Source organism: Mya arenaria, chromosome 8 (genome assembly GCF_026914265.1).
Source record: "Mya arenaria isolate MELC-2E11 chromosome 8, ASM2691426v1".
NCBI classification, from domain to species: domain Eukaryota; kingdom Metazoa; phylum Mollusca; class Bivalvia; order Myida; family Myidae; genus Mya; species Mya arenaria.
This window is the reverse complement of record NC_069129.1, coordinates 53453621-53582635: the sequence shown is the minus strand read 5'-3', so window position 1 is coordinate 53582635 and position 129015 is coordinate 53453621. Positions and strand designations below refer to the sequence as shown.

Sequence of the window (129015 nt, the reverse complement as noted above, 5' to 3'; positions counted from 1 at the left end):
TGATTTCAGCAACAGTTAACTTTAACACTAGATGGGGCTATTAGCCCCATTTCTTTATTACGATAGTTAAACTTTAAAAGTATTCACAAACTTGTAATAATTCATCCACAGATAGCGAATTGTTTTTCAAATGTGACGACACAAATCACATGGACTATGGCCACACTGTGCAAGGTAATCTCCCCTTGGTATACTGACCACTGAAACATTGAAGTACTTGAGGCATTTCTAGAAGCCTACCATTCAGATAACCTCGGTCATTTTCCATCGAAAACAACGCCATGACGTAATTTCTACTGATGGGATTGAGCGGAACCCGGCTTAACTTATAGTTTCGCTTATAGTTTCGCTTCTCCCAGAATATCTATCCCTAGCTTGTCGGAGATGGCCGAGAAGTAATGCTTTCCGCCGATTGTAAGAAACATACACAACAAAGTTGAAAACAATCCTTGAACGTATCTCGTATGGAATATCTCAGCCATTTATTCCCGAAAGCGTACACCAAAGGGTTGATGGCTGAATTAAGGACAAACAGCGTGCTCGCGATAAATCTGTGATCCCGTTTCTGTCCGCCTTTTTGGTTTTGTTTTAACATGACAACGACGATTGGAATAGTGCAGAAGTTGAAAAGTAACATGACAACGCCGATGGTTCCAAGAACTTCCCGTTGAATTCTAACCTGCGTTCTACTGAAAGGGTAAGAATTTGTAGATGGTCCGTTAGTTCCGCTTGTTACGGACGCCACTCTACGCCACAAAAACCTCGTTCGAATAACTGCAATCATGTAGAATATGTCTGTTAATATTTGAGGTATTATGTAAAATATTGCCAAAATACCTGCAGCATGTTTGTTGTTTGTGAACAAGCTGTCGAAATTGCAATACCGGATTGGTTTATCTTTGTCCGTCCATAGATAAAATGGTACGAAACAAATAATACAGCTTACAATCCACGATATAGAAGACAAAACAAATGGAAATATTTTGTCACTACCTCGATGCTGAGCGATTGCAGTTTTTATTTTCAATGATCTGAGAAAACAAATTCCCGTGACGTGGTAAAGCGATGCCAATTGTGAAAGAAAATACAGAAAAAAGGTCAGCATACACGGAAAATAGTCATTCACATTCACGGGCGTATGTACGTTTGTTACCGAAATGAGGATTGGCAAGCACGATATTCCAACTGCTAGGTCGCAAATGGACAAGCTCAAAACAAGACGTGCAAAATTCGGCCATTTTCCCCGAGACTTGCACAATAAGATTAAAACGAGCACAAAATTTGTAGCTATTGTCCACAATGCAGCAAACCAGGCAAATGTAACATAGGCTTTATTGACCTCGTTGTCACCAATCTCTTGTAATGTGTTCTTGGTCTCGTTACCAGATCCTTCTGTCAAATTGACACCGTAATCCAAGTCTGAAAAGAAAAGAAATCTTAGCCTTAGTCTCATTTTATTGCAGTTTCACCGTGCACAATCGTTACAAGCTGAAGATGTTTTTAAAAGTGACGTTGGCATGACTTTCTAAGAAGTAAGATCATTTATTAAAGTAATCGAGAAAAATAAATGCATTATTTAGTAAGTAGTTAAAGATTTACCACTCAAAATTATGTTTGTTATACATGTGTAATGATTTTAAATACGAGAATCACTTTAAGTAGTATGTGTATATACTGTTTAGTCAAAATACCTTCCATCCTTGCCACTCGAATTCGTTTTATTTCCTGACGGGTTCCGCTTCATTTAGTCATGTTCTAAGAAAAAATGAAAACATGTTTGTGGATAAACATTTATGTTTAAAAAAATATGCATATATATAATATGTTACTGAATTTCGTACTTAAGCTCACACATTTTCCCCAACATGCATATTAAACGATTAATGAAATACAGTAAAAACAAACAGAAAGAAACTCACATGAAAATGTGTCGCACACCTATTCCTAAGTCAAAACTGGTTTCTCGTTCAGAACTAAATATGTAGGTCCTCATTATCCGTACGTTCTAATGAATATGGGAGTTTTCGCATGTACATTCAACACGCATCGTCGGAAACGTCACAATAAAGTTACTCGAATTCAATGGAACCTTATCATTAATGATGTTCTATATTTGTGATGATGATTACCTGGATAGTGATCATTTTTCAGCCATTTAGCAGCTCATTAAGACATATTTTGCGTACTTTTATTCTGATGGCACATTTTGACACTATATTCAACAAGTTTCTATTAGCTGGAATAAAACATTAACAACCGTTCAATTTTTTATCAGCAGTCAGCACGGTTATTGATTTTAACCAAGTGAACGGAGGCTTGGTCGGTAGACAAAATGTAATCTCGACCATTTAAAGCTTGTTGTTGATCAACATTATTTTTTGTCCAATAAGATGATAGTTTTTCTCAACTTTTCTGACGAACACAATATCCAAAGTGACATTTCGTTGCAATCGTTAAATGAGTCCGTTCGCCGACTTAGTCTATTGAATCATTGACTTGCCAGTAACTTACATGGAAACTTAGTTTTCGACCATGTCATATACTTGTGTTTTTATTTATATAATAATTATAAAATTATAAACATTGAATTCTCTAAAATACACCATTTTACATTGACCATAGATACATTAATTTGTTCGTATGGGAGGACCCCGCAGCCACTTTCAACCCATCGACGATGTTAAAGGTATAAACACCTCACTGCAGTCAATAATTTGTTCTAATGTATAATCATCGCTCCTCCTTTTCTTTGTCAGTAAACGTTGCTTTTTTATCAAGGAAGTTGTAGGTTCGAGGTCGGGCTCGCGGCTAAATTAATGGAGTGCGTCAGTCGTTGGTTGTCGACGATGGTTCGGGCAGCGATACTCTTTGTAACGAAGCTATCCAGTAAGTGTGCGGAATTTGCTGCATTGACATATATCTGGGTTGTTCCAGGACCAACAGTCGATCTCATGATAAGTTTATCTCGCTGGAGAACAACTCGATCTCTATTTTCGACTGTTTTACAAATAGTAATCAACATCAACAATGCTTTGAACTGTTGACCGGTTAACAGTTTGAACTGTTACGTTTGCTTTTTATTTATTTGAGTTTATCATTTTTTTTAAATGCCGAGCTCCAGGCAAGGGAGCTATTGTAACAACTTTTAACGTCTTTCGGTATGACGCGGCCCGTGATCGAACCAACGACCTCCCGCTCCGTAGGCGGACACCTTAACCACTAGGTGACGGAGACGGTTTGAACTGTTACCCGCGCGTGAGGCTACAATGCACGTCATGGGTACGTCATGGGTTTCACTCTGATTCTAAAAATAAACTGCGTATCGTTTAAACTCGATAATTTCCGGTATTGATTTTATAATTTGTATTGGTTCGCGTAAAATACCGAATTTCAAAGGCTCAACTTCGTCAAGATCATTACTATGCGTAAACAAATCAATATCAGACGTAAACAAACAATGCCGCGATTTGAAGATGTGTCATATAATGTAATCAGGAAATAAAACAGTTGTTGCATGGGCATTTGTGTTACAGTCAAAAATGTTGTCCCTCGATCGATCGATGTCGGGGATGACATTCTGAACTGTTGTCCCGTGGCCGATAGGTCATCCGCTCCAAGCTCGGGACATCATTTATGACTGTTACACAAATGCCCATGCAACAACTGAATACTGATCATTTTCAACGACCGTTTTGATCGAAATTTTATTTTGAAATGTTACCAGGATCAAATCTCAAAGTTCAAATTTGACAGTAAAGTCAAAAATAGTGTTTCACCGGAGCGGGTTGTGTGCGAAACAGCGAGTGCGGTTAAAGAAGAGTACGAATGCGACATATACTGTATGTGGACATGTTCGAACTTTATCGCATTTACCGTAGGACATTAACTGGAACAATATATTTTTATGCAATAAACAATTTTCAATTGTTTTCCAGGTAAGGCCATGTAGATATTTATGCGAATTTAGTTTAAAAAACAGTTGGTTGTGAAATTTAAAGTATTTCGTTAGTGCAATACCCAATACGTTGAAAGAAAAACATTGTTGTTGATTAAACATTGTTGTTGATTTCTTTTCTCCGTTCCTTACTTCTGACCGAAATATCCAGGTTATGCACCAGTCAATTGTAACCACGGCTCCCCCAGGCCCAGATGTATACTGCGTATAGGCGGGGAAATGGACTGTGTTTGTACCTTCCAGGTAGCCCCGCAGTGCCGGGTGAATGGGGTGATTTTGTCTTTTTACTAAAAATAGTGTAACGTGCGCTGTCAAACAAACACCAACAGATCCCTTCAGGAAAAAGCATGCTCGACCCTTATTAGGTCCACTGTTCTTTATATACACTAAATTCTCTATCCACACCGAACCCGGGCTTTGCTTATTTGCATATTACCAACAAAGTAAACATACATACTATGAACATACTTCCGTCTATAACGGAATGTTATACTATGAATGCATATCTGATGCCTACAGTGACCGTTACAACAGCGAGGTATGGGCCTTCCCTGGGGTGCAAGGGCATTTGGCAGGAATATTACCGGCAGTTTGTTCCCACAGGGCGGAGGTTTTACCCGGGCTAGGCTGGACCGAATGTCAAAGTCCCTGCTATTCCCCGGACCTGGGACTGTGGTTGCAATTGACTGGTGCATTAGTAAACCATTGACTGAACTTAAATTGTATTATATTGAGAAGATTCAATTTTGAGCTATGCTTTTGTTATATCACTGTGTATAGTCACCCATGGTCGTAGGCAAAACCATTCAAGTTATGATCTGAAAGAGACATTTTTTGTTGTGACCACAGGGGTTTCTCTCATTTTTTACTCTTAAATATATATATATTGTAAAGACAAGGGAGACAACACATATTGTTTAATTCTCAGAGGTTAAAATTAAGTATCCATACAATTTAAATTATGTATGTTTATTTAAAAAGTAACTTGGATTTCAAACAAAACACTTATAGATAACCTAAATCAACACAGTATTGTGTTATAAATGAAAATATTAATAAAAGGCATTCTGACACACATTTGCAAAATCCAAAATATGAATTTAACCTTACTATAATCATTTTGTGTTAAATGCAGATCCTGGTCAACGAAGTTTTAACTCCGACCACTTTATATACATGTTGTATATTAATGATATTCACCACAAAAATTGACAAAAGTTGCCCTCAAGTTTTGGTTTAGTTTTTTTTTGGCCATTTTAATTTCTGAGCATGACGGTTGTATTGAGCAATTGCATTGGCTGATGACTGCCCACACATAATATGGCGGGTTTGGCAAATTATCAGTGATGTGAGTAAACTTGGTGTATTGTGCTCTTGTCCAGAATGCAATTGTTATAAATGCTCATGCAGTGTGAATATTTATGTTATTGTAATTTTCAACATCATGTAATGTTTGTCTTTTGGATGGATAATTTCCACAAACACTTCAGACGCTCTTAGTCTAGTGCAATATTGCAAGCTAGAAAGTTTTAAGTTTTCCTTAATTCCATCACAAACAAGCAGAAAGGGCAATAGATTTAATCCCTGAAAACAAGATCAACCACAAAATTTACAAATATCTGCTAAAATGGAGTAAAATGCTTTTTTTGTTTATTTTAAACTAATCATAAGATATCTAGGTGCAGTGTTTACCTTGACAGGGTTGTAAAATACCCAAGGTATATGTACAGAATCTAGGCTACGGTATAATTCTGAAAATATTCTTTTATTTTTTGTGTTATTTTGCGTAAAAGGAAGAATGATGGTTTTCCAAAGTTTGTCTTATATATTTTTCCACAGTGAAGACTTTAAAGAATAATGGTTACATTTATACAAAAATTAATCATGCAGTTGGGTATGAACATTTGCAATATATAAGTGAGGAATTCATAACAATTACACGGGTGGTATTTTTAATTTATTAATCAGTTTCAGACTAGGACCATGCTTAGAGAGTTTGGCTGATATTTGGTCCTTACAATTTGGCAGAAAACCCCCCAAAAGGAATTCAGAGTTGCAGATAAGCTGCGTATTTGCGTAAATACGCAATTAAAGTCAGAAAATGCAATTGTTTTAAAAATGGATGAGTAACAAAAGCAAAAGAAAAGGCAGAATACGCAATTGATTTAAAACGGACGCGTAATGAAATAAAATGAGAATTGGAAACTCATTTCGTCTTAGTTGGCCAACTCAATTTGGTCAATTTATTTAACTCGGTTTGAAATAGACAATGGTTTCCGTAATTGGCGGATCATTTTCTGGAAGCAAGCCGGAAATAATCGAAGACCTTGGGGTTGGCCTTATGATGCTTTCCGTTGATTAACGAGTAAATATGATTATAGAAAGTTGCAGGCGGAAACTCACGTGTTCATATGCAAGCTTTCCGCGAATATGTCAAGAAAAAGAGGTCAAAAAGCGATTACTAAACATATTAACACATTATTTAAACCCACTGTCATCGTCAAAGGTAGTAGATGACATATTGGATACGGTTTATTACAGAATCAGTGCTATCGTGCAATGTTAAAGGCATCGTAGGGTCAATAATTGTTCAAATTGTTCACGTCATACATAGTTGTTCTGGACTTTGTTAGTTTAAACTAAGTGTTAAAATGTGTTTGTTTTGAAATTCTAGTTTATTTTGTCATGTGAACTTGACTCTATACAGCAACTTTAAACACCAAGTTTCACTCATTTTTAGTTTTTAAGTATTTATCAGTTATTGTTTCCAATTGCACTAATATTAAAGCGATGGGGTTATAGAGACTTGATATACTCATTTGTAATGTGGGATACCCAGTTCTTTCCAAAGGTGTGGAGTAATACTCAAATACATTGGAAAACTTATCTGTAACTATGGGAATTCTGATAAATTTTCTTGGAAATCTTGGAAGATTAAATGACTGACAGTCTGCATCCAATAGGCAAAATATTTGAAACAATAATTCTGATGTTCCATTTAATTCTGAGATATACATCCCCTTCAAATGGGAAAAAAACAAACACTGATTGTCATCTGTGTTTGGGGGATATGAGGGAAAAATGTGGCACCGCGCACCCCAGTTAAGTCGTGCAGCGTCGGGAACGGGCCAGCATATACACTCCGGTATAGTAGGGGTGGTCACCGAGCCCGAGCCACACTGTCTAAGGGGCACATGCAGTTGGCCATTAATTTGGGGAATTAGCTGGCACAACTGCGAGTTACCGTTTAAGTTCAGATCACGTTTAATGGTTCACTTTGATTAACAACTCAAGTCCAATTAAGATGTTAAAAAGTTGGTTCTTTATTAATTCCACATTTGAGTTGAATAGTTAACAAAGATAAATCCAAAGACTTATTTAACAAGAAACATTCAATAGTCCATGTGATATATTAAGTTATGAAAGTAAGTGAATTAATTATATAGTCACAAAAAAAAAAGTAGTTCAAAGATATTTCCTTAGTAAAAGAAGAAGTACAAAGTTCCTAGTCTATATGTATATCTAATGTATATATTTCTCCTTCTTTTTTTTTTTCTTCCCTAAATGAAAAAATGTACATACTTATATACTAACTTAAAGAGTAGAAGTTACCAATCAGAATTAAGTGATAAAAAGATAATGATCGAAGATTTAAGAAAGTGTCACTCAAAAATAATTATTGTCAAAAATAAAATTTACAATTAGATTAAGTCTGAGATAATTGAGGAGTGTCAAAGTCTCTAAGAGTAAGGTTTATGATTATGATCTGAGATAATTAACTGATAATAATTAAGAAGAGGAAGCAGTAAAATCTTATCAGAAATGTCAAAACACTCAATTGCAAATAGAATGACTGACGAAAGTCTCTTTAGGAAATTATGAAAGTAAATATCATAGAAAAATAAGATGTAACCAAAAAAAAGAACAATAAATTTTCTAACAGAATTTGAAAGAGAAAGTCACACGGTGACAAATGTATAATTTTAGTTGAGATTGGATTAGAAACCCTTCCCACGTACTCCCCTTTATTATAATACTTGCCTTTACGTGGCATGATGTGTCTGTCCTTCAAATTTTCAACCCTGCCTTTATAATGACATCTGTTTACATTGCAGACAATGGATAATTGCTTATGGATATATCGTAGCACGGTACTGCATCTGTGTATAGTGCAAGTACTGCATCTGTATGTGTTGGATGTACTGCATCTGTTTACATGTATAGTGCAGGTACTGCTTCTGTACACGGTATATTGCAGGTACTGCATCTGTTTATGTTGCAGGTACTGCATCTGTTTATGTTGCAGGTACTGCATCTGTGTATGTTGCAAATACTGCATCTGTATTTGTAAGAGGTACTACATCCAGTTATATTGCAGGTACTGCATCTGTTTATGTTAGGTACTGCATCTGTATATGTTGCCGGTATTGCATCTTTATATGGTGGCGGTACTGCATCTTTATATGTTGAAGGTACTGCGTTTATATTTATTGCAGGTACTGCATCTGTATATGGTGCAGGTACTGCATCTGTATATATCGCAGGTACTGCATCTGTATATGGTGCAGGTACTGCATCTGTATATATTGCAGGTACTGCATCTGTATATGTTGCAGGTACTACATCTATATATATTACAGGTACTACATCTGTATATATTGCATATTGATTTTAGGGGTCCTCAGGTCAAAGGTCAAGGATACCGTGCCCCTTACTCTAAAAGATTGACTTCTCCGTGTGATAACTCAACAATGCCTGAAATATGGTCGTCAAACTTTACATGAAGGCTGGTCCTGACCAGTAGATGACCCATATTGATTTTAGGGGTCATCAAGTCAAATGTCAAGGTCATATTGTTCTTAAATGCAAAAAGATTGTCCTAGTGATAACTTGTCAATGCTTGCACCAATTGCCCTCAAAGTTGACTTGGATGTTGGGCCTGACCCTAGATTACCCCTATTGGTTTTAAGGGTCATCGTGTCAAAGGTCAAAGTCACTGTGACTGTGAATGGGAAAAACTTTTCTGTGTGATAACTTGACAATGCCTGCATCTATTGCCTTCAAACTTGACATGTAGGTTGGGAGGTGACCAGTAGATGACCCCTGATGATTTTTAGGTCAAAGGTCAAGGTCACATCTCATGAAGTCATTAAATTTTACGTCATATTTACTTATTCCCATTGCTAAGAGCATGTATACATGTTTATCTTCAAATATCAGTCATCATCTGATTCAGAACATGATTAAAAACTGTAACTACTATCTTCACACTTTAAATGGTCATAATCTGAAAACTGCCTCAAAGGCATTCAATGTCAATAATCAGCTGTCATTTCGGTCCGTGCATATTTCATTCAAATGTTCCATGTATTACTAATAACATGCTTGCTCATTAAAATAAAAACAACAACAATGAATGTTGGTTTTTGTTCTGTTGCACATTTCTGTTTTAAAGTTAAATACAGTTGCAATAAATGCAAGAATTGAGCAAAAACCGAAGAACAGCTGATGGACAGCCGTTGTTATGATGTTTTTACCTGACTTTTACTGCAGAAATAAAGTGATCATGAATTAGAACATGAATAAGAACAAAACCTGCCAATGTTGATACACTATACTAGTTTAGGGACAGGGTTATCATTCATTGTCTGTTATACATGTACAGGTATACCAGTATTTATAACGTTTTAACTTTTTTTTTGTACACTTGTGTGAGATTTTTTTTTGAAGTGATAAGTTCTATTGGTGCAGTTGATAATGCAATTTTATGTGAGTTACAACATGCAAAATAAGATAAAACGGTGCTATAATTTCAGTGTATTTTTGATATGTAGAAAAGGTTTTTAAATGTGAAACAGTGCTAAATATTTTTTTGTTGTGGATATTTCTTGTTACGGCAACTGTTCGAAATAAAGGCTGGCAATTAGTGCTAAGTTTAACTACAGAGTGCATTTATAGGTTCTTTTAGCGACTTTTATGGACTACTTGTTCCATACAATTGCATTCAATTAGTGGATATTATTGATATTTAAAATCTACTTAGTCAATCAAGCATAAAGTGGGTCAAAGTTAAAAAAGAGGAATATTAGTTCTATGTGGTAACATTTAATGCACTGTTATACATGTATTTATGCTTGTATCTGCACAAGTCTACTGGGAATAATGCAAGTGATAATAGGAAGACTTGTATTGTGAAACACAAGAATCAGTGTTGATGTATATTGCCGTATAAGCGTTAGAGTATAATATATTTCCTTTGACGATAAATACAAGCTTGCTTGTAATCTATTTCTAAGCTGATAGGTTTTTCACATTTTGTGTTTACTAAAAGTTTCCAATAGGACATTTGTTTGTACCATTTCAAAATGGAGATTACCTGAAGGTTGGTATACATTGACTCAGTACATGTATTATTTTTGAGAAAAAATGTTACTGTTAAGATATTTTTAGCTCATCTTTTTTAGAAGAAATAAGTGGGAAGTAATATTATATACTTGGTGTTCTTGTTGGCAGCTTAGGAACTTAATTTTGCCATAAATTTTTAAACCTTTCCAAAATATTTGAATAAAACTTGATACGTATGTTGTAAAGGACAATACGTGTACAGCATGGCCAATAATGCTGTGACTGTGTTTAATTTATATAGACTGTACCGTAAATCAACGTTTGATTGTCAGCATCATTGGTGCCACAGTGCACTTGCAATACTATCTGTCCTAATGACATTCCTTATTCTTTAATCCTGTTTTGAAATGTAATGTATAATCAGTAGGATCAATATTAAACGGCACGCTAGATCCTGTATATTGTATGCAAGTAATAAAGTCGTGAAGTGTTATTGTGATTTGTGAACATGGTATATATTTATGATAATACAATTCTGCTGTACATGTAGTTAATATGCAAGTAGAACTATTTTGCAATGTAAATCGTTCAACAATATGCAGAATAATTAAGTACATTTTAAAAGTTGTTCACACCTTATCTGATGTATTATAGCTGGATTTGGTAGCTACACGTACCTGTATATATGCAGATATGAATCGTGCTGAAGTTTGAATAATAAGCACCAACTGGTACAGTATGTTCTGCGCCTACATTTACAATTTCTTGAGTCTGAGTTTGAGGCTGAAGCTGCAATTTATTATTTTATTGTTAAAAGCTATAATTTGGGAAATGCTGGTATTTTTTTGTTCCTGTAACAGATAACAAAATTGTTATACACATGTTTCCCAACATTTAAGACTTCAAATTTCCCTATCTGAGATTTTATTGAATATGGGTGCCAGGTCCATTTAGGGAGCTCACAAGAAAAACTTGGTGGACTGTAATGTGGGCCCTTTAGTGAGGGGTTGACAACTTTACCAATAGGCCACCGCATGCTTGCCAACCGCATGCTTTCCAAAACCTGTGATTTTATTTCCCCTTTCACATTGCGTTGGGGAAACATATAAATGCTTGTGCTTCATCCCTCAAAAGATTGGAAAGCAATTGAAAGTAATTTCTAAAATTTAAGCGTAATTCTAAAACAGCTCACTATTGATTTTTTTCAGTAAACGTACGGAAACCCAACAACCATCGTCTTCTCTTGGGGTACCGACAATGATTCAGATTGCATGGGTTCAATCAACTCTTCGAACAGACGGAGTAGAATGAGCAGTTCCGTGGATTTGACTAGTGGACAGTCAGAAGATCTATCACGCGAGGAACCGGAGGGAGGAAACGAGGGGGAGGGCGGGGCTGCGGCAAGGGGAGGGGATGAGGTAACGGATAGCGACAACGAGCAACACGACCTCTCGACAATCCTGGCGTATCTTATACGCAGGTACGCAATACATTTTCTATAGAGCATACACTTGTTGTTTTCTTGGAATTAAAGGCAGCTCAGTTTTATTAAGCTATTTAAAATTGTTTTAATTTGTTTGCAGTAACATCTGTTCACTGTTCACTGATACACTTGTTAGGTATAATTGACTCCAACATGTGTACGACAACAGGTATACATGTATTAAAATACTTTACTCAGTGAATGATTTCCAGTGGTCGAAATTTACATAAGTCCACAAGCCCTGTACTGGTAAAATGTCTTTCGGGCTTGCTCAAATTCTGGATTTTATATAGTAGGGCTTGTTAAAAAATTTGATGTCAAGCAATAGTATGAGAATTCGGGCTTGTTCATCCAAAAGTCTAATTTCAATGACTGGATTTCTAACAGACAGGATTTTGAGGAATTATCGAGACTCAATGGGACTTTCACCTTGGAAATACATGTAGACTTGTCTAGATTAACTGGTTTCTCTTTCTTTAAAATAATAATGCCTTTATAATACTGTGTACTGGGGTCGCATTCATAAAAGCATCTTTAAAGCATCTTTGTGAACATTGTTTTTTTTCTTTAAATTCAACTTAGAAAAAAGCATTGCTTCACTAAGCTCAAAATTTTGACTAAGATGTTTTGTGAAATAGGCCTCTGATGTATATTAAATATGTTAAAAAATGTAAGGGCAGGAAAGGCCTTCCTAATTAGAAAAGAATGAATGACTTTTGTATAAGAAACAGACATGCAGTGGTCGAATTTAACACAAGCCCGCAAGACCTGCACTGGTAAAATGTCTTCTGGGCTCGCTGAAATCCTGAATTTTATATAGCAGGGCTTGTTAAAAAATTTCATGCCAAGGAATAGTATAAGAATTCGGGCTTGTTCATCCAAAAGTCAAATTTCCATGACTGGACATGCAACTTTCTTTGGCTTGATTTCCTTTCATTTTTATGGTCACAAACTAGGACTTGCATATCATGCAATGCATGCTATATGTTGGTGGAACTCCAGACTATATATAAGATATACTGGTCATAAAATATGTGTACACATATCTGCATGATTTGCTTTACCGATTACTCACAACAGTGTGTGTTTTTTTTCGGACCAATTTTTCGCTGAAGTGTTTGGTCACATTCCCGATGCTTTAACATACAGTTTTCCCAAAAGTGAAAATATAATTCCCAGTTGTTTTTATAAAAAAAAACACCTCAAAATAATTAAAATTATATTACCGGTATTTATGTCATTAAAAAATAGGACACATCGTCCCTTTACTTCCTCCAACAAACTTAATCACATTTTATTCACTTTTCTTCCTATTTTTTTTTGCATTCTTGTTAATTTTTTGGTAAAATTGAAATTGCATTTTTCCTATTCAAAATGCCCCGACAGCATTCGCAAAATGGTGAAAAAAATACACTGGCTTTAGCAGATAAGGAAAATTCAAAATTGTCTTTGGCAGATATAAAAGGCTTTTTAATAGAAGCCCTTTTGAAACTGGCAATTCAAATGGAAATCAATATCGAGTTTATCATGTACACAGGCCGTGGGACGGGGTAATAGTTTATCTTTAACCTGCATATTGTTCAATAAATGAAAAGTAACAATTAGGAAAGTAAAAAGAAATAGTTCAATTTCATGTAATTGAATGGTTACCAAATACCAAGTACTGCAGGTAAATGTTATGTCATTGTCTTGCTTTCTCCATAAATAAAGCCACTGAGGAATCTTCTTCAGTTTTATTTATAAAAAATATGATTATGATTATGAGTTTTTGCAAAGGAATGAAGCAAAGTTTACTTGTCAATCAGGTCTTCCGTTAAAGGAAGTTTGGAAGTATACTACTCCCTAGAAATGGGTTAAAATTTCCAAAAATGATTTCTTGGTAGTACAAAAACTTATAATTTTTAAGAAAACTTCCAAAGTTGAAAGCTTGGAAGTTCAAAATATCAAAACCTTTTGTCAATATTACTTTTATAGTCATAATATCAATCAGTTTAAGTGTTTTTAAGTAATGAATAATAATAATATAAATTAAAGTGCAAATTAATTGATTTTTAATATATTTGTTGAAAAATAGTTGAAAAAGATATTGTATTATGGAGACTTAAACTTCCATAATATTTAGTGTAAAACTTCCAAAAGTGATAGACAGGAAGTTCATACTTTCAGTTTCAATTTCTTAATGGAAGCCCTGGTCAATCAAATATTAAAATCCTGTTGAAATTGTCATTTGCAAAGAAGTACCCGGTACCACCTTGAAAGTGGTGTCAAACAGAAAGTTTTTGGCACTAATCAAAGACATCCATTTGTACTGTTTTTTAGTTTATTTTAAAGCTACGATTTAATTGGTCGGTTTATTTAAAACCAATGCAATATGTCCTTGTTTGAATGCTTTTTTTGGGTATGAGCCTGCCTCTTAAGCAATTGTACTTACATGTAGATGATATTATAATAGGTGTTTTTTTCTGGCACCCTGTATCATGTCAAGTTTGGTGTGAATACTAATCTGTCAAGAAATTGCAGCGGTGTGAGAGGAATCATGTTAAGACACAGGTTGTAAGAAAAGCATACATCCTGATAATTTCTAGTGATATTTCTTTTATAATATAGGAATTTTCATTATTAACATGTATAAATGCCATGTTCGCAGTGTCAACCATAAAAATTGCATTTAGCTTATACGTGATCTTTCAAAATTGTCATTCAGAAAAATTATTTAATGATTTATTGCATTTTCCTTAATGGATTTTCAGTATGGTATGCTGCATTTTTAATGGATACATAAAGGCATTAAGTGAAATGTATTATTGCTGTTGACGTTGTCTTCCCAAGCATTGAGTTAAAATTTCAGTGGTGTACATAAAAATTTTTACCCTCGACAGCAGTACATTTAATAGAACATGCTTGCAGATCACGTTCTATGCCACATGGCAGGTACATGGGGACTTTGTTAGCATGTAACCCTCAATGACAATGGGCTTTGATAACGTTGAATATTTAGCAGCTACCTGTAGCCCCATACATCTGTCTGCAACATTTCTTGATCATCTGATAAAAAATGGACTCATGTGTGCTTTGGGTTGCATTACTTCCTTTTGTTCAACGGAAGAACTGTTTATATCAATTTCTCTTTATATTGTTTCTGATATTTAAATTCTTTTATGTGGCCCAAAAAGTTGTTTTTTGGGGTGGAAAATTCCACATTAAAGTTGAGGCATATACATGTATTTTTCCAGATATGTAGGAGGACAATTAAAAAATCGTGTATCTATACGAAATACAATATTCACTGCCAAGGACAACTTTAGTACATATACATGTTTAAGAAGTTCAAGGTATATTAGCACTATTGAATGGTTTATGAAATAGAAGAAGAATCAGTCAATTTAAAAGTCTCTACAGTGACAATTCAAATTTCGTAAATTAAAAGCATGTGGCACAGTGATTCATTTTCAAATCCACTTGAATGTGTCCATTGGACTAGCATGTTTTAGAACCATGGAGTCTGAGCAAAAACCTAAGAGTCTGAAGCGGTGTTTGGTGCATTTACAATGCACTTTGCTAATGCACGTGTCTCAGAAAAAATGTCTCCCCAGAATAAAGGACTGAGTATAGGACTCAGTATGCATAGCAAATTAATTACTGGTGGCAACTTGCAAGCCATGTTTGGCAAAAAATGTGCTAAGTCATTATAGTCAATGCCCTGTTAGGTACATGTAGCACTTTAAATTTAATAGAATAAAAATAGCTCATACAAGTGGCGAACTAATAAGACAAAAATGTGCGGGGCAGAAAACGTGCTTTACCATCTCTGTCGACACCCTGTTTGTGTTGGCATGGCTGCCCACCACAGCAGTACATTTAATAGAACATCTTTGTCGTTCAGGTCAATGCCACATGGCAGGTACACCATGCAGGGTTACCAGGTCAAGGAGCAATATTATGTATGTGTATGTGTTGCGAATGTCCTCCACATGAAATCAGTACCAATTCTAGAACAATTTACTGCTAAATTGTTGCATTCCTTTACCAATGTTAATTTGTCCATTCTTTTTGACACAATATTATTATGCTGAGTGAAAGTTTGAATTATTTTTAAACATTATACAATTATATATATATATTTTACAAGGATTGTGAAGAAAGCTAACCGGACAACCAAACTGAATTATTTTATGTTGATATCATCGGTTGCTACAGCAATTAACATTGCAAACATAGATGAAATTGAATATATATTTGCATGCAATTTTGTTGAAAAGGATATCATTTCTGTATTAAAAAAAAGGCCTTTCTAAAATTTTGCAATGGATACAAGTTTTGTTTTTTTGTATCAGGTTTTATTTGATATTTAATCAATATATGTACAGATATATTTAGCTGGCATAACTGCAGTTAATGAGATATTAATAGATTAACAGTGCAGTGAAGAGAGTGTCATAAGATAAACAGTATCAAAAACATACTTATTAAGCGTATCACATTTCTTTTGGCTCACAATCAAGATACTGAGAATATTCATAAGTGAATACTTAAATTAAGTACCGTATCCTTTGTACGTAGAATTTGAATTGAAATAATATTGAGGTATCATTTGCCTAAAATTATGTCATATTTTATTTGACCTGTATTCCGAACTTACATGTGGAGAAAGAAAACAAAAATTGACCAAGTTAAAATGTGGAACAGGATAATATTACCGTGCATAAAGATAGTCATTGTTGACCGAAGAGCATTAAATTTTGGACTTTTATGCATTATTACATCATGCATTATATAAATTTAAAACTATTGTGTAAATTAGTTTATAAATTAACCATGTTCTATATTAAGTATGGGTAGTAAAGTTAACAATTAACAATATTTTTTTTTAAGGAAAATAAACATATTTTAATAGTTAAATGTTGAGGATTTCCCCCCAAAAACTTCCAATTATATTTATATAAATTTGGCATTACCCAGTATGCAATATATTTAAATTTGCAAGCCTTTTAGCACTTTAAGAAAACAAACCGCTTAATACTACTGCATTGTCTTGCTTTAATCCCTATACCTTACATACAAGTTAAAACATATCTGTTATTTAAGTATCAATGGATGCTGTCTTTTATGCAAGAAGTCAGTGGTCTGAGCTCCATAGGGCCTAAAAAAAAATACATTTGGTTCGGGTTACCCGACCCTACCTAAGAATAGGCGCCGACCCTACCGTTTTTATAGTCATTTTGAAAAAAAAAAAAAAAAAAAAATTAATTGCTTTTCATGTAGTTTAAAACCTATGCTTACACTGAAGATAACTTTAACACCATTCCACTATGATGAAAATGACATTCTTATATAATTTACCTAATAAATAAAAACCCTATCCTACCTATTTTTGAAAAGGATGTAACCCTAACCAAACAATATTTTTTTAGGCCTAGGGGGCCTTTTTTGCCTTAGAAAATGGGCATCAGTTCTGGTTTATATGCTGCAATCAGACTAGCTTTCTAAAGTATCATATGAAGTAATACATAGTATAAAGTAACTTATAACTGTTTATCTGTTGTTTACAGTGGGCAGGTCAGAATCCTGCATTCTGACCAGGATGAGGACTACACCGACGATGACGAGGGTTACTTCGAACATCCAAAACCTGCCCCCATTGGTCAGTATTTAAATACTTAACCCTTCAGTGTATCTATTCTCCCTTATATTTTTCAGTTTTTGAATGATCAGTGAAGCATGTCATTGCGATCGCTTTACGCGGCACTTATTGCAAAAGTCACCGGTAAACGTGAGTACTGGTGTAGTTTTTAATTAAACATAACATTGGTCGAAATTAGCACAAGCCCGCAAGCCCTGCTCTGGTAAAATACTCTGCGGGCTTGCTCAAGTTCTGGATATCATATAGAATGCCTGCTTGAAAAAAGCCAAGCACAAGTGTTAGAATTTAAGCATGTTCATCATAAACACTAATTTCGATGACTGTTGTTAAACATAGCTTTGGTGTTGTCTGCATTCAAGAGCTTGAAGAGATTAGCAATAATAAAAAAGTGCATGCAACAGTAAAATCTGATATACCTTATATTCCCTTTAATACCATGTAAGAGGACTCGCTATTGTGTATTTGGAGACAGAAAATCATCAATAAATCAAAGTGCAGCATGTATTTACAGCAGCCATGATCCATCTTATGAGCTTTTCTGTTTATGAAAGAAAAACAGTTAATGTATTGTCATAACCTTCGTGTTAGTGCAAATAGGCCATCACTCAATTTTTTTTTAAGTTATTTAAATGAAACTTGGTACACATGTTCCCAGGGACAATACAAACATGTAAAGTAAGAACCATTACTCTTGCTTTTATCATTGTTGAGTTATGCCCCTTGTTCAACAGAAGCCAAGTGTATCAAACCTGGTCAAGTTGTCTATAAGTCTTTTGGTAAGTTTGTGTATTTTAATGATTTGATTGGTTAAAAATCATTTTTGGATAAATGTTGAGTAATCAATGAACTTTTCGATGAACTACTTTTATACAGTTGGCTGCTGGATAAAAGGAAAAAAAATGATGCTCTTCAATGCCTTTGTTTTGATAGAAAAATTATATTTTTATTGAAACATCTTTACAGTAATAATCACATTGGTGGAGAGTAAATCTAACTTGTCATCATGCTATTAACACAGACATTTCATTCCAAATTAATTATCTTTGTTATATCTGGAATTTGTTTTGTTTTCTTCAGCTGACCCAAATCCGGATACTTCCAGAATAAAGGTAATTTGAAAATTTATACTTTCATTATGTTCAATTATGTGATGTTTGCATGTTGTTGTTTTTTTACATAATTGTAAGTGGTAGTCTCAAAAATGTAGTCCACTGCCTTCCATTTGACTGGACTAAAGATAAAGTTTTCCATAACGCAGGCTTGGAATATTTAATCTAAGAGTTTATGTAGCGAAAAACAAGGTTGTACACCACTTAAAATGAATAGTTAGTTATTTTCATTTTAAACAGGCCATTGTTGATATTCACTTACATCTTGAGTAAGTAAGTAAGTAAACCAAACCTTGTCCAATTGAAAACTAGAGTATGCTAGGGCCTAAGTTCCTCAAACTTGGTTAGTTTGTTCATGACCAGCAGATGTTGAAGTCAGTAGGTCAAAGGTCAAGTTGTATGCTATTAAGGGGCTTAGATGTTTTACAAACATCTTTTTGACAAGGGGACACAATTGGGGCTTATGTCACGTGACTGGGACAGCTGCTCTTGTTTTGAAAATCTACCGTGCTATTGATGCATATTTTCACATGTTATCTACCTTTCAGAAAAATGATATATACGAGGAAACTCTTCTCAAGACAGGACGGAGCAGTGCCTTTGATAAGACCCATCCAACTATCCCACAAATGCTCTTTAAGGTAAGGCACTCATATTTGCCATTTCTAGGTATTTTTCTAGGCATACCATTCGTCAGATGGTCTAACACAACAGTGCATCTCATCTGTTTTGATATCTCTGATTATTGATTTTTTTCCGAAATTAAGATGCAAATACTTGTTCCCATAATACAAAAAAGTTCTGATTGATATTTGATGGCCTATTAAAGAAAAAAGCTTATACCAGTACTTAGATAAACCTTTGTATTGTGCATTGGTGTCATATTAAGCGATTATTTGAAAGTAACTCCTGAACAATTAAATATTCTCATGTGCTTGTATATGATTCTTAACTAATGGATCATGATAAAAATCTTATTTGAATTTTTCAGAGGCAGTGTGGGATGCAAAACCAGGGTAAATTCATACCCAGCGATAGAAGAGTGATCTCAAAGCCGTAAGTGTCATTACTTTCGATCATTGGGACAGTAGCAAAAATGATGGAATTAATGGATTGATTTCATGGATGATTAGTTGATATACAAAAATGTTTGTCATACACCTTGAAAAATATGAAGAAAGGTTTTGTTTATCACTTCCCACCCCCTTAATGTCCCAATTCCCTGTATGTCCCTACCCCTGAATGTCCCCATCCCCTTTATGTCCCTACCCCCTGAATGTCGCCACCACTGAATTTCCCCACCACCTGTTTCTCCCCACCTCCTGTATGTATGTCTAAGCTTTGATTTTTTCCGTCAATATTTTCTTTAGGATAATATTTTTGACCTTTTGAATTTAAGTTCCTGAATTTGGGTATTTACAGCTTTTTACCAAACTCGTCTACTACCTTAGACAACTATCGCCAGAAGACATTCTGCGGGACATACTCTGTGGACGGCAACATTTTCCTCTCAGCCTCTCAAGGTTAAAAAAGAATTTATAGTCGTAAAAACTGCTCTTAATTTATATATATGTATATATATATATGAAAAAATAATTAACATGTCTCTATTCAATGTTGAATGTCATGTTTGCAGTCTTAAGCTTGTCAGATTTACTCGAGGTTAAAATATTTATATTATTAACTTAGAAGAAAAAATGCTTTAGTGGATAACTGTTTTTTTCGCTATGACGCATCACAAAGTAAGTTGACAATTCTATAAATAGTTTCAAATGCTATTTCTCATTGTTTGAAGTTTAAACCAATATTTGTATTTTATTGCTGCAGATCAATGCATTCGTGTATACGACACTCGCGATGATGAGTTCAAGTTGTTAAAGAAAGTGCGAGCCCGGGACGTCGGCTGGAGCGTTTTGGATACTGCCTTCAGGTAGGCTAAACAGATTTTCAATGTAGCACTGATTCATAGATTCGAGGGTTTTAGCTAAAGAGTTATGGAAGGGTGATGCACCTTGTCTTTTTTTGCAGCACCCATCTGCTTGGTCGCACAATAGGTACATTAATTTTGAATAATTTATTGCTGCCATTTTTTAAATTATTTACATACATATTTTTGTTTACATTTTTCAGCCCAGATGGCAATTACATGGCGTATTCAAGTTGGTCAGACTGCAGTAAGTACCCATTTTATTTCCTGTTTTAATTGGTCCCATTCTATATAAATAGATGCAGATTTTGCATTTAATTTGTAACAGACTTACCAATTACTGTACATGTATGGATAATCCTGTGGATAATCCATCCTAATAATAGCATGGATGATTAACAGCAGCTGTTCCCCCTTGTATTACTGAAAAATGATAATAAATCTATAGTGTTGGCCGCTTAGGTTCCAAAGGCTGCTTACATCATTATAGAATAAAAATTGAAAAATAATGGCGCAGAAAAATTCATCAGAATTGGAAAAATGTCACCACTTTTGCGAATTTGCACCCATTACCCTGCAAATGTTGGCAAGCATTGTAGAGAAAGTATCAAAGATTGCTATAATTTGCAATAATCTAGTTTAAAAATGGAATTTGCCATTTGCATAGTTGTAAAACTATTTGCCCTCAGCCTTATACTGTAGATAGGAAATAAAGCTCCTCTTGGTCACGTTTTATTTTGACATATTTTTTCTGTTATCAGGTATGTTATGTTTACTATTGTTTGGATAATGACATTTAAATGATTTTATTAAGTGATGGTCATGTGTTCCATTTAAATGGAAATAAGGATGTGCAAATTAATCGTGAGATGACATATGGTTATCTAACAAGTGTTTGATTGGAGAAAGGTCATTATGGTCTTCCGAAAATAAAATTGATTTAAAAAGTGAAGGCTTAATCTCACTTTTATAATATTATCAATCCTCCTGTGTATTGTGTATGAACAATAGATCCACTATGCCCTTCCTCTTTGTCTCATCTGTGATGGCATTCTGTATTTTCTTTCAGTTGTTAGATTAAATGCTTTATATTAGGGATAGCAATGAGTACCCGAGTACTCATTTGATCGTCTGAGTACCTGAGTACTAATTCACAGCTCGAGTATTCGAAAAAAAATGTTTAAAATTTATGAATTACATGATATACAGACAATGTAACAGTACTGGCCTTTGCCAACAAGACAGGTGGACCAACTTTAAGTGAGAATTGTATATAAAGTTTATATACATTCCTCACTTTAGGTCAATCCACCAGTGCTATGTGTATAGTCCTCCCTTAATTTTCATCCACCTGTGTAATCATAGATTTGATTTGTCCATGTATTCGAGGATTTCTGCTACTCTAATGGCTCCAGGGACAAAAAAAAACCTCATGATTATAATAAGTTAACTAGTTACCTCTGGATGTTACTTCATTTGTTGTCTGTATTGAGATACTCCAATTTGTTACAATTTTGAAATCAGGAGAGCTCTCAACAATGCTTCTAAAAAACCAGTTTTGCGTTCTGCAGCAGGGTGCTTCACTCTCTTTGCCCCTCATTGGGGTACTAAAGTGCCCCCTGAACCCATTGCAGAAATGGTTTCAGTCTTAATGGCCAGGTCAATCACATCCATGGTAATGTTTATATTCCTCTCTCTTTTTCAGTCCACCTGTGTAATGTGTATGGAGATGAGGAGATTCACCAGGCCCTACCTCTCCACCCTAACGCCAACAGCTTCTGTATCTTCTCACTCACGTTCTCCTCAGACAACAGAGAAATCATGGGAGGGTAAGTATTGCTTTTTATAGGGATAAAACTACTAATACTGAGGTATTGTAAGCCATGTTGTTGTCGGTGTTGAGGTATTGCCAGTCTTGTTGTTGTTGGTTTGAGGTATTATCAGCCTTGTTCTTTTCATTGATGAGGTTTTGTCTGCCTTGTTGTTGTCAGTGTTGAAGTATTGTCAGTCATGTTGTTGTCAGTGTTGACGTATTGTCAGTCATGTTGTTGTCAGTGTTGAGGTATTGTCTGTCTTGCTGTTGTCGGTGTTAAGGTATTGTCTGTCATGTTGTTGTCAGTGTTGACGTATTGTCAGTCTTGCTGTTGTCGGTGTTGACGTATTGTCAGTCATGTTGTTGTCAGTGTTGACGTATTGTCAGTCTTGCTGTTGTCGGTGTTAAGGTATTGTCTGTCATGTTGTTGTCAGTGTTGAAGTATTGTCAGTCATGTTGTTGTCAGTGTTGACGTATTGTCAGTCTTGTTGTTGTCGGTGTTAAGGTATTGTCTGTCATGTTGTTGTCAGTGTTGAGGTATTGTCAGTCATGTTGTTGTCAGTGTTGACGTATTGTCAGTCTTGCTGTTGTCGGTGTTAAGGTATTGTCTGTCATGTTGTTGTCAGTGTTGAAGTATTGTCAGTCATGTTGTTGTCAGTGTTGAGGTATTGTCAGTCTTGCTGTTGTCGGTGTTAAGGTATTGCCAGCCCTGTTGTTGTCAGTGTTGAGGTATTGCCTGCCCTGTTGTTGTCAGTGTTGAAGTATTGTCAGTCATGTTGTTGTCAGTGTTGAGGTATTGTCAGTCTTGTTGTTGTCAGTGTTGAAGTATTGTCAGTCATGTTGTTGTCAGTGTTGAAGTATTGTCTGTCATGTTGTTGTCAGTGTTGAGGTATTGTCAGTCATGTTGTTGTCAGTGTTGAAGTATTGTCTGTCATGTTGTTGTCAGTGTTGAGGTATTGCCTGCCCTGTTGTTGTCAGTGTTGAAGTATTGTCAGTCATGTTGTTGTCAGTGTTGAGGTATTGTCAGCCCTGTTGTTGTCAGTGTTGAGGTATTGCCAGCCCTGTTGTTGTCAGTGTTGAGGTATTGTCAGCCCTGTTGTTGTCAGTGTTGAGGTATTGTCAGCCCTGTTGTTGTCAGTGTTGAGGTATTGTCAGCCCTGTTGTTGTCAGTGTTGAGGTATTGTCAGTCTTGCTGTTGTCGGTGTTGAGGTATTGTCAGCCCTGTTGTTGTCAGTGTTGAGGTATTGTCAGTCTTGCTGTTGTCGGTGTTGAGGTATTGTCAGCCCTGTTGTTGTCAGTGTTGAGGTATTGTCAGCCCTGTTGTTGTCAGTGTTGAGGTATTGCCAGCCCTGCTGTTGTCAGTGTTGAGGTATTGTCAGCCCTGTTGTTGTCAGTGTTGAGGTATTGTCAGCCCTGTTGTTGTCAGTGTTGAGGTATTGTCAGCCCTGTTGTTGTCAGTGTTGAGGTATTGCCAGCCCTGTTGTTGTCAGTGTTGAGGTATTGTCAGCCCTGTTGTTGTCAGTGTTGAGGTATTGTCAGTCTTGCTGTTGTCGGTGTTAAGGTATTGCCAGCCCTGTTGTTGTCAGTGTTGAGGTATTGCCAGCCCTGTTCTTGTCAGTGTTGAGGTATTGTCAGCCCTGTTGTTGTCAGTGTTGAGGTATTGCCTGCCCTGTTGTTGTCAGTGTTGAGGTATTGCCAGCCCTGTTGTTGTCAGTGTTGAGGTATTGCCAGCCTTGTTGTTTTCAGTGTTGAGGTATTGTCAGCCCTGTTGTTGTCAGTGTTGAGGTATTGCCAGCCCTGTTGTTTTCAATGTTGAGGTATTGACAGCCTTGTTGTTGTAAGTATTGAGGTATTGCCAGCCCTGTTGTTGTCAGTGTTGAGGTATTGCCAGCCTTGTTGTTTTCAGTGTTGAGGAATTGACAGCCTTGTTGTTGTCGGTGTTGAGGTATTGCCAGCCCTGTTGTTGTCAGTGTTGAGGTATTGCCAGCCCTGTTGTTGTTGGTGTTGAGGTATTGCCAGCCTTGTTGTTGTCAGTGTTAAGGTATTGCTAGCCCTGTTGTTGTCAGTGTTGAGGTATTACTAGCCCTGTTGTTGTCTGTGATGAGGTATTGCCAGCCTTGTTGTTGTCGGTGTTGAGGTATTGCCAGCCTTGTTGTTGTCAGTGTTGAGGTATTACCAGCCTTGTTGTTGTGGGTGTTGAGGTATTGCCAGCCTTGTTGTTGAGGTATTGTCTGCCATGTTGATGATGGTGTTGAGGTATTGTCAGCCTTGGTGTTGAGGTATTGTCAGCCTTGTTGTTGAGGTAATGTCAGCCTTGGTGTTGAGGTATTGTCAGCCTTGATGTTGAGTTATTGCCAGCCCTGTTGTTGTCGGTGTTGAGATATTGTCAGTCTTGTTGTTTTCAGTGTTGAGGTATTGTCAGCCTGGTTGTTGTTGAGGTATTGGCAGCCTTGTTGTTGCTGGTGTTTAGGTATTGTCAGCCTTGTTGTTGCTGGTGTTGAGGTATTGTCTGCCATGTTGCTTGTGTTGGTGTAGTGTCAGTCATGTTGTTGTTGAGGTATTGGCAGCCTTGTTGTTGCTGGTGTTGAGGTATTGTCTGTTATGTTGTTGTCGGTGTTGAGGTATTGTCAGCCTTGTTGTTGCTGTTGTTGAGGTATTGTCTGCCATGTTGCTTGTGTTGATGTATTGTCAGTCATGTTGTTGTCGGTGTTGAGGTATTGTCAGTCTTGCTGTTGTTGGTGTTGAGGTATTGTCAGCCTTGTTGTTGTCAGTGTTGAGGTATTGTCAGCCTTGGTGTTGAGGTATTGTCAGTTTTGAGGTATTGCCAGCCTTGCTGTTGTCAGTGTTGAAGTATTGTCAGCCTTGTTGTTTTCAGTGTTGAGGTATTGTCAGCCTTGCTGTTGTCGGTGTTGAAGTATTTGTCAGCCTTGTTGTTGCTGGTGTTGAGGTATTGCCAGCCATGTTGCTGGTGTTGAGGTATTGTCTGCCATGTTGCTTGTGTTGAGGTATTGTCAGTCATGTTGTTGTCGGTGTTTAGGTATTGTCAGTCATGTTGTTGTCAGTGTTGAGGTATTGTCAGTCTTGCCGTTGTTGGGTTAAGGTATTGTCAGCCTTGTTGTTGTCAGTGTTGAGGTATTGTCAGCCCTGTTGTTGTCAGTGTTGAGGTATTGCCAGCCTTGCTGATGTCAGTGTTGAGGTATTGTCAGCCATGTTGTTTTTAGTGTTGAGGTATTGCCAGCCCTGTTGTTGTCAGTGTTGAGGTATTGCCAGCCCTGTTGTTGTCAGTGTTGAGGTATTGCCAGCCCTGTTGTTGTCAGTGTTGAGGTATTGCCAGCCCTGTTGTTATCAGTGTTGAGGTATTGCCAGCCCTGTTGTTGTCAGTGTTGAGGTATTGCCAGCCCTGTTGTTGTCGGTGTTTAGGTAGTGTCTGTCATGTTTTTGTCAGTGTTGAGGTATTGTCAGCCTTGCTGTTGTCAGTGTTGAGGTATTGTCAGTCTTGCTGTTGTCGGTGTTAAGGTATTGTCTGTCATGTTTTTGTCAGTGTTGAGGTATTGTCAGCCTTGTTGTTGTCAGTGTTGAGGTATTGTCAGTCTTGCTGTTGTCGGTGTTAAGGTATTGCCAGCCCTGTTGTTGTCAGTGTTGAGGTATTGCCAGCCCTGTTGTTGTCGGTGTTTAGGTATTGCCAGCCCTGTTGTTGTCAGTGTTGAGGTATTGCCAGCCCTGTTGTTGTCGGTGTTTAGGTAGTGTCTGTCATGTTTTTGTCAGTGTTGAGGTATTGTCAGCCTTGCTGTTGTCAGTGTTGAGGTATTGTCAGTCTTGCTGTTGTCGGTGTTAAGGTATTGTCTGTCATGTTTTTGTCAGTGTTGAGGTATTGTCAGCCTTGCTGTTGTCGGTGTTAAGGTATTGTCTGTCATGTTTTTGTCAGTGTTGAGGTATTGTCAGTCTTGCTGTTGTCGGTGTTAAGGTATTGTCTGTCATGTTTTTGTCAGTGTTGAGGTATTGTCAGCCTTGTTGTTGTCAGTGTTGAGGTATTGTCAGTCTTGCTGTTGTCGGTGTTAAGGTATTGCCAGCCCTGTTGTTGTCAGTGTTGAGGTATTGTCAGCCCTGCTGTTGTCAGTGTTGAGGTATTGTCAGTCTTGCTGTTGTCGGTGTTAAGGTATTGTCTGTCATGTTTTTGTCAGTGTTGAGGTATTGTCAGTCATGTTGTTGTCAGTGTTGAGGTATTGTCAGTCTTGCTGTTGTCGGTGTTAAGGTATTGTCTGTCATGTTTTTGTCAGTGTTGAGGTATTGTCAGCCTTGTTGTTGTCAGTGTTGAGGTATTGTCAGTCTTGCTGTTGTCAGTGTTAAGGTATTGTCTGTCATGTTTTTGTCAGTGTTGAGGTATTGTCAGCCTTGCTGTTGTCAGTGTTGAGGTATTGTCAGTCTTGCTGTTGTCAGTGTTATGGTATTGTCTGTCATGTTGTTGTCAGTGTTGAGGTATTGTCAGTCTTGCTGTTGTCAGTGTTAAGGTATTGTCTGTCATGTTTTTGTCAGTGTTGAGGTATTGTCAGCCTTGTTGTTGTCAGTGTTGAGGTATTGTCAGTCTTGCTGTTGTCAGTGTTAAGGTATTGTCTGTCATGTTGTTGTCAGTGTTGAGGTATTGTCAGCCATGTTTTTGTCAGTGTTGAGGTATTGTCTGTCATGTTTTTGTCAGTGTTGAGGTTTTGTCAGCCTTGTTGTTTTCAGTGTTGAGGTATTGCCAGCCTTGTTGTTGTCGTTTTTGAGGTATTTCCAGCCTTGCTGTTGTCGTTTTTGTGGTATTTCCAGCCTTGCTGTTGGTGGCAATTTCAGCATTATCATTCAACAATTTTAACCTTGGCCATATCTGAAAAAGTGTACATAAGAAATTGATATGAAAAAGAGAAAGATAAAATGTTCACATGTGTAGCAAGGCCCAGAACTCTTGCTTTAATCCTTGTTGTTATATGTCCCTTGTTCAGGTGAGAAAGTACCACAGACAAGTGTTGGCTCTACAGCGCTCTTGTTTATTCCTAGGCTGATGGTGAAAAGGATATTCGTCATAAAAGTTACATTTTGTTTTTAATCTTTCTTGATATTTCCTAATTATATTGTTTTAAGGAGAAATCTTACTTTTATGAAGGCGGCATGGTCCTAATTTAATTGTTCTAGACATATTATATATAATGGCTGAATAACATTTATATATTAACTGAACCATGTTATTTTATATGAATACATTGCAGCGCCAATGATGGTAACCTGTATGTGTATGACCGGGATAGTGGACAGAGATCTTTGAAGGTTGGTTCATATAAAATCTTGTAAATAAAGAAAAAGAATCTTTGATCTAAGGCAATATTCTGTTGTATTGCACTTATTCAGCTCTCTGAGAAAAAGCTTGCAAAGTTATCATATTTAGTTTTGTTTTAAGCTTATCTGTTCATTGAATAACTAAACAAAATACAGTTCTAGATATTAACTTGAAACTTCGAGCAAATGTTATCAGTGGCATTATGTATTATCATTACTAAACCACCTGTAGTACTACACAGAGTCAATTAAAGGTGATTAAATATGTAATTGTCTCAGGCTTGCCTATATTAACATGTAAATTGAACTGAGACAGAGGTTCAAGATAATTTATTTTGAATTTTGTATCTTTAACATTGCACTGAAAATATTGCAAAAATAAATATTGACTAATAAGCATGAATAGCAAGGCAAATATCTCCTGCTTTGTACTGTCCAGTTATGGTCTTTGATTGAATTTCACCCTGTCAGTAAAAAAAACGATCAAAATAGTAATCAGCAAAGGTGCCTGCAGACAACTTGAAACAAAGATAAGGAATGTATCTTTTGGTTTCAGATTGAAACCCATGAGGATGATGTGAATGCAGTAGCGTTTGCAGACCGTAGCTCTCAAATACTCTTCAGTGGTGGAGATGATGGGCTTATCAAGGTAGATAACTCTTCATTTGCCTCAGATAAGTCAGATTTGTAGCGTTTGCAGAACGTAGCTCACAAATACTCTTCAGTGGTGGAGATGATGGGCTTATCAAGGTAGATAACTCTTCACTTGCCTTAGATAAGTCAGATTTGTAGCGTTTGCAGATCGTAGCTCACAAATACTCTTCAGTGGTGGAGATTATGGGCTTATCAAGGTAGATAGCTCTTCACTTGCCTTAGATAAGTCAGATTTGTGTCGTTTGCAGACCGTAGCTCACAAATACTCTTCAGTGGTGGAGATTATGGGCTTATCAAGGTAGATAACTCTTCACTTGCCTTAGATAAGTCAGATTTGTAGCATTTGCAGACCGTAGCTCTCAAACACTCTTCAGTGGTGGAGATAATGGGCTTATCAAGGTAGGTAACTCTTCACTTGCCTTAGATATGTCAGATTTGTGTCGTTTGCAGACCGTAGCTCTCAAACACTCTTCAGTGGTGGAGATATTGGGCTTATCAAGGTAGATAACTCTTCACTTGCCTTAGATATGTCAGATTTGTGTCGTTTGCAGACTGTAGCTCACAAATACTCTTCAGTGGTGGAGATATTGGGCTTACCAAGGTAGATAACTCTTCACTTGCCTTAGATATGTCAGATTTGTGTCGTTTGCAGACCGTAGCTCACAAATACTCTTCAGTGGTGGAGATAATGGGCTTATCAAGGTAGGTAACTCTTGCCGAAGACAGGTATTGAATTCAACTTGAGCTTAATGCTTAAAAACAGAGCTTTGCTACTCAACATTGGTTAAATAATAAGGAAGATATTTTCTACTACCGGTAATCTTTGGCTGAATGATGCTTTTCCAGTTAAAATAAAATCTGACCATTTCATCCACCCACTCCTTAAATAATTGCCACTTTTGAGCCTATATATATCTCCTTGAATAACAAGGTGCCTTCTTATCAATGAGCATTGGACAGAATATCTGAAGATCAAAAATAATCGTTCATTATTATCGTGTTGTACGATAGGTTCATTGATAAGTTGATGTCTTAAGTTAATGACTCACTTCAATGAAAACATCACTTGTGATTATGTTGAAACACCATACATACATACATATACAGTGTCTGTATACCACGTGATAAATTGTGTCATAAATGCTATGTCGGAAGGGAATATTTTGCTTCGGATGAAGACTTTAAACAAAGATTAATAATGATATGATATACATCATAATAAAATGATACTTCATGATGGACTTTATCAAAACAGTTAATGTTTATTAAGATGTCTTCCTGCTAATGAAGTGATTGAGCAATTTAAAACATTGTTGAAGAAATAACCATTCCATACTCCCAACTGATTTAAGGAAAATTTCATGTTGTTTATTGACGATTATGTAGTCTGGTTTTCTGGTTAGCACAATGGTGACCGTGATCACTTCTCACACAGTGGTCCAAGGTTCAAATCCCAGTCTGGGCACATGCGAGTTAGATTTGTGGTCACAAAGCCAGAGAAGTAAAAGCACAAGACCACACTCAAGCACATCATGCCAACTAAAGTGATGATTATATTGTTGTTATTCACAGTTGTTATAAAGCAAACTGTTATGTTACCCTCACAGGTTTGGGACCGGCGTACACTGAAAGAGGGGAGCCCAGTCCCTGTGGGTATTATGGCGGGTCACTATGATGGAATAACCTTCATAGACTCAAAGGTAGGCTTTATATGTAGTGATGTTAGATCTCCTTTATAAATCTGCTGAAAAGTCTTGTTTAAATTACCGTTTTGACAATTGCTTTTAATTTGCAGGGATAATCAGTTAGTTTGTCAAAAGATCAAAATATCATGAAAATCCTTTCCCTACCCGGTTTGATACTGTAAACAATCAAATTCTTAGTTTATATTCAGGTGTATTACGGACCACATATTCCAAGTCCTTGTAGATAATTGTCTGTTTGATTTGTAAGATATAGAATGGGAAAGAATGGAAAGGCAGATTGTTACCAAAGAGACTGAGAGCCTGTAACAATGAAGGACTAATGTATATATTTGAGAATAAAATTTTCTTAGTTTTATCCAATCTCATTTATTATTTTATGTTTAACATATTAGGATTATTTCAAATAAGATGTCGTGAAAATGTGCGACATTTCTATATAATCGGACTTACGAAAAGTTCTTTTTCTGTTTCTATTTTTTTTGGGGGGGGGGGGGGGGGGTGTTGCCGGGTCCGGAAGATTGAGGCCCTGGATTAACATACCCAGTAACCTTTGAAGTCACTTTCTTTTGCACACAGTTCATAAACTTGAACATCAGAGGTTTATAATGTATATTTCCTGACAGGGTGATAGTCGATACTTGCTGTCTAACTCCAAAGACCAAACCATGAAACTGTGGGATGTACGCAACTTCTCTCCTCAAGACGCCATAGAACAAACAAAGAGGGCTGTCTCCAAGCAACGATGGGATTACCGCTGGCAACAGGTTCCCAAGAGAAGTAGGATTACAAATGACCTCCATTCTACCTTTCATAATATTATGCTAGCTTAGAAAATAGTCTTGTCCACTAATACATATTTAGTTTGACTGTTTTTACAGAAAAATGTTATTGTCATAGTCTTGGTTTCACTGCTGACATTGTCGGAGGCATTATGTCAAAATAAATCAAGATTTTAAACGAAACTTGGCACACATGTTACCAGAAACAATACGAACATGTATAGCTAACCCCATTACTCTGGCTTTGAGTAGTATTTGCAGCACTCTTGTTACTACAGTACATGTAACGATTTAAATTCAGCTGGCGTCTGTGTCATACAAATGAATCCTTGTTAATAACATTAGATTAAATGGTTCCATTTTAAATCAAAAGAAACACCATTGATTTTATGACTGTCTCAACTAATGATCTCAGTCAAGCTGGAAGTTAGGATAAATGGTATTGATTTGTACATGAATCCAGTTTAGTATATCTTATAACCTAGAGGGTGATGATATTTGCAGCCATTCCAGTAATGAATAAGCTACACCATTTAACGGTTTTCAACCTAATGAATACAGTTTAGCATATGTTGTAACCTAGAGGGTGATGATATTTACAGCCATTCCAGTATTGAATAAGCTACACCATTTAACGGTTTTCAACCTAATGAATACAGTTTAGCTTATGTTGTAACCTATGAGATAATGTTATTTGCCTTTCCAGTGCTAAAGAAGCCGCAGTTGGAGGGTGATGGGTCTGTAATGACGTACCGGGGTCATTCAGTGCTTCACACACTTATACGCTGCAGGTTCTCCCCGGAGTATTCCACGGGCCAGCGTTATGTATACACTGGGTGTGCTCTTGGTAACCTTGTAGGTAAGTGACTGCATTTCATTGTTTTGGCATCATTTACACCAGTTGACTTGAGGACACCTTGATTAGAAAAACGTCAGGCCCAAATTGTGCAAACAATCATAAGCACCTTATGACAGGATCATGCCAAGCTCATTATTTATGTTTTTGTATAATTTCACATTTTAAAGAATTTTGAAACTTATCATTGAAATAAGTTTATAAATTAACATGATAAGCACCTGTTGTAGTTAAGGGCTATTCCAGTAAAACATATGTCCCACCCCAGGAAGGCACTTTCAAAATGGACCATCCCCCTTCAGAAGTTTATTTGATGAGAAAAGAACCCCCTTTAGAATATTTTCTGAGCAAATTCGGACCCCCTTGAGAAGTTTATTTTTTTATACGTCTATATGCAAAGATTATTTGCAATTACTCTTTTGTAACTCTTTGATCAGGTGAGCTATATAGGACCTTATAGCTCACCCTAGTTTCTAAGCCAATCATCATTATTTGGGGACTATACTATAGCCACCACTATTCTATGTTTACCATTGATTGGGGATCGCTCAAGTACAAGCTACTCCTGCAGCTGTAATATATCATTTTCACAATTCAATAGCAGTATTTACGGAACATTTTTTTCAAAGTTCACAAAAAAAGAGAGTGAATTCTCATCATTTAATACATGGGTGAAAGTGTTTGAAACTGAAAAGCCCGAAATAGCCATGGGAAACCGCATGGATGAAAAACAAAATCATGTATTAATGCAACAAAGTCCACAAGTACAAAAAAATCGGCAGCACTTCCCCATAGGACAGAGCCAAATTTGATTTATATAATACTGTTGTATGACTTTTAAATAGGAGTTGGACAAGACAGAAATAGAAAAGGCTTGGTCTAGTATTTCTGACTCGTAATTGGCTAGTGCCCGTGTTCAGAAATACCACCTTTTCCCAGTTAGATAGACAATAAAACTCTGTTACCGGTTATCCCAGTCTTCTGATTAGATCATGCAAATTCTGATGTTCGCTTTATTGTTTAAATCCTATGCATATATGCCTCTACAAATTCACTAGACATATACATTATTGACAGTCCGCAAGACACCATTCTCCGTTTCTGGTTAAAAAATTCTCTGTTATTCAGTCATTCTATAGTTATTTATAGCAACTTCCGAAACTTTGAAAAATCATTAAAAAATGACGGAAAAACTAAACAGATTGTGTTGACAGAACTTTTCCTATATAGATCTATATGTTGGAAAAAAGATGTGGAACTGACCGAGAATGTACGATTTACGATAACGGCAAGAACGGTGGATAACGGCAAGAAACTTTCACCCATGTAATTATATACAACCTAAAAATAACTTGTGGTCGAAATGTTAAGGGGACGAAACATTCGGATTTATAACATTTACGCAATACGTACAAATTATGATTTCTATTAAAATTCTAGACAACTGTTGTCAGTTTGGTATACTTACCACGAAACGTATCCACACATGCGGCGCAACTATTGGTTTCTAGCCAATTTTGTAGGTTGGTCTTCGACCACGACTTTACAAATTCTGGCGCCTCCGCAATCTTGTTGTCAAGGGACGCAACTTCTTCTGATTTCCGGTACCGCGGAACCGACTCTTAATATCGCGAAAATTTGTATCCAAACCAATTCTGTACACGACGTTCGGTAAAATATGTTATATGGATAAAAAAACCCGGTATTTCACCATCGGGCAGTGAATATAAATGAGCAGATACGGTCAGAAGCAAAAAAGAAAATGACGCCCCCCTATAGAAGCGAAATTGGACTTATCACCACCCCCTACAGTAGCAAATTAAGAAAAAGACCTACCCCCTACAGAATTTCTTTATTTTGCCGTCCTGGGGTGGGACATATGTTTAACTGGAATAGCCCTAACTGAATTTATTTAGATAGGAACCTTTTAATTCTTGGTTCTAATTCTGTTTCAATGATCTGAACACTGGTTGTTGTTTTTTGAGTGCAATATAAAAGAACACACTATTAATGTCAATTTTTATCACTCTTGAATTGCTGCCTTATTAATTAATATAAAATGTCTGCTTATTACAGTGTATGACCTGCTGTCGGGGAATGTTGTTCGAAAGCTGGAGGGACACAGGTCATGTGTGAGAGATGTCAGCTGGCATCCGTATGAGAACAACATTATGACTGCATCTGTAAGTCATCAACCAGGCCAAAGTTTTTATTACTATTGTTTCTCTGACAGATTTAATGGAACATATTTTCTGGAGGAGGAATAAAAAAAATCAATTTGTCCTAGTTTACAAATTTGATGAAGTTTATAGTGGAAGATTTTGATATTTTAACATGCTTGGGAAAACAGTTATCATTCTGTGATATTATAAGGTGGGGTTGTTGTTGTTTTTTCAAATTAATGTGCAGGTCTATTGATGTTTATGAAAAATGTTATTGAAAATTCATGGCCTATGTGGAAGATCAAATAAAAAATAAAGTTATCAGACTGTTTTGCATTACGGTATATCTTTTTCGGCAGGTCTGAGTAATGAAAAAGAAAAATCGCCTAAGACCGGGCTCCAGTTTCTCGAAACTTCTTAAGGCTCATATAGCAGGATTAAGCTAATCTCACTGTTTTTCTTTGTCTTTAATTCACATAATATGAACTTCAATAAGAGTTATAAGACTTTAAATAGGAATTACTGTTATGGTTATCATAATAAACCATATTTTATTTACCAAAATCGCATTGAAGTATGTGTTTTGTCTGATTGAAATTAGCTACTTAAGCCTATTAAGCTTAAAAAGTTTAGAGAAATATGGGCCAGGAGTGGCATTTAATACTAGTCTCAATAACAAAGTCAATGGTGTATGACCATAAAATTGACTTAAGTTGCATATATTAAATACCACCCCAGGGGAAAGAAATCTCATTCCCACATGCTGCTGTTTTGAACAAGCTGTACTTAGCTCTAGCAGTTGACAAATTGTACCTTGACAAAATAAAATTTTAAATAACCTGGTATTCCGCATGGTTATACGGTGTTGTATTTCTCCTAGGCCAGTTGCAAAAGTACTTGATCTGAACTCATATAACATATTTTATTATGCTTTGTGGAAATGTGTTACCCTGTAGAAGAAGAGGATTTGGTTTGTACTAATTTATTTTGGTGCAATTGTTAAAACAGTTGAAAGCTGATAGTATGTTCTATGGGTAGAAACCAGCCTTGCTTTCAGTAAACATGTTTACGGTGAATGTTTGCTGTTTCGTTCCCCGCTTGCAGTGAATGCGCTGCGATGCAACAGGGATACAAAACAAAACGTTTGCTAGTGTTTTGTAAATGCTCAACTTACTGAACACACTGCACTAGTCCATCAGAAAGTACCCCAGGTTTGGATCGAACCATCAACCGCTTGGCTGAGTGGTAGATCGCTTCACCACTCTTGCCCTGTTGATAATTGATACCTAAACCTCATGAGACACAGTCCACTAGACCACTGGGGGTTATGTTTTACATTTCTTTTCCTTACCTATTTCAGTGGGATGGTACTGTTCGCAAGTGGACTTACGAAGCTAAAGATGAGATCAATGATTTACGAGTGGACAGTCCAGATGATAACGGCAACAGTGACGATGATGATGATGATGAAAGTAGAAGGCGGCGGCGTAGTCTGAGACATTGTCATGAAAAAAGACTCTCGAAAAAACAGAGAACTTCAAGCCAATGTGAATACCTTATGCCGGAGAAGTGTGGGGGGTTGTTCGATTGATATTAGGAGTTTTAGTAAGAAGATGTGAAACCCTGAACGTATGGAACTCATTGTATGGTGCTGAATGATGAATCATTTCACTTTGAACAACGTATTACTATATCCCAGGGAGTTGTCATAGTAGCTGAATGGGTGCATGTTGGTCATTCAGGGTGTATTGGAAGTGTTCATATGTTGACATTTGAGACCGTCAGTGTTGAACTCACATTGCGGTGAATGATAAGTCTTTTGATTAACGTTTTGAAGGAATGAATCATCGCACTATAATGAGAATCTTGTGGAATTATATGCTTCTGTAATCAAGACAATTGCATATCTGTGATTTGTTCATGAAGAAATGAAACATTTAGCCATGTTTAGCTGATTTTTAGCTCAAAGGCTCTGCTAATGCTTGCTTTAAACTGGAAATATTTGTTGATGCTGTGGAGAAGATTGTACAGGTATCATGTGATTACAATAATTTTATTTAAAGCACTTACATATATATAAGGGTTCTAGCTAAAGAGTTAAATAAGGGTGCTGCACCGGGTCCTTTTCCTAGCGTTCTTCTGTCCTCATGAACACCAGTAAGTCAATCTTTCTGCCGTCATAGAAATAAATGCTTAAGATAACCAAATAATTCTCTTGTTTAGATTAATTAGATTTTATATACATACAAACAATGCAGAGAGGCTGTTGAACCTAGAAATACTTCAATTAAACACAATCCCTTATATTTTTGAATTCCAAAGTTCAATTTCTTTACAGCCCAACACATTGTGCCCCTTCCAACTTAACCACCCTGTCCCTCCTCTGCAGCACCCTGTCCTGTTTTAAAACCTGGCCAGAACCCTATATATGGCAGTACACACATTTTTATACACACATTTTTATTTCATTCAAAGTATTTACATGCATATCCACTTCTGCTGTATTTGCAATTTATATTGAGCAATGTACTCGCATCTAAGAGTTCATAGCCGAATTGCTGTAAATAGATAATGAAAGAAAGTATCTGCATTTTAGTATGGTAATTTGAGCAAGCCCGGATGACATTTTGCCAGTGGAGGGCTTGCGGGCTTGTGCTAATTTCGACCACTGTATGGTAGTCATAAACTTGCCAGGAATTTGATTGTTGTTATCTGAAACTCAGAACGAATAGGCATTGTAAATAAATTATATGTTGTACATGTATGTATATGTACTGACATTCAATAACATGCTGTACAATGTACATATATAAATTTGACGGTTGATTATGAAACCTCAATAGCTGAAAATTACTTCCATTCAAGGTTTTCCAACTCTTATTGTATGAAAATATTTTCAACACATCTCCACATATTTTTTTAGTAGGTTAACAACATAATTTTTTATGACGAAAAACACATGAATTAATGAATCTGTTTTCTGATTGGTTAAAGGGTTATCATAATCTATGTTATAGAAAGAATTTTAATTTATTTAGTATTCCTGTTTATTTAAGATTGAATATTTATAACGACATTATTAATAGGGACAAAAACTTCATACTATCTAGATACATGTATGTTATAAATACACAACTATGTGTTTTATGAGCAGAAAAAGAATAAACAAAAATGATACCTAAAATAATAACATGATATTTAAAGTGTTTAAAGAGTGCAAAATAGGTCATTTTCCATAAATTTTTAAGTTGAAATAAAGAGCAAATAATAATACAAACTGATATAACTATATGGATAATGATGTTTTTTTTCTTTGATTTATTTAACATTTAAACGTATTCAGCATTCAATACCCTTAATATGATGACGACATACTATGGATCACCTAGGCATCAAAATAAAACATAGTTATTGTAAATGGAGTTACCAGAAGCTAGCTTATTTGTGGATTCTTTAATAAGATGTGTTATGCTGACATTTAATGCCTATTTTATAATATAATAATGATATTTGATCATTTTATGATAGTCATAACAATGATATTTGTGTGTACATGTTGTTATAGAATGCTGTGCATTCTTAGCTCAATGATATTTCCTCTTAAATGTTTGGTATTACTATGATTTATCTGTAAATGTATTATTGCATTTACTGAATGATTTTGTGATGTACACTTCTATTTTGTAAGGCTGATTTAAAAATGATTTAGTCAGGTTTTACTTTTATAAAGTTATGGAATATATTTTTAAAGTTTACAGCAAATGCATCTGTTCTTCCAAACAAATAAAATGTAAATATATAAAAAAATATACAAATTTAAAACTAAGTGGAAATTTGGCAGTCATATTTGTCAGTGGCTTTCTTCATTATCACTTTGCTGGAATTATTTGCGCTATTTAAAATAAATAAATAAAAACATAGTACTGTATAAACTGTGTATAGGACGCTAGCATAGATAGGACGCAGGCAAAAAAAACGTGGTGAAAAATAGGAAGCAGTGAGAAAATGTCAAAATCATCAGCCATTATCATTTGTAAATTTTATTGAATCGTGAAAATGGCAAATGTTATTAAATAGTACAGCACATGTACATAAATAATATAATAACTTCCCGATAATGCTCTTTGTAGTCACGAATTGTAATTAATGGAATTAATGGAATTTGTGCAAGTGTTTGGTTTTGCCAATTATCACCTGTATAAATTGATAACACAGTGTTATGTTATGTTCACAAATTATTCTTGTGTTTCATATTTATGTCAGATATAGAATGCTTTTCAGTTTTTGTTGTGTCTGTTTTTAATGTGCTTGCTCTTACTGTTAAAGAGACTAGACGCAAGATGATACAATTGCAAGAAAATAAAGAAAAATGTCAAAAACTTGCATCAAATTGATATGGTAGTGTACAAAGCATTGAATCTTACTAACTATCATGTATTACATGCTATTTTTAAACAGGGAAACTCATCAGAGATTGTTGACTTTATTCTTTAGATCATGTAAAATGATGTATGATCGGCCACAAACTAGCTCGTATTGAAAATTTCTAGGCTTGTTTTGAGGAAAAACTGTAATTACCAATTTATGGACCATCTGGTGTCAAGTCCCTTTAAAGTGTTATTTTCTATGTTAATTTATTATTTGTTACATAAAGATTAATCTAAACAGTAAAACACATGTTGAATGAGTCTCTCTGATATTGCTTTGTCCTATTATATAAAAGACTTAACTAAGTTAGGCAAACCGTTTTAGTTTTTCAAAATCATTTTTGTGCCTTTTCAATTAGCAAAATTGCGTGTGATAAGTCTGTAATTAGGAAAATATGAACATGGTTATTTTACTAAGAAATAATTCAATTTTCAGTTTTTGTATTATGCCATTTTCCAGCCCTATTTCAATTCAGAAGTTCTCTTTTGGGAAAATAGATGTTTTTTGCAAGGGAAAATGGCCAATATTCAACAGTTAAATTAATAAAAGATGATCACTGACAACATAATTTTTAGCATTTCTTTTTTCAAAGAACATCTATCAAGGTATCAATATAATCTTGGTGTTGACAATTGTGGTGTCATATTGCAAAACAACATTCTATAACCATGTCCATATTTTGAAAACAGGGAATACCAGAATGCAAGAGACAATACATGTATAAGCAAGGCACATGTCTCTGGCTTGAATAAGTATGGAATTATTCTGCCATTTGACAGAAAAAAAACAAGAGCAGACGAGCGTTGGCTATCACCCCCGGGCACTCTTGTTATGCTTTATGATAATCATGTGTGGAAAGGCCATTCTTAGAATATACCTTGCATTTCATTCTCGTGTTCATTGTAATTATACATTTGTTTGTTATTAGTCTTAATTTATACTACGATCTGATTCTCTTGAAATACTTAAGAATATGAAAAAAGGTTATTTCTCTATATCTGCTTTTAAGTACCCTTAAATATTCTTGTTAACAGAAAGTGACAACATTTCACAGGGGTTCCAGAGTTCAGGATTATGAGCTTTAAACTTCAGACTATTGTACAGTAGTAAAAACTGTTTTTGCTCAGAAATTTGCATGAAAAACAGTAGGAAGTACCTTGAAATGAAAATAAATGACTGGAAACAATTTCAAAAAGGGTCTTGTCACATTAACCCTCCTTTGGGCATGAATCCCCCGTAGTGAAATGCATCGTGGGCTATATTTTAGGATTTCCAATAATCGGCTGTTAGAATCCCTGATTACATGTATACAAACATATAATCAAATACTTTGGTCCTGAATTGCTAATAATGGATTCAATTGTTTTGGGTAGTGATATTAATTCCTAAAATCTAGTCACATGTAGATTACTGGGACCATTATAAAGATCGTAATCATGAACGAAACATGAAAACAACCTGAAGTCATATTGTTTAATATTTCTTAGAAAGTCTATTACAAATCATTGAGATGCTAATGACTGCTGGACTAGACTACAAAGAGTTAGATAGATCCAGTCTTGATGGCAGAAAGAATGATTTCGTTATTGTTCAGATGTGTTGTACCACCTATATACTGTTGGTATTGTTAAGACATGGCCAGTGTGTTGTTTAAGTTTTCTGCCTTGTTAATCATAGCTTGTTCTTGCTTGATCCGGTTGCCCGGATGGTGTAATCATGTTATCTAGGTGTGAGGCTACAATTAATGAAAAGTTTGTTCAGCGTAAGCCTCTCCAGTGGTTGCGATTTTCACTATGGAATTAAGGAGTTGAAGTAAGTTTTTATTACATAATTAAGGTGTTTAGAAGCAAAACATTGATTTTCATTATGCACTTAAGGTGTTTAGAAGCAAAACATTGATTTTCATTACAGACTTAAGTTGTTTAGAAGCAAAACATTGATTTTCATTACGTAATTAAGGTGTTTAGAAGCAAAACATTGATTTTCATTACGTAATTAAGGTGTTTAGAAGCAAAACATTGATTTTCATTACGGACTTAAGGTGTTTAGAAGCAAACATTGATTTTCATTACGGACTTAAGGTGTTTAGAAGCAAAACATTGATTTTCATTACGGATTTTTTGAAGTAAAAATTGAATTGAGGGGTTATGAAGTAAAACTTGGGTTGGGTAACGCCAAACAAACTGTTTATTTATTGTGACCTAGCATGACTGATTAGTGGTAATATACACATTTACTGGTTTTACACCTTTCTGTGTTTGTTATTTTTTTCAGTCTTGTTTCATTTTGTTTGTTTTCTTTTGTGTTTACTGGTTTTGAAAAGTGTAAAAACTGATCATGTTTTAGTTCAATTTAAACATTTTTGTTCTCACTTATAAAATGTTCATGTACATAGAATGAATGGAAATAAATTGTTAAGAATATTTGTTTTTATCATTTATGTGTGTGTGTGTGTTTATCAACGGACCTGTTTGGGAGTTGCTCTATGAGCTTATACAAGCTTGATGCTTTAGTATAAACATCTAAATTTAAGCTCGATTGCAAAGCTGATAATTTTATGAATGTCTCTGTCAAGGGTCGGTTTCTAGGGTAGAAACTTAGACTGGTGTCCCTTCTGAGACCCTGGATTGGGCTAGAACCTACTGATTTTGAGATCAGTAGGTCAAAGGTCTTGGTCGTGGTTACCTTGAGGTGACAAAATGGTTTCTGCTCTATAAATGAAGATCCAGAAACTTGGTATGCGAGTTGGTCATGAATTGTAGATGACCCCTATTGATTTTTAGATCGGTAGATCATAGGTCTTGGTCGTGGTTACCTTTAGGTGACAAAATGGTTTCTGCTCTATAAATGAAGATCCAGAAACTTGGTATACGAGTTGGTCATGAATAGTAGATGACCCCTATTGATTTTTTAGATCAGTAGGTCCCAGATATGTTGGCAATGACTTTAAGCTGAAAATATTTCCCGCTCTATAACTACAGAAAGGTTGCACCCAGAATCTTCAAACTTGGTATGCCTATTGGTCATGCCTAAAAAATATCACCCATTCGTTTTAAATTAGTAGGTCATGGTCGCGCTTACCTTGAGGTGAAAAAAACCGCTTTCCACTTAATTTAAAAAAGCTTGCATCCAGGAACTTCATTCTTGGCATGCCAGTTGGTCATGACCAGATGATGACCTCATTGGTTTTGAGCGGTTTCCGCTCAATTACTTAAGACCGCTTGGGCCCAGGAACTTCATACTTGGTATTCTAGTTGGTCATGATAAGTACATGTAGATGACCCCGATTGCTTTTGAGGTATGTAGGTCAAGGTCACAGTGGCATTCATGTGAAAAACGTTTTGTTGGTCACCAACCCATTTGTCACACTTTGTTTCCTCTCAAAAAGTATAGAACGTTTTAACCCATGAACAATAAACTTCATTATTTGTAATATCTGTTTTGTTTTATGAAAGTTGGCCATGACCAGTAGATTACCCGTTTGTTGGTTTGTCTCCGGTTTAAACGTGCAAATTTCATGTCCTACATCGATTAATTATCAGCTACGACCACATGGCGGGGGGCTGGGATGGTGCAGGAGTCTCAAGTAACTGTTTTGTCTGATGACGCTTCATACTTTGGATGAACTGCTTGCTTCTAAAAAATTGCTCTTTCAGAATGTGTTCATGTTTGGCCACTACTTTAAATCCCATCCTACGAAAAACGGTTAACTACACAATTGCAAGAGGCTACAAGAAAATGAACGAATAGGTTCGTACCTTTAGTTTTTAAAACATGGCCAAGTATACCACAATGGGTCTGGGGGCCTCGCCCCCGCCCCTCCCACCGCCCATAAGATTGTCTATGTGTTTTTTTTTCATGTCAGTATCGTAGATATATATTTGTAAATTGCAACCGGCTGCGGAGGGGGCACCAAACCCCGCATACCACGTTTCTAACATGATTTTTCCGGGTGATGGGGGGGGGGGGGGGTTCCTGTACACGGCTGTATCTTTGTACAGCTCATAAAACCGGAAGGAAACCACAATCAAGATGAGATGTAACAATGATAATAATTTATTGATAATGAGCATGTGACCAGGCAGATTGCAAGGACGACAGAGACAAAACACCGGAGACCAGGAGGTCAAAGTTGAAGGGGCGTGTCCTGTACACCCTAGTCCCACCAGGGTCCGTCGGGACCGTCGTTGTTGTAGCCCCAGCCTGGAAATACAGTGTCACGCATGTCTAAATATGTATTTGATGGTTTGATAAAATATTGCAATGCAATGTTGAAGGCCGACCAAACCACAATGCCTTGAAGATGGATGTAGTGTTAAGAACCTTAATGATACTCTTGAAAAAAAAAACACTAAAATAATATTTCATATACCCTGACTCATAAATCAGAACTATAAATAGATTACCATTGACAAAACAGGCGTTTGATTGAGTCCCGATCCGCGATAATTAAATATATTGAATGTACATTTTTATGATGAGAACATATTCGATCGCTTTCAAATACGCAATAAAATATTGTTTAACATGCCAACTCACCTCCGCCATAATGACCTCCGTAATAGACGGGGCCGCCATAATGCATCGGCTGCCTGTAGTGATACACCTGTCTGTAGTAGGGCGTCGCCTCGCTCAAGGCTAGCACAAGCGCCACGAACAGTATTCCCGCAAAGACAATTCTGCCCAACATGTCTCTGTGTGTAGTGTTAGCGCCTAAAAGAATAGATAATATAAATATTTTAAAAATATGATGTATATACATTTGTATTTAATAAGTAGTCCGCTATTTCAATTTGTCGGTTGAATGTATATATGTTTTAACTAAATATTGTTTGTTCTGTTCCATTTTGAGAAAATCAAGATTTGAAGTCATATATCTATATTTTTTAAATTCACCAAACTTTGTTCCATTGTTGATTATGTTGTTGGTTAGTTATATAATTAATTTTAGAAGAAAATATGAATTAATGAAAATGAATGAAGTCATTCAACTTCAGAAAATATTCGGACGTTCACTCTTTGACGACAGCTTTTCCAATTGATCTTACTTTTAAGCATTTTAGAATCAGTTTGTATATTTGTAAACTAAAGTGTCAATCGACGCGGGTACTATCATTTTATTGGCCAATCTTGGATACAACTTTTTGCAAATTAACTTAGCATTTCAAGGTTTTGAAGCATATAATTATCGTAGGTATTGCTTCGCCTAAATACATCATACACCTACGTGAGTATTTACGCTCGCCTTGCGAAGTTTATTTGAAAACTGTAGCTGGATAAAAGAGACCATCTTGTGATGTTCATATTTCCATTTGACCTCAAAACACTCTTAAACAGAACAGTTTGAAACCCAAGCGATTAATTATTACTTCAATTAAAAATATCACCGATCACTTTAAATGGTGCGCGAAGAGTAGTATTTTAAAAAATGCAAGTATTTTACCAAGAGGAATTTCGAATATTTTCTTTTGTTAGATCAATGCATGTATTATATTTTCCCTATCTTTAAACAAATATATTTACAAATGAATACTTTGATGTTGGTTTTAAATAGTAGGCATAAGTCAAGAACTAATAATATATTTTTCTTAGAAATAACTAGTTTGCGTTGTATTTGTTCCGATTTAAGCATTAAAACGTAAAAAAAAAATAAAAAAAAATATTATTGGCGCTTACCTTTGTTTAATCCACGCGACGTTTGCTGTTTTCCGTTCCGTTCAACAGTAACGCCTCACTACGTGACTTACGTTTTATACGGGCCACGGGACAGCAGATAATTATTATTTTTAATTGAACCTATCAGTGTTCTTTAGTAATTGTCTTGTTCAGACGTCATGAACATGTCATGTGCCGAATAATTGCTGGACGTTTGATTTACGACTTGAAGATTCGTAAAACACGCACTCCATGTTCACAATGATTTGTTTATTTGTTCGATGTAATCACGTGTATTCAGTTCAGTGCTAAGTTCAAGAAAGCCTGGCCCCAATGTTTCGAAAATTCTTAAGCCTAAACCACTTAAATATCTTATTTCAATTGGCAAAATCACTTACTTAGATTTGATTTCATGAAACACAAAATAGTTTATCTCAAATATTAGTTCCTATTAAAGCCTCAAATCACTTAAAAAAGAGAGTATTACACAGCTTATACCAGCATGCAACTTAAAAATAGTGTGCATAGCTTGATCCTGTTATATTGGACTAGATATTAAAAATATAAAACTTAAAATGTTAAAGAATTTTGGGCCAGGGCCGGTATTTATAAAACATTTCTAATAATTCCTTACTTAAGTTTAATATTCTCTTAAGTTTAGTATCTCACTTATCATATTAAATAATGATTTCATGATGTCTGAAATACTTTATTTTCATTGATTTAATTCAAAATTCATACTTTTATTTAAAATAAACCTCATATTTTTTTTCTTTTTACTTGAATATGATTTTTTTAGGGAAATGACTTAAGCTAAGAAATAACGTAAACTATTTTATGAATACCATCCAAGGACCATTTTTTTACTTCAGCAAATCAGCCGAATATCTTCTGCATAGTCCACTATGGCAACAGATTGAGTTATTTGCATGCTTAACGTTGAGTGGTCTCAATGGCAGAGACATAATGAACAATTTAAAGGCTATGGTAATATCAATATTTTAAGCATTTGACTCACAGATGGTGTTTCACAACGATGGCTTACATAAGCTAAGAAAAATAATGTTCATTTGGATTCGATTTCATGGCGATTTCAAGAGAAGAAAAAAGACAACATGAATGTACACCTATGTAAGAATCTCTGCTTTGTTTGTATATTAAGAATCGGACCCCACATTCCAGTATCCCTAAAAGACTAATAGATTTGATTCAACTGAGTACTTTATTTTAAAACTAGTGTTTGATGGATAAGGAAAATACACTGTGATTGTCTCAAGTTCTGATTGATTTTTCCCATTTATTAATATACTATAACAAAAGGTGTTGGGGTGGGGCGGGGTGAGTGGGTGTGTGTGTGGGGGCGGTATTCAAAAAGCGTCATTTATTGTGCATACAACAAATTTGTACAACTTAATACGTTTGCGCAATTACTTAAATCCTTCTTTTCGCTAGAATAATATTTCTTAAACATATTGAACAAACAGGTGTATCAACATATGATCTGTAACCGAATGCGAGTTTAAAAAGAGTCAAACCTTTACTAATAGGAACTTTGCTTTGCTAGTGAGCAGTTGAGATTAAGAATCGACTTAAGTATTTTCGTAATATTAGGGCGGTTTCATGGCTGACTTCAAGTTTTATGAAAAACACACTCATACATAAAACAAGTCAGCCTGGCGACTATAGTTTTAATTGACAGTTGAATCATATCAATTATGAAGGTCATCTACTCCTATGGCGACCCATAACGAGCCATCAATTTCACGAAACAACGTTCAACCCTGACGGATTGGTCGTTAGTTCAAGTGAATTTTTGAGCGGACTGACATGTATAATATATATGCATTGCGCAACGTTTATACTCATTAGACGTACTAATCACATGCTTGCTAAACAATCATCTACGAAAGTGATTTATGACCTTTTTGGTATATCTTACTGCACTTAAAATATGTTCGGACTCCGTTCGTTTTATATGTCGGATATTATAAAACATTCTATGTACTTAAATCTGTAAATTTATGCATTACTCATTTTATCCTAAGAATGAATCAACAAAGCGAAATGACCACTTTTGATTTATAAATGCAACATCATCTTCGCAATTCTAGAATGCACAATATATCATATTTTAATGAATCTGAACATTGTGCCTCAACGCCAGTCCCTTAAGCTAAAATTATTGACAAGTTTAATGTGAAAAAAGCCACAGGAGCAGACAAAATATCAGTAAAATTATTAAAATTAGGTAAGCAGTCACTTGTTGAACCAATAACAGACCTGGTAAATCTTTCAATATCAACACAAGTATTCCCAGATAAACTTAAGCAAGCCCATTTTTGTTCTGAAGATAATACTAAAAAAATGGAAATAAATCAGGAAAGAGCTCTAAGATTTGTCTACAATGACTATGAATCATCGTACAATAACCTACTAGCTAAAGTTAACTTACCAAGCTTACATATAAGAAGAATGAAAACCATGGCAATAGAAACTTTCAGAATACTTAATAACTTAGCACCTCCTGTCTTATCAGAATTAGTACATAAGAGAAAATCTAAATATAATTTCAGATACACAAATATTTTGGAAATTCCTAGAGTGAAAACAACTAAATTTGGTAAGAATTCCTTCAGATATGCTGCCCCTGTGCTGTGGAACTCACTACCAGAAAACTATAGAACATGTTCAAACTTTAATCAATTTAAATCTCTTATGGCTTCCTGGAATGGTCAAAACTGTAGATGCATTGCCTGTAATTCCTCATCAAATTAAATTATTGTTTTCTCTTTTTCTAACTTAATCACAGCACAGGTGCGTATACCCAAATAATATTTTGTTTGCTTTCTGCCTTATTCAGTTTATGCGTTATGCTTGCCTTTGTATGTTTGCATGTCAACTTGTGCTTATTATTTTTGAGTTGTGCTTGCTTGTGACAAAGTTGTTGCATCTTTGCAGTCAATATTTCTGCTTTTGTTCCATGCATGTAAAATTGTTTAGGACATCATAACATCCATTCTGTTTTACATGTGTCGTATAATCTTATTTCTGATTTCATTAAATGTTTTAATATTTTACTGAGAATGTTTAGCTAATGTAGTTACCCTCTGTGAGAAAGTTGCTGATCAGTTCTTCTCAAATCTGATTTGGGGGGATAATTGATTTCTTAAAACCATTTTTCTTTGCAGTCGCACTTTTGTGCTGGTATTGATAATTCAGTGTTTTATTTACATAAGTTCTTATAGCAGTTTTTAGGCCACTGGTCAGGATCAGCAGCGTTTTCCACAGCTTTAGATGTGCTTAATATGTGTGCTTTTAGATGATATATAATATAGAAATATCTAATACTTTTTCCTTTTATAGCTATTTTTACTCTTGTTGATCTCATATACATTTGTTAACGGTCGGTTAAAAAGCTCATCAGAGCTTATGTTGCATATGTTTGTGTCTTGCCGACTTGGAATAAAACTTATTGTATTGTATTGTATTGTATTGTATTGTAAGCTCAGACCATCGCCCCGAAATGGGCGTTTCCTCTGAACTACCTCTGCTCCACAGTGGTGCAGAAACATTTTTTTTTCCGTGATGTGTACTTATTCAATAGAATTACTAATTATGTATAACTCGTGTGTACAGATTCCTTGGTATTATCTACTTGGTAATCCTACTTCCAGGTATTATAATTTATGGTGTCTGCTGTCCAATCGACACTGTTTAGTGCTATGAAAACATTTGCTTCCTATTGACCAACAAGCAATACGGTACAGTCTTTTAGTAATTTAGTGAACCAGGAAGTAAACAAACACAGAAGGTTGGGTTGATACATTAAAAACAAACAGTCGCTTTAAACAAAAAAATAAGTCTGTTATGCGAACATATGAAAGGTAATAAGCGTGTGTTATATTTTATTGGTGCTTATTTGAGAAGAAGCGTATTCGACCTGTGGATGTCATTGTTTAAAAGTTCAATACTAGTTCAAGTGTTTTATACATGTACTGGTACAATTAGAATACACGTACTACATTGAGGATGACACTTGTACTTGTTCCTTGAGGTCAATAAAATTAATTCATTTTTCATAGGATTATATTATAAGGTTTAGTCCAGGAACATGTTCCTCCATGGCATTTAAATGATCTTTTCATGCACCAGTCAATTGTAACCGTGCATGGCCCCCCAGGTCCAGGGGTATACCGGGGCTAGCCGGGGAAATGGGCCGTGTATTTACCTTTCCGGTGGCTCTGCAGTGCCGGTTGAATGCGGTGGTTTTGTCTTTGCTCCAAATATAGTGGGGAATGGGCCTTACCTAGGGTCCCTGGGGTGCGGGGGCATTTGGCAGGGATTTTACCATCAGTTTGTTCCCACAGATCAGGGATTTTACCCGGGCTTAGCTAGACCAGAAGTCAAAGTCCCCGCTATTCCCCAGACCTGAGGAGGGGGGGGCGTGGTTACAATTGACTGGTGCATTATAATACAATTAACAGAAACGTTCGTATCACAAAAAAATAATAAAAAACATATTATGCTAGGGCAAGATTTAGCTTAGTATGACCCCATTATAGTATCACCTAAAGTGCTGGTTTGTTCACTTTTCTCCATGTAATGTATTATTCAAACAGACACTTTGATATTGTGTATAAGTGATTATATCCTTAATGCATCTAGGCACTCATGGATTAACACTGTCAATAAATAACATAAATCGACACCTAGAGATCAAGAAGCTGCATATCCTACCAGAAGTTCAATAATTTTATTGGCTTGAAACTATTTTTGTTCTAGGGAACATGTTCCGCTGGATGAGAAGGAAATGCAGAAGAATTTGCTCATGCAGATGCTGTCTTATTGTTACTGTCAGCTTGTTTGTGAGTGGTTATCTTCTTATGAGGCATATGATTGCTGAAATGACCTGCAAAGATGAAGAGTCAAAGGCTACACTTACAGATTTGGTAAGTGGTAACTTCCTCATGAGTGCACTTGATACAAAATAACTAAAATGACATTGAACATGCCGATACAAATAACGGACATTCATATTGAAAGTGATTATAAAAAAAATTCTGTTCGTTAAAGTTTGCATAAAGTACTCAAAGAAATCATTTCTTCCTTTCAAAAGTCTTCTCTATTTAAGACATACACAAATAGTAATACTCTCATTACATTACGCTGCATATTATTTTTGTAAATTATTGTAAAATAACAGAGATATTTCCCATTTGTTTTTCAGTGTAAGTTGTATCATGATGGAACAGTAGCAGGTTCACTTTGTCCGATGTTATGCAATGAAAAGAAGCTGCAATACAATTCATGTTTAAATTACCAAGGTGGAAAAATAGTTTTGCTTTTGGGCTGTGAAAATTGCAATAATGCGATGCCAAGTGGAACCTCAGTTGGTGCAAAATCTCAACTTGTCTTTAAGATGAAAGATACTCTTGAAAAGAGAGATACATTTGCATTGGATAATATTTATTCTAACAATAACAAAGATAAGAGACAAGCATATGTCCGCATGATCTCAGAAAGTGTTAGGAACAGTTACAATTTTAAGTTCTTCAAAAATATGTCTCATATCAGTGACATTATTTCATTCACTTGGGGAATGGATGCAAACAAATTCTTGGAAGAGAACAGACACAATGAAGACAAAGCCCAGGGCCTTAAAGCTCTTATTGACAGTGTTTGGTCACTTAGTGAGCAACACGAGTATTTAATGTATAAAATGCTTCAGGATAAGCCGTACATACCAAACATTTACGGAACTTGTGGACCAGGTTATTTTGTGGAATTCACTGAAACTTTAAAATGTTATGAAAAATCTTTCTCTTTAGACTGGAACAGTGATTGGAATCAACGAGCAAAGACTGCTGTGAAGTTAATTGACCTAGTCAAAGAACTAGATGAAAATTTACATCAAACTCTGCATGTCTGTGATGTTAAGCCAAATAATTTTGGTTTACGAGAGAACGGTGAAGTGACTCTCATAGATACAGATTGTGCCTTCTTTGAGAAGGACCTAGTACAACAGTTTAACTTTTCAAACTGCACCAAAAATGAAGACTGTGATTTCTTTGATTGTAAAGGATTATGCGATATATCTAAACAAAAGTGTTACACTTTGCGTGCAAATAATAACTTGCAGGTATTTAATTCTTATCTTATTAAGGGTAAAATATTTTGGGTCTGTTCTCATATATGGTAAGCAACTGATTTACAGCTGTGTAATTTCAGCTTTTTTCAATTTATTCCAATGCATTGAAACGTTCAAATTATGATGCAGAAAGGATTGAAACACTTGTGCAAAAAATGATGTACATAACATAACATTTAAACATAACAAGCCATAAGGAAGATATAATATCAATCTTGTGTTGCAACACCTATTTTTAAATGAGTAAAAGAAAAGGAATGATAAATTTACTATTTTCAAGTTTTACCTTCTCATAGAAATTAATGTTCTGTTTACAGACAATGTGCAGAAAAGTTTTCCTTGGCTTCTCCATGAAAATTCCCAGTGGTATTTTGCGCAACCCCCCTGACTTTATAAAGACAGAGTTCTACGAGTTGCTGACTAGCTGCGCTTTTCCAGGGACCACAAGGGACAGTGAAAGGGCCAAAACACCGTGGGAAACTGGAGAACGCTTAAAGTCTTTCTTGCAGAAACATGTCTCATATTCATAAGTTCATAGCAGATTTTGTGTGATGTATCATATTTAATTTAGCTGCGTTGTAAAACAGCAAGTTGACAGTGCAAGCTTATAGGACTATGCATGGACTTTTCTTTAAACATACTGGATGTCTTGGATTCAGTCTTGCATGGAAAGCTGCTTGGCTTGGAATAAACCCAAGAACTGTTGGTGTTCGGCAGCCACCTGAGCTACCAGTGGCCTTACCATTATCATATTATTAAGTAATAGAACATAATTTATTATGTAATATCTTAATAATTATGAAGGTGTAACAAGCCTTTTTTAGTCATTTAGATTTTATATAGCAGATTTTAATATATTTTAAGCAGCCAGAAAACAAAATCAAGATGTCATGTCTATTAACCTGAACAAATTAACCTTGGTAAATATTGAAGGTTGATAGGCAATTTCTTTGGCCGCAAATGTTAAAACTACATGTATTAATTTCTTCATGGTTTTTAACATCGACAGTGTTATTAAATCATGTTATAAAGCTTAGGCTTCTAAATGTTTGTTCTTATCCTCGAATATTGAAGGTATTGCCATTTCTAGAGATTTGGTGGGAATGGAAGTTATGTCATTGTGTTTGTTTGGTCCACCTCTCAATCCTCACCTGCCTTCTTTTTGCCCCCACATCCTTGTTTTGGCTGGTCATCCCAGTGTCTGGCTGTACTTTAGAAGGGTCCTTGACTGTTGGGGTACTAACAGGGTGCCCACTAGGTTTCCCTAGATTTGCATGGGTCTGGTTCCAATTAAAAGTGGATTGAAGCTGATTATCTTTTAGTCCCTCCCCTGGTACAGCTAACCCCAGGATATTTTTTTTAATCAACTGTTTGACCAGGCATCAATCCTAGTAGTACTTTAGATGGCCATTCTGTTGGTATCTTTGCCCTTCAGAAGCATCCTACTTTTCCATGATTTTCATGAATTTGCTATCCAGATCCGTAATTGAACCTGGGTCCACTCATATGCTTGTCCAGTGTCTTTCTTCTAGACCAACTATATCCACCCAAGTGGTTTCATTGTGAACAATAATCTAAGCTTGGAGATATTTTTATGAAACTTGGCAACAAGTTTAATATTTACATAAAAAATGATCTGATAATGACTAAATGTTAAGCCAGATCTTTCAATGCATAGTCTTTCAGTGTGTTTTAGCTTTTATATTTATTTTCCCATTATCAAACTACATTTTTCTAATACATAATTGCTAGGGAGACAAATAATTTTTTACCAGTCTGCCAGTTGGTATGTCTCACTTCGTTTCCGCTAAATAACTATACAACGCTTGGACCCAAAAACTTCATACTTGTTATGCAGGTTAGTCATAACCAGTAGATGACCCCTATGACCCCTATTGATTTTGAGATCAGAAGGTCAAAGGTCATGGTCAGTTGGTCACGGTGACCTTGAACTTGAGGTGAAAAAATGGTTTCCACTCAATAACTTTAGAACACTTGCACAAAGAATTGCCATATTTGGTATGCCAGTTTGTCATGACTAGTAGATAACCCTGCATTGATTTTGGGATCAGTAGGTCAAGGCTGCAGTGACCTTGAGTTGAAAAAACAGTTTCCTTTCAATAACTTAAGAATGCTTGAAACCAGAAATACTTACTTGATATGTCAGTTGGTCATGACTAGTTGATGACCCGCAGTGATTTTGGGATCAGTAGGTCAAGGCTGCAGTGACCTTGAGTTGAAAAAACAGTTTCCTTTCAATAACTTAAGAATGCTTGCAACCAGAAACTTCATACTTGATATGCCAGTTGGTCATGACTAGTTGATGACCCCTTTAGATTTTGGGATCAGAAGGTGAAAGGTCAAGGTCAAAGTGAGGTATTTTTGCTTAAAACATGGCACAAATGTTAACCAGTAGCATGTTGCCTGAAGAATGCCTGCAAAACAATATGAGTTCAGTATTCATAAAAACAAATTTGATATTTAATCCAACAACCTTACACAAAAGCGTTCATTAATTTCTATTCTGTGCCAACAAAGCTCCGGTCTTGACATAGGCAAGCATATAGAACATAAACAGTTACCATTGTCCATCTATTTGATCTAATTGTTCAATTTGTTCTAACTTTTGCGCTTATTGAAAACTGTTTTTGTCGCATTGCCGAATGTTTTGTTGACTCTTCTTTTATGAATGAATTATTTTAATTGAGAATTGCTTTTAAAGTATTCTGCATTATTTAAACAAATAGAAAACATGCTTTTTGAAGAATACTGTGTTAAAATTGTTTTATTACATTATGTTTGAATTAATTTTATATTTTGTAATAAACACAAAATGATTGAAGGTTGCTTTCTCAACTTATTGACTAGAATTGACTTTTAAATAAAATGGAAATATTACCTACAGAAAAATAAAGGTCAACTTCAGACCACAAATTGTCTTTACTGTCTTTCCCATCATTCATAAATGCCCCAGGTTAACTTGATGAATTTCAATTAACAGTAGTTATTCATTTTATCATTTTCTTTTTCCTTTCAGTAGAATAATCCATGAGTCATAATTGTATTTCTCAATTATATCAATCAATTAAAGCAGGTGCCATATTTCAAGTTAAAAAGGTTTCAGGCGGATTGTTTTATTTTTTAGTAATGTCACAAATACTCCCTATAGTAGCTTGACAAGAGTTTTTTTCAAAATAACCACTGCAGCATGGTACATACCACAGGAATTTGGCTCATTGTACAAGCCTAAATTGCCTACAACTGCTATCCATATAATAAAGGCATTATATGTCCTAAGTTGTGTTTACTATCTCATAACATGTCCCAAATATGATTTAGTTTCACTTTTTTGACACATACATTGATACGCTGAGCCAAAACGTCTAGCAAGTTTGAACCTTCATGCTGTTCAGATCGTGTAAATCTTCTGCTTTGAAACTCAATTTGATTGTAATGGTTGATGTCTTTATCGACTGTGCAACACTCATGCCCGATTTAATAAACAAGAAAGCAATTTATTTTATGCAAATTTAATTTGCAAATGTCAGCTTTAACAATAAGGGAGATAACAATGTTGGGCAGTTAAACATAGCTGCTGTGTTTGTTGAACTTGGTGGGGAATGTTTAATGTGGTAAACTACTAACAGCATCAACTATACTGGCTACTGAAACTGCACTCAGGAAAATATGCCCATCAAAGACAGGCTGTTCACTTAAATATGCATAATGAGTATCAAGATAATTTTTTACATGAAGCTTGGGACTTAAGGGAGCTAGACACCAGATGGTCCTAAAATTGGCAAAAACATTATTTCCACAAGACAAACCTCGAATTGTCAATACAAGCAAGTAAAAGGCCGATAATAATCATTTCACATGATTAAAAGAATTGAAACAAAACCACACCAAAACTGCGAAAGATACATGTATCATAAGTTATATGATACATAAGTTAGTAAGATTCAATTTTATGTAAGTTTGTGACAATTTTCGTTTTTCTTGCAATAGTATCATTTGGTGTCTAGTCCCTTTAAAATACAAGTATATATACATTGAAAAACAACAATGCCTGAATAGATGTAACCCTGAATTTACATTACTAGTTTTTCCAATGCTGGTACAAATAAAAAGTTATACTTATCTTATTGAAATGCACGTAACAGACCAATGATTCAGTTATTTCTGAAGTTACATTTTGTACATTTGTCTATTAAAACGGTTGTACCAGAGAATTAGCTGGGGAAAACCAGAATGTTTATAATTCCGGACTTCAACTATTGATCTTGACACTTTTTAAGCCTCTATTATTACAGCGACAACAGAAACACTACAGTTGGCATACATTTTACCATTTACATTTCGAGGGCTCAACGCAATAGTGTCGTAACTCCATTTTTTTCACAAAATGATGTTTTTGCATTTTTCACATGCTTTAACAGTTTTACATCTGTCATAAAAATATTTTTGAAAAATATTGATTTTTAAGTACTTAAAATGAAAACTTGTCCAAAAGTAGTATCTTAAATTGACTATTTTCATGTATGCAACACTGTCGTAACTTGAGTTACATACAGTGTTGCACTGAAAACTATGCAAAGTTCGATTAAAAAAAATATGCAACACTGTAGTAACTCAGTGAATTTCAATAAAATGATGTCATAATAATGATGCCATAGTGCTGTGATTTCACTTTTCTTAGAAAAGAAAACAACAACAGTAAACATATACATGTACATGTTAAAAATGATGAAATCCAAGTAATTTTGAAGATTTATTTGCACCACATCTGAAGATTACAGGTGTTTTTGTTTGTTCTGTTTTTTAAATACTTATGAAATATTCCTTATCCTAGTTATGAATTGTAACTTGTGCTTATAAAAGTTAAATGATTACCTTAACCCTTACCATGCTGCAATGTTGTAAGTGTAATTCAGTGCTCACTGCTGAGTTGTTTTGAGTGAATGTTAAATATATCACCCATTGACTTTAAAAGGTTACCATTCATATGATCCTTGTTCTACAGCATTCAAACTTTCAGAAAGTGTTATGAAACATTAAGTTTTTTTTAAGATGTTTGTTTTAGAATTTGAGTCCATAGTTATTTTATGCACTGATATGGTAACTTGCTCTAAAATTGGAAGTGGAAATGGATTTGGTGAGCTTCGTATGGTAATTATTACGGTCCGAAAATATCCGGACTTAGCACGGATCGGGTTACACACTACTAAGTCCGATTATATTCGGACCCCGCACGGTAAGGGTTTTAATATTTGATATTCTGAGGCGATATAAGTTATTGCAGTAGCATCTTAAGTGAATTAAGTCTTATCCTAATAAAACTGACTTTTTCCATAACTTACTTATCAAACTTATTGGATATTTATGGTAGCATTTTGATAAATAAATGAGTCTTACTAATACTTCTATACCATACTAGTTAAAATAGCTTGCATTTTTAATGTGGTATTGCAAATCTAATATTTGTAGAAAAAAAAGACTTAAGGCAAAATATTGTCAAAATGGTTGGGAATCAAATAATGCTGATTCAAATGCAGTTCTTGTCAGTTTTTTTTGTAATCAATCTTTAAATTTCACATCATGCTCCAAGCAAAAGCTACCTAAGACATCAAGGAAGCGAAGTGTTTTGTAGCAGAAGGAGACAATGTGTACAGGATTTGAATTTAACTTTGAGGAGCACTCGCAAAATTTTGCGAGTGCTTTTTGAGGCAACTTGCAAAATGAAAAATGAACTTGCAATTTGATTATTTGCTTTATTCCCTTGTAATATTGTCTAATTTAAGTAGAAATTTACACCTAAGACAAATTATGAATATTAAAACGTATCAATCTTGAGTAACTCAACTACTAGAACTTGTTTATGGCTTTTTCTTTTTGGGGAGTACGGAAAGACTCATCAGATGCTAGACGCTTTTTGATTACAAAGCTGTCCAATAATTTGACATTGTTCACTTTGTATATTTACCCTCACCATCGGGTAATATCCATTCGACAAGCACGGTACAGATTTCATTAAATCTATAAGTATTAAAAGCAACAACATTATAAATTTTAATAAATGATAGAAACAGTAAAATTAAATTAGCGAGGATGTTCTGGACCATGAAATATATCGATCGACGAAGTCTATTGACTTTGGCAGTTCGGCGGAAATATATCAAAGGTTGATGGGGTTTACATATAGTGCGCGATGATTACGTCATTTGTATTCACTTTGTATTATGCACGCCTCGGAAAGATTCGAGATAAAACTCGGCCTTTTCCGTATATGTTCTATTTTTGAAAACTTACTAGAGCGTGACTCCGTACTATCTTTTTTATACTGGTAGTGTAAACATGCCACTTATAGGGTGTTTACACTCGACTACGCAGCGGAATTAAGTTCATATTTATTCTACTCTATTTTTAACATTTTGTGGTCTAGAAAAAGCCACTCGCAGAATTTTGCGAGCTTGAATAAAAGTCACTCGCAATTTGCAAATGTCGCTCGCATTTTGCGAGTATGCGAGTCTAAATTCGAACCCTGTGTGTAGCAAATTTGGTGTGCGCATTAGTAACATCCTATACATTTCAACCAACAAACTGGAATGAGGAAACGATGGATGAAACTTTATTTAGGGGTGACAAACTTATAGCGGTCAATTTGAAAAGGCCATACTGGTCAACAGATGATATTCCTGATGTTCTGGACTTCGTTAACATTAACAGAGTCATGGCTCAGGAAGTGTCAGATGTATCAGACATCAGCAGTGAAGAATGTGGTTGTTTAGATGATGAGGACACAGACAGCTACATTTTAGATTACTTGTTTCAAAATTAGGCAATGACAGACTTAAATAACATTTCAGAATTACTTCAAACATTTGATTTGAATACTTGAAGAGATGCTTGTGAAAATAATATAAATGTTTGTGAAAGCATGTATGATGATGATGATCCAGTTTACATCATGAATGACAGCATTGATGGGCAATGATATGATGGTAATGTTGAGAGTTATGATGTTGAAGGGAGTGGTATGGATAGTAATGTTGTTGATGGGAATAATGTTAGTTGGGATGCTGTGATGGGGCTGATGGCAATGATGTTGATGGGGGAGATGTTAATGGTTATGATGCTGATGTGGTTGTTGGCAATGGTGTTGATGGGATTGATGCAAATGGTTATGATGCTGATGTGGTTGATGGAAAGGGGGGAGGTCTTAATGGTTATGATGCTGATGTGGTTGGTGGCAATGATGTAAAGGGGGGAAGTCTTAATGGTTATGATGCTGATGTGGTTGGTGGCAATGATGTAAAGGGGGGAGGTCTTAATGGTTATGATGCTGATGTGGTTGGTGGCAATGATTTAAAGGGGGGAAGGTCTTAATGGTTATGATGCTGATGTGGTTGATGGCAATGATGTAAAGGGGGGAGGTCATAATGCTGATGTGGTTGATGGCAATGATGTAAAGGGGGGAGGTCTTAATGGTTATGATGCTGATGTGGTTGATGGAAATGATGTTGATGGGGAAGATGGTAATGGTCATGATGCTGATGTGGTTGATGGCAATGCTATTGATGGGGAAAAATATTAATGGATATGATGCTGATGTGTTTGGTGGGAATGCTGTTTATGGGGTTGATGGCAATGATGCTGATGGGGGAGATGAGAATGGTTATGATGCTGATGGTGTTGATGGCAATGCTGTTGATGGGGGAGTTGATAATGGTTATGATGCTGATGTGGTTGATGGCAATGAAGTTGACAGGGGAGGTTATAATGGTTATGATGCTGATGTGGTTGATGGCAATGATGTTGACTGGGGAGGTGGTAATGGTTATGATGCTGATGGTGTTGATGGCAATGCTGTTGATGGGGGAGGTGTTAATGGTTATGATGCTGAGGATGTGGATGGCAATGGTGTTGACGGGGAAGGTGTTAATGGTTATGATGCTGATGGTGTTGGTGGCAATGATGTTGATGGGGGAGATGTTAATGGTTATAATGCTGATGTGGTTGGTGGAAATTATGCTGATGGGGGAGATGTTTATGGTTATGATGCTGGTGGTGTTGGTGGCAATGATGTTGATAGGGAAGATGTGAATGGTTATAATGCTGATGTGGTTAATGGAAATGATGCTGATGGGGGAACTGTTAATGGTTTTGATTCTCACGTGGTTGATGGCAATGCTGTTGATGGGGGAGATGTTAATGGCTATGATGCTCATGTGGTTGATGGCAATGATGTTGATGGGGGAGATGTTAATGGTTATGATGCTCATGTGGTTGATGGCAATGATGTTGATGGGGGTAATGCTGCTTTGACTAAAACATATTTTCTGGCAATGACCTAAAGTGTTTTTGAACCAGTTGAGTAGAGCTCACAGGACAAGTGAACTTGTGTATATTAATAAGAACTTCCCCTTTATGGAAACAAACCATTTATTTGAAAACAATGGTCAATATTGTCATTTTTTTATGATATTTTCAAAAACATTTTTGCTGATTTTTTTAAAAGAAATTTTATTGGACAGTCAGATGGAATTATCAAGAAATTTGCCAATTTTTGTCTGTTATATGGGAATGATTGTTTTAAAGTAAAGCATATAAAATGAAAGTATTTCAAAATTGAAGGACAGTATTGAAAGTGTGCTTAGCTTTGCGAAAATGATGTTAATTAGAGCTGTTTTTGAATTTATGTTTAAATCATGTATCTATTCTTTGTTAAAGCTTTAAATAAACATTGTTGTTAAATTTGAGATACAGGATGAACAAAATCTTGTTGTGAAAATTAAATACTTGAGTGATTAAATGTTCAAAAGTAATACAGTCATGTTGTGTTATTTCCTGATTTATGCTTCATTGTTTTATGGCTCAAAGAGTCTGACCCTTTCCCATACTTAAGTGTAAAGTTAGACCTCTATTCAACTCAAATAACGAGCATTTTCAATCACGATGCACTACGGGTTGTAATAATTATCATAATTATATAAAAGTTGTCCATTAGCGTTTAGTTATTAACCATATTTCTAATTAATAATGACAAAAATAAAAAGTGCTACAGTGTTGCATAAATATATTTTCTCAAATTGAAATAATATCAGGTGGAAAACTGTCGTAAGTCAAGTTACGACACTGTTGCATAAATATATTCTTTGATGAAATCTGACTTTTGAGGTGGAAAACTGTAGTAAGTCAATTTTTCATCAAAATCATCTTTTGTGTTCAATGTTTGAAGATAATATATTTTTTGGTTTAAAACTATCATACAGTACAACATTGTTATGTTCAAATACTTTAAATATATCCAACACAAATAAATTAAGAAAGTTTTTTCCTTCTCCTGAACAATTTTGAAAAATGGAGTTACGACAGTATTGCGTTGAGCCCTCGATTTATACAGTGGTTCTAACAGCTGATAATTGTCAATACTGAACAATAGCTGAGGGTCTGTTTGAGTATGAGGGATTCATTCCTAAAGCCAGGTAAAGGGGTTATGACCCCTTTTGAAATTGTTTCCAAATTCATTAACAATATATTCATTTCAAGGTACTTTCTACTTTTTTTTATTACAAATGTCCCAGCTAAAAACAAGCTCTAAAACTGTACAATAATTCTCAATCCTGATTTTAGGATTAATCCTGAACTTCAGAACCCCTGATTATACAAGAGATGTTTGTCAAACATTATGCCCCCCCTGAGCGCCATGTTGTCAGGATTATATGGACAATTGAATGAAATATGCATGGACCAAAATGACAGCTGATTTGTTGCCGTTAAGGCAGTTTTAACATTATGACCATTAAAGTGTGAGGATAGAGTGTGTTATGACCATGACCTTTGACTCTATGAACTCAAAATCCAGAGTCATCAGCTGGTCACCAGAAACCTAAATGTCAAGTTCGAGGGCCATGGGTGCAGGCATTGTCAAGTTATCACACAGACAATTTTTTTTCGTTCAAGGTCACTGTGACCTTGACCTTTGACCCAATGACCCCTTAAATCATAAGGGGTCATCTACAAGTCAGATGCAACTCCAAGTCAAGTTTGAAGGCCATGGGTTCAGGCATTGTTGAGTTATCACTCGGATAACCTTTTACCATTCCAGGTCACTGTGACCTTGATCTTTAGCCCAATGACCCCTAAAATCAATAGGGACCATCTTCTGGCCAGGCCCAACCTCCAAGTCAAGTTTGAGGGCCATGGGTGCAGGCATTGTCGAGTTATCACTGGGACAACCTCTTACCATTCCAGGTCACTGTGACCTTGACCTTTGGCCAGATGACCCCCAAAAACAAAAGGGGTCATCTCCTGGGCAGGCCAATTCTCCAAGTCAAGTTTGAGGGCCATGGGTTCAGGCATTGTCGAGTTATCACTCGGACAACCTTTTACCATTCAAGGTGACTGTGACCTTGACCTTTGGCCAGATGACCCCCAAAAACAAAAGGGGTCATGTACTGGTCAGGCCCAATTTCAAGTCAAGTTTGAGGGCCATGGGTGCAGGCATTGTCAAGTTATCACACGGAAAACCTTTAACCATTCAAGGTGACTGTGACCTTGACCTTTGGCCCGATGACCCCCAAAAACAATAGGGGTCTTCTACTGGTCAGGCCCAACCTCCAATTCAATTATGAGGGCCATGGGTGCAGGCATGTCGATTATCACTCTGACAACCTTTTACCATTCAAGGTCACTGTAACCTTGACCTTTGGCCCGATGACCCCCAAAAACAATAAGGGTCATCTACTGGTCAGGCCCAACCTCCAATTCAATTATGAGGGCCATGGGTGCCCGCATTGTTGAGTTATCACTCGGACAACCTTTTACCATTCAAGGTCACTGTGAACTTGTCCTTTGACCCGATGAGCCCCAAAAACAATAGGGGTCAGCTACTGGTCAGGCCCAACCTCCAAGTCAAGTTTGAGGGCCATGGGTGCAGGCATTGTCAAGTTATCACTCGGACGACCTTTTACCATTCAAGGTCACTGTGACCTTGACCTTTGGCCTGATGACCCCCAAAACAATAGGGGTCATCTACTGGTCAGGCCCAACCTCCATGTCAAGTTTGAGGGCCATGGGTGCAGGCATTGTTGAGTTATCACTCAGACAAGCTTTAAAATTATTTTACCATTAAAGGTCACTGTGACCTTGACCTTTGACCCGATGACCCCCAAAATCAATAGGGGTCATCTACTGGTCAGGCCCAACCTTCATGTGAAATTTGATGACCATACGTTCAGGAATTGTTGAGTTATCACTCGGACAAGCTTTGGTCTACCGACGGACCGACATGCCTGTGCAAAGCAATATACCCCTCTTCTTCGAAGGGGGGCATAATAATGTAATGTCATCATACAAACTATAAGTGTCAACTAACATTACAGCACAAGTTCATACTGTATTGCTCATAAAGGTATGATGTCCAAGTAAAGAAAAGTGTAATTAATATCCATTTCAGCAAACAATACAGCAGTGACATGAAGCATCTCTGGTCCAAGTTTTAAAAAAAATATTTACTTAACAATTCATTCAACTCATTCATTACCGTAACCACAGCTTGGCATGGTTAAAAGGAAGTGTTTTTACTTTTTTTGTCCCATCAATTATTTTTATATAAATGTGTGGTTATTATTTTGAAGAAAGTTACTTTTATAGCAAGAAAAGTAATTGAATAATTACTCAAAAATTTTAAGTTCTGGATTGGTTTATACATTAATGACCTCCTACAAAAGAGAAAATCAGAAGTTTGGCAAGAATAAGTTCCTCTGCTTTTACCTTTCACCAGTATACAGCGTTTTAAAAACTTTCCAAGTTAAGTAAATACTTGAGATATTTCAAGAAACTGGACTAGATCTATATAACTTATCCCTGACTTACACTGACACAAACATTTTTTTCATTATATGCCTAAAAGCAGCATTTAAAACACACTTTAATACACTTAAAGGATTTTAAAAAAAAACCCGCACTAAACTGTATGCGTAGGTAACATCGTTGCAGAAATGACTTGATTGATATTGTGTCCCAGCCGTGTAAGCGCTGATTCTTGATTTTGATAGTAAAACGTACTTGATGTTCAAAACAGTGTAAAAGATGAAATAGATATTTTCTCTGTTTGAAACAGTGAAATATAATTGTGATTTTACATATCAACCACCAGAAATCATATAATGAAGCAATCAAGCGCACAAAAATTATGGATAGTTGCACCAAAATTTGTATTCACTTTTGGTGTTCATGAAGTGAAATATATTGCTATATTACACAGAAACAAACAATTAACCTTTTTTATTTAATGCCTAAAATTGGAATTAAAGGTCATTTTTTCTACATTTTTTTTAAAGGAGTTAGCCAGTTTGAATGCACACTTAACGTCAATTTGAATTCAATTTAAAACAGTGAAATATCAATTTTATTTCACTGATGAATCTCTATAAACCACCGGATTACATAAAATAATAATAATAACTGGTATCCATGACTAAAGTTGCGTCAATTTTACAAAAAATACAATATTTAGCAGGAAAGAGGAAGCAGAAACATCCAACATTACAGAAAATATGCCGCATGCAAAATAATACATGTTACATAGTTAATATTTGCTGCGAGTAAAAAACAATTAAACAAATTATGTAAAACAATAAGGTCATTATTGAGTATCTGTTTTGAAACTTGTAAAACTTCTTGTAAACAGGAAATGGTCCATTTCTTATGATTTCTATATACTAATGTCACAGGGTCAATTGTTGCCTATATCACTTGAAATGCTTAAACAAACCCTCCTTTCACAATCTACTAATATAAGTTTACATCAGCTAGATTCAGCTCTACAGCAATGTATGGCACAAGCCACTTGCTTATTAAACTATCATAAATAAGTAATGTGGAAATTTGATAATAATATTTTTTTAAATTTACTTTATGTTTCAGCATTGTAACAGATATACAAAATAATTGACACCGTGACAAATTGATAATAATATTTTTATGTATGATGTTTTGGTATGGTAATAAAATGAATTTAATTATTCAGCAAAGAATTCTTGATTGATACTATAATTATATCGCAAAATATTGTATATCAACACAAATAAACCTCAAAAAGTAATAAATAACAAGAGTGCTGTGGAGTGAAAGCTAACGTTCATTGTTTGTGTTTTTACCAGTCTAATATAAGACTGTTTTTACCAGTCTAATATAAGACTGTTTTTACCAGTCTTACATAAGACTGTTTTTACCAGTCTAATATAAGGGGCATAACCTGACAATTATCGAAGCCTGATTTATGGGCCCTCCTTAACATTAGCTATGGAAAATTGTATACCAAGATTCATTTCTGTTATGGCCAAGTTTGAAGTTTTTGCACAACAGCGCCAACACTGATAACGACACCAAGGCTATCACAATATCTCATCTTTTTTTCCCTTGAATAACAGATGCTCTAATAACGCCATTCATTCATAGGGAAAATATTCAGTGAGAAACATAAGAATTACCAAACACTCCAATGATGACCGTAGGGTTAAGATGGAGGGAAAAAAACTTTAACCAAAACAAATCAAACATTGATATAGTTCAAAGAAAAACAGAAAAAAACAAACAAACTTTGAAAATCAATATACAAAATTATTTCAGGTAGAAACAAGCAGATATACCTTCAGCTGCTTAACTTATATTATTATAAGTTCTCCTGAAAATGATCTTAGATCTGCCACATAGTAGGAGGTGGTTTCATCAATAATCGTAGGAGCAAATGCAACACTAGATGAGATTTTCAACAGTTAACATGCGTTCATAATCACAAACATCTTGATTTCGAGTTTGAAACTGATCAGACTCGGAAAAGCAAATTTTTGATTTTGCTGTAAAAATGCTACTACAGCAGCAAAGATAGTAAAAATTACTTTATCTTTGACAAATAATATGTTCTACATTCAGACTCATATCTTTTGTCAAAATGAGCTACATGTACATTATAGTTGTGTTGAAACATTTAAGAATTTAGTTTTCTGAGCCTGAGTCAGAAACTTGGACTCAGGACATTCATGAACATGGACCCTGCACAGTTGTAAGTCTCTCTCCTACGAGTCTTGATCAATTCCCCCCTAGTACATTCCCTTTTGACTAGGCAGTTTAAAACTATTTAATATAACTAAGGCAAAACGTATGTCTCACATTTCTAAATAAACCTTGAGAAGCTAGAACAAAACAATGTCAAAAATAAATGCATGACATGCTGAATGACAATGTCTGTATCACACTTATTTTTTGTACAACCGGTGTTTTCTACATTTTCCATCATTATTCAACTGTTTACAAATTAGAGAAAAATAAATTTTAAAATAAAACTTTTGCTTCTCACAACTAACACAAACTAATAAACTCTTCAATTGCATCAAAAAATAAACGTAGTACTTTTATATACTTAAATCTTCAATTGGAATCAAAAGTGTAGCACTTATTTTTACTAACCCTTACATAATGTTTAACATTTTCAATAATTAAACTACTCCCCATAACAAAATGGTAGTGGAAAAACTTTTCCATAAATTACAGATCCTTGACTTATAAGCCATTTGGCTGGAGCTCACAAATACTGAGGCAATGTGAGCACACAGCACGCTCGACCATGTAACCGGGTAGAAAACTTCTCAACAATCTTAAGCTGCTCCGTGGCTGGTGTGAAGGATTGTACAATGTCTGAATAATAATGTTCTCCATTGATGCCTCCGACGATGTATATCTTGTCATCAATCAAGCAAGCCCCTGCTTCGCGAATATTCATAGTTTTTGTGCACACTGTCCACTGATCTTTTGAAGGCGTGTAATACTCTATTGTTATCACCGGTACCGGAAAGCCCATGCTGTCTTCAATATTACCGCACATGCTAAAGATACGGAAATTCACTGTCACCATGTTGTGATTCAAGCGTGCATTGTTCATCGGAGAGCGCTTTTCCCAGAGGTCCATTCTGGGGTCGTACATCTCAAGGTCACTGCAGCAGCCATCAAACTTTTGTCCACCAGAGATGTACAATTTTCCGTCACACACTGCCCCGGCATGTCCATAAACAGAGTGATTCATGGACGCCTTCACCTCCCACTCATTTGAAGCAATATCGAACATTTCAACTGTACACATGACCAGGTTTTCATCCTGACCTGCTACTGCATATAGATTTTTGTCGTCTGCCAGTAAAACAAAGTCTTTTCGTGCCTCATTCATGGAAGTGAGCTCATACCATGTATCAAACCTCGGATCATACCTAAAACAGCGCGCTGTAGCTATTTCATTATTCTCGTTAAAATCATACTTCCCACCACATGCGTACATGAAATTATCCACTACCACAACCGCCGGATGATACAACTGGATTGTAGCATCGCGTAAAAAACCATGGTGCATGTTTGACAAGTTAAAGTACTCTAAATTTTCCCTGTGGCACATCACGAGACATTTCTCACTTGCCCTAACTTGAGTTCTTTTGCTCTGCAACAGGGGCTGTTTGCTCACAACTATATGGTAGTCCTTAGCTTCTGTCAACAATTCATGGCACTCGTTATTTTCGCGCATTAGGGGCACAGTACTCACTTTTTCCACCAGCTCTTCTCCTGACAGGAGAGGCAGTCGCACATTCTTCATCAACGCCGCTACAAACTGATCTCTGTCCTTTTTACCTTTCATCCATCGCACGACCAACTCAAATAGGTGATATTCTGATGCGATCTGTAACCGATTATCTTCCAGTAACTGAGCAAGTTGCCGATCGTTGAGTTTCTGATACTGTCCTGACTTTGCCATCATTTCGAACTGCTCAAGCATAAAGAGCTGAGCTTTTTTATAAGTTGCGTGCAGGGAATATAGTTCAGCCAAGTTTAGGACATCTACACAATTTTCTATGGTAAGGGAGGACTCGATGTATTTGCTACAGAGCTCTACCGCATCCGTCACTTGAAGGTGGGTGGCTGCAGACAACACTTCCTCTACATTTTCAACTGTCAACCCCATTATTCCTGTAAATATGATAAAACTTACATATATGGTACAATTAAGAGAACACAATCTGCAATTTAATCATTAATGGAATTAGAAAAATACGTAATTTCTAAAATTTACACATATTTTTTTCACTTTTTTGTAAATAAACCTCAAAGACTATAAAAAATATTTGTGAAAACAACCATTCACCTGTGTAGGCAAAGTCAATGACGACCTTCAACCCTTTGGCAGACACGCCCTTCAGGTCAACCTGACCTTCTCGGCTCTCCTTCATTTCCCCCGTCAACATCACCTGTAAACATGTTCAAATATAAGTCCATGGCAAAAATATGTACAGTTTAGTTTTAATTAATATCTTTGGTCATTTCATTATAAGACTGATTTTTGTTTCAAGTAGTTCTTTGGCTGGAGAAATAGACAGGTTTTGCAAACACTTATTGGAATATTTATATATACCATACATCAATGAACAAGGACATTAAATGTAATGATCTCGTACAAACAATTTAACTACTATTCAAAATCAATACATTCACATGTATATCAAACATCAATTTTGACTAATAAACCTCTAACTTCTTACTAAATAGTGCATTTATGGGGAAAATCAATTACTGATAACAAGATTGTAACCATTTATTTAATAGTAGGAAGCGCAAAGATATTAAATGATTGGCGAATGCTTAAAGATTTACTGTGGTCTACTATATATACCGCGCTTTATGCTAATTTCTTTCAAATTAAACTTGGTATCCTTCATAAGAACTATTGCTTTCGACATTTTTTCTGATTTCATCCTTGTTGGAACATTAAAACAATATTATTTATTGTGGCAAATCTTATCTGGGAGTAATAGTGCATCCTCAATGCTGAAATACAGAGGAGCTTAAAAGGCAATTTCCCAGTCTGAATTGGCAATTTATGGCCTGATCAGGAAACAAAACACCCATTTTTCAAATACCTGAATAGTTATTTAAATTATTCTGTGCATAAGAATATTGAGCCTACAGACAATCCAAAACCTCTGTCGTGTACAAGGAAGATAGATCTCAAATTCTACCTTAAAGCTTTAAGATACCGTACTTTTTAAATATTCCCAACAAAGGCCTGGCTCTTACTTCTCAAAATATCTTAAGGAAAATAAATCATATTAACTTGACTTGATAAACCAAAACATACTGGTAGTTTATAATAACAATCTTTAAAATAACTTTCTTAAAAGTTCTTAAACTATTTTAACAGAAGATACATTGTACACAGTTTATACCGAAAGAATATAAGTGATAAATTTTCTCTTTATTTCCTTTATAATGATTGTGAAGAAAGTTATATTAACTAATGCAAAGTCCCTCTTGTTGGCACGATGTTGCAAAAGAGTGTGATATTGTGTTGTAGGGAAAACTGAAGTACCCAAAGAAAACGCATTGTCTGACTTAGTGACCCACTAGGCCAAGGCCGGGAATCCAGCCCAAGACACATAGGGGAGTAGCAACTGTGTTAACTGTATAAGCTACTTAAGATATTTCAAGAAGTTGGGGCTGTATTTTCTGCAAAAAGGACATGCAGTAAATGTTATGTCCTCCTCTTAACCATCATTATGGACCTTACCTTAAAGTAGTCACTGCATGATGCCATCACAACCCTGTGAACCTTAAACGTCTGGCTTTCGGCAACAAGGACATAGTCACAGAATGTCTCCTCCTTGTGGAACTCCTGCAGACCTGATATTAAAAAATAAGAAAGGTACATGTACAGCATAAAAAAACGTGCAATTTTTTAACAGTTAGTGTTTCTTCTAGGCCATTTGCCCACGGTGCCATCTTGACTGCAAGAAGTGAGAAGTGCTCTATGCTGCCATAAGTGGGTCGCACCGCCCTTAGGCTGACAGAAGTGTGCCGTACTGCCCAATTTAAAGCTCTCCATCAGAATTAAAACAAAAACATATATTTTTCTTAATTGAAGAAGTTCAGTTTATAAAACTGAAATTTAGTATTGTTGGGGTTATAAGGAGATACCCTGATCAAGGACATGTCAGTGCCAATGCATTACTAACATGCCAAGGTAAGTAAGTAGAAGATGACATGTTAGATGTCCCAGGGTGCCCCTTTAGGAAAGTCATGCCTTAATTGTTCCCTTTTTAGAAATAACAACAACATGCTCTTTGTCAAACCTGGAAAAAACACCTGTTATACATGTATGATGACAGATGTGAAATAAATGTTACCCCAAACACATGTCTATTACTTTTCAAATAACATTAAAACTTTATAATTATATTTTTCTTTATTAAAATCATAATTTTAAAAATCTCCAACTTATTTCTAATGATCAATTACTCTGCTGCATAGGTGGTGACCATCAGCTGACCACTTGTTGATCAAGCTGGATGTTAAAACAATTCCTTACCTCTCATAAGTTTAATGGAATGGTTCTTGGCAACCAAGGCTCCTGCATTGCTGGGCCCAGGGTTAATGTCCTCGCGGACAGACGGCCTTTTTCGTGGAGAAACGGGCATGACTGCTTCTAAATGCCCTTTTCATTATCCATTAGATGATCTTCAATGTTTCTGGAATGTAAAATAATTGACAGCTTTATGAAAGAAAATGTTCTTCCAAAAAAAAAAAAATTATACCGGTAATATTCATCTTTCTTAGATGACTGTTTCAGCGTTGAATATGTGTTCATGATCTTTTTTGCATAAGGGCCCATATTATATACATGTGTTTCTAGATGAATCATGAACACAATAAAAACAATTCTCCCTTTTTACATGTGAATGTTTACATCAACAGCAGCTGGTATGAATAAACCCCTTCCTTCCCTCCACAATACCAGACCGACACGCAAATACAGACCCCAGTTCAACATTTTTATTCGAGTCAATACAATTTAAGGGGCGGCGGAGAAATAGAGGAAGCGGGCGGGGATAATTTTAAGTCACCTAATATTATTTAAAAAATTGATTGTTACTGACTTTTCTGTATCTTAGACAATTTTTTTTTCTTTTTCATATTGTTCAATTTGCTTTTCTCATTTGCCAAATTGAGAATCATGCAAACGGGTTCCATTTAATTTCTAATTAAACGCTACACAAAGTAAATTTCAAGATTATTAAAAGTCAAAATTATTTTAGTTTGTCCACTTTCTTCTCAATATCAAACTTAATGATAACTTATTTAAATCTACAAGTGGTTTTATGTACCACTTGGTAATTCTTAGTAGCTCTCCATGCTTCCTGAGTAGAAATTAAATTTAATGTAAATTATACAACGATGTTTAATATACAAGTATAAAGTTCTTAGCTCTAAGTATTTCTTAGCAGCTTTTAGCAGCACCCCACATGACTGTGTTTTGATATATTGTTGACCACACCCTTTAAATGGTTTTAAAGCACTGACTAACAATGGCACCACACAAAGTTGTCAATAAGAACATGTACCTTCATCATAATTTTGATGAAAGTTGATGAGGATATCCACTGGATATTTGAAAATGAAGACACCAAAAGCTTTTCCAATTTGTCCAATACACTATGTCAGGGCCCTGTTTCCACAAAGATCATCAAGGCTTAAGATTGTTAATTTCACAGTGGTTAGCGCACTCGCTTCTCACCTAGGCGACTCAGGTTTGATTCCTGGCCTGGGCGCATGCTAGTTTGGTTTGTGGTCACCAAGCGGTTACAAGTGGGTTTCTTCTGGTACTACAGTTTCCTCCACAACATAAAACCACCTTTCGCGTAAAATCATGCAAACGAGAGTGATTTATATAATGTTTTAATAACTTGTTTCACAATTGTTGTAAAATAAATATGTTTGAACTAAGATCATTAATTTCCAGGCTTAACCCTGTTTTTGGCGAAAACTGTGTTTCAATAATGTAAGGAAATTTATAGCAAAGGTTCTGACAAACTTTAAAAGTACCCTAGTCTTTTGAATTTTGTCAAATTTCATGTAATGTTCATGGCAATGCATTATATTGATGATATACAACTTAAAGTTTGTGCAAAATATATTTTGGCTAGTTGAACTGATTTATTATGGCTAGATGGGCAAATATGATCATCAAGTCACGGTTGGTGAGATTCTATTTTCAATTTGAAAGAATATCCACACTCATTAGATGCTGTTATGAAAACTAAGCAGATACTGATAATATTATCATGCATTGTGACATTTACAGCAATGAATCAATTATTTATAGGTCAATTATGCAAAATTCATCAATGTTTTCCCACTCACCTTGATATAAAGTGAAATTATTGAATATGACAACATGTTGTGGCCTTGACCATTTTTGTCTTGTGTTTACAACATGAGCGATTTCTCAAATAGGTAAATCAGCTGTTTAAATAATCAACATTCTTTTGTATTTTCTTAAATTATTCATTATAGGTTGATAAATTAAAACTTTATAATTGTTAATAATTCAAAATATATACTTTAATAATCATACCAAATTACTTATGTATATGCTGAGCATAATAATATACCCCTTCCCTATTTGTGACAATGGACTAGTTCAAACCGTTCTCTCTTTTATCAGGGGAAGTCACTCTCAATATCCAATTAGAAGTACAGGAAGAAAACAACTGGTAAAGGTAACATCCATTTTATCAAGATTAACCATCATTGATTTGAAAACGTAAGTGGTGTTTTTTCAATGATTTATAGATAATGAGTACATCAAGTGGTGCAAATATATATTTCTTAATTATTGCATACAGTTCTGTCACGGACCTATAAACCTATAGGTCCGTGGTTCTGTATAGACTGAACATGTCAAATACAAAATTTATATACAGGTCAGCTGTACTGTTGAGCACAGGGGTTTTGAGCACACTTCACTTTTGAACTTTCAAAAACACATACAGGAAGAATTGAATAAGCTTATAAGTTTATGATCCGAGGATGTGTTTCTGAATTATCACCAAGATAGCATAGTTGTAGAGGGTCACGGACACTACGGACCATGGACATTACGGACCAGACTTTACGGACCAGATTTAGGGACACTACGGACCTGATTTAGGGACATTACGGACCATCTTCAGAAACTTATGGACCATCATTTATAATGTTTTTAAACATTTGTTGTTTTTTTAAATTTATTCACTCATCGGTCTTAAATTGTTAATAAATACTTGATTATTAATATTAGTGCTCAGTATGACAATTATCTTTAATGTAACTGAAAAATCCCCAGAAATTCCAATGTTAAACATCAATGTATTTTTAATAAAATATTATTATAATTTGAATAATAATGAACGAAATATGTGTTTATCTTATAATTGTAAATGTGAATATTAATGTTTTCATATGTGATGGATTGCTTTCTGAAATAAACTTTGTATTGTCATATTTGTTTGTTTTCCGTTTCATCTGTTTTATTGAAAGTGAATAATAAAAAAAAAAAAATGTTTAAATCATGGTCCGTAAGATTCCGAAGATGGTCCGTAATGTCCCTAAATCTGGTCCGTAGTATCCCTAAATCTGATCCATAATGTCTGGTCCGTAATGTCCATGGTCCGTAGTGTCCGTAATTTGTTGTAGAGTGTTTGCTTCTTGTGTGGGAGATCAATATATGGTTAAGTCTCTGCCCGCAATCAACTGATCAATACTCGATTGAAGTCAATAAATAAAAAACTGAGTACCGGGTAGGATTAAAGGGAGAAGAATCCAAATGATAAAACAGGAGTCAGTATAAATATGCTGTCATCTGTTGATTTGATCGCTGATAACAATGATTTGATCGAAATCAACGCGCATTAAATGATTTACAACGGAGCGGTATCAAGTGAATACAGATGTACCTTCACAAAAATCGTCATTTCTTAATTAATAAAATGGCATTTTTTCAAATTATACACTGATATAAAGCTGAAGAAATTTAATACCTATAATTTAATATGAAATACTATCATACAAAAAACAATTGGCATTGAAACGTCGAGTTAAAACTGCCATTAAATGAGAATCATTAATAATTGACCGCCAGCGCAGGTTTAAAAATCAGGAGGTGTCTTCTGAAAATCGTCATACCCTTATCATTAAAAATGTTATTTTTGCTTTTTATACACTGATATAAAGCTAGGAACCTCATCTTCCATGTGATATTAATTATATCGTTACAAAAAAATTATTGGCAGTGATACAGCGAATTAAAAACAAAACATTAAGTGTTAATGCAACAATGGACCGATTACAGTGAAGGTGCTGGTTAATAAAAGAGCAATATAATAAACGTTTTTAAATTATTTTTATTAAGCTAATACCGATATTAAGATAAGAAAATATTTTTTAACTATTGCGAGTTCAAAGTATACCGAAAGCAAAAATATCTACAGACTGCATTCAAAGCCAATAGGCGTTATTAAAAAGGTTTTGTTTTTATTACATATTATCATTAAATCTTTGTAACAATTATGTTAAAAAAAAAACTCAACAATAATGGATTGGTTATTGGTCCCAGATAAAAACAAAATACTGGTACGGGGGCTCCTTTCCCTGGCGCTCATTATAAGACGGTAGTGTGGAGAAATAAGGAGTACTCAGTTCTGGTTATTTTAAAGGAAAGATGTCTCTGAATGTTTTGGTGCTTTACAACGGGCACATAATCACTCTGATCAGGAATCATACCTTAGTTTAAATTGTCCCTGTTACAAGTGCCCTTTGCCAGTCTGTTAATAATCTCTTTAAAAGACTGGAGCATCATAAAAGCAAATTATTGTATTAATTTGTCTTTTAATGCTGCACTCTCACAGATGGACCAGTTTAACTTTTTTATTTAAATATTTTGTCTTGGAATGTCAATATTTGAGATATTCCCTGGAAACCATTGATATAAGACTGCTGACAAAATATCAGATATCAGTTTTCACATAATAATAATAATAATAATATTAATAATAATAATAATAATAATAATAATAATAATAATAATATCTTTATTTAGAGATAAGAAGATAAGAAGGTATAAACACATTATGACATAATTACAGGTTCAACCATAACAACATCATATTTACAATGTGGCCTTCTATGAAGAAAAACAAACAAACAGAAACAAAATGCATTTGGTAAATCATAAAACATCTGCATCGCACTTATACATTCCTATACAAGAACTTTTGATGTTTTGAATATAATTATTCTATACAAATCATGTTTAATTAACATAACAATTATTTCAATATATACATCATGTACACGCCGACAGACACTCAATAAAACACAACAATTTATAAAACAACAGTTATTTCAATCTTAAAGATAATGAAAAGATGATATACCTTTTTGAAACTAACCCTATGCACATTTCAAGAGATGCACTTTATAATTATGCTAAATGTGTTTTACTTTTTTGCATTTCCATATTTGCATATGGTTTCCAGACATTAACGCAAAAATTGACTGGTTCTTGGACTAAAGATAAAAAAGTTGTCAAAACAGTCAATCTGTTAGAGAGCAGCTTTAAAGCTCTTTTATCAATTTCTTAAAAAACAATTTTATCAATTGATTTGTTATGTTTACATAGGAATCAGATAGGCAAATTTGGCTGATTTTTAAAACAGAGAGCTTATTTATAAGTCCCTACCTGTTTGAGTGTAATTATTCATAATTTATTGTAGGCATATTTGGTACTTAACCGAATATAGCTGAAAGACCACAAAATGGCGGCATCAGCAGGCCAAGTTCCGATGTCAAAAGTGGAGTTGAGGATCTCGTGCAGAAAGTTGAAGAATAAGGACATCACATCTAAGTCTGACCCCTGTGCAGTCCTTTTTATGCAAAATGGAGGGAACTGGACTGAGGTGAGTGCATCACAGTAATTGGTCAGTGATTTTATTGGAATTATATTTACTGCCTGTACCTTGCAAATTTGGGAAAAAAGTTGACTTTGGGAAAAATACAAAATCGGGCCAAAATAGCTAATATTATGGCAAATAAACATTTTTTAACTTTTTATGCCCCCGAAGGTGGGCATATTAAAATCGCACCGTCCGTCCGTCCGTCTGGCTCTGTAACTTTCCCTTGTATGGACAGATTTTAAAACGTGTGGCGTGCAAGACTCATGTCCCTACCTTAAAGGTCAAGGTCACACTTAGTGTTTATTCACAATGGAGTGCTGCATATAAGGACATAGAGTATAGGTTGTCGTGTCCGGGCTGTTACTTTCTCTTGTATGGACAGATTTTAAAATAACTTGCCACATGTGTACCACATACCAAGACGATGTGTCACGTGCAAGACCCGTGTCCCTACCTCAAAGGTCAAGGTCACACTTAGTGTTTATTCACCATAGAGTGCTGCATATAAGCATAGAGTATAAGTTGTCGTGTCCGGGCTGTAACTTTCCCTTGTATGGACAGATTTTAAAATAACTTGCCACATGTGTACCACATACCAAGACCACGTGTCGCGTGCAAGACCCGTGTCCCTACCTCAAAGGTCAAGGTCACACTTAGTGTTTATTCACCATAGAGTGCTGCATATAAGCACAGAGTATAAGTTGTCGTGTCCGGGCTGTAACTTTCCCTTGTATGGACAGATTTTAAAATAACTTGCCACATGTGTTCCACATACCAAGACGACGTGTCGCCTGCAAGACCCGTGTCCCTACCTCAAAGGTCAAGGTCACACTTAGTGTTTATTCACAATGGAGTGCTGCATATAAGGACACATAGAGTATAGGTTGTCGTGTCCGGGCTGTAACTTTTCCTTGTATGGACAGATTTTAAAATAACTTGCCAAATGTGTTCCACATAACAAGACGACGTGTCGCGTGCAAAACCCGTGTCCCTACCTCAAAGGTCAAGGTCACACTAAGTGTTTATTCACAATGTAGTGCTGCATATAAGGACATAGAGTATAAGTTGTCGTGTCCGGGCTGTTACTTTCTCTTGTATGGACAGATTTTAAAATAACTTGCCACATGTGTTCCACATACCAAGACGACGTGTCACGTGCAAGACCCGTGTCCCTACCTCAAAGGTCAAGGTCACACTTAGTGTTTATTCACCATAGAGTGCTGCATATAAGCATAGAGTATAAGTTGTCGTGTCCGGGCTGTAACTTTCCCTTGTATGGACAGATTTTAAAATAACTTGCCACATGTGTTCCACATACCAAGACGACGTGTCGCCTGAAAGACCCGTGTCCCTACCTCAAAGGTCAAGGTCACACTTAGTGTTTATTCACAATGGAGTGCTGCATATAAGGACACATAGAGTATAGGTTGTCGTGTCCGGGCTGTAACTTTTCCTTGTATGGACAGATTTTAAAATAACTTGCCAAATGTGTTCCACATAACAAGACGACGTGTCGCGTGCAAAACCCGTGTCCCTACCTCAAAGGTCAAGGTCACACTAAGTGTTTATTCACAATGGAGTGATGCATATAAGGACATAGAGTATAGGTTGTCGTGTCCGGGCTGTTACTTTCTCTTGTATGGACAGATTTTAAAATAACTTGCCACATGTGTTCCACATACCAAGACGACGTGTCACGTGCAAGACCCGTGTCCCTACCTCAAAGGTCAAGGTCACACTTTGTGTTTATTTACAATGGAGTGCTGCATATAAGGACATAGAGTATAGGTTGTCGTGTCCGGGCTGTAACTTTCCCTTGTATGGACAGATTTTAAAATAACTTGCCACATGTGTTCCATATACCAAGATGACGTGTCGCGTGCAAAACCCGTGTCCCTACCTCAAAGGTCAAGGTCACACTTAGTGTTTATTCACAATGGAGTGCTGCATATAAGGACATAGAGTATAGGTTGTCGTGTCTGGGCTGTAACTTTCTCTTGTATGGACAGATTTTAAAATAACTTGCCGCATGTGTTCCACATACCAAGACGACGTGTCGCGTGAAAGACCTGTGTCCCTACCTCAAAGGTCAAGGTCACACATAGTGTTTATTCACAATGGAGTGCTGCATATAAGGACATACAGTATAGGTTGTCGTGTCTGGGCTGTAACTTTCCCTTGTATGGACAGATTTTAAAATAACTTGCCACATGTGTTCCACATACCAAGACGACGTGTCGCGTGCATGACCCGTGTCCCTACCTCAAAGGTCAAGGTCACACTTAGTGTTTATTTACAATGGAGTGCTGCATACAAGGACATAGGGTATAGGTTGTCGTGTCCGGGCTGTAACTTTCCCTTGTAAGGACAGATTTTAAAATAACTTGCTACATGTGTTCCACATACGAAGACGACGTGTCCTGTGCAAGACCCATGTCCCTACCTCTAAGGAGAAAGATACACTAAGTGTTTATTCACAAGGGAATTCTGAATATAAGGACATAACAGTGTAGGTTGTCAAGTATGGGTGGTATTTTTTTATGTTTAGAGGAAGTTTAAAATAACTTGCCATATGTATTTGACACATAAAGGCAAGATCAACTTTTCATGTACTGACCTTGTTCATAGGTCAATGTCACATTCGGGGGCATTCATCACATACTGTGACAGCTCTTGTTAATGCATACATTATACTGTGAAAGAGTAAGTCTTGTCAAGATTTTGTTTATATTTCAAGAATTCATTGCTTTTTTAATCATGACTGTAATATGCATTTTTGAAATTGGGAAAAAATTATAAAATTTTGGGAAAATGGACAGTTTTCAGCCTTTATAATGCACTAAATTGCATAAAAAAATCACTGTTCGTGGTTTGATTTCAATATATTTCGGTCAGGCTTTTTCTAAGGAAAATTTTTAGGTAATGTCATCTTAGCATTGGTGTTATATATATTAAATTATTAATGCATCAGCATTTTCTTTAAGTTCAAACTTAAACCTTGACAATGATATCAACATTTTTAGCTCGACTATTCGAAGAATAGGTGGGCTATACTATGGCCCCTGATTGACTATCAAACTTAGGTTAAAGTTTTAGGGCAGGTTGAGATATTTATAAATAACTTCTATACCCTTGTTCAATTGACTTAATACTTCACACAGTTGTTCAGGACCATCACACAATGAGGTTACATAACTCCATATCCTTAATACAACTTAATGGCCCCTGATTGACTTAGGTTAAAGTTTTAGGGCATGTTAAAGTTTTAGGGCAAGTTGGGTTTTTCACTTAAAACTCCAATACCATTCATTCAATTGACTTAATACTTCACACAGTTGTTCAGAGCCATCACATTATGAGGTTAGATAACTCCATATTATCTTTTATACAAACTATGGCCCCTGATTTACTATGGAACTTAGGTTAAAGTTTTAGGGCAGGTTGGGATATTTATTAATAACTTCTATACCCTTCATTCAATTGACTTAATACTTCACACAATTGTTCAGGACCAACACCCAATGAGGTTACATAAATCCATATCCTTAATACAAGTTATGGCCCCTGATTGACTTAGGTTAAAGTTTTAGGTCAGGTTAAAGTTTTAGGGCAAGTTGGGTTTTTCACTTAAAACTCCAATACCATTCATTCAATTGACTTAATACTTCACACAGTTGTTCAGAGCCATCACATAATGAGGTTAGATAACTCCATATTATCTTTTATACAAATTATGGCCCCTGATTTACTATGGAACTTAGGTTAAAGTTTTAGGGCAGGTTGGGATATTTATTAATAACTTCTATACCCTTCATTCAATTGACTTAATACTTCACACAATTGTTCAGGACCAACACCCAATGAGGTTACATAACTCCATATCATTAATACAAGTTATGACCCCTGATTGACTTAGGTTAAAGTTTTAGGCAAGTAAAAGTTAAGGGCAAGTTGGGATTTTAATAAAAAAAACTTCTATACCTTTCTATACCCTAAATACAAATTAAATTAATTTCTTTTGACAGGCACATTTTTACATTCTTAACCAGTTTTTTACCAAGGGAAAACAAGGAGGGCTATACTATATGGCCCTTGATTTTTTATATTTTTTATTTTATTTTAATATCTTAAGGCATATTTGTATATTCTTTACCACATTTTCAGAATGGGATATCAAGTTATTTGAATGACTTGCGTCATTTTTCGGGTGGTGGGAGGGCAGCATCAAAGTCACCTTATGTATTGAATAATTTTAGTTAGGTTTGACATAAATAGACCAAACTTGGTAATATTACATTGTTATTGTATTCACTTCTAAGTCAAAGCGGTGAAGTCGAGCGCGCTGTCTTACGACAGCTCTTGTTTGTTAGATTTTACATGAACCTTAGTACACGTTATACCATTGACAGTATGCAATTTTTTTATGTGAACAACAGCCCATTACTCTGGCTTTGATTAATGTAGAGTTACAAATGTAGGTCCTTTGTTTGGCAATTTTAGCATCTGTATTTGCTTGCATTGCTCATTTTAGATGTAATCACTGATATAAAAGAAGGTCATGAATAATAAATTTTTCATGCTTCTAAATGTACTACGATATAAACATGCATTAAGTACAGTCACTGATCAGATTTATATGTAATTGTCATATAGGATTGTGTATAACTCAAAGTTGTCAATTGACTTAATGAAAATATTCCAAACCCACAGAGTAATATGTAAAAAAAGCTATGTAAATGGGTCATGGATTATGAAATAGTTTACAATTCTAACAATATATCATTTCATTTACAATGTAATGAGTTTTAAAAATGTATGATATTGTATTGTTATAGGTATTGGCGAGTTTATCGATCAATGTGTGCAGTTACCGGTACTTAAAATGCTCAAAACCTCATTTCTTTAATATTCCAGGTGGGAAGAACTGAGAATGTACAGAACTGCCTGGACCCGGACTTTGCCAAGTGTTTCACAGTGGACTACATGTTCGAACAGGTTCAGAAAGTGAAGATCTCCGTGTACGACCTCGACAACTCCACACCACAGCTCGGGGACGATGACTTCCTGGGGCAGATTGAGTGCTCACTTGGTCAGGTATAAATACCCTCTTACTATGTAACTTATTTATTAATCACTTCTAACTGTGGCCTTATATGAAATTGACTACATTTAAAGTCATGATGGGACACATGGTGAGGTCAACCCAATGGGTGTGGGCAGACCTTTATAAACTCTTAAATAGCTCATATACCGGTACATGTATGTGTTGTATTATGAACCACAAAAATGAAATATAAGTTACTATGACTAAGTGGTGAATACAAGATCATAGCGTCAGTGATTATAAATAAAATGACTGTGACATTGGTGTAACATGCTTAAGATCGTAGATACTTTTTAACTTTGTAAAAAAATTATGCTTCTTTTTTTATGAATATTTTTTTTTGATATGATGAAGAAACAGCTAGCTGATAAAAATACAGTAGCAACAATTTCTTCAACTTGTAATAAGTTTAGAAATGTTCACCCAGGGCTTTTTCTATAGTACCCACGGGTCCGACTATCGGACCCATTCCCAAAGCAAAATATAAGATATTTTTCCCAATCTTTAGAAATTCTTTATACCTGTACTGGTTTATTTTCAACATTCTAATAAATTACGTGATGTGAAGTTTTTTTGGTACTTGAACTCAGAAATCATTGATTTTCATCACATTCAGAGATATGAAATATCTGTCATGATTTATTGAAATAGATATTTACACCCCAAGGATTGATATTTCAGCCATTGTGGGTCTTTTAAAGAGAAAATAAACTAATATTAAATCATTTTCTAATTCACAAGAGACTAGACAGCTTTTTCTTTTCACTGTAAAATTTCCCAATTTCCGCATTTTCACGACGCAAAATTTCCCAAAATGTCTAGGGTCTTTTTCCCAAAATGGGCAGAAAAAGCCCTGTCACCAAAATGCTCTGATAGTAAGACTGTTTTATTAAAAACAAGAATTGTAGTTTTGATTTTTGAGTTGACTTGGACTTTTCGTAATAATGGACTAGTTAAAACTTAATAGAATCAATTCTTAATTATGATTAATATTCTCTTATGCTCACCAAAATGCCTGCTTTAAGCCAGCCCACCAGATGGTGAAGTGCGATCCCCATGGCAAGTACCCAATATGCTGTAAAGCGTATCATACTGGTTATTATGCTCTTCTCAATTCATGTATACTTATTTAAATAGTATAAACTAGGTTTAATTATTTGCCTGTATATTGTGGCAGATTGTGGCTGGACGACCTTTCCTGCAACCGCTGTTGGATAAACATGGCAAAAACATGGGAGACAGCAAAATAATTGTAAGTAACCACTTTGTTCCTGTCATGAACTTTATATCTATGTTTATTATATACACATCATAAATCCACACACAATACATATCACAAAATAAGGTAGTCTGTATTCCACTCCAGTGCAATACAGCTGTATTTCACTCTTGTGACATCACGTCATAACAAGTATCGTTGCGCGATGTTTAAATGACGTCATAAAACAAAATAGTGCTACATTAAAAGGACATTTATTATGAAAACATGTGGCTTTTAAGTCATCTAACCAGGGACTTACGCCTCGTGAAATCCAAATCTGCAAAAAACACTCGAGTCGAATACAACCTCCCAGATCAAAACGCATTACTAATAACTCTATTGTATTATATACTTATCATAAATCCACATGCAATATATATCGCAAATTATGGTAGTCTGTATTCCACTTCAGTGCAATACAGCTGTGTTCCATTCTGTTGACATCACGTCATAACAAGTATCATTGCATGATGTCAAAATGACATTGTAAAACAAGATAGTCATTTAAATGATATTTATTGTGAAAGCATGTGCCTTTGAAGATATTTAAATAGTCACGTATACAAATAAGGGTTATTAGTACTGCAATTTTATCTGGAATGTCTTTTGGACGTCAAAACGCAGTTTAGTAACCCTATTGTATTGATGACTTATAAAAATATGTGACAGATCTATTTCTTTTTATTTTGATCTATTTAGCATCAGAAGTATCCTTAAGCATCATAATCATCAGTGGGATCACTGATAATGATATTTCTTTGCTCAAAATATTTTGTTAAGCTTATACAGTAAATAAATTATGCAGAGACAAAAAAAGCTTTAATGAGTCTTCTTTACCTACCATATATTTGTGATATATAGCTGTTAATTAACAGTTCCCGTGGAACTGTATAAACCCAGGAGCTGAACGCTCATAATAAGGTAAGTCATGACTTGATTCACATCATAGTGAGAGTTGTTTCGTAAAAGCTGATTGATATTATAATTAAGTGATGGCCAACTTCTATTTCAGATCCGTTCGGAGGAGGTGAAAGAGGGAGGGGAGATGGTGATGTGTACGTTCACGGCACGGAAACTGGAGAACAAGGTATAGAGTAAAAATGTTACCAGTGACAACACACGGGGTCGAAAAGCTGTGCGTCACTGTTGCTGTAATAAAATATAATAATTTTGAAGTTATATGCATTCGTTTTTGCCAAATGAGACAAATGGAGGAGGATGGCAGTTTTTGTCTTTATTTTTGAAAGCTAAAAAGGGTTTGCAAGTCTTTATCGAAACCTGCTCTTTGCATTGTTTTTTCATAATTATAAATTTTCTGATTCCTGAATGAATTGTATTCCATTGTTTTATAAACACAAGGACTTCTTGGGCAAGTCTGACCCTTACCTGGAGATTCTGAAAAGAACTAGTGATGGCGGCTGGCAGGTCGTACACAGGACCGAGGTTAGTTCATGTACATATTTCACCTTGAATTTTACATGCTGACTTTTATTGTTTAATTTCTAATAGTTCAGTAGAAATTTAAAGCGATTACTTTTGCTCAAAAGACTGAAAGCACCTTGCATATTTGGAGTAATTATCCTTTCACTGAATAAAAAAAAAAATTAATGAAAATTAGTATACCTTTTATTTATTTGCTTATTTATTACAAGTACCAATTTGCAAAGCAAACGAGATATTAATGATAGATACAATGTTATATTTCACTGAGTAACAAAAAAATGTTCCTTTTCTTGCACACCTTTGGATAATGAAATCGATGATTGATAAAAAAAACATTGATAATTTCCGATTATTTTTGGTTTTTGTGCGATTTTTAATTCCTAGTTGTAATGGTGAAACCTGTTTCATTACAAGTGGTTTTTTTTTTATAATTATTTTAAATTTTAACTTTTTACCCTGATTACAAAGGTTGCTGATTGTATCATTTACTCTATCCACTATTTTCTCCATACTGTAACAGTTATTTCCCTTGTATATTACCAGGTGGTGAAAAACAACCTGAATCCCCGCTGGCGCCCGTTCCAGGTGTCCGTCCACACCCTCTGTAGTGGGGACAAGAACCAGCCCATCAAGGTAAGCCCATGTCTCAAAAAATTGTGATGGTTTGCATGCTGGTCAGGTGTTTCTTGTTCACAGAATTTTTTAGTCAGATATAAAATTTTAGCTTTCATGTATGTTTTTCGGAGAGAAAAAAGTCATGGTATTGTAACAGACTTGGTTTTGACTTCATTGAAGTCCAGTTGTTTTTAACCTTGGCCACATCTCAAAAAAGAATTTAAGATATTCATATGAAACTTCATACACATTTCCATAACTCTCAGGTTTTAATTATTCTTATGCCTATCGTTGAACTGAAAAACAACAACAACAAGACAAGCATTGGCTTTCCCTCCGCCAGTATGAGGGAGGATTTTCCCTTCAAACTTTCACAGATGATTAGGCATGAAGTAAAGATGATTGTAAGACATGGGATTTTGATTATCCATCGCGTTGCTCTTGTAAAAATCCAACTGCATATACTCCTTATCAGACTCTTCCAAGCCTCTGGACATGAATACGGCGTGTATATTAGCTAATAATCATTTTGAAAATACAACCTTTTCATACTTTGTAATTATGCCCACCCTTGAAGAAGATGGGTATATTGCTTTGCACAGGCATGTCGGTCGGTCGGTTGGTCGGTCCGTCGGTAGACCAAAGCTTGTCTGAGTGATAACTCAATAATTCCTGGACATATGGTCATCAAACTTCACATGATGGTTGGGCCTGACCAGTAGATGACCCCATTGATTTTGGGGGTCATCGGGTCAAAGGTCAAGGTCACAGTGACCTTTAATGGTAAAATAATTTTAAAGGTTGTCCGAGTGGTAACTCACCCATGGCCCTCAAACTTGACATGGAGGTTGGGCCTGATCAGTAGATGACCCCTATTGTTTTGGGGGGTCATCAGGCCAAAGGTCAAGGTCACAGTGACCTTGAATGGTAAAAGGTCGTCCGAGTGATAACTTGACAATGCCTGCACCCATGGCCCTCAAACTTGACTTGGAGGTTGGGGCTGACCAGTAGCTGACCCCTATTGTTTTTGGGGCTCATCGGGTCAAAGGTCAAGTTCACAGTGACCTTGAATGATAAAAGGTTGTCCGAGTGATAACTCAACAATGCCGGCACCCATGGCCCTCAAACTTGACTTGGAGGTTGGGCCTGACCAGTAGATGACCCCTATTGTTTTTGGGGGTCATCGGGCCAAAGGTCAAGGTCACAGTGACCTTGAATGGTAAAAGGTTGTCCGAGTGATTATTCAACAATGCCTGCACCCATGGCCCTCATAATTGAATTGGAGCTTGGGCCTGACCAGTAGAAGACCTCTTTTGTTTTTGGGGGTCATCGGGCCAAAGGTCAAGGTCACAGTCACCTTGAATGGTTAAAGGTTTTCTGTGTGGTAACTTGACAATGCCTGCACCCATGGCCCTCAAACTTGACTTGGAATTGGGCCTGACCAGTACATGACCCCTTTTGTTTTTGGGGGTCATCTGGCCAAAGGTCAAGGTCACAGTCACCTTGAATGGTAAAAGGTTGTCCGAGTGATAACTCGACAATGCCTGCACCCATTGCCCTCAAACTTGACTCAGAGAATTGGCCTGACCAGGAGATGACCCCTATGGTTTTTGGGGGTCATCTGGCCAAAGGTCAAGGTCACAGTGACCTGGAATGGTAAAAGGTTGTCCGAGTGATAACTCAACAATGCCTGCACCCATGGCCCTCAAAATTGCCTTGGAGGTTGGGCCTGGCCAGAAGATGGTCCCTATTGATTTAAGGGGTCATTGGGCTAAAGGTCAAGGTCACAGTGACCTGGAATGGTAAAAGGTTATTAGAGTGATAACTCAACAATGCCTGCACCCATGACGCTCAAACTTGACTTGGAGGTTGGGCCTGGCCAGAAGATGGTCCCTATTGATTTTAGGGGTCATTGGGCCAAAGGTCAAGGTCACAGTGACCTTGAATGATAAAAGGTTGTCTGAGTGATAACTCAACAATGCCTGCACCCATGGCCCTCAAACTTGACATGGAGGTTGGGCCTGACCAGTAGATGACTCCTATTGATTTTAGGGGTCAAAGGTCAAGGTCACAGTGACCTTGAAAGCGAACTCGACAATTCCTGGACCTATGGTCATCAAACTTGACATGAAGGTTGGGCCTGCCCAGTAGATGACCCCTATCGACTTTGGGGGTCATCAGACCAAGGTCAATGTCACAGTAACCTTTAACGCAAAAAAGTTAACAAATCTTCTCCCACTGATATCTCAACAATGCCTGAACTTATGATCATTAAACTTGACATGGATGTTAAGCCTGACCAGTAGATCACCCTTATTGATTTTAGGATTCATAGAGCCAAAGGTCAAGGTTCAAGATCTTGAATGGTAAAAGGTTGGCCGAGTGATAACTCAACAATGCCTGAACCCATGGCCTTCAAACTTGACTTGGAGTTGCATCTGACTTGTAGATGACCCCTTATGATTTAAGGGGTCATTGGGTCAAAGGTCAAGGTCACAGTGACCTTGAACGAAAAAAACTTGTCTGTGTGATAACTTGACAATGCCTGCACCCATGGCCCTCGAACTTGACAATTAGGTTTCTGGTGACCAGCTGATGACTCTGGATTTTGAGTTCATAGAGTCAAAGGTCATGCAGGTCATAACACACTCTATCCTCACACTTTAATGGTCATAATCTTAAAACTGCCTTAACGGCAACAAATCAGCTGTCATTTCGGTCCATGCATATTTCATTCAATTGTCCATATAATCCTGACAACATGGCGCTCAGGGGGGGGGGGGGGGGCATAATGTTTGACAAACATCTCTTGTTTATTTGTATTTCCAGTTTGATGTGTATGACTGGGACAGTGATGGCTCACATGATATGATTGGAGGGTTCCAGGCCTCCGTACAACAGCTGATTGAGGCCAAAGGTCGCGAGGTGAGAAATACTCATTTGATATGTATTATGAACATATTTTTCTTTTCTTATCTACAACTGCAGAAAAGCTATAAGCTGTCAGTAATTTATTACCTTATTTGAAGATAATAATAGCAGACTTGTTCCTTATGTGAGCCTCTATCAAAGTTGTTATCTTTTGTTAACTAGTGATGTTCCAATGATCAATTATAATTGGAAATTGATTGGTTGGGTCTAAAAAAAAAGCAACATTCGGTTGTGTTTTTTCATAATCGATCATCGGTTCAATTTCTTCTTCCTCTAGTTATTTGCTTTTGGTGTAAAACTGCCATTATTTTATTTGAGTTAATTTATTTATTTGGTGTTCAGTTGTTATCGTTCACAATATGGCTGAAAGCAACAACAACACTAAATTACTTCATACATACCATACACATGATATAAGGATTACAAGTTATTACAAGAATTAAACTACAATTAAGGAATTGTCAAAAACCGATTGTACTATCGATATTGATAATCGGTTTTGAGTGAAACTGATTATTGATAGTCAAACTGGAACCGATTCCCAACACTGTTGTTAACTAACATGGCCTCAAGAGCTGTTTCAGTGTTTGGCTCATTTTGTTTATAGGTAAAATTTAAAGTAAAATCTTGTCAGAAACTGATTGCCAGATTTTGAAATATTGACACAAAGAAATATTTCTTGTGTAACCTTCCAGTAATGATGATTTTTAACAGGAATATAACACACGACTTCCGGCCATATGGCTTTATAATTACCGGCCAGTCATCCCCCGAATGTGAACGGACCTCGGCTAACGCCTTGGTCCATATACACCTTCATTGGCTGACTGGCCTGTTCTTATAATGTCATATGGCCGTCAGTGGTGTGTTATATTCCTTATATTATACTGAACATTTTATTTCATAATTAGCTATTTTTAAGCTTACTGGGATTTATGTGGTAGACAACTGTAGTAACTTTTGAATTGGGAAAATGTGCAAAAACTGCGAAAGATGCATGTCAGCGCACATCAGTAAGTAAGATTTAATGTGTTGTACACAATGATGTCAATTTTATGTAAGTTTTTGACCGTTTTCTTTTTCTCTTGCAATGTATCATCTTGTTTCTAGCCCCTTTGATGAGCTTAGTTGTATGCTTATGAAATAAGGCTAAAATGTCTTCATTCTGCATTCTTACATATTGACCAATCATATGTCAGTGAAAGTTTACTTGCCAACTTCCAAAATACATCAGCTCAGCAGCAAATCAAGTTGTCATTGGCCACTGTACACATACTTTGTAAATACCCAATGTTTAAAAATACATCCTGACTTACATACATGTGCATTCGATATTCATATCAATTGTACTGCCTCCATGCTTTTGTTTGCTATTGTTACGTCGTCTGAACAGAGCCATATTTACCATATGTCAATATTGGCATGTAGGGTACATATAAATTAAAACTCACTTATATCACTTTCAATCTCTAAATCAGTGACAATTATAATGGCAATAGGCACTTTTTATTAATTTACAGTTCAACAGACTTGTTAAAAATGATTTATGTTTTAATCTTTTTAAAACATTCCACTTGACAAGTTTTATGAGAATGTCACTGATTAGGCAAATTTATTCGGTGTCTGAATATTTGAATTTCATATCACCACTAGAGAACATGTTAAATACGTGGGTAGTTCAATATATGGTTTCCAATTATTACAAGATAACGTTGTACTCATGTTTTTACATTTTGTGCTGACGTCATATAATTTTTTGTTTGACAAGCTACCAATGGTATCCAAGAATTGTGAAACTATTTATATTCATATTATTTATCAGTTACACCCTTGATAATGGCATACCTTCATTTTCACAATCTGAATATGACATAACATATCAATCTGACACCTCGCGACAAAATGATAATGAAACAGCTGCAGTTTAGAATAAAATGAAATAAATAAACAAAATACACTGTACAGGTATATAACTATATTCTAAAAGTATTCATGATGCAGGTTTTCTGATATTTGAAACAGATGTGAGCAAGTATAATATTGTACACTTATTAGAATGCTTGTACATGCATACTGTAATTACCTTCGATATTCAGTTCGTGCCTATACATCAAATTAGTACTATATTTAATTCCTTTCAATTAAGATAATTCCCTTTACTGCTTATTCTGCAATAACTTAAAATTAGGAATGCCATTATTTCATCTTGATGTTATGAACACAAAGTTTCCTCAGAAAGTGGCACTATCTGGGCTGATGCAAATTTATTATTGTTATTTTAATGCATGCTTATGTTTATTTGACTTTAATGATCAAAACAAAAATGATTTGTGTACAAATAAAAAGCCTTTTTTCGATTAATAGCGTTGTGTTAACAAATTCCCCACTTAAAAAAGCGCCAAAATATATAAATTTTAATGCATTTGTTAAGGCACATTATTCGGTGTACATAAACTATGGAATTAAGCTGCTGAACAATGTGATACAAATGATAACAAACATAATATGTTCTATAACAAGCACACACACTTAACCACATAGTGGTTTCATTGCCACCATATTTTCTGCACATGTTAACGGCAACTGTACAACTTTGAGTAGAGCCTCGCATGCTCCTTTGAGCGGCTCAATACAAGCTGAAAACGGCAGCAGGAAAATGTACCACCATGCTACAAAAAATCCAATTGGCCATCCCAGGAAAATGAGGATTAGAAACCACACAAAACCCCAAAGAAGTCCCGGGCACAGTCCACCACCGCGACCTTGACCCTCTCCTTGACCTTCACCACTACCCATAGTTGTGTTGCGTTTTCTGGAGATTTGTTGATATTTTCTAGTTGTCTTGGGTTTTATTGAGAGGTCACTTTAAATGAAAAACTGTTCGTATACTTTTCTATTGTCTAACCTGGGGTTTTTTTTCACACAAGAAGTTGTCCCTTTTGATGCCCTTTCAGTTTAAAGCTTTAAAGTCCTTTGATGTCCTTTGAACAGGATTATCTCCCTTTGATATTTAAATCCCTGTGCTGAAAAAAAATAATCCATTTTAATGATAGAAAAAGAGAATTTATGGTGTATCATAAATTTTACAAAATGAAGAGGCTATAAAGTACGATATCTTGAATACATGTACATACCTAACTCAATCTACAACGTTCCTGTACTACTTTGCGTATTTGCTGAGGTAACTGTCCACTTGTGAGTATTCAATTACTTGTGGTCAGCTTTTATTGACTGACCGTCATTTACATGTTTACTTAGCTTAAACTGTGACTGGCCTAAACATACAATATCACCTATACAAAATCCATCAATAGATGTTAAGGCCTTGAATAAAATCACCATGCAATGTAACATTCCTCAAATACATGGATCAAAACATTCATTTTCTGGTTTAATGCTGTGGAAAATGTCATTTAATTTGCTCTGGAGCAATTTCAAACAACCTGTTACCGATCCACATGGCTGGAATTGATCATATTATGTAAAACAGCATTTCTGTCCTCAAAAAGTCAACTTTTATACAAAACAGTATTTCTCTCATAAATTCATATTATAAGTGATTTTATTACATTACCATAACTTAAGTTACAAAATACTTGCTGAATTATATTTTTCAAGATTTTTTTTTAGCATCATTTGATACTTAAGACTACGGTACCTTTTCTGCAGTTGTTTTTTTGTTAATGAAAGTTAGTGAGATGTTAATATTGATGAATAGTTGTGTATTGTGAAATTTGTTGGCTTCCATTGTATTTTAAACAACTTGACCAGATTTTCTACGATAATGGTAATACAAATGGTTTTACAGCAAATAATATTATTTATCTGTCTATGTGATACATTTTGCATTTTACACTCATTGAGCTTATTAAAGTTTGTTTTGTGAAGTCATTTAGTAAACCAGTGATTTCAGCATGACCATAAATCTTTGAGCTTATTAAACAGAAGAAAATAGCAACGATTTTTCTATGATGAAAACAATACAAAGATTTGCTAGAAATGTAAAAAACAGTACCTCAGAGTTTAGTTGATATATCCAAATCACTTCACCAATAAATCACAGACCTTTTCCACAAATATCAAAGAGGTCATACCATAAAAAAGCAGTAAAATAAAATATAAATATATTTAACATATGTAAGTATGGCTCTTGATCTAGTGAGATGGTTGCACTGTATACCTGTAATGTTACCCTCACCAATAGAATTTGAGTATATTTCTATGGCATACAATAAGGGTCTTAAATGCACAATACTGTATCATAAGGCTAAATCTTTTAGCATTATGCTAAAAGTGTTTCAGTCTTATGATAGATATTTCAGCATGATGCTAATAAAATTGCTTTATACTGACTTTTAGCATGGGGTTTAAGCATGGGGCTTAATCATTTGGCATGGGGCTGTAACGTTCAGGATGGGGCTTAAACATTCAGCATGGGCTTAAACATTCAGCAGGGGCAGTTATCTTTATTTAAAGTCTTTTTTTGGAAGCGAAATATTGGCTTCCAACATAGTATTTATGACACATTTTAGAACATGGTATACACACACACTGATTTAGAATAAAGCTGAATCATTTAGCATGAGACTGAAAAACATTTAGCACGACCCTGAATCAGGCTTAAGCTTTTAGCAGGATGCTTAAAGATTGAGCCTAACAGTGTCGTGCATTTAATCCCCTTTATGGTAAGCCATATATTGGGCTACAAATAGCATTCATGACAAACTGGTATAGGTTTACCATGACTATGTATTTGTATGACTGTTTAAGCTATTAAAAAAAAAATATCAGGAAAAAAATAATTTTCTAGAAATTATAAAAAAAGTTTTCCTCAGCATCTAGTTGATATATCAAAATACTTAACCAAAACTTAAATCACAGACTTTTCCAAAACTTAAATCACAGACTTTTCCAAAACTTAAAATCTTAAATCACAGACTTTTCCAAATCTTAAATCACAGACTTTTCCAAAACTTAAATCACAGACTTTTCCAAAACTTAAATCACAGACTTTTCCAAAACTTAAATCACAGACTTTTCCAAAACTTAAATCACAGACTTTTCCAAAACTAACAAAGAGATCATAACAGCAGAATAATAAGATATATTTAATATGTTGATATGGTTCTTACTTATGTAGCTTGTTGTACAATATATTTGTAAATTTATCCTGGCACATAGAAAATGAGTATTCTTGAGCTACAAAATTAATATCATTCATGATAATATATCTATAGGTTCACTCTCATAACTATTAAACATAATGATAATTCTCTTTTCAAGAAAAGGTATAAGTTTTTTTTATCTATTATAAAAATAAATATTTTTTCTAGAAATGCTAAAAAGAGGTTACCTTGGATTTTTTTATATATCCAAATAGCTTGATTTATCCACAAATATCCTTAAGATCATACCATTGAACAAGAAGGTATAAGTTTTTTCTATCTATTATAAAAATAAATATTTTTTCTAGAAATGCTAAAAAGAGGTTACCTTGGATTTTTTTTTATATATCCAAATAGCTTGATTTATCCACAAATATCCTTAAGATCATACCATTGAACAGCAGATGTCAGTAACATATATTTAACATCTGGGTATGGCTCTTGACCTAGTGATGTTGTTGAACTATGTACCTGTAAAATTACCCTGCCCTAGAATATTGTTCATAATATACTCCTATAAATTTACCTGGATACCCACCGCTGAAAATGTGTTTAAATCATTCACCATAGTCTGATATCTAGTTACCTGGCTACTTGATTGGTAGAGACTGCAAGTACATATCCAATTTTGCATTGATAGTGGCTGAGTTGTATTGTAAAACATGTTATGAAGAGTTGCTAACCATTTTATTAAAGCTGCACTCTCACAGATTTACCATTTTTACAACTTTTTTATTTTTTGTCTTGGAAAGAGCAATTTTTTGCATAAATATCTGCAAACCAATGATAAAAGATTGCATCAAAACCATCAATCTGTGAGAGTGCAGCTTTAAAGGGAATAGACACCAGATGGTCCCAAAATCGGCAAATACATTATTTCCACAGAACATGCCTAAAATTGTCAATATGAGCAAGTATGAGCTTGATTATACGTCATGTTACATGATTAAAAGAATATTTTGTTTCTGTCTCAGCTGAGTTTACCCGTTTACGAATAACGCATAATGGTCTCTCAGTTTATAGCCTGTTTTTTTAGCATGTCAAAGTCACTTGATAAGTTCAGATGCATATACAGACTCTTATATTTAAATTAACAGGGCTAAACATGATAGACTGTGAGAGCCAGTAAATTTTTATTGGAAGAAAAACACAGAAAGATACATGTTTCATAAGCAATGTGATAATCAGGAAGTAAGATTCAATGGGTCTATTCACAACGATATCAATTTGATATCAGTTTTTGACAATTTTCTTCTTTTTTTTCTTGCAAATGTATCATCTGGTGTCTTGTCCCTTTAAGAGCTGTGATGACAATTATTGATATTGGTAACTGCTGTCAACATAGACACTGGGCACAGTACTCTTTATTTTGATCAATCAGAACATTTTAAGTTTGTTTGTTTTTTAATGAAGAAAATCAATCATGGTTGCTGGCATTGTTGTAGTCTCAGCAATCCATACAAGAGCCACGCTTCTGTAACCATTCAAGATATTCAAATGAAATTTAGTATATATGTTACCAACAGTGATAGTCAGATATTATGTGTAGCAAGGCCCATAACCCTGGCTAAAGAAAATCTTTTGTTATTTCCCTTAACCAACTAAAAAAAGAGTGTTTTATGCCTCTGTCTTCATGCACCTTTGTATTCAAGGCAAATGGTTGACTGGTGAAGATTCTTGTGAAAATTGCCTCAAAAATGTAATACTTATAACTACATGAAGTTATATGAAACATTATAATTAAATGAAGTTATATGTGATATGGTATTTTACAACCACAAAATGATAGCAAATTATTAATATTATTAGTAAGTGTAATCTTAAGTCATCAACATGAAATAGCTTTTGTTTTTTTTTTGGTATGGGAATTAGATTGTTTAGTTTTTGCTTTTAGAAACACATGTTGCCGGTTTACCAAGCTACTTAATAAACAATAACATTAGCTAGTCATAAAGAAGACAAATGTTTAGGATTGTTTACCTAATGGCAATAACTCCTACGTGATATAGAGATCTAGGTTTACAAAATGCTAAATCTATTGCTTGCATCAGCAACTTAACATAAAATAAATGGGGGCCTCACTCTGCTAAAAGAGGCCTTGCCCACTCTACCTATGGGGGCCTCACTCTGACAAAGGAGGCCTCGCTCGCCCGCCCCTCGCCCCCCCTGTGGGGGCCTTTCTCTGCCGAAGGCGGCTTCACTTGCTCCACCAATGGGGGCCTCACTCTGACAAAGGAGGCCTCGCTCACTCCACCTATGGGGGCCTCACTCTGACAAAGGAGGTCACGCTCACTCCACCTATTGGGGCCTCACTCTGACAAAGGAGGCCACGCTCACTCTACCTATGTGGGCCTCACTCTGACAAAGGAGGCCTCGCTCACTCCACCTATGGGGGCCTCATCTGACAAAGGAGGCCATGCTCACTCGGCCTATGGGGGCCTCACTCTGCCAAAGGAGGCCTCGCTCACTCCACCTATGGGGGTCTCACTCTGCCAAAGGAGGCCACGCTCACTCCACCTATGGGGATCATGTGCTGGTATTCTTTATTTTAAAAACACACACAATTTATTGGTTGATAGATGCTCTATCGGATTAAGATTTCCTTCAAAAGTAACCGACTTTGTTTCTCAAAGCAATATTTTGAATTTAAGTCCTCGTGCATTTGTTTGCCCAGGGCGTTCAAGTCCCTTGTAATTCTCACTTATTGTTTGAGAGTTATGAATATTTGTACAAGGGTGTTATCCGTGTTATATGAATTGAATGGTTGAAATACAAACATAACAACAATTGAGTTCAAATATTTAATATCAATGAATATATATTATTCCTGTCACAGATGTCGGATCTGTTTATCAGAAATCTGAGAAACACCTTTTTCGCCGAAATCTGAGAGATTGTTTACACAGTGTGTACAGGTAATAATAAAATGATCACGCTTTAATTTTCTTTTTGTAACACTTTGTATGATGCTCATCTTTTATGAATAGAGTCTTGTAAATGCTAAGTCAAGTTTGAATACAAAATGGCTTTTAGCTGCCTTTTGAATACAAAAATCTAATACTAATAACACTATCTTTCCTTCACACTGTCATAGTCCTCACTGTCGGAGTGTCCGGTGTTTTGTTTCTATCTCTATTTAGTCCTATTATCCACAGAGCGGTTTCATGGCCACCATATTTTCGGCACATGTAAGCGGCAGTTTCACAATCCTAAGAAGAAGCTCGCAAATTTCCTTCAGGGCGTCGATACAAGCAGTAAATGGCAGCAGGAATATGTACCACCATGACACGAAGAATCCTATTGGCCAACCGAGAAAAATGAGGATGAGAAACCACAGAAATCCCCACAGCAACCCGGGGCATAGTCCACCAGCACGTCCCTGACCTTGACCCTCACCCGACCCACTTCCCATTGTCGTTTATAGTTCTGTTTTGAGAGCTCCTGATAATTTCGGTGTCTTTTGAGAATTTCACTAAATGATCAGTGATTTACTCTCAAGCTTCCTTTAAATTTGATGGTCGATAGAATGCCCTGCTGTAGGTGGAATTACTGGTAATCTCACGAGGTTGAAGCCCACTAGGTGGTACAGTCTTCTCTTCCTTAGCCTTGAGCTGGAATTCCTGTGTTTCTAGGTAGGAAGATTTGTAGCACTTTAATCTAGATAATATAATGAGCTTCTCACTGGTATGTTGGCTGTTTATGAATATCTTATGATGGTAGAAATTTTCCCAAATTTCATTTACCTGAAGAGTGCAAAAAAAGTTTAATTAGTGTTCATGCTAACTTCTCAACCAATGAGATCACTGGATTGATTCTGATTTACTCATTTAGAAAGATTCTGACAAAAATGACGGCCAAAAATCAATTAGTTATTTGATAGATTTTATTAAGTTGGTTATTTAGCTTGTATGGAGGGTTTCACTCCAACACTAACGTAGTAATTATGTTTTTTAGGCTTTGCTATACAATTTATTCTGCAGCAAGGGTGTGGCGATATAATGGTTTTGTAAAGTAAATCTAAACAAGAAATATTTCTTAAATCATAAAGGTTAATTTTATAAATCATGAATATATTTTTTGAATAAGCCAATGTTTCCTTTACTAAATCTGTTAACTGGTTTAGTTCTCCTCTCCTGTGAATTATACAGTGCATCAATGATCAGTGAAGGACAAACTATCTTATACAGTATAATTTAAATTGTCTTCATCAAATCTTAAACATCAAATAAAATGTTAAAACAGATTCAGCTTTGTGTATTGTAAGTGTTTTAATCCAAACTGTACTTAATTGTCTTACCTTTAAAGTATGTCAATCTTAGATTCTCAAATTTCCATTCAAATATTTGATTTTTTGTCAATCATTTGCACACTTCATGGACAACTTTATGACCGGTACTTAACACAAACATAGCTGACCTATTTCACTCAGGCTGGGGCTCCCTCTTGACTTGTTTAAAGCTTTAGTCATATTTCGGTATGGTAATGAGATTTCTTTTGTCCAAATTCAGTAAATGGATTCCTGCTTACAAATTTTATAATTATTGTTTACTTCAATTTTTGGTTATCGGTTAACTGATTTTTATAGCTGTTAAAGCAGAATGTTCTCAAAATTTAAATGACCTAATAGTTCTTTTAGTGTTTAAAATAATTTTTTGTCCGAAAGAGTGGCAATATTTTGCAAATTTGCCGTTTATTTACTTTGGTAAATCAGCATGAATGATTTATTATGACTTGAACCTGGAAAGTAGACTCTTTTTAAGTTTCATTATTTTGTACTATTGCACATGGGCAGAGGTGGCCCAAGTGCCTGTGACGGGCTTGGTCCATTTATTTGGGCGAATAGAAATTATTGGCCTTTTACCATTACTCAATTTATATAATCTTGTAGTGTTGGGGATAGGTTTCAGTTAGACTATCAATAATCGGTTCCAATCAAGTAAAATTATTGATAGTACAATCGGTTTCTGACAATACCTTTTTTGTAGTTTAATTCTTGTACAGTAACTTGTTATCCTTAACTATGCTTATGTTATGTGTATGTTTGAAGTTTTTTAGTGTAGTTATTGTGTTTTTCTTTTTATGAGCAAAAACAACTGAACACTTTTGAATGTTGAAATGAACTCATAGGAGAAAATAGGCAGAAATGAACAAAACTCAAAAAACGAGAGGAAAGCTTAAAACCAACCAATTTCAGGCCCAACTAAATCCATTGTTGATAATATAATCGATCATCAGAACATCACTACAATCTTGTACCCTATTAAATATGAAATGATATATGGTTTGATAACCTTCCCCTTTTAAACATATTGATGCCCATTTGGTATGATTTTATGGCTGTTTGCGTATACTGTAGCCAATAAAAATGAGGTACAATGTTATTGAAAAGATGATCAGAAAATTTCACCCATCATTTAAGCATAAACAATTTTACTGAACTGAAACAGTTTGGTATTAAAACAAGTCACTGTTTAAAACCCTCATTCTTAACATGAGAGTGGTCTTGCATGAACGATTTCCACATCTCACTTCTGAGGTCATGGGTTTGAGCCCCGACTAGGCCATGTTTTCTCCCCCCCCCCCCTCTCTAAATGGATATCCAGGGGTTTCATTAAGAATAAGAGTACGAGCTTCCTTACCATCAATTTTTGGTTTTCACTCAAATGTGGAAATTTCTGGAATACTGCAATTTGTTCCACTATTTTTCAATTTTTGTGTTAAAAATGAAATAATTTGGAACTATTACTTTCCAATTTAATATATCCAGTATTATATAAGTTACTTCAAGACTGATTGAAAATGTCACCATAAAAGAAACATTGACACTACGTAGGTTAAGATATTTTGAACTTCCAAGCCTTCAACTATTCTCTAAAAATATGAAAGTTTTTGTAATTCTAAGGCATCAACTTTTAGCCAATTTCTAGGGAGTCATACACTTCAAAACTTCCTTTAACAGAAGCCCTGGATATCTGTAATGGTTTCTACACAGGAAAAAAGTATTGACAGTTATTTATGATATATCATGTAAACCTCTAGCTGTCTTAACAGTCCAGCTAAAATAAAGTGGGATGAACTAATCTAAAACACTAATCTTGCAATTAACTTCTTGTTTCTATTTTCTTTTCAGTTTCCGGCAGTCAACGAACACAAGAAAGCAAAGAAGAAAAAGTATGAGAACTCCGGATATGTGGTTGTTGAGTCATTTCAAGTAAGTCTGAATAATTTATGTTTAACTTTTTTTTGAAAAAAATAAAGTCAGGTACAGTCAAACCTGGTTGTAAGGCCACCTGTCTTAAGCAGCCAATTTGACCTTTTCCCAAAGGTGGCCACGTAAAACAGGTTTGACTATATTCTCATATTCTTGGTGTCTGGGTTGTTGAATTAATGATGCAACATCTTTAATCTTGGCTATACAGTCCAACCCTGCCAGCTTTAACTCCCAGGGACTGGCCAAAATACCTTAAGCCTTGGAAAATATGAGCCAAGGTGTAATGCTTACCCTCAGTATATAGAAATCGGTCTTTTAAATCAAGTTGGAGCCTATGATGAATTTGAGCCATGCAAGTTGGAGCCAACGGGGTTCGAATATATCTTAAAACCTTAAGGATATTCACCTGAAACTTGGTACACATGTTGCAAGAGAAAATTTGCATGTGTAGCAAAGCCCAAAAACACTGGCTGTAGTATGTCTGAATTATTCCGAATTAGATTCGATAAAGACAATTAACAAACAAAATGAGGGAGAATAAAATTTGTGAGCAAAAAGGCAACATTTTATGTGACAGAAAGAGACAGTTTTATTTATTTTCCATCTTTCTATAATCTGCCTATGAAATTGTTCTTGTTGAAGCACTCGAGTAAGTCCTTGAATATTTCTAGGTGAAGCAGGTACCTTCATTCCTGGAATTCATCTATGGAGGGATGCAGATTAACTTCACAGTAAGTGTTTACTTTGTAATGTTTATGCTGAAAACTTTATGTTTTACGCAACCTATTTATAGTAGACCTTGATTGAAGTACTATTCCATGTGTATAGGGCAGGGCTGGTATTCATAACACATCTTCAATCATTTCCTTACTTAAGTCACTTTCTTATTTTAAGCATCTCACTAGTCATATAGTTCTTCCTAGCCCTGCAGGGCCAGTTTTAAGATCTTATGATAAGTCGTTTTATAACTTATTTTCTTACTAATTAACCCACTTTGTTGGATGTGATTGCATGACAATTTCTAAAATATTTTATTTTCATTGACTACCGTATTCAAAATACACAATTTATTTTTAATTTGGCAATAGAAAATTAGGATTAGTTTGATGCAGTAGGTCTATGATTAGAATGAGTGGTGCATGTTGACAAGTCAGAGAAACCAATTCCACGTTCACCTCATCCTTTGGCTGAATCCCTCTTGAAGCACTGGTTTCTAAGCCAAGTTAACTACATGTACATCACAATTGATGAATAGGCTTATAAGTAATTTATTTGCATTCGAAAAGGTAAATAAAAAGCCCAACTATTATCCCTACTTTTTGCTCTTAATACCCCTATTTTACCCTACTTATTCAAATAATTCCTCCTACTTTTATCCCTACTATTTTGTTATTGGTCACTTGAAAGCCTGTCGCTTAAAAACTTGAACTCAATTTATTTAAAAATGTATTCATTGTAACAAAGAACAACTCCTACATGCATAATATATTTTATATTTTTAATAAAATTAATATATTTAAAACAAAATGGCTACCATTTCAGAACATACAGCGGCTAGCTGATATAGATATTGGCACTGATATAGAGGAGGCGTTTGTATTACTGGATGAGGCAAATGCTGTGTATAAGGGCTTAAAATTAATACATGTAGTTATTTAATTATGTCAAATATTAACTAAAGTGACCAATTAAACATTACAGAAGTACATATGTATATGTCCAATGTGAAATTGTTATAAAAAATCATTTGCAGGTAGGGGTAGACTTCACGGGTTCCAATGGGGACCCCCGTCAGCCCAACTCTCTCCATTACATCAACCCCTACCAGCCAAATGAGTACCAACAAGCAATCCAGGCAGTAGGATCTGTGTGTCAGGACTATGACACGTAAGTACAAGAGGGCTTTAGTATCTAGGTAGGGGTAGACTTCACGGGATCCAATGGGGACCCCCGTCAGCCCAACTCTCTACATTACATCAACCCCTACCAGCCCAATGAGTACCAACAAGCCATCCAGGCAGTAGGATCTGTGTGTCAGGACTATGACACGTAAGTACAAGAGGGCTTTAGTATCTAGGTAGGGGTAGACTTCATGGGATCCAATGGGGACCCCCGTCAGCCCAACTCTCTACATTACATCAACCCCTACCAGCCTAATGAGTACCAACAAGCCATCCAGGCAGTAGGATTTGTGTGTCAGGACTATGACACGTCATTACATTGTGTCATTATACACCATGGCCTAAACTAACAAGATGTTATAAAATGTTTTTCACATTGAGTAAAAATATTGTAAAACAGTATTGGCATCTGCCTGTAGTGCATGTGTTGTGCGTTAACTCATGTATATTTCTTGAGATGGAATTTGGCTTTGTTATTTTAGGTGCCAAATGACACAGGCTGACAAAATTACTTGTCCAGTATAGAACCTTTTGCTTCAAAGCTGCACTCTCACAGATTGCCCGCTATAATAAGGCTGACTAAAGAATTAGATTAGATCATATTTCTTCATATTTATTGTTGTAAATTGATGTTTGTGGCTAAAAGCATTGCTAAGGCTTTAAGAAAATTGAAGTTTTCAGCCATTTTCAAACAATTAAGATATGTTCTATTGTGTGTCATCTTAATTTAACTTTGGCATTAATGAGATCAAAACTAAATAAAATGTCAAAACTGTTTATCTGTGGGAGTACATCTTTAAAACCTGGTATCAAATTAAAATAATTGGGCAAGATAACTAACATTATTTGGATCTATGTGTTCCTGTTTAGTTGCGTAATTAAATTAATTCATTTGTATCATTTCAGAGACAAACTGTTTCCAGCCCTGGGATTCGGGGCCAAGCTTCCCCCATATAAAGATGTCTCCATGGAGTTTGCCATCAACTTTAATCCACAGAACCCATTCTGTGCAGGTGAATAGTTTTAAGAACTAACTTACAAGAGATGAATCTTGTCTTTTTTTGGTAGAAAAGAGCTCCGAAGTATATTGTCATAGCGTTTTTGTTGTCATCTGTCATCTTTCCCTGCAAAAACATTGACTTTGGCTATAAACCCTGAATAAAAAACTAAAAACTTTGACCTTGATCACAAAACCATAACTGAAAAGCAAACTTTGACCTTGATCACAAAACCATAACTGAAAAGCAAACTTTGACCTTGATCACAAAACCAAAACTGAAAAGCAAACTTTGACCTTGATCACAAAACCATGACTGAAAAGCAAACTTTGACCTTGATCACAAAACCATAACTGAAAAGCAAACTTTGACCTTGATCACAAAACCATAACTGAAAAGCAAACTTTGACCTTGATCACAAAACCATAACTGAAAAGCAAACTTTGACCTTGATCACAAAACCATAACTAAAAAGCAAACTTTGACCATAATCCCTGAGCCCCATAACTAATTTTGATATCCATAGGAAACTACATATGTTACCAGCGACAATTCACACATGTGTAGCAAGGCAAATATCCCAGTCTTCTCACTATTGTTGAGTTATGCCCATGATCTGATGATCTGAAAAACGTTGGGAAAAACATTTACCTTGGCTTTGACACAAAAACCTTTAAAGACATATCCATTAATACAGTGGTCGAAATTAGCACAAGCCCGCAAGCCCTGCACTGGTTAAAATGTCTTTCGGGCTTGCTCAAATTCTAAATTCTATATAGCAGGGCTTGTTAAAAAATTTGATGCCAAACAATAGTAGAAGAATTTGGGCTTGTTCATCCAAAAGTAAAATTTCAATGACTGTTTTGATCATTGAAGTAAATTGAGTTAACACGATAATGCATTAAATTAAAAAAACAAAACACCTATATTGTGGGCCATGCCAAAGCATGATAAGGCATATTATTTTCCCTAGAGAAAGATGAAACATAGCAATAATCCATTTTGAAATTATCCAATCGATTATTGGGGTGTTCAATCATAAATGATGATTTTTTTACAAAACTTGATCATTTTATTATCCCTAAACATTACTGTACTGTCCAGGTATTGACGGCATCCTGGCGGCATATTCTGCCTGTATACAGCAAGTACAGCTATGGGGTCCCACTAATGCGGCCCCAATCATCCATCATGTTGCCCGATTTGCCGCGGCAGCCCAGCAGGAGGAGCCAACAAAAGGGGCACATGTAAGATATAAACATGTTTTAATCCTAGTCTGATGCTAAACAAAAACAGCTGCCAATTGAATTAAAGTTGCCTAAATTTAACCATGGGTATAGTTGTGCAGTGAATAACTTGACCAAAGTGGTCAACTTATCCAAGACATTTATCTTTTCCGGTTTAAAACTCAAAAACTAAGCCATCAGGATCTACTACTTAGATATCTTTAACTTAATGAAAACAACCCACAATGCACTGGAAAATATGACATTTATGTAAAAATCACTAAATTTTGAGCTTGTCAGGTGGGTTAACGTGAAGGTGTGAAACTGGTGGTTTCCCATCACTAATTTGAATTACATGTAGGAATGATCTTTAGTGATTAAGTTTGATATGATGAAAGCTGAGTGATTTGTTGGTCAAGGTCACTGTTACTGAAAATAGAAGAGTAGTCTCATCTTAATAAGTTGTCAAGGAAAAATGTAATGTATAAAGGCTAAAATAAATGTTTAGTGAGGACACTTGGTATGTAATAAGCTAAATCAAGTGGAGCCATTTGTTGGTATTGCATTTTGTGTTAGTAAGGTCATAACAAGTCATTGCTGCTAAAACCAAAAAGCTGTTTCTGCTCATTTACATAAGAAAGGTATGACACAAAGATTGTAACGATACATAGTGATAAAATGTCGTTCAGTATGAAGCCGAGCTGTTAAAGATATTTAAATGAAATTGGGTACACATTTCGCCAGAGACAATACAGACAGGTACAGCAAGGCCAATTTTTTAAAGAATTGTCATGCACAAGTTTTTACTTGTGGCCAAAGCTTAAAAATCATTAAAGAATTTAGTAGTAACTTGGCTTACATGTACATTGTCACAGCACATTTCAAGCAAGTCCTGTAACCTACTTGAAAACTTATTGAGTAATGCCGCTTGATGAACAGAAAAATGACCAACCGTTGGCATCTGCTTGCCATGCTAGTGTTTAAGGCTTGGACTATTATATGTTGTCCAGTTTCTGGCTTACATTAAGTGTTATCCAATTTTTTCAGGCCTACTACATTCTCCTGATGTTGACAGATGGAGTATTGTCTGACTTTGATGACACAATCAAGGCCGTAGTGGAAGCTTCAGGACTGCCCATGTCATTAATCATAGTTGGTGTGGGGGATGCCGACTTCAGCGAGATGAATACTCTCGACGGCGATGATGGGGTCCTTAAGGACAGGAGTGGGCGGCCAATCATGCGAGATATCGTGCAGTTTGTTCCCTTCAGAGACTTCCGTAGAGTAAGTGATCCGATTGTAAGTGCAGTTGAACGATATGGTTTGTATGAAGATATAGCCCCATTAAACCCATATACTGGAGCTAACCTTGGCATGCATCCCGTCTTCTTACTCTGGTAATGGTATAAAGTTACACAGGCTGGAAAAAGGTTGTCTTTTGATTCTCATTACAAAAACATTTGACTGGTGCGTGGAATTTTTTTTGCTTTAATCATTAAAATCTTATGCTTACCTTTGTGCATCATTTCCCGAAATTTTGACTGCTAATTGCCATAGGCTATTTTCTTTTCATGATTGTGGTTAGGTTTTTCGAACAATAAAAAGCAGGGATGACAATGTTAAAAGATTTTTTTTCTGGCCTAAGATTGCACATTGATTATAACTTATGCCTTATAGAACATAGCCAAGACTAACATTGGGTAGATGTGTATAGTATTAACTTGCACGTAGATGACCTCACGTCAAAATGCTGCTTTTTTCCAGATTAGAAATTTTACATCACTAAAATCATAAGGCAAGCAACATCTTATTGCAAAATGCTTAATAGAAAAATAATAAGAAAATGGTGTGGTATCATGTGATCAAAATGACAAGCAATGATTGGACATCCCATGGAGAAACAGAAATGCTGAACTTTCATAAATTGTAACATTGGCATTTTGTCAACAAACACTGGGTAATCAATTAAATTACGAAGAAAATACAAAAAGAATGGCTAATAAAAAGTTTTGATTTTGTATCTTCTTCATTTTGACGTGAAGACATCAATATGGAATTTATATCTCTCACAATGACAAAAAGCTTGTTTTTGATCCATTATTAAAAAGCCATAATTTTTCTATGCAATTTGTACATCTATTTGCTTTTGTTTGAATTGAATATAGATATACAGATAAGTTGTAGTTTATTATCATAATAATATTTAAAATACAGTATGAAGTAAAGATAACAAAATATTGATGATTGTATAAGTATTTGCTACTAAGAAGTTTGCAAAATTGTCTAGAGCCTTAAAGCCCTTACAAAGTAAATGGGGTTTTTTCATGAAAGTGATAAACACATGTTAGGATACTTGCACAAGTTCAAAGATCATGTTTTATATTGTTTCAGGCAACTGCAGCAGAGCTGGCAAAACATGTGTTGGCGGAGGTTCCTCAACAAGTTACGCAATACTACGCCATGCGGGGCCTCACACCAAAACCACGCCCCCAGCAACAGGCCCCATAGAGACGGTTGTTGTTATTTCAGGGCTGTTTAGAGGGAACAAATTAAATCGAGATGTGATCGAAATGAGCACAAGCCAACGAGTCCTGCAGTGAGCACTGGTCAAATGAAATCATCAGATACCCCGAATATACTACTAAACTATGCTTCGTTATGTACCGTGGGCCAAATTGGCTAGGAAATATCTCATAATCATGAATAATTCTTGAGGAAGTTTTATTGGTTCCACAAGGTACCAGATGCTTTCCTGTTGAAAAACATTCTGGTGAACGCTGAAAATGAATCCGGTAAGCCTCTACAGTTCAAAAATGTTTGTCAGCAGTCTTGACCACACGGCCATGGAGGCTACTGACATTAATGCGTTATTGAAGAATATTTAATTCAAATTCATGGGAAGAAGAGTTGTCTCCCCTGCCTCATGCTTATTCATCAATATGAGATTTTGTCAGTCAATTATCCCTTGGTATTAATGAGGTATAAGGTCATAGTGTAGTGTGGCTGCTAAAAATACCAGTAGTCAAATGCTTGCCAGTCTTATTATTAATATGAATTCCACATAGCTAACTTTTGCATGCTTTTTACATTGTTTAAATTATGTGATTTTGTGCTTTTTGATCAAAATGTAATTTCAATGACTTTCAGTTATGTTGGACTTGACACAATTGTGCAACTGTGTTGTCCTTATCGCAAAAAATATTTGCGTCTTAGTTTAATAATGTGATTGGTTATAGATAAAACCTATATACATGTATGCATTAATAATTACCTTTGGTATGAGGAAATTAATACTCGTCATTTCTATTGCTTTTTTTCAGCTCTCTTTTTGATAGCTGTGAGCGATTGATCTGTTGTTCTTATTTAAAGTGCTACTGGTGTTCGCAAATTGGTTTTGTCAATATATTATTATGTGATGTTTGTTATATTATACTTGTTACATCTTTATAATCGTAATAAGGTTCATATGGAAATACATCATAGTGAGATATGACGTAAACGTTTGAAAAAGGGACGTAGATGACTTTTGTTAGACGCCACGAAATGACAATAAAGTATGAGGGACAGGTTTTTTGGCAGTTTTTTGTGTGTAGTTTTCTTATGATTAATTTTCTACATGCAAATTAAAATTAAATATTGTTTTTACTTTACATTAATGTATTCTAATGTTTTTATAACTGGCACATTGCAATACGAAATAGATTTACTGTTTATTGGTCATATAAAAATGTTAGTATTTTGAATAGATCCAATGTTTCTTTCTATTAGTAGAATAAGTCAGTTATATAGGAAATTGTTAATTATTAAATGTAATGTCCTGTCCGATAACTTATCTGCCCTTAAATTACACTTCATCCGGGAGATTTATTCATACACATGTATTACAAACATCAATTTGGACTGATAAACCTTTAACTACTTACTAAATAATTCATTTATGGAAAATATGAATTACTGATAACAAGATTGTAACCATGTATTTAATAGCTGAAAGCGCAAAAAACATTAAATGATTGGTGAATGCTAAAAGATTTTCAGTAGTCTACTATAGTCTCATAAGGTAAAAATAACGTGTTTTATGCTCATTTCTTTCAAATTAAACTCGGTATCCTTCATAAGAACAATTGTTTTTTACATTTATTCATCCTTTTTGAAATATTAAAACAACATTATTAATAGTGGTAAATCTCATCTGGGAGTAAGAGTGCATCTTTAAATATTCACTTTCATTCCTTTAATTGCTTTCAGTAATTAGATATTAGTTTATTTCAGAGGGGGCAGTTTTGAAAAGAAGAGATAAAATACTTTTAGGAATATAATAAAAAAATGAAAATTCTATCTGCTCATAACTGGCACCTATGGTTTAGCCTTGTTCTATTTGACATAATGAATAACGGACTTACATATTTTCTTAAGTTTAAATATTTTTACGATCATAGTTTAATGTTTAATCTTTCTTCATTTGTATTATAATTATTTAGCAATACTAATTATATAGTGTCAATGTTAGTTTCTTTATATACAGGTTTCTTGTGGTTTATAAAATTATGTACACCTCTTAGTCCTTTTTATTTATTATTTATTCTTTTGCAAAGTAATCTTCAGATCTTTACAGTTCTCGCTGCACAAATATGCGTAATATTGGCATTTATATTTTAATATGTTCTGAGCTTTTTAGGACTCATTTCAAATAATATAATATTTAATAAAATTAGAAAAAAAGAAGACTAATTTTGTGTAATAATTTCAGCTTACATCCTCACCGTGGTGGAGATCGAACCCACATCCTCTTGGGTGAAAGCAAAAACCTGAATCACTAGACCACTCACACCCTGAGGGGGATTAAACTCACAACCTATTGTTTAAGAGGCAGATACCTATACCATTTGGACCCCCTCACCCTCAGGTAATTAACCCTTAAGAGGTTGTGGGTTAAATCCTCACCAGGGTAAGAGTGGTATAGGTCTTTCACCAAAGAGGTTGATGGTTTAATTTTCACCAGGGTTAGAGTGGTCTTGTAGTATAGGAATATGCCTCTCACCCAAGAGGTTGTGAGTTTAATTCTCAACAGAATAGTGCTCTAGTGGTATAACTATTTGCCTCTCACCCAAGAAGTTGTCTTATTTTTATCGAAAACAACCTTAGATGTATGCCGGTACATCAGTTGAAGTAGGTCGTAAAATTTTGAATTATATCATTAATTAAATGTACTGTTTTTGCTTGTATTTGTTGATCTTAGTTTAAATTGATTGCCAGTGGAGTGTTTTATTGCAAAAAAAGTTTCCCAAGAGTTAAGTCATTAAGTTTAACTGTTAAATTAAATAACTACGTGATCTACTTGCAGCGGACTTAAAGGGGCTGTCTCACGTATGATCAAAAAGCGAACAAAAATGCATTGAAACTTACTAACTGAAGTACCACATAGTTTACAAATTATTTAAGTTCAGCAATTATTTCGTATTTTTCCATTAAAAAGGTTACTAGGTATGTCTACCTGGTAGAATTCATTCCTTATGCGTGATTGGCTAGTCGGTGTTATCACGTGATATTACCGAGGTAGGTGTATAGCTTACTTATATGTCATCCGTTTAGAATAAGCCTTTGTAGCTCAGTGAGTAAGACGCTGGACTGCAATTTTGGCGACGCGGGTATCGAACCCGGTCTCCGACACATTCTTTTTTTACATTTTGGTACTTTTTTTACAATTATGATAACAAAGCGTAACACATTCTATGAGATAATTGTTCTGAGATTCGTTACAGAAAAAAACTTTTTTTGCGCCAATCTGTGACACAGTCCCTTTAAAGTGTACCGATTTACAAGGTAAACCGTATATATTAATCCGAGGTTGTTTTCAATAAAAATGTCCGAGGAGCTCCGAATGACATTCAGGAAGAGCTAAAATAAACAATACAACATGTATGCCAGACCCGATGATGGTTGACCTTAAGTTAGGGGTAATGATGAAGTTAGAGGTATGCACATGGGTCTTGCACCTGACACGTCGTCTTTATGTTCTGAAAATATGTGCAAAGTGATCTTAAAATATCTTCGTGCATGACCAAGTGCCCGGTCAAAACCATCTACAGTCAAAACTCGTTGCCTCGATATCCCAGGGGCCGGCCATAGTACTTCAAGCCTCGCCAATATCGAGCGGGAATCGTTCCTTTACATCAAGTCCGAACCATCGAGGAAATCGAGCAAAACGATATCGAGCCAACGGGTTTCGACTGTATACCCTAGAGGCCGACCCAGGATTCGATGTGAGAGGGGGTATAACTTATGGGCGTAACCCTTTGAATTGCGCCTCTTCCCCAGAACTGAATTTTATTTGGTTTAAAGTGTTGGCATTGGGTTTTTGGGGACACTCCAACACCTTTTTTACAATTTCTAGTCCGAAATGGTGCATTTAGGGCGTATATAATTACTTATTGTATCCCACATTGAAATAAACTTGTCCCCGCCCCCGAAATCCACAAATGCTTTGTACATATATGAAGCATTCCATAATAATTTAACTCTTTGTGTCACTTTGTACTTTTTGGTAGGCCGTGGATCTTGCATGCGACACATGGCTTAATGTACCGAACAAATCCGCATATTACTTTCAAAATCCGTCTTTGCATAACGGTATGTACGCGGATCTATCTCTATCTTTGTCCATATATGCAGAATACCATGATGATTAAACTCTTAGTATGAATTTGAAAATTAAAGTAGAGACGCTGATCTTGCACGTGACACATGGCATTTATGTACCAAGTAATTTTAAAATCTCTCACAGTATGACAATGTTACAGTCCGTACACGGAAGACCGGACGGACAATGCGATTTAAATACACAGCTATAGCGCTTCTTCAGCGTTTTTCACACTATTCTTGTAGGTTCACTCGTCATCATGGTCGTCATTTGTATTGTGATTATCGTCTTTTAAGCTTTCGTTGTCTTTTGTCTTTACGGTTTTATATTTCTGGCAGCATTTCCCTCGTATCAAGTACACCACGGCGCCGAAAAGGGGTGGTATAGGGGAGAACACTTCCGCTGCGATCGGCGCCACCGACGACAAATCCCCGACGGGTGGGGGTAGGGTGTTGTACAATAAAATGATGGCAATTCCGGTATTTTGCATCCCGGTTTCTATGGCAATGGTTTTTATTTGTTCCATAGACTGTCCACATAGATATGCGACACACCCACCAAGTATGAACCCAATATACGGCAATGCGCACCCGGTTATGATAACCGTCACGTTAAAAAGTTTTAAAAGATACAGACTGGAATACACACCCGTGCCAATTAAAATCAACGCTAGAATAGTTAATATCCAAGTCATCATTTTCTCCAGCCTGTCCACAACTTTGGGGAACTTGTACTGAATGAAGAGCCCCACAGACAGGGGGAGAATGATAACTGAGAGGGCGACGAGGATGTCTACATATGGGATGGAGATGTCCCAATTCTGGTAGAACATGCCGCCTACCGTGTACAGCCATAGCGGCATCATCCCTGAAATAAAGAATATTTTCTCTGAAGTTCTAAGGACCTTTTTATTATCAACATTATCATCGTCGTCGGCATCATCATCATCATCATCTTCATCATCATCGTCGTCGTAGTAGTCGTCTATCTATCTTGTCATCCACACCATCATCATCATCATCATCATCATCATCATCATCGTCATCACCACCACCACCACCACCACCACAACCACCACCATCATTACTACCACATCTGATTGGTTAAGTGGTGTCTGATTACTGATTTGAATAGATTTTTGGGTTGGTATGCATTTTTATTCAAAAATGTAGGTGCTACTCGCCGATACGTGTTTCTCACCTAAAGCGCAGACAGTGCTTATGGTTGTCATGGTAACTGAGAGGGCAAGGTCACCGTGTAGTAAGTATGAGTAGATATTGCTGGCACCGCCTCCCGGACAGATTCCCGCTGTAAAGATCCCCAGCGCCGCCAGAGAGTCCACGGCCACCGCCCTCGCCAGGCCGTATGCTATCTGAAATAATAAATCACAATACTTGAAAACACATAAGGCAAGGTCGTTACGAAGAAAGAATGAGTCACTGAGATGTAACTTATGCATATACCCGCTGTAAAGATAGGAGCCACAAGGAAGATCGCGGCAACCACCCTCCCTAGACTGTAGTATATCTGCAACGATACACCAAAGCTGTCAGATGTGATGATTTCGTTTAGTATATTTTCTTTTGAATTCAGATTTGAAAACCGTTCCGCTCAGTAATCGCCAATACAGGTCACATTCTGGTGATGTGATGGCAACGTATGTATTTCAGTTTTGTACTTATGGGTTTATGTTTATAGTAGCTGCCTTTTCCATGTAAAATGAGTTCTGTCATGAAACAAATATGAATAATACGTCAAAAACATTTACCAGCGGCCAACCGTTATGACCAAAGACTGAATTATATTTGTATACAATGGCATGCAACATTACATGGTAACAGATAGTAAAACTTGAAAGAAAGTCAAGTGAAAAACGTAATAACTTATGGATATAGGGACTGTGTGTGTTGAATAAAATACACAAGATCCACCCCCACCCCAGCTCCAAAGTTTCGTCCCCGAGATTGCGCACCTCTGACGCCATATCCTGGATCAGCTTAATGTTAACTTGAATCGTGACAGCACATGAGTATGACCTACCAATGGCATACCGGCGTATTGGCATGCCAGACCAAGGAATACAGGTAGCGGCTTTTTCAACGTTTTCCTGATGACGTCAACGTCCAACTGGGTCCCAAACGTCAACATCTCCGCGATCTCTAGAACGTACACCGTCACCATGAATATGACATCAATAATTTGCAAGTCCCGTATTACGTATATCTCCAAATACGAGCGCAGTTCGAGTCCATCTTCATTAAAAGGCCGTGTGGAATTTGCAGATGTGTCATTAATCGCTTCTGACAAACTAATATCAATGTCTATATCCGTTATTCCAATTTTATCAGAATATAAAGTTAGCTTGACGTCCACGTTTTCTACGTTAATGTCCGTATAATCCAAACTGGCGTTGAAAATAGGGTCACGTTGTTGATTGCCCGATAGGTTTTCACCGTCATCATTGCATCTACCAGCTTGAAGAACACGTATATCTTTAATAAGGCTCTCATCATCTTTGGTGCTTATTTCAACAACATAATCATGTCCAGCATTGCAATAAAATGAAACATTCAACTGGACAATGTTTTCTTCAGCCATAAACACATACAGCTTGTTGTCTTTCAATGCATCACTGTTGATAGATAGCTGATTGAAATATGGGACAGACGATGCATTGCTTTTTTCAACAATTCCACAAACAACTTCTTTCTTACAACACAACAAGAGTAAAAAAGTTACTGTCCAACAATGAGGAGAATATATTGTAAACATACTGCTACTAGTCCTGAGAGTTATTTTGAATTACCAGTATTTGAACCATGTGGTCATTTGGACCGCGTCACTCGCATGACCTAACAGTGTAGGCTAAACTGAATTAAGTGATTTACCGTAAGAGTTTACATAGTTTACTATTGCTTTATACTACATTTTAATAGTGTTTACAGTGTCTACTCTGCTATCAATAGATTAAGCTCCGAGACTATGAACCCAGAGGTTTACAAAGTTTTAGCAGTTGAACATTATCAGAAGTGAACACATTTGAACTTTTATTATTAGTTTTAAATCAAAGTTCCACGTAGGCTAAAAAGGTCAAATGATAACAGCATTCAATTTTCCTTACGATTGTGCAAACACTTTTGATACATTAGTACATGCTATTGTAAAAAAAATATGCTGTGATAGAAGTTTAAGACTATCAATTTCGTACTGAAGTAAAGTTACCTAGGTTAAAAGGTAGTATCCTGTATTAACTTTCAATGGAATTGAGTATTCTATTGTGGGTTATTAGACTGTGAAATTCACATAATATTTTGAGATGAATTTTACAGTGTACTGAAAGTGAGGCAGGTTAAGGATTTCTTTACTGAAACAGACCCACGCAAAATTGATGAAAATGGAGAGGCGACCGTGTGTGAAAATGTTTGTTGGACTATTGATCATATTGATTCAAGTGGTGGGTCAAGGTTACTGTGAGGAAGGGAGCAACGCACGGCCCACTATCGCCACCATCTACTCCCCGTACTTCCGGTCGAACAGCTTGTTTCAGGTAAGTGAACGGTTTGGATAGATCATTGACATTTATTTATTCACCGAGTTCTTAATTAAAGCTGCACTCTCACAGATTGACAGTTTTGACTTTTCATAATTTTTGTTTCTGAATCAGCTGATTTGGGTATCATGGCCTTCAATTCAGTTACATAAAATAACTCACAACAGAACAGATCCTCATTGTTTGGAAAGCTGCCGAAAAGCTCATTTTTCCTAAGGTCGCTGTAACCCTTTTAGCCATACACATTAATGTTGGAACGTAAATATGAAAAAAATAATGCAATCTTACATCATTTTCCCCAGATATTTATGCATAAATTAACTCATTTCAAGACAAAAAATAAAGAAGTTGTCAAAACTATCTGCAGCTTTAATTAACCTTTACTAAAAATCTTGCTTAAAACAGTCTTTTATTAGCACATGGATTAATATTTAGTGTTTAAGTATTACGTTTGCCTTCGTTTAACAGAAAGAAGAACTGTTTTCGACTAATTATACACTTATAAAAAGCGAGACACTGCTTGTATATCCTTAAACAACTCGATGCAAATAGTTAAATCAATATGTACACATGATTTGTGATCCATTTCATATTTTGACGGTTAAAATATTGCAGTTATCAGTTCCATTTTTTTCACAATCTCTATGTACAGTATATTTTTCTAACAATGAATTAATTAGCCAAGAACAAAAAAAAACATCAACGATTGTGTCTTGAAGGAGGTTTTAATTCGTTGACCGTCGGAAACACAATTGATAATGCACCAGTCATTTGTAACCACGCCCCCCGCCCTCCCCCCCAGGTCCGGGAAATAGCGGGGACTTTGACTTTCGGTCCAGACAACCCCGGGTAAAATCCCCGCCCTGCGGGGACGAACTGGTGGTAAAATCCCCGCCAAATGCCACCGCACACAAGGGACCCTAGGTAAGGCCCATTTCTCGCTATATTTTGCGCGAAGACAAAACCACCGCATTCACCCGGCACTGCGGGACCACCTGAAAGGTAAAAACACGGCCCATTTCCCCGGCTATCACCGGTATACCCCCGGACCTGGGGGGGGGGGGGGCGTGGTTACAATTGACTGGTGCATAACCTGCAGCTCTAGACAAGGTTCACCTAAGCGGATTGTTACGGAATGCCGTTAGCGCCATCGCCTATGAAAGTGTTGATTTGAAACGCGATACTCGATAGAACGATGATGAAAACGCGAAATCACGAAACTACGTTGGTGAAAACGCGACAGTATGATGGTGAAAACGCGACAGTTTATCGCATTATCATCATCGTATTGTCGTATTATCGCGTTTTCGTTATCGTACTGTCGCGTTTTCATCATCGTACTGTCGCGTTTTCACCAACGTAGTTTCGTGATTTCGCGTTTTCATCATCATACTATCGAGTAACGCGTTTTAAATCAACACTTTCATAGGCGATGGCCCTAACGGCATTCCGTAGATCATGGGTTCGACAAGAGACATGACAATTGATAGTAAGGACATATGTTCAGTTCTGGTTTTACCAAGGAAACGGACTGGGCTTTACTCATTATCAGGTTTATTACAGATGTGTTGTCAATTGTGTTAAATAAATAAACCGTTGCAGGTACGCCCGGTCAAGGTCAACGCCCCAGAAGGAAATACGCTGTTAGCTTTCTTCATGGACAAGTCAAGTCACCTCCAGTCGAAAATCGAAGTCATGATGGACACAGATTTTACGGCGACGTTTGATTTCGTCGTTGTTTGTGTCAAACCTGACGTCACTCTTATTATTGACGTCACCGCTGAAGGGCTAGAGAGCATTAAACTCACTGGAGCTACCCAGTTCTCTATATCATGCAGTAACGTGACTGGACAAGAATTGTTTGATCCGTTAATGTTACAACGACAAAAATCACCAGACCCCATACTTCAACGTAACGTGTTTGTTGCTGAACGTCAAATTGACGTCAAACTTATAAGTGGTTTAATTGGCTTTGGAAAGTTACGCTTTCAGATATACAAAGTTTCAAATGGTTCAATGGACGAGATATTTGACTTCGATCATCACCAAAATGCTACCAATATGGACCAAGAAAATCGAACGTTGATTTTAAGCGAAGACAATACATATGAATCATTGATGTATGATATCACGGTTGTAAGGAAAGTACGACCGGTTGACAGAATATTTCGAGTGTGTATTTACTGTGTGCAGATATTTGTAGCGACTGGATTCGGAGCGAAGCTAAATCTGGACGTTGTGAAAAAAAACGTTATGAAGCCCGTGGCCGTCAGCATTGGTCTGGCGTCACAGTACATTGTAATGCCACTGGTACGTTATACATGAAATAAGCTAAGTTTGTATCTATTCATTGAAACGTCGTAAGTGTTAGTTACAACCTTTTATTTTATTTTTTTGCCATCGACGAACATTGCACCGTCTCGGACGTGGCCTAATGGTTAAGGCGTCCGCCTTCGGAGCGGGGGATGTCAAGGTTTCGATCCCTGGCCGCGTCATACCGAAATATGTTAAACGTTGGTACACGTAGCTCCCTTGCCTCGCCCTCGATATTAAAAGGGTAGTGGTTGGAAAAGTGGTGTACTCAGTACTGGTTTAACCCAGAAAAGTTGTAACCCGTGTATCGGTGCTTTACACTGAGCACGTAAAAGAAAAAGAAGGGTATCTTCGAAAAAAGCTAGGGTATCGCACGCGGACTTCCTTGTATCCCACCACTATCTTTTCCGCGTGCTTCCCTATAACCTTTAACGCATTTGTTCTTTTGGAAAAAACCCACTTATCTTTAATAAGAAGTAAAACCTGTAACGTATGTGTTATTTTTGACCCCAACCCCCACCCGCCCCACTGATCTTTAATTAAAAGTATGACCTGTAACATATGTGTTTTTCCAGATTGCCTTCACGGTTGCCAAATCAGTTCGCATAGACGAGACGGTGATCGCCCTCGGGATATTCGTGGCGGGCTGCTGTCCCGGGGGAGGGGCGAGCAACATGTACTCCTACCTGCTCCACGGTGACCTTGACCTCTCAATCACCATGACAGCGCTCAGCACGGTGCTAGCACTTGGTTCGTATTTTTATGATCAGCACATATCAACACCTTAAATGATAAAGTTTATCTTTCCATCCACGCGTTCATTTTCCATGTATGCTATGTTTACGCCACTGGATGAGTAGTGAATCAGTAAAAACATTATGATTAAGAACCTTTTTATGACTCCATCATAATCCACCAGTCTTTTAGTGAATAACTAGTTTAAACAGAGAAAATTTAGAATTAAACATGAAATCAAAATAGGAAGCAGTCGTTTTCCGCATATTGTACATATATTAAAGCTGCACTCTCACAGATTGAACGTTTTGACAACTTTTTTTATTTTTTGTCTTGGAACGAGCCATTTTTTTGCGAAAATCCATGAAAACCAGTCATATAAGACTGCTAACAAAAAATTTAAAAAAACAAGTTAAACCGTTAATAACGGTTTAAGCCATAAAACATTAATATTTGAACGGAAATATGAAAATCTACGATCTGATCTTTTGTCAGCAATCTTATATCATTGGATTGCAGATATCAACGCAAAAATTTGTTCTTTCCAAGACAAAAAATAAAAAAGTTGTAAAAATGGTATATCTGTGAGAGTGCATCTTTAAAGTGTTTTTTTTTTACTAGTTGCTAGACAATTACATTGAAAGTCCCATCACATGGTTATAAAGTGCTTAGAAAAGAGCTTTCAAGACCTCCTTACACTTAAACTAGATATACAGAATTTTCAGAATTGGGCTGTCATCATCGGCCTACCTCACTACCTCACTACCTCATTATTATACATTTAAGTGTTGTTGTTTGCTAGTTGCTAGACAATTGTATTAAAAGTCCAATCAAATTGTTATAAAGTGCTTAGAAAAGAACTTCAAAGACGTCCTTACATTACGTCCTAAATATATAGAATTTTCAGAATTGGGCTGTAATCATCTACCTCACTACCTCATTATCATACATTTTCAGGGATGCTCCCTCTATGGTTGTACACTCTGGGGTCGGTGTTCCTGACCGGAAGTGACCTCCAAATCCCCTTCGAGATGGTGGCCGTCTCACTCTCCATTCTTATTACACCACTGTTGTTCGGAATCTTCCTCCGCCAGAAGTTTCCCCGTGTCGCCGACAATCTTCAGAAAGCTCTCAAGCCCGTCATAATCATTATGTCATTAATTCTTCTCGTCGTCGGCATCTACTCCAATCTTTACATATTTCGCATGTTCAAACCCAACATTTTACTTGCGGGCCTACTTTTGCCCTATGTTGGATATTTGTGTGGCGCCATTTTTGCGCTGATATGCAGACAGCCTTGGACCCGAATTAAGACTATTGCCATAGAAACGGGAATGCAAAACACCAATATTGCCTATATTTTGCTCACTACTTCGTTCGAGGCGCCTTTAGGTGATATTGCGGCGGTGGCGCCCGTTGCCTCCGCGGTTATGACGCCTCTTCCGTTGTTCCTGATAACAATTTTCTACCTGTTATATCAGCGCTTTTGTAAAAAGCAGGATGAAACTAAAGATCCAGTCGAAGGAAATGTCGAAGACGAAGCGGCAGAAAAACTGACTGCTCATCTTACTGAAAAGCCGGTTGAAACAGAGAATGGTTTAGATAAGGCTTCACCGGTTTAAATATATACTATTTTAACGAAATATGCAAACGAAATATGTTCATGTAAAAGATGTATATGGACGGTTTACAATGTCAGAAATCGGTACATTTTGCAAGTAGATCGAGTAGTAATTTCAGCATGAGCAGTTAAACATAATTACTCAACTCTTGGGAATCTTAATTATGTTTACAATAATACACTAGCAATCAATTTAAACTTACATCTACAAATACTAGCTTAAACACTACATTTATTTGATAATATGATTCAAAATTTTACGAACTACTTCTACTGATGATGGCCGAGGCGTTCCGAATGGCGGATCTTTAAATAACCGCGAACGTCTTTTAATGATAAAGCCTAGTACTTAATCATTGTGTATCAGCCACTTAGTTGAAGGTAGTATTCTATATGCCACATCGGGTCAACTACTAACCTCGTAACGTACAAAACCATTCGGAACTACTCGGCCATTTTTATCGAAAACAACCTCGGATGTATGCCGGTACATCAGTAGAAGTAGTTCGTATTTTTTTAAATTATATCATTAATTAAATATAGTGTTTTAGAGTTGTATTTATTGATTGACAGTGAAGTGTTTTATTGCAAACATAATTCAAATTCCCAAGATTTAAGTCATAAAGTTCAACTGCTAAATAAAGTTACTACGCGATCTACTTGCAGCGGACTTAAACGTACCGCTTTTTGAGTATGTAAACCGTCCAAATTCATCCGATGTTGTTTTCGATAAAAATGGCTAAGGAGTTCCGAATGATACAAAACAAGTGGTAACCATTGATCAATTTATGGGAAATGCATTCATTTCGTATTAATCGGAATCGGAAAATAAACGCCATTTAAGAACTATTTTAAGATAAGTGACACTAATATATATGGAAAAAATATGGAGTCAATGGCTTCGCGTGATTCATGTTGGACGCGTGATATCATAACTAAATATAAATATAAAATACATTATTTTTATTAATTCGATTGAAAATACAAACCTTCATGTACAGTTCAGAGGCGGATCAAGGATTTGACGTTAGAGGGTTCGTTACGTAGGGACGTAAGCTTTTGACAAGCACCCTTCCTAAGAACCGAAATTTACATGGTTCAAAGTGTTGGCAGGGGTGTTTTGAGTCACCCCCAAGGAAAACTTAAATAAATTCTAGTCCGAAATGGTGCATTTTGGGCGTATTTGTCACCATTTATTCCTACAGTCGATCCCCGTTGACTCGTATTCACAGGGACCGGCGAAAATACCTCGAGCCTCCGAAAGTCCGAGCCCAGCGGGAATTCTTATCTTCAGTATTAAGAAATCGACCCTGCACATAAGGAAATTGGCTTAAGTTATGAAATGAAATAAGATGCCTAAAACTATAACCAACTTTTTGTTCGCAGAACGAAATTGGAAGAGCGAGCCAAAACGAACTATAAGTACAATTTCTTCATTTAGTTTAGAATCGGGATGGGTCGGAAACGGAACTAAGATTTCCAACACAATTTCTTTTTCAGTCTGAACAGTCAAAACGTTATCCCCCCCCCCCACCGCCCCCCTGTAAGTGCGCTTCGAACACAGTACTAGTACATGTAGTTGTTTTACAGTGATTGTAATGGTACACGCCAGTCTTCCCAGATTTGTAGAGACATATCGAAATGTAGACTGCATTGTTGGATTGTTAGACCTTCACAATATTCGGAATGCAGTTTAGACGCCATTGCTTCAAACTAAAATCGAATACATTTTTTCATGTTCTGCAGAAAAGGTTGGCTTAATCCGACGAACGGAAGATTACTATGTTGGTTAAAACAATGTTAATTCATATGACAATACATCATCATCATCATCATCATCATCATCATCATCATCATCATCATCATCATTATTCAGAAGAGGGCAATAGTAACAAGGGCAGTAATGTCAGGTGCGTCCATGCTTCCCGGTTCATTGTTTTGAGTGGAAATCGTCCTCGATTGGGTGAGTATTACCACTGTTTTCTATATGTTTCAACGATATTTTTTAGAAACGACCTTGTGCGGCGAATGAAGAGCAATTGCTCGTTTACAAGGAGACTTTTAGATAAAAAAAATGTCTGTATTAAAATATCTCATGAAAATGAGATGCAGGTTCTTACTAGGATTCCCGGCTCACTCAATGCATTTTTTGCTTCAAAACAACTATTTAATACATGCTCTTGCGTACAAACCCAACCCGATGCTTTGTTTTGGACAATAACAGTATTGCTATTGTTTTCCGAATGCAGACAGCCAATTTTGGAGTTAAATCGGCTCATTTATGAAAATACTTGCTGGTTCATTCTGTACATTTTTAGAACCTAGGTTCATCCCAAATCTGGAAGATCTATCTGGGTAAAACATATTTTAATACATGTCAAGTTATAAAAGCCATACATATATAGACTGTTTTCAGAAAAGAGAAAGAACATATGACATACATGTGTAATCTTATGAAACTATCTCATCACAAATCTGATTTATAAATGTACTCCATTACTATTTAGTCAGTCAGAAATAGTTGATAAAATTAAACTGTCCCCAGTACCTGAAATTTTGATAATTTCCCACGCGGTTTGGTCAAACATGCAATTCTCCTTACAATAACGAAGTGCCGTGATAAATATGGACTACGAGTGATGAACTCCGTTCGCCCTCAACAATTTAATATTTTAAAGAACTACGTGGAGCTTAATAGGAATTGCCTTGTGCAGCCATCTTCTACATTCCTTTCAATAAAGTTGTGACATACACGCAGTTGTTGGTTCGTTAATACGTGTGTGTTTACGGGAAGTTTTTATTATATGGCTTCTTAAATTATAACCTATATTTCACGCTCATGAAATCTGCCTTTATTAACTATTTGTTAACAATGGTAATATTCCTCAAAACAAGCCTTAAACTGTCAATACGTGCTAGTATGTGGTTGTTATTACATCATTTTACATGATTAAAATAATAAACGCAACAATCATGTCAGCCCACACGAAGTCTCAGCTATATTTTTCCGCCTAAACATAGCGCGGAATGGTTTCCCTGTTTAAAAAAAGCTATGGAACATCTTCAACGCATAACAAAATGGTGTGGCTAGAATGATTTCCTTCCAGGCATTATTAAAAGCGTTTAATACTGTCAGCCCATGTCAATGTCCCAGTAGAATACATTGTATCTGCTGTATATGAAAAATACACATACATATATATACAAGACCAACGGACTGACAGTCCGAAGATTGTCATTGATTTTATTTTTGTTTAAATGATAGGGTGTTCAATGTAAAAACCCCGTCATTATCAACATTTATTCTCTCTGCGTTTTCATAATTATGAAAAGCTATAACAATGCAGGAATGAAATCGGAGGACTGGCTAGCTAGCCAGGGGATTCATCTCTCTGGTTGAATATATAGACGTACCAACTATGGGGGGACCTCCTACCTACTCATCCGCGTTCGGTGTTACATTAAATCTTGACCCCAATGAAAATTGATCCGATTTGACTTTTTTCAACGTTGAAAATTAAAAAACAACAAATCGATCAACATGTTTAATAGCTTGTACACATGTTGCTGCAATCACAGGGAGCGGTGGAGCACAGGGGATATTACACAAACAGAATTAAGGGTGGGATGGGGGATTTCGACAGGCAAACGACAGTATTCTTGACCGGTTTTTTTACCACTAATTTACTGAAAGCACCCTGAACTTAGAAACAACACAGATGAATGTGACATGGATATGCTAGTTGTTGATCTGGGGGAGCATTCAGCGAGGTCTGGATAACCATTTGTACCCAGTGCGTATAAGTGAAAAGTTAAAAGGGGAATTGAAAAAGCAACGTTATGCGGAATGACACACACTGATACAGTATACATGTTCTCGGCATGTTTGTGTTTTGAAGGGAAAATCGTGGAAAAACTCCTCCACAGAACCATAGTTAATGCATTGACATTAATGTATTCAGAGAGCAAGAACCTTAACTCATTAAATAACATCGCTTCTTTGCTTCGCTTCATGTTTAGTTATATCTCTTTATTGTAGCCAAAGGCAGCAGATAAATCTTGTGGAATTCGCCACGTCTCGTTCCGTCACGACCTGCAGCGCGTTGTAACGCCGCATAGCAGCATCGCAGAATAAACGTGTTTTTAGACTATCTGCGCATGCGCGCAGGTAGTCTTAGACCGCAAACTCTGAAGAACTACTTCTTTTCATGTCGTTTTAACCCATTTTTTTGTCTCAATGCGCTCTATGCCTATCAGAATGACGTCGAAACCATACAAATAGATTAGTTGTATTGCGGTCCGAGTATGAGTTCATGCTCGTTCGGCTATTTCAGCGCTGTATTTCTGTATCCCGGCGTTTTATTTTTAGCAGAATATAACTATTTTTAGATCGCTATATCAATCAGATTAATGTGGGTCAAAATAATGTAGGCTCTGGTAGGAAGGTAACATCATGATATTCACTCTGAGTTTAGCCCAAGATGTTCCAGAAATTATTACCGACCGCAGGTGTCCAATCGCTTGTTATTATAACCTGACGTGACGCTTGAAGCACGCTTATTTGTAATGGTGTATATATGATATTAGTTTTATGATATAAGAAACAAAAATGATTGTCTGAATGTCAAAATAGTTGTATCTTAGGTTTCGCGTTGCTAATGCTTCAAATACTATTTTTTGCCTGCTATACAATAACAAAATACTATTAATTCTAGGATTTTTAGGCGTTTATATTTCTAATATTAAGATGTTTTCTTTCTTTTTTTTGCATTTATAAAAAAGCTTTGTTCCGGTGTATTCTTGGCATAGTTTTAGACATTAGGCTTTCAATTTATATTATCACACATGCCGGCTCTGATACGACAGTGAGTTATGCATACGATTGGTGAAGCAAAGTAGTTCGGATTAAACATGTAAAACATCCAAAGAGTGCGAAGTATTCATAACAGCACTAGTACTTTTTCTACACAGATGCTTACATATAACATAAATAACATTTATTTATCAATAAAAGTTGAAAAGGCATTCTTAGAACAGACAATTTCCGATAATCTAAAAATAGTTTCTACATACATTAACTGACCACATGTTTGTCCTCACCGCGGGAAAACGACCATCTGATAAGCTCTGCATTTTGAAAGGAATTATTGCTAAACGGTTGTTTGTAAAATCAAATCATTTTCCCTAAACAATTAAAAAGTGTATGAACACTAAACATGCATTAAATCCCCCATTTCACCAAGTATTGCTTTTTTCCAATCGTCCCGATCTGTACCAGATTATCCCCGATGATTTATTTTTTTGATCGACCAGATTGTCGTCCTGAATCGCCTCCAATCGTCCCCATTTTTAAGCCGATTGAGTCCCGACCAATGAACCACGGCGAGGGACGATGCGGGCTGGTCGTCCGAGGATCTGGTGATGGTCGGGTGCATACACTCCGACAACACTACGCACGACCCTCGGAAGAGAGCGGCAGAGGCTAAACGAAAGCTCCAGAAGAATCCAGAGGGCGGGCGAGACAAGTGGACATTCAGAGGACCCTCGGACGACCAAGGCGACCACGGGCCGACGGTTTTTGATCGGCTACTGTTTTTCAACTTGTTTAAAAACAGTAGCCGATCACTTTTTAGGTACCCGACCCTCGGTGGACTAGTGCGATCGCGCCAGATCTTACCCTGAAGGTATAGGTTAGTGCACGTTAGTGCACGCAGGTTCCCGACTTATTTTGCAAAAATAGGGCCGGTCGACTAAAAAGGGATCCGGTACTCTCGGGACCAAAACAATCCTTGGTGAAATGGTCCTATAACGTATGATATCTGATCAAAGACCGAAAAACCTTCAGGAGCGATTGAAAGGGGCATGCATTATAACTTAAAATACAAGATACGTCGACTGAAGTGATAAGCTGTGCATTTGCATTTTGAATGGAAAGATTTTCCTTCATAAAAGGAAATGATATAATAATATATGATGTGTTATACTTTCCTATCGTATGATATCTAATCAAAGCAACCCTTAAAAACTGTCCATTAGAAATGATTGAAAGGGGCATGCATTGTAACATTAAATACATGGGGATGGGGGATTACGATGATTGAAGTGACTTTTATATAAACAAAATGACACAACACGTCATAAAATAGATATAGATGTGTTTGTTTCCTCGCCCAATGTTGGCACAAGCGCGCTTGACCCTCTTGACCTTTCACTTTTATCTATGTTCCCTTCGCCCATTCCCATTATTAAAATAAAATTTGCAACTCTCACATATTTTTTTGTTTATGAGGTAATTTTCAACGCATAGGTACCACGTTTATGCGGCGGAGCTCAACTCATAAAGCAGAACTTGCTTATATGGGGCGAAACTGTGCCTTTTTGCCACATAAAGAGGATTAACTAAACCATTTAAAGCTAAAAAATGGAGTTCTAATATTTCAACAAAAACGATGGTGAAGACGTAAATGATTATGATGATAATTATGATGATGATGGTTGTAGGGATGGTGATGGTGGTGGTGACTGTGATTGTGGTGATGACGGTGGTGGTATTGATGATGTTGATTATGATGATGATTAATATTAGGACGTAGCATATAACTGTCATTTTGAAATAAATACGGGAATGATGATGGTGAAGATGATGATGATGATGATGATGATGATGATGATGATGATGATGATGATGATTGTGGGGATGATCATGGTGGTGGTGACTGTGATTGTGGTGATGACGGTGGAGGTATTGATGATGTTGATTATGATGATGATTAAGATTAGGGCGTAGCATATAACTCTCATTTTAAAGAGAATACGAGAAAAGTAGGCAGGCAAATTGGTCAAATTTAAGATAATATTTTAAAGTTGAGCCAAAATTGAAAGTTGAAAATAAAACTATTTCTTCCCTTGGAGTGTTCCTATCTACATTTTCTTGGTTATATCAGTCATCCGAGTCCTTTGTTCAAGTGCCCAAAACTGTATTGTTGTGTTGAATTATTTGGAAGCAATATCATTTTCAAAAGTGTTCCTTTCGTTGCCCTGGTAACCAGAGATATACGCTGATGACCTACACGTAAATAAATTTCACAATCGCACAATTACCAGTGGTTTGTGACATTGAACTCATTATTAGCTCATCTGAGCACAAAGAGCACATGTAGAGCTGTGAGTTTTGTTGAATTTATGTAACTTGTCCGTCGTTTACTATTGACTGTTCTAGAAACGTTTGAAATGACATTGAAAGTGCGCATTGTCAAGGATACACGCCCGTCAGTCTGACAAAAAGGCGATAATATATGTTACGTCATACAACAATTCAATGTTCTGATTTTGCCCCAAATTACGGTGTTGTGCGTTGTCGTAACATAATTATAGTCAAGCCATTTGTCGGGCCAAACGCAATTTCAAACGTTTTCGCAGAAAAAATCATTTGATTTGGTTCACATTTAAACCGATCTTACTAAATCTTTGTCAGAATTTACGTCTCAAAATGTCTAGCTTGGTTAAGTGGACACAAAAAACTAAGTCCGATCTTGATGAAACTTTATCAACCACTATTGTACAAGTGTGAGTTTTAATTGTTTTTTTTATGCGGCGAAAGTGTGCATTTTTGCCACATAAGAAAGTCCTGTTTAATGTGTATTCGTTAAAAATGCTGTTATGCGGCGTTACAGCGCATCCCTGAAAATATTGTAGTCTGTTTCACTTTCCACATGTCTAACAATGGTTATGGTCTTTGACTTGACTTGACTTTGGTCTTAAATTATGGTGTCGTATTAAACCATTCATTAGCCTGCTGGTATGTATTAATTATTTCTGTGATTTCGTTTTTAACTGAAACATTGAGTCGCCGAACAATTGCGCTCAATTATACAAATGCATACATATATAAGAATTATGTGTTCTTTATTTAAGATGCCTTTTCAGGTCATAACGATTGGACACGGTAATATACGGCAAGCAAGCAGTATTGGAATATTTTATATGACGGTAAAGTTGGAAGGTAGTTGGTAGTTGGTAGTTGGGGATTTGAATAATCAACTACTTACCAGTTGCCAGTTGGGGATATTCAACTACCTGCTAGTTGCCAGTTGGGGATTCGACAAACACTGTTTTAATTCACTTTTATTGGTATATTCGCCAGTCGGATATTCGACCATTTCCAGTCGATTATTCGCGAATGTTCAACTGCAAACCAGTCAGTAGTTGGGGATTCAGGTTATGTCTTTATGTATGGTTTTAAAGGTCACATATGGGAAAAATTAATCGCCAAATGTTTCTTTATGCATGTACACATATGTATCTTTGCGACAAACACTGTTTTAATTTACTTTAATTCGTATATTCGCCAGTTGGATATTCGACCATTTCCAGTCGATTATTCGCGAATGTTCAACTGCAAACCTGTCAGTAGTTGGGGATTCAGTTTATGTCTTTATGTATGGTTTTAAAGGTCACATATGGGAAAATTAATCGCCAAATGTTTCCTTATGAATGTACACATATGAATCTTTGCGACAAACACTGTTTTAATTTACTTTTATTCGTATATTCGCCAGTTGGATATTCGATCATTTCCAGTCGATTATTCGCGAATGTTCAACTGCAAACCAGTCAGTAGTTGGGGATTCATATTATGTCTATATGTATGGTTTTAAAGGTCACATATGGGAAAATTATTCTCCAAATGTTTCTTTATGCATGTACACATATGTATCTTTGCGACAAACACTGTTTTAATTTACTTTTATTCGTATATTCGCCAGTTGGATATTCGCCCATTTCCAGTCGATTATTCGCAAATATTCAACTGCTAACTAGTCAGTAGTTGGGAATTCAGATTATGTCTATATATATATATGGTTTTAAAGGTCACATATGGAAAAATTAATCGTCAAATGTTTCTTTATGCATGTACAAATATGTATCTTTGCGACAAACACCGTTTTAATTTACTTTTATTCGTATATTCGCCAGTCGGATATTTATGGATGCGTCCAGGTGCCAAAGTGAAAAATATTTTCCAGTATACAATCTCCTAATTAGGAGATACTAAGTCATAATTATGACAAAAACGATGGTGATGATGATGATGATGATGATGATGATGATGGTGGTGGTGTTGATGGTGGTGGTGGTGGTGATGATGATGATAATGATGATGATGGTTGTGGGGATGATTGTGGAGATCATAATGGTGGTAGTGGTTATGATTGTGGTGATGATGATGTTGGTTGTGATGATTTTGTTGATAATGGTGATGATTAAAATTAGGGCTTTGCATATTACTGTCATTTTTAAGAAAATATTGGACATGTTGTCAGCCAAGTTATGCCAAAATGGCAGTTAATAAAAATACATGGAGTGTTCAAATGACTAGTGCATAGAAACACAATCAATGAAAGAAAGAAGTCCATGATGACCCTATTATTAGTTTGAAATGACGTTGAAAGTATGTACGTGAAGTTAGCGTCCTCGCGTCCTAGCGGCCTAGCGGCGTGAAGTTAGCGGCCTACCGGCCTGGCGGCCCAAAATGCTATCCTATTTTCTTAAAAAACGAAGAAATATTAACTGAGTTTCAAGCACACACTATCACTCTGAGGCAATTATCCACATTTAAAAAAATAATCGAACAAGCAGTCAGGTTTTCAAAGCATGTGAACATGCCTCTCCTTCTATTTTTTATATGTATATTCTTTTTTTATGCCCAAATTATCACTCTTAAGCAATTATAAACTTTTTTTTTTAAAAAGTCGATCGAGCACTTAAGCGGCCTAGCGGCGTGAAGTTAGCGGCCTGACGGCCTAGCAGCCTAAAATGGTTTCCTATTTCAAAGTATGTATACATGCGTTTTCTTCCAAAACTGTAATATTCGCGAGTTAGTATCTCGTAATTAGCACTAAGTAAGTCCTAATTATGAGTTAGTATCTCTTAATTAAGAGATAGTAAGTCCTAATTATGAGTTAGTATCTCCAAATTAGCAGCTTGTAAGTCATAATTATGAGTTAGTATCTCCTAATTATGAGATAGTATCTCGTAATTAGGACTTAGTAAGTCATAATTATGAGTTATTATCTCCTAATTAGGACTTAATTAGTCGTAATTAGGAGATAGTATCTCCTAATTTTGAGATAGTATCTCGTAATTAGGACTTAGTAAGTCATAATTATGAGTTTGTATCTCCTAATTAGGAGATAGTAAACTGGAAAATATTTTTCACTTTGGCACCTGGACGCTTCCATAGATATTCAACCATTTCCAGTCGATTATTCGCAAATGTTCAACTGCAAACCAGTCAGTAGTTGGGGACTCAGATTATGTCTATATGTATGGTTTTAAGGTCAAATATCGGAAATATAATCGCCAAATGTTTCTTTATGCATGTACACATATGAATCTTTGCGACAAACACTGTTTTAATTTACTTTTATTCTTTTATTTTTATATGTATGGTTTTAAAGGTCACATATGGGAAAATTAATCGCTTAATGTTTCATAATCTGAATCTCCAACTACTGACTGGTTTGCAGTTGAACATTTATGTCACTATCGAAGAAAAATGTAATAACATACAGATCTATAAAATACGCGACTATAGAGTTCAGTGTTTTGAATCCAAGTTTGATGTAGCCAATAGGTTATCGTTGAATAAAAAACATATACAGTTAATAAATTCCACTAATAGGGGTAACCGTATTATTGACTAAGTTTGGTAGTGAATATAACTCTTGAACAACTTTCAACGAGAGCCATTTGTTACGCAATGGTTGGGGAGGGGTGGGGGATGGTCAGTTCTTTACGTTAAAAAATGATCGGTCATTCTTTGAACAGAAAGAAAATGACTCATGTGGTCAATATATAACGGGGTCAAAATTGAATATTACATCGGCGTTAATTTTAAACACACTAAAATTTTAAAGTGAAACTCTTATTCAAAATCAATATTTCACATGTATAACAAAAATCACTTTTGACTGATAAACCCTTACTTCTTACTAAATAATAAATTCATGCAAAATAGTATTCACTGATTACAAGATTGTAATAGTAGAATGCGCAAAAATGATTCATTTTTTTGGTGAATGCTAAAGGATTTACTATGGTCTCATAAGGTAGAAATACCGTGTTTTATGCTCATTTCTTTCAAATTAAACTCGGTATCCTTCATAAGAACCATTATTTTCGTTCTTTATTCATTCTTAAAAGCATATTAAAACAATATTATTAGTTGTGGTAAATCGTATTTGTGTTTAATACTTGCGTTTGCACTGATTATAAATGATCACATGAATCGTTTCTATAATCTCATCTTATTAAGGGTTGTTATAGTTCACACATGCACTCACATGCACGCATGTATACGCCCACATACTCGCACATGCACACACGCACACGCACGCGCGCACGCACACACACACACACACACACACACACACACACACACTACGATAAAATATATGTACCAAATGGCTCAAATGATGATCTTAAAGTTAATGTTTTAGTGCATTAAAATGTTTAAATTTGTTAATCAACGCATTGTTTGTTTTAAACCATAAAGAGTTATTCTGTTTTCTTGACTTGAACAAGCAATCAAAGCTTCTTGTGCGTACAAGCAACGTCATGAAACAACTTTCGGCGATGCATTCAATGCCCATGATACAGAAGCCAACATAGCTACCTTATCCCGCCCTAAAGGTATCTGCCGTGCGTACAATGGCTGTGCATGTGTGCGTGTGTGTGTGTGTGCGTGCGTGTCTGTGTGTGCGAGCGTGCATGAGTGTGCGTGCGTGTGCGCGTGCGTGTGCGCGCGCGAGCGCGTGCGCATACATGCATGCGTGTGCACGCGTGCTTGAGTGTGATATGGTGTATTGGGTGCGTTTTTACGCGTGCTTGCGTGCGTGACTTTATTGTACGTTTTGTGCGTGTGTTTGTATGTAAGCTTTAACCACCCCTAACAAAATGAGCTTATTGTAACTATTTAAAGATGCACTAATACTCCCTCAACTCAACTCAACTCAATATATTTATTTTCCCCATGGCTTGAGATATTCATAATATATACAAATATTGATAGACATAGAACATAAATAATATTATATATATATAATAATAGTACAGTTTAAAATTATAGCATATTGGTGTCAAAATATTTATACAAATATTGTAGGATATAGCATCATATCTAAGTATAAATAAAAATATTATATTATACATGCAAATAAAAGTCTATTGACTTCCATGATAGTAAGGTCATATGTGATCCAATGCCTGGATGCAGAAATCTTGTCGAGAACAATGGTTCTTATGAAGAATACCGAGTTGATTTGAAAGAAATGAGCATAAAACATGGTATTTTTACGTTATGAGATTAGAGTAGACCACAGTAAATATTTTAGCATTCACCAATCATTTAATAATTTTGCGCTTTCTGTTATTAAACACGCGGTTAAATCTTGTAATCAGTAATTTAATAATATTTTCCATAAATGCATAATTGAGTAAGAAGTTAAAGATTTATAAGACAAAATTGATTTTGTTATACATGTTTATGTATTGATTTTGAATAAGCGTGTCACTTTAACTATAGTTCATTTATAATCAGTGCTTTAATGATTTAATACTGTTTACTATTCAGAATTCAACAGAAGAAAACAATGTTGAATTATAAATTTAACTAAAATTAACAATAATTGTTAAATATTATTGATCAGTGGTTTATTCAAAACTAAGCTCTTATTAACGTAAATAATAGTTCGATGAACGTCATGCTAAACGTTTTAATACAATACGTATTGAAAAAGAAAAGGTATAGGGGTTAGATTATTTGATACTGCGCAAAAACGAAGTCGGTAAGGTACCCTTTTCTTGATTTCAGGCAATTTGTAATAAAACATTAAATACATGTATTTAAAAAAAAATAAAAAAATAAACGAGCAGTTTTTTCAAAAATTAAAAAAGGCGCACCTTTTTCAGCGTAACACGTCGCCGTTTTTTCCCGCGAAAAATGACGTTATAGAATTTAAAATAAAAATGTAACACAAGAGAAAGAAAAATAGATGTGCATGAACGTTTCCACAAGACGCACTTGATGTTGAAATTTCATAGCGGTAAACGAAGAATTGATGGAAATATCGGTTATTGTAGCTGGAACGCAAAAATATGAGAGACGCCTCAAAGTTGTCGTCAGTGGCATATTTTGAAGACTCGTAGATTCGAAACTGTTCCGAATATTGAAAAAGTAAAAACAGTCCCTAACTGGGCATATGCTCTTCTATTCGTATACCAATTTTCAGACAGTAACTCGAAAAAAAATTCATAGTCGCGTTCCACCTTAAGTAGTTGTCCGGATTCCAGTCCAAAATAAGCGATTTAGGGATCTTGTGACACTGGCAGAGTACACTGGTTTGTGTCGTTCGTGTATGCTTGCAATCCGCCAGTGACGTGGAGCCAAACGTATATTTATAGTACATACTTAATACAAATAAAAAAAATATGTAATGTTAATTATATTCTGAGACGAA

The 129015-nt window shown here is 35.9% G+C and overlaps 7 protein-coding genes and 2 long non-coding RNA genes across 14 annotated transcripts; 5 read left to right on the top strand and 4 right to left on the bottom strand.

Moving 5' to 3' along the window:
* Positions 1-3832: 3832 nt before the first annotated feature.
* LOC128242823 (DDB1- and CUL4-associated factor 11-like) lies at positions 3833-40591 on the top strand. 3 transcript variants are annotated; one of them, XM_052960168.1, is made up of 17 exons: positions 3833-3935; positions 11509-11780; positions 17333-17424; positions 18502-18533; positions 19082-19174; positions 19525-19589; positions 19956-20056; positions 20361-20463; positions 20664-20707; positions 22166-22289; positions 27517-27574; positions 28140-28232; positions 29845-29937; positions 30567-30720; positions 31429-31581; positions 33655-33761; positions 35101-40591. In XM_052960168.1, the coding sequence occupies exons 2-17, from the start codon at positions 11572-11574 to the stop codon at positions 35329-35331; spliced, it is 1752 nt and encodes a 583-aa protein (XP_052816128.1). In that variant the 5' UTR covers positions 3833-3935; positions 11509-11571; the 3' UTR covers positions 35332-40591. The 3 variants fall into 3 exon arrangements, with proteins under 3 accessions (XP_052816128.1, XP_052816127.1, XP_052816129.1); XM_052960167.1 differs by lacking the exon at positions 3833-3935 and adding an exon at positions 9897-10337; XM_052960169.1 differs by lacking the exons at positions 3833-3935; positions 17333-17424 and adding an exon at positions 17481-17553 and having other exon boundaries at positions 11723-11780.
* A 7010-nt stretch (positions 40592-47601) lies between these two features.
* LOC128242822 (divergent protein kinase domain 1C-like) lies at positions 47602-52879 on the top strand. Its single transcript, XM_052960166.1, has 4 exons — positions 47602-47707; positions 48606-48772; positions 49051-49962; positions 50289-52879. Exons 1-4 carry the CDS (start codon positions 47701-47703, stop codon positions 50499-50501), a joined length of 1299 nt encoding a protein of 432 aa, XP_052816126.1. The 5' UTR covers positions 47602-47700; the 3' UTR covers positions 50502-52879.
* Positions 52880-54182: 1303 nt separating this feature from the next.
* Positions 54183-59221, top strand: LOC128242819 (acanthoscurrin-1-like). The gene is made up of 2 exons (XM_052960165.1): positions 54183-57404; positions 57450-59221. The coding sequence occupies exon 2, from the start codon at positions 57456-57458 to the stop codon at positions 58323-58325; it is 870 nt and encodes a 289-aa protein (XP_052816125.1). The 5' UTR covers positions 54183-57404; positions 57450-57455; the 3' UTR covers positions 58326-59221.
* A 55-nt stretch (positions 59222-59276) lies between these two features.
* On the bottom strand, positions 59277-70447 carry LOC128242816 (kelch-like protein 26). 2 transcript variants are annotated; one of them, XM_052960160.1, is made up of 5 exons: positions 70424-70447; positions 68378-68537; positions 67580-67692; positions 66161-66263; positions 59277-65985 (listed from the first exon to the last, which is right to left on the bottom strand). In XM_052960160.1, exons 2-5 carry the CDS (start codon positions 68484-68486, stop codon positions 64559-64561), a joined length of 1752 nt encoding a protein of 583 aa, XP_052816120.1. In that variant the 5' UTR covers positions 68487-68537; positions 70424-70447; the 3' UTR covers positions 59277-64558. The 2 variants fall into 2 exon arrangements, with proteins under 2 accessions (XP_052816120.1, XP_052816119.1); XM_052960159.1 differs by lacking the exon at positions 70424-70447 and adding an exon at positions 70210-70344 and having other exon boundaries at positions 59278-65985.
* A 60-nt stretch (positions 70448-70507) lies between these two features.
* On the top strand, positions 70508-105197 carry LOC128242818 (copine-3-like). Of its 3 annotated transcripts, none has more exons than XM_052960162.1 (15): positions 70508-70568; positions 73602-73784; positions 78696-78875; positions 80063-80137; positions 81159-81233; positions 81506-81589; positions 82133-82222; positions 85034-85129; positions 96431-96511; positions 97183-97242; positions 98265-98398; positions 99319-99425; positions 100515-100657; positions 101684-101935; positions 103028-105197. In XM_052960162.1, the coding sequence occupies exons 2-15, from the start codon at positions 73644-73646 to the stop codon at positions 103142-103144; spliced, it is 1635 nt and encodes a 544-aa protein (XP_052816122.1). In that variant the 5' UTR covers positions 70508-70568; positions 73602-73643; the 3' UTR covers positions 103145-105197. The 3 variants fall into 3 exon arrangements, with proteins under 3 accessions (XP_052816122.1, XP_052816123.1, XP_052816121.1); XM_052960163.1 differs by having other exon boundaries at positions 70514-70612; positions 101684-101920; XM_052960161.1 differs by having other exon boundaries at positions 70514-70612.
* Positions 86922-89406, bottom strand: LOC128242820 (uncharacterized). The gene is made up of 2 exons (XR_008262720.1): positions 89151-89406; positions 86922-88158 (listed from the first exon to the last, which is right to left on the bottom strand). It is a non-coding gene; the product is annotated as an uncharacterized LOC128242820 (long non-coding RNA).
* LOC128242821 (uncharacterized) lies at positions 93088-94935 on the bottom strand. The gene is made up of 2 exons (XR_008262721.1): positions 94598-94935; positions 93088-94043 (listed from the first exon to the last, which is right to left on the bottom strand). It is a non-coding gene; the product is annotated as an uncharacterized LOC128242821 (long non-coding RNA).
* Positions 105198-107523: 2326 nt separating the features above from the next.
* Positions 107524-109874, bottom strand: LOC128244353 (ileal sodium/bile acid cotransporter-like). The gene is made up of 3 exons (XM_052962367.1): positions 109317-109874; positions 108477-108648; positions 107524-108143 (listed from the first exon to the last, which is right to left on the bottom strand). The coding sequence occupies exons 1-3, from the start codon at positions 109872-109874 to the stop codon at positions 107524-107526; spliced, it is 1350 nt and encodes a 449-aa protein (XP_052818327.1).
* A 705-nt stretch (positions 109875-110579) lies between these two features.
* On the top strand, positions 110580-116659 carry LOC128243615 (ileal sodium/bile acid cotransporter-like). The gene is made up of 4 exons (XM_052961488.1): positions 110580-110823; positions 112429-113136; positions 113715-113889; positions 114832-116659. Exons 1-4 carry the CDS (start codon positions 110665-110667, stop codon positions 115494-115496), a joined length of 1707 nt encoding a protein of 568 aa, XP_052817448.1. The 5' UTR covers positions 110580-110664; the 3' UTR covers positions 115497-116659.
* The last annotated feature ends 12356 nt before the right edge of the window (positions 116660-129015 follow it).

Excerpts from the sequence above, each read along its gene's own strand:
- LOC128242823 (XM_052960168.1), top strand. The coding sequence starts at position 11,572 with ATGGGTTCAATCAACTCTTCGAACAGACGGAGTAGAATGAGCAGTTCC. Across the intron at positions 20,708-22,165 it reads TTCAAGTTGGTCAGACTGCA|TCCACCTGTGTAATGTGTAT; the intron begins GTAAGTACCCAT and ends TCTCTTTTTCAG. Across the intron at positions 29,938-30,566 it reads TAACCTTCATAGACTCAAAG|GGTGATAGTCGATACTTGCT; the intron begins GTAGGCTTTATA and ends ATTTCCTGACAG.
- LOC128242822 (XM_052960166.1), top strand. Across the intron at positions 48,773-49,050 it reads AGGCTACACTTACAGATTTG|TGTAAGTTGTATCATGATGG; the intron begins GTAAGTGGTAAC and ends TTTGTTTTTCAG. Across the intron at positions 49,963-50,288 it reads GTGCAAATAATAACTTGCAG|ACAATGTGCAGAAAAGTTTT; the intron begins GTATTTAATTCT and ends TTCTGTTTACAG.
- LOC128242819 (XM_052960165.1), top strand. The coding sequence starts at position 57,456 with ATGGTTATGATGCTGATGTGGTTGATGGAAATGATGTTGATGGGGAAG.
- LOC128242816 (XM_052960160.1), bottom strand. The coding sequence starts at position 68,486 with ATGCCCGTTTCTCCACGAAAAAGGCCGTCTGTCCGCGAGGACATTAAC. Across the intron at positions 67,693-68,377 it reads TTCCATTAAACTTATGAGAG|GTCTGCAGGAGTTCCACAAG; the intron begins GTAAGGAATTGT and ends TTTTAATATCAG. Across the intron at positions 65,986-66,160 it reads CATTGACTTTGCCTACACAG|GAATAATGGGGTTGACAGTT; the intron begins GTGAATGGTTGT and ends TCATATTTACAG.
- LOC128242818 (XM_052960162.1), top strand. The coding sequence starts at position 73,644 with ATGGCGGCATCAGCAGGCCAAGTTCCGATGTCAAAAGTGGAGTTGAGG. Across the intron at positions 80,138-81,158 it reads TGGGAGACAGCAAAATAATT|ATCCGTTCGGAGGAGGTGAA; the intron begins GTAAGTAACCAC and ends CTTCTATTTCAG. Across the intron at positions 81,234-81,505 it reads CACGGAAACTGGAGAACAAG|GACTTCTTGGGCAAGTCTGA; the intron begins GTATAGAGTAAA and ends TATAAACACAAG.
- LOC128244353 (XM_052962367.1), bottom strand. The coding sequence starts at position 109,874 with ATGGCTGAAGAAAACATTGTCCAGTTGAATGTTTCATTTTATTGCAAT. Across the intron at positions 108,649-109,316 it reads AATACGCCGGTATGCCATTG|ATAGCATACGGCCTGGCGAG; the intron begins GTAGGTCATACT and ends TTATTATTTCAG. Across the intron at positions 108,144-108,476 it reads AAGCACTGTCTGCGCTTTAG|GGATGATGCCGCTATGGCTG; the intron begins GTGAGAAACACG and ends TCTTTATTTCAG.
- LOC128243615 (XM_052961488.1), top strand. The coding sequence starts at position 110,665 with ATGAAAATGGAGAGGCGACCGTGTGTGAAAATGTTTGTTGGACTATTG. Across the intron at positions 110,824-112,428 it reads GGTCGAACAGCTTGTTTCAG|GTACGCCCGGTCAAGGTCAA; the intron begins GTAAGTGAACGG and ends AAACCGTTGCAG. Across the intron at positions 113,890-114,831 it reads CAGCACGGTGCTAGCACTTG|GGATGCTCCCTCTATGGTTG; the intron begins GTTCGTATTTTT and ends ATACATTTTCAG.